The following is a 144,179-nucleotide window of genomic DNA, read 5'->3' as shown; positions in this document are numbered from 1 at the left end:
CCAACAGTTGTTCATTAATCGCTGTTCATACAGTAGTTACATGTATATGTTTATATAGTTAATTATTTTTTTACATAAAAATTCCACCTATTCCCACGTAAAATCTAACCTTTTCCTACCTGATTTTCAAAAATTGGGAATAGGTAGAATAAACCACACCTGCATATCCAACATAGAGGTAGTCCCCCCCCCCCCCCCCCCCCACACACACACACACACGTTTGAAAAGTGGGAGTACCCATCCACTTTTTGATTTGAATAGTACATGGAATACAATAGTAATCTATGTAAAAGGTATAGTGACATAGCAAATTGAAAATACTCGAAGCCGGTACCTTTTTTTGCGAGTCAATATTTATCTGTTCTAAATTGAGCATCCCTCAAACTTTCCACTTTGTGACTACGCCTTTGTAAAAACGGTGCTAGTTAATAACAATTAAACCAAAATGGGGCACCTTAACCGATCAGGAGCCATATTTGATGCAATATGAGCTTGATTTTTTTTTTCCCGCTGTAAAATTGTAATTTACTATTTCAATGACAGAGAAAGAAGTTCATATCAACTTTGTGATGGGAAAAAATGAAAGACGCCAAATTACATCGTACAAATTTGAAATCATACAGAAATCTTTCTTCTGCTAAATTTTAGTCTTATTAGTCACAGGGACCTATATACTGTATAGGTCCCTGTTAATCATAAAGGAAATTGCGTTCTTAAAATTGAAAGCAGCTTCGCGTAACTAAAATATTGTCAAGGTGCAAGATATGCAGACATGTTTTAAATGAATAACATTTTAAAATATAAATATCAATGAACGAAATCAGTTTCCAATAAGTTCCTAGAAATAATATAGAAAGCGTGACATATTATCGATCGGGCTCAATGATTTTTGTATGCTGTGACGTCATATCGAAGGTCGAGAGAATGGGGTTGACATGCACTATAGATACATTTAGGCTATTAAATAAAGATACACCAAATGATTATTGTCTATATTAAAACTGTAACCATGAATAAGTGGAGATTTAAAAAAAATACTCATAAACATCAAGAGTGATATTAATTTAACAGTCAATCCAGAGGAGTTCTGATGACGTTCCCCATAAAGATGAGTGATAAAAAACATTCCCCATAATTTTTAATTACATACTGAAACGACAGATAGGTAATTTTAAGGATGAGAAAGGAGAGACTACATCAAAACAGATATTTTCTATAAAAATTGCCCTTTATTTAAATAAAAACATAATAGGAAAGCACTTTCCCCACAACATATTCCGTCCGTCCAATTCCTCACAAGTCGGCTATGATGGGTAAGAGAGAGAAAAAGAGAGAGATTGGGGAGGGGGAGAGAGAGGAAGATAGAGAGGGATGTATTTTATATTAAAGAAATAAAACGGAGAGATATATGATTAAGTTGATATAGCTCATGTCAAATAATAATGATCGACCAAAGTGTAAACGGTTGGAAAATTGCACAGATAAAACATACGGGTATACACAAGATTTTATCTATTTATGAATTGTTTGTACACATTGACCCAGGTAAGTTGCTTGCGAATAAAAATAAGGTTGCAAGAGTATATATTTTTTAAAGCACAATTATATAAAACATTTTGCTGATTAAAAATCTAAGCTCAAACACACTATCCGTTACCTTATGGAATGTGTATTAAAATATAATCATAGGTATCCTTTGATTGTAAGTCTCTATCGGTCTTCAAATACGTTTTAATAAAACAAAGAGTATTGTGGTGAAAAATAGCAAAGTCATATCAATTCTGAGTATGGAATTTACTTTATTTTTGAAAACGAAAGTACCTTTCTAAAGCAAATTAGGAATAAATATTTATATATACACTGTATATATATCTTTGTTTAAATCACAATTTGAAAAAAAAAAATATAACATACTAATACATTCGGTATATTAGTATATACGAGAATATACATACCTGGCCAGGATTTCAGAACTGCGCAGAGCCCACCATGAAAGGTGAAGGTCGTTAGACAAATTTAGGTTGAAATTCAATAATACAATAGCTGTTCTTTAATTATTAGCATTTTAAGTAAATAACAGTTAATGGATAGTCATTAAAATTATATCTCTAAATAAGAAATAGAAGACATTCTCAAACATAGTTCCTTGTGCACCTTGCATCTTTTGAAGTTTTCATTTTATTTTAACACGAGATAGCTGTTTTTAAAGTGTATGAAGTAAAAATCACATTATTTTTTTAACAAGGAAGCAAACATATCGCAGGTGTGTTAAGGAAGCATTCAAATCATTTCTCGGGAAATTTAGACTTTTTAAAGAAAATTAAGTTTTATAGTTTATCAAAGCCGCCGATAAAATGTAAGATACTATTAACTATTGCATGAAGACAACAGAGTGTCTGAGGCGAAGAAGTGCACCACCACGACATCATTACGTGACTGCTATTAATAGCAAAATATAAGTTATCAAAAAAGTTAACAGAACAACACTACCCCGGGGATTAATAATTTCTCTGAGTAAATAATAAAGTTGAAAAACATCTCTTATGCCTAAAAAGCGTTGCTAGAATCCCACTGTCCGATCGGGAAAATAATTATTCCACACATTCGCACGAAACCCTACCCGATGATTTGCATTATATACATATAACCCGAGATATTTCTTCAAACCATGTTGACCTCACGATTCTAGTAGCACTTGACAAGTATTATTAATAGAAGCAAGCGTTTGATCTGTACAAATCTTATTTTTGGAAGTATCCAGCTTAGTGTTGTTCTTTTGCATTATTGTTGTCATAAATGACAGAGGAAAGGCCGACCGGGATACGTACATGTAAATAGTTGACTGTCTTCAATGAAGATTTAATCGATAAAAATAAAACGCGTACCTGTTAAACAAACTTGAACTCCATATAAAGCGCATTTATTATTCATTGCCTTTAAACCCCCTTTTACATCTCTTTTTACATGCTGTCTTAGCCAAATTCTCGATACACAACATGATCAATTCTCAGGTAGCTTGTTGAACAGTTATGACATCATCGCTCGGAGATTATAATCCGAATGACAGATACAGCATAGCAAACTAATTGTATTTTTGTTAATATTTGCATGTTTCTATTCATTTTCAGGAGTTTAATTACATCTCTAAATACCAATCTTAAGAAAACTTGTATTCTGCAATTGACGTCATCTCCCCTATTATGATGTCATATTGTATCATTGATTTAGTCAAGTCAGATTATTTGAGTGTTTCTTAACACACCTGCGATGCACTGAAGATTTTTAACCTTGTATTGTTCTCCCGCCTACGTCCAAGTAATTATTTTAAGTTTATATATCTGAATAATATTTCATATTTATAAAGATTGTATGCATTTTCTTAAAACATAACTTATTTACTTATTTGTAAAAACAAAGACGGATAACCCTCAATTTTGGTAAATCGTGTGTTTTCACTATAAAAATAAGCAAAAAAATAAAATTAATAATGATTATATATATATATATATATATATATATATATATATATATATATATATATATATATATATATATATATATATATATATATATATATATATATATATATATATATATATATTAACTATGCATGGAGTTGTGTTCTTTGGAAAAGAGAGAGGAGAGGCGGAGAAAAAAAAAAAATAGGAATTGGCATAACGTAGTGCAGTTTACATGACTACAGAAGGAAATTAAGCTGAGAAAGTGCTGTACTTCTAGTTGTTTGCGTATATGTATAAATATTTGATTGGATTATGTGTGTTATTTACGTCACAATGACTTACATTGTACGTCAAAATGTATCAATCACGTATTACTTTTTTATAAACCGCTTTGTGGTTTATAGAGAGAAAACTGTCACAATCCAGTTTTTGCAGTATTTCATTCTCTATCCACAGTACTCTTCCGCTATGCTCCCAAAACCTTTGTCATCGCTCGCTGTACAAGATTCTTGTAGAAGTTATAAAAGGTATACATTATAAGTTAAAATCATAATAAATAAAAGAAACTATCAATAAAAAAAGATATTTTTTCGTTTCATTTCAAACTTTCCTTAAAAAGATTTATTTTCTCGGTTATCCAGCGTGCAGTTTAAAAACAGAAAAAAAATCTTCGAGGGGATGATTGATTAGTATTGACCTTTTCACTGATAAATAAAATACTAACATAATCATTGTTCACCAAATACAATTTCTCAAAGAATATTGTATACCAAACCCTTATAAAGGTGTATTATTAGTTACATAGTTTTTTAGTGACAGGGTACGGGATGATACCTGGTTAGTAAATTTCATACCTGGCGAGGCGAAGCCGAGCCAGGTATGGAATTTACTAACCAGGTATCATCCCGTACCTTGTCACTAAAAAACTATGTAACGAATTTACCCCACCGATAAAATATTTATGCATTGTCTGTGGTTTGTAAAATTGCTTTTCTCACTATATATATGTTTCATCACTCAATGCCTATTATGACGTCACGTTGTGTGACGTAATGTTGTTTTTCGAGTGTTTCGTACTGTAATAACGTACTGACAGTTTTGAAGACTTTCAGTAAAGGGAGAAAAAGGTTCCATCTTCATTACTTACATTAGTTAACTGTAACATTGTCAACAGACACTCTGCAAATCGCGTGAACTCGAGTTGTTCGAACGTTACAAAAGAACGATAACTCCGTATCGACCATGTATTGATTTTCAAGCGACTAGGTATAAGTAATACACCCCCTTCACGTGACAGACTTCAACCAATCGTAAGCCAGGATTTCATCGAAAAATCAACAGAGGTGGGGTAAATGTGGTAGCATAGCGGGAACGACAATTCTCGATAGAGAATGACAATGTAACTTGGCTTAGGTAGCACAAAACACCTATGAAATTTGTTTGAACTTATTTCTGAACGGACACATCGAAAAAAAAATAAAATCAATAAAATTCAATTATCAATATTCTTTGTAAGAACAATAATAAGTTTTGACAGGTTTTCAATATATCTTGTAAGAAATTACAAACTTTCTCTATAATGGTCATTTAGGGGTCTACATTCTGGAATGTGTATTTAGGAATTTTTTTTTTTTTTTTTTTTTTTTTTTTTTTTTTTTTTTTTTTGTCTTTTGGATCAAACATTAATATTTCGCATAAGAATGTCCTAGATGTATTGAAAATCCTCTTCAAATTTGAATTTCAAAGGTTTGTAAGTCGTCCGTGTCGAATTACACCTCCCCATATTATTGTATTTTGACTGCAACGGATGGCAATGACTTAAGCTGTATTTTCTACTCTTGCCAGATAATTGTCTGAAATATGTATGTTTTATTTTTACATCACATTGTACTCAAATGTATCACTAACAATATATTTTTTTTTCAATTTTTAGCAACAAAAGGGTTACCTTTATAAACATCATCACACAAATTCGTAATAGATCGAAATGTAGTTTAAAGTAATGCACATTCTCAAGTCGAATGTCTGATTTCACAAACTTCATGTAGAAGTCTGAGAGAGCACATTTCAACTATGTGGCCAAAAAATGTGTGTTTGAATTTCTTTCATATTACATATATAAAGAGAGTTTTTGTTTCCTAGGATAAAATGCTGTTTCAAAAGAATTGAAGTCGAGGAAAACTTTGATCCATCTATTGTATATTACCTTAATTTAAACCTAAAATGTATTTATATGTTGAGCTTTATACATGTACGTATATTGGAACGTAGGGGTTGTGACCGGGTTCATTTTTATTTAATTTCTTACATGTTTGCTTTTTAGTATCTTCTTGAAAAATTTTGGTGGCCGTGAAAAAGATCCCATGTTTCTGTCTTGCCATCTCATGTCTTGTAGTAGGTGTTATCCTCTGAATTCCTTCTTTTGACCTGAGGTTGAAAAGTTTGGGATTAGTCTGCTTCCTTAATGTACCAACACAAATGTCTGAATAGGATATATTAACATCATTTACCGCCGGGTGCCCTGCAGTTTTAAAGTTGGTTACGTAAACGTTTGAATTTGTTAAGCGTTGAGTCAGTAAACAAATTGCAGTTCTGGCATGTAACCTTGATATTTCTGGACAAATACGCCAAAATCAATTATCCTATTTCTTTCTATACGTTGTTTCATGAGGGTGGCCCTCTGTAACTTATTTTCTTCTGCTTTCCAGCTTTTGTACCAGGTGTTTGATCAAACATGTCTCACCTTTGCAGTTTCAGTATAAAGTTAGACAGTATTGATGCTAATTGTTTTGGAAAAAACACATATCAAAGCAATTTTATCAATATGAATGTTGAAGTAATGCTGGCATTTTTGACGTTTGGACAGTTCAGCAGTAGTTCTTAATTCAACGTAATATTTTCATGTGTTGAAATAGCCACAATGTTTTCCGTCATCAACCTTATTTTATCTCTGAAGTCCTGTATGGCTTTAATTTTGACATCATTTGAAAAGTCTGTTTCCTAGAAAGATGATTCTTATATCAGTACTTCTTTTTTTCAAAATGTTGTACACTAGTATTTCATGATTTTGGAGATTTTCTGTTGAAGATGTAATCAAATCTCATAATGATGTTGTTTTATATTGTTTATTTCTCAATTATATTGTCAGAAAATGTACTATAAAATAAAACTATAAATTTGTAAATGTTTTATTATTGTGCAAGTAAATAAATATCAAAATTCGGGACATGTTTCTTGTAACTTTCCTTAGACATGCAGGATATAAACATGACGCAATTTTACTTTTTAGGACTTAAAGCGTCTGATCTTTTTCATTTAGAACAAATTGATCTTGTGATAAAGTACAGAAACCTGTAACTACAACGCTTAACGTCTGCATATTTATCATTGCTCGCTCCATGATCGGAAGGTCGTATGTTCGAATCACGTCTGCAACTGACCTAAGTCGATAAAAAAAGAAAGTGACTGTTCCTTCGCTAAGCTCTCGGCATTTTGAAGTGAAAGTTGCTGGTCCTTCGGATGAGACCATAAAAACCAAGGCCCCGTGTCACGGTCGGCGTTGGGCCTGGGCTTAAAGATGTAAATTTGAAGCCCTTCACTGATATATGGTGACTTCTCTATATGAGTGAAAAATTCTCGAATGGGACCTAAAACCATATACGTGTATTTTATGCCTTTTCATCGAATATCCGTTCTTACAATTTTTTGAAAATTTCCAGACAACAATATGCTCTCTATAACTGATCACAAGTAGCTTTTCTCAGTATATTCCTTTCAAAACAGGATTCTCTGTCTGATGAATTCGAAGCGTAATTCTGGTAATTTTGGCAAAATCTACGACGGACAGTTAGTCCAATATTTTTATTTGACTGTCCATCTCAAATGTATATATATGTAATAAATAACAAGTTTAAAAACCTTCACTAGGAAATGCAGAGGGTCTGTACGTGATCAAAACTACATAAAAGTTCTTCGTTTTTTAACATGTTATTTGTTTCTTAAATAACTGCATTTTTAATATAAAGTTGGAATATATTGCAATCAACAACATTCTCATGAAATAATTTTACTTATCCTGAATATTTCTACATTGCCTATTGTGTCGGTACATATTGTTATTTTGTACATATTGGCGAAAATACATGTATGTACCTACCCTCACTGTACATATTGTCGTTCATTTGTACATATTGTCGTCGGCGATAATATGTACCGAGACGAACCTTTTTTCCTCCTGCACAATGGACGACAAAATGTAAAGTCACACATTGGCACATTTTGCCGTCTGCAACAACATGTAATATTATACATTTATTGACTGGGTTCGAGGGCAACATACGTTTTGTCGGACCCAAGAACCAAACAGTTTGGTTCGAGGGGTCGACATAATGCATTTTGCCCGAGAACGCAGTCAATAAATGTTTTGTTATACCTTTTATTAATTTATTTTACCATTATTATTTTTTTGACATACATGTATGTCGAACACCAACGAATGCAAATGAGATTTAGCTGACCCCGCCCATTATGTGACGTTAGCGGTCCAACATCTTATCGACAGGTCCAATATCTCACTCCGCGGTCAAACAACGATTTTTTCATGCCCGCTCAGTAAAACATTGAAAATGTTGGACTTTTTTAGTATTGATTTATATAGGAACAAATTTTTAAAGGTATGACAAAAACATTTGCACATTTTGTCGCCGATATATTGTGTTGAACATTTACTAAGATCGTGAAGAGAGAGAGAGAAAGACAGAAAGATTGACACACACACAGAGACAAGCAGATGGATAGACAGAGTAATTTTGTTTTTATTATTATTTTTATTTTTAACATGTAATTTCAAATAGTTCACTTCGTTATTTTCATATTCTGTGCGTTATTGGCAACGTAATACATTATGAGATTTCTTTTCAAAAATATGTCTAGCAATGAAATGATGTACCATCAAATATTATTTAACAGTCGTTTTCTTTTTATAAAAAAAGTGTAACAATGCAAGTGGCATATTGCTTTAGAATTTGCTTGCTACAAATTTTGTTTTAGATCAACATCTTTACAATGCTGTACTTCATCCATAAGAAAATAATAAATAACTTAAACGTGATTCATGTTTGCAGTAGCTTTTAGTGTATAAAATGTTAAAGAGAATGAATCTCGCTAGTGTATGATTCATAACTTGCTTATAAATCAAGCACTTCATTTACAAATATGCATACTCGTAAAATTTTACAAACATTAATTGATTTATGGATCAGTGAAGTATAAGTACTGAATAAAAGATATTTTTAAAAGAATTATCCATTCATCTCAAAATGAGGTTCTTCTCTAAGGCGTCCTCTTTCGCCTCGTGTATCGTTATTAGTATTATTTCTGAAAAAAAATACAACAAACAGATTTTGAGGTGTAGCTTCTTTACTGCACTGTACGCAGTTTTTTAAAAAGTAATTTTAAAAATCAGATTGAAATGTTCTTTTCTTTATGCACAACCTCTATCAGATATGAATACGTATAAAAAAGCCTTAAACTATATCATAGGTCTATATTTAACCAAAAAACACTATAGTAAGTAGTAGGAGAAAATAAATTTCTTTAAGGTATGTCACTCGTGAAATTAGTTATATCAAGGATTTATTGAGAAGTATATTTTAAATAAGTACTCATATAGCATGACTCAAAATCGCAAAGAAAATGGGGGGTCAGTGTGCATCCTTTTGAGCTAGGGTAGAATTAAGTTGACCTTTTTGCACTTAAATTGTTACTCTTTGGTCAATCACTTTAATCTTTATAATATTTTATCAGATGTGATTTTGGCAATAAATATAATCTTATTTTACGTAAAATAGTTTGAATGATATTTATCATTGAACAAATCATGCAAATTAATGTGCATAAATTATTGTGTGACCTTTTTGCACTAAAAAGTATTATATTTGGGGTATAAAAGATCTAAATAGGCAATAAAATATTTTCTTGTATCAAACTTTTTATGACTTAAGTGCTGATCGGTTGGAAGTATCGTGTTGTTTAAAATTATGAAAGAAAAAGTTGGGGTCAGTGATGTAAATTTTGAGATATTGGCAAAATTTGCGATTTTCAGGCAAAAAACGGTGTAAATTTTATCTAGACTTCTTTAATATATCTTTATTTCTTGGCAAAGTCTGTTGAGTGAATGTGTAAAATTTATTCTAAAAATATAAATTGAGACCTATATTTAATATTCCTAGCATATCATACCGGAAAATTTTCTCTAAGTAAAAATATTTGATGCTATAGTTCCAAAACATTAAATTTAACAAATGTGGAGATTTGAAGAATTTTCTTCTAAATATCCTTTCACCACAAGAAATAGTCCCTCATAAATCTTGCTTCTTTATGAATTTCTGAGCAGTTTTTTCATTGAATTTTGAATAATTTGCATTGTTTAATTTAAATATGTTATAAAAATTGAATTATAATAAATAGTTTTGAAGTTAAGGGTTCTGACTGAACTTTTCTAAAAAGCTGACGAGTGACATACCTTAAGTCTAATGACTTCAAATTTTCGTACGTCGGCGTTGTTCATGCGTCGTTCGTCGTACGACGTCCCTCGTGAGTTAACATTAGTTTGAAAATTTTCGGCTTCTTGTCCGGAACTGCTAAACGGAACTTAACAATTTTTGGCTTATAACATCTATGAGAAAAGGGAACAAAAAAAACTTCATGGTCCCTGCTCTGCTTGTGGCCCAAAGGGTGGGATAAACCATAAAAATTAGTGATATCTTTAAACGTTTTCTTTTTTACTCCTTGAAACGAAGCAGTAAAATTTGTGAAAATTGTGGTCTCGGGTCAGGGGTTCTGCAGGGGTGGGGGTTCTGCTGCTGATTATGAAGTGCATTTTTTTTAAATTTTCATTTCTGCTTTGTTTATTACACAAATAAACTTCCGAAACTGTGAAATTCATTCATGGCAATTGGGTCAGGGATTCTGGTTTTAGGGAAGGGCTCTATTGATTATATAGTGAAAATGCATTTCTTCTTCTTCTCAGCTCCTGGGTAATTAGCAAATGAATAAAGTGCATGGTTATAATGATCAATATCTTCTTTTCCAAACTTGTGAAAATTTTAACCCAGTTTCAGTGGTTCGGAGGGGTTATATAGACCATATAGTTAAAATGCATTTTTTTGAAAATCTTCTCTGCTCCTGGGTTTTTAACAATTTAACTAAGTGGGCACTTATAATGAGCAAGGGTGCCTCCTCCAAAATTGTGAATTTCATTGTCCCTGATTTAGGGGGTTTTGTTGTGTAGCTTTGGACTCTATAGTTTAATAGTGAAAATCTTCTCCTGAATATTATCTTAACAAACCTAGTACATGATTATGATGGGGAGATTGCCCCTTCCTAAATTGTGAAATTCATGGAACGTGATCAGGGGTTCTGGTATTAGGTAGGGTTCTATTGATTGTATAGTGAAAATGCATTAATTGATTGAAAATCGTCCTCTCTGATTTTGAGTTTTATGTAAACAAAAAAAGTGTACGGTTATTATAAGCAAAGATGCCTCTTCCAAAATTGTGAAATCCATTTTCCCATGATCGGGAGTTCCGGTGAAGTGGGGGCGGTGTATTGATTATCTTTTGCAAATACATAATATTTTTTTTTAAATATTGTCAAAATGCAAGGAAAATAATTGTATAGTTATGATGAGCAAAGTTTCATGGCCCCTGGGTAAGATGTTCTGGTTGAAGGGTTAAGCTCCATTGATAATATAGTAAAAATGCATTAATTCTATGTAATAATCTTGTCTGCTTCTTGTTAATAAGCATAAAAACAGAATGCATAGTTATGATGTTTAAGGGTTTTTCTTCCAAAAGTTTTTAAACTTGTGGTCCCCGGATGAAGGATTCCGGTTTTCAGGGAGGGGGTGTCTATTTACAAAATAGTGAAAATTATTATTTTTTTATTCTTTAAAAATCTATTATTAAGGGCATAGTTATGATGAGTGAGAATAGCTCTTCCAAATTCGTGAAATTCAGGAGCCAGGGTTATTGGTTCTGGTATTAGGGCGGGACCGTGTTGAATCTTTCGTAAATCTGTATTATTTCTTTGAAAATCTTTTTTGCTTCTGGGCATCTCTGAGGCAGAGCAAAAGTTTCAAGAAACAGGGGTATTTTCTACCAGATTTTTTATATTCTGTAAGATTTTTCGAGTGTTCTGGTGCTTGCCAGGGCTCTAATAACTTGTATTCTGCTGAGAGAAATCATTCCCTTCACCCTTCACCTAATCTCTAACTAATCCCTGTTGATATTGTATTTGAAAGTTTAATAGAATACTAATCTATGCAAGAAGTTTGTATAATACAAGAAGTACTTTCATAGTTTAAATGATCAGGGACTTGTCAGTGGCAGATTATTAAAAATGAGACAAAATATCTCATCTTGTTAAATGTTCTTCAAAGATCAAGAGAGGTCAATGTAAGAGTTAAAAGTATGGGGATGAAGAAAGTGAAGAAGCACAATTGTTTCATTAATAGTCTGCAAGGTGAAAGTGTTGAATGGGGTATGTAGAACTTGTGAGTGCGAGACTAAGTATTTCGTTGATTATGGTCATCTTATTTCTCTTGCTTTTGGGTAATAAATCTTCATCTATAAGTTTATTTTGTACTTCAATGGATCCAATAAAGTGTACATACTCAGGTGAGTGTGTTATGGACCTTAAGTTTCTTGCATATAGAATGATAAAAACATAACAATTTTAAAACAATTAATTTTCATTTATCTGAAACTCTTTGCCTAGGGTATGCACGTGTATATAGGCCATGAAAGTACATGTAAGTGTATGATCCAGTCAAAAAAGATAAAAATTAATACATATTTTCAAACAGAATCACGTATCCTTTGCAGTCAACAATACATAAAACCCTCAATATTTAATATATTACTCACCTTAAATTATTTTTAAAACAAAAATAAAGTACCACCACTAGTACTATAAGGACAACAAGAGTACAGCAACTTGAGATGATGGCTACTACCAATGGCAATTTTCTGTAAAAGATTCAACAAGATAAAAATGGTGAAGAACATTGAAATTGCTGAGACTGTTTTATTGAAAGGAAGTGGATGAAATATGACGATTACATATAATCAAACTGAAAAGTCCATTGAAATAATACAATAATATACACGTGATTGGGCACAGCAAACACTGGCCCCTAAAACATTAGAGGTTAAATAAAGTAATTAACACTGTGACGGATAAATCTGCCACTTCCAAAGTGGCAAATCGGCGCCCGCCAAACTCTTAGTTTACATAAAATCCATATATACCATAAGGTAGACCATCACTTACAGAGTTCAAAACTACCTTTGTTACAGGTGAATCTCACCTGTCAGGTGAGATAATCACCTTTAAAAAGAAAATTCATATGGGAAAAATAAAGTTCCTGTAGGAAAATTAAAATTCCTGAGGGATATTATCAAAATCCTATGGGATTCGATCATTTCCTGTAGGATATTTCAGAATTCCTGCAGAAAATTAATTTACCAAGGGAGAATTTTATTTCCTAGGGTAATTTACCTTCCTATAGGAGAAAGAAAAATCCTGTAGGAGGAAAAAAGTCCTACAGAAACAAAATTCTCCTAAGGGAATTTTTTCTCCCTTAGGAAAATAATTTCCCTTAGGATAAAACAATTTTTAGGAATTTTTAAATTACTCCTATGGGATTTTTAATATGTGTTATTTTACTTCTCAGATTGATAATATTGAAAAAAAAATCCCTTAGGAATTTACAACATTACTCCCTGTCCATATGATTTTCTTTTCTGTGTGCCGTCTTATACCCATTTTGATAATGTTGTATGAACTGTATTCTCTTCTCATGTGTGTGTGTGTATGAAAGGGTGTGTATGTGTATGTGTCTGTTCATTCATTTTTTTAATTAGGAAAGTAAAACAAAAGTATCTTTCCACTATCTCGAAAATCTGGTTGATTTCACCATCACACGTTTTTCTGTAATTAAACCATTTATGAATATTGAATTTCCATTATTGATGCTATTCTGAAGCATATAACCTTAATTCTCATAATCAAAGATGAATCGATGTAGTAAAATTTCAAACAAGAGGCCCATGGGCCACATCGCTCACCTAAGTAACTTTGGCCATGCTGTTCTTTACCAGATTTCACCACATGTAATACCTATTGTGGCCCCGCCCTTGCCCCGGGGGTCATGATTTGAACAATTTAGAATCTACACTACCCCAGGATGCTTCCACATAAGTTTCAGCTTTTCCGGTCCAGTGGTTCTTGACAAGAAGATTTTTAAAGATTTTTCGTATATACTTTAATGTAAAGCTTGGATTCCCTAATGTGGCCCCGCCCTACCCCCCCCCCCCCAGGGGTCATGATTTGAACAATTTAGAATCTACACTACCCCAGGATGCTTCCACATAAGTTTCAGCTTTTCCGGTCCAGTGGTTCTTGACAAGAAGATTTTTAAAGATTTTTCGTATATATTTTAATGTAAAACTTGGATTCCCTAATGTGGCCCCGCCCTACCCCCCAGGGTCATAATTTTAACAATTTAGAATCTACACTACCCCAGGATGCTTCCACATAAGTGTCAGCTTTTCTGTCCCAGTGGTTCTTGAGGAGAAGATTTTTAAAGATTTTTCCTATATATTTCAATGTAAAAATTGGATTCCCTATTGTGGCCCAGCCCTACCCCTGGGGGTCATGATTTTAACAATTTAGAATCTACACTACCCCCAGGATGCTTCCACATAAGTTTCAGCTTTTCTGGCCCAGTGGTTCTTGAGGAGAAGATTTTTAAAGATTTTTCTTATATATTTCAATGTAAAACTTGGATTCCCTATTGTGGCCCCGCCCTACCCCCGGGGGTCATGATTTGAAGAATTTAGAATCTACACTACCCCAGGATGCTTCCACATAAGTTTCAGCTTTTCTAGCCCAGTGGTTCTTGAGAAGAAGATTTTTAAAGATTTTTCGTATATATTTCAATGTAAAACTTGGATTCCCTACTGTGGCCCCGCCCTACCCCCAGGGGTCATGATTTTAACAATTTAGAATCTACACTATCCCAGGATGCTTCCATATAAGTTTCAACATTTTTGGCCCAGTGGTTCTTGAGGAGAAGATTTTTTAATGACCCCACCTTTTTTTCTTTTCTTGATTATTTCCCCTTGTAAGGGAACTTGGCCCTTTATTCTAACAATTTAAACTCCCCTTCATCCAAGGATACTTTGTACCAAGTTTGGTTAAAATTGGCCCTGTGGTTCTTGAGAAGAAGTTGAAAATGTGAAAAGTTTACAGACGGACGGACGGACGGACAGACAGACGGACGGACGACGGACAGTGGGTGATCAGAAAAGCTCACTTGAGCTTTCAGCTAAGGTGAGCTTAAAAGAAAAAGAAAAATATCACTTTTTTTCAGAGCAACAGCAGATGTACTTGACTTGATATATGACCTAGAGTAAGACCATTACATGTCTAATACTTCATGAAACCATTTACTCAAGTTTGAGACAATTTCAGTCAAGGCTTCAAGGTTTTAAGTGTTATAGTCAATATAAATTTTATCTCAATGACCTTGACTTTTGTCTTAAATATGTTGGGTCAATATCACTGACACTACACAACTAAATGTATATATCATAATCAGCAACATACTACAATTTGACTTCATTTCGACTTCATTCCTATCAAGGATTGGAGAGTTATGGCCGAAAAACAAGTCCTGACAGACAAACACACAGACAAAACTGGTGGAAAAATCAACAAACATGCCAAAACCAATGTCTCGACCTCCCTTGGGGAGAAAGAAAAATAGGAGGAATAAATTTCATTACATCTCCTTCCTTGCCATCCATCACATAACATTTTTAATTAGTGTAATTACTTATAAAAGATTGAGTCTACATGGAATGTGTTGTCTTCTCTTCAAAAATTCAATCAACATATGACATGTACATGTACAAGCATAATGCACCAATTTATAAAGTTGGAATGTTCAAGGTCCACAAACTATAAACAATAGCCTCTAAATATCCTCCAAATATCTATTGGTTTACTTGAACAATTGCGTACAGTTGCAGAAATAAATCTTACAATTATCACTATAGCAAAAATGTCCTCATTGACCGTTTCAGGTAATTTTTGTCTACTTTCTGTTTCAGTTTTGCAAGCAATCAGCCTCATGCTAATACTTACATTTAAACAAAAGTCGCTTCAGTCTATAATGACAGCAGAATAGACATGCTGGTGATGTTAATGGAGTAATTCACACATGCTTAATCAAACAGAATGATTTAAAACTTGCCTGAATTAACCCTTGTAAACCAAATTTCTTGCTTTCCGTTCTGTCATCTCTGGTAGTTTTCCATTCGGCAAACCTCGGCTGATTCCGTCACCTTCATCAAACAGTTTGATGAGGTACAAATCGGCCGAGGTGTGCCGAGTGGTAGTTTTCGTCTCTAAGTTTAAAGCGCTCTACTGACTTGGATGAAAGTGTACACTAAAAGTTAAAACTCGGGCCTTTCCGGCAAGCTCGGAAAAACACTGGCCCCTAGAAATTGCGATTGCAAAAACTTTTTTGGCAAAAATTTAGATATGGAAGACTTAATGTATTTAATATTTAAAATGTATGCAAGATTTATTATGTAACAAAGCTAGATTAAAATATGCTTATTTAAACAACTGGGATCTTGTGTCAATAGTTTTGTATAATGTTATACATGTAAATAGTAATTTTTTTAAGTTCATTTTTTGTTATTTATCATTACTAATTATTATTATCATTATTGTTAAAACTTTTTTTTTTTTTTTGGGGGGGGGGGGGGGTTTACACCTGAGCGATTTTCTGAATCGCGCAATTGTCGGAAGATTAAAAAATATAGTGACTTTCAGAGAACAGTAGTTTCATATAATGACTAAAGGTTTTAGTTCATGATTATTTATGTTTGTAATTCGTTTTGAAAACGAAATATATTTCTAGGGATTTTTTGTGCAAATTTGACAGTACTATGAATCTAAATTTGGGATCCAGACAAGACCGCGTCGGAAAGGAGGAAGCGATGTGTACTATCGCACCCCCTTTAAAAAAAATTGACAATAAGTTTGGAAACAAATTCATTTTTTATCTGTTTAAAGAAATGCTGCTTCTGCTTTATTTTGTTTATTTGATAGGTAAAGAAATTATTAACCTGTATTGCATCAGATCCCAGCAAAATGGTACCATTCATAATTCTTTCTTCTGACTGAGAAGGAGATACCACTCCCAAACCCTCCCCGCACCCATCGTTTCAGAAACTTGGCGACGGCCCTGCGAGTTGATACACTTTCATCATTGTCTTTTTGATTCATCTTCTTTTTTTTTCAATTTGTTTTAGACCATCATAAGGTTTTTCTTGTCAACAATACCAATGGGTTAATGGGACACACACATTTCTACTAATTTTTTTTCATAAACACGTTCATATTGCATATGCTGTTTTATTCTCTGGAGAACGAAAATCTAGAATATTCCTTGATGCTACTTAGTATCAGGGTATTGCGAAAAGGCTGCATTTCATTTTCAGAATTTGTTAAAATATCGAACTTTTCATTTCCGACATTTTAAAGTTTTCATCTCCGACATTTATCATATCGTACTTTTCAGGCAGTGAAAATAGAACTGAAGACTTCCCTCATATAAATTGTTAAAAAAAATAAATCAAGAATATATTATACACCTATTTACTGGCTATGAGGGCAATAGCAAGTTTATCGTTCCCCAAGACAACAACTATTTCCCGAGGCGCAGCCGAGGGAAATAGTTGCTGTCGAGGGGGACGATAAACTTGCTATTGTCCGAATAGTCAGTAAATAGGTGTTTTATTATACCAAAGCAGTCTTGTATTACGTCACAATCTGGATAAAACCAGAAGAGTTTTTTTTTTTTTTTTTTTTTTTTTTTTTTTAAATTTATTAATCATTATGCAAACCCATTTACAATTTCCAACTATCCCGGGTCAGGATAATTAGTATAACATAAATAACAGAGTAACAATTATATATTATAGCAATTCTACAAATGACACTATCTTATTTTTAAACATATGAGTTTTCGTTAACTTCATTAATAAGTCCATATATTTTTTTTAATATTATTTTTTACATAAGAGAGTAACATATCATTTGTTTCAGTTTTGTTCTGACATCTACAAAACATTTTAAATTTATATATCTTATACGCTAGGAAAGACACAAAGGTATTCAAAAATTGTATTTTGGAATTCTTTTCAGAATAAAACCCTAATATGACATGTTTCCACTGTATATCAAAATACAACACAGAACTCAGATTTTTCCATAGTATTTGAACATGTGCACAATCAAAAAGTAAATGTCTAATATCTTCAATTTCACCACACATATTACAAAAAGCAGATGTTCTGTATTTGCATTTAAAAAGAAAACTGTTACAACTCAATGTATTATTTAACAGTTTGTAATTAAATTCACATATTCTTTTGTCATAAATGTCTTTTACTTTGTTTCTATATATAAATTTCCAACTCTCTTTAGCAACAGAAAATATTTTTTTAAACATTAATTGATGACTTGGAGCTTTAAATTTCTTAAAGAGTAGATTATCGTAGAAAAATTTACATTTTTTATCTTCAATACAATATGCACCATTGATAAAATTAAAATAACAATTTCCTATAGTCTGTATGTATGAACAACAAGTCATATCTAATCTTAAAGCTTTTTTATAGATTGCCGTTTTTATTATTTTATATTCACACATCCAATTCGATTTTTGTTTCAGATTAAAGGACAATTCTTGTAGAGTTTTAAATTGTCCACTTTTATTAAAAAGGTCTTTAACATGTGTTATCCCACTTTGGATCCAATTTTTAAAACATATTGTTTTGTTTGCATATTTAAACATATTATTATAATTCCATATTGGTTGCTGAGCAAAACTTACATTAGATAATTTTGTTTCATCGATATATCTTTTACAATCATTAAAACTACAGAATACTTCTTTATAAAAATTCGGGAGGTTTGAAATGATTTTAAAGTCTGAGGGTTTTGTCTCCGATAAAGTTAATTTATAATTGATATCAACATTAAGACGATTCAAATAGCCTTCTACTATTTCGCTGAGTATACAATTCTTATCTATTAGGAATCTAGTCCATGCTGCCTTTAAGGCCTTAAATTTCAATTCAATATCTATAACACCTATTCCACCATCTTCCTGTTTTCCAATCACAGTATCTCTTTTAATTCTATCGCGTTTATTCCATATGAAGTCAAATATGCTGCTTTTAATTTGTCGAATATGTTCGGGATCGGGCATTGGTAATATTGAACCCATATAAATAAGTTGTGACGTTGCTAATGAATTAACGACACATGATTTCCCAAAAATAGTCAATTTTCTTTTTTTCCAAGATTCAAAGAGTTTTTCCATATTTTGAAAAGTTTTTAACCAATTCAATTCATAACATTGAATTTTATTATGGCCAATGTGAATACCTAAACATCGAACAGCATCATTAGTTACCTGTATGCCTCCTACATTGGTGTATTTATCTTTAAGACTACCTAGTAATATACATTGTGTTTTGCTTAAATTAACTTTTGAGCCAGCATGTTTACAAAATTCATTAACAGTCATTACTGCAATATTTAAAGAAGATATATCTTTTAAAGCCAGTGTGACATCGTCTGCATGCTGAATATTTTCTATATCTCTTTTCGTGTTTGATAAATTAATACCTTGTATTTCATTGTTATTTTTAATTTTAAGGGCCAATATTTCTGCCACAAATAGATACAATAGAGCTGAAATAGGGCATCCTTGTCTAATCCCTCTATCCATGCTACAAGTTTTAGAAATCCATCCATTGTTTTTAATTCTGAATATTGGTTTATTGTATAGAATTTTCATCCATTGGGGAAAATTATCACCAAAGTTAATTTTTTTCAGAACTTGGAAAAGAAAATTCCACTCGACTGAATCGAAAGCCTTTTCAAAATCTAAAAATAGTAATAATCCATCTCTTTCATTTTCCATACAATATTCATAAATGTCTAAAATTAATCTTGCATTTATACCTATGTAGCGACCTTTGATATATGCCGATTGCTCCTTACTAATTAATTTATCTATGACACTTTGTAATTTTTTTTGCGAGAACAAAGGCTATAATCTTATAATCGGTGTTTGTTAAACTTAATGGTCTGTAGTTCTTAAGACTATTCTTGTCACCCTTCTTAAATAAAAGGGTGATAAGTGCCAATCGCTGAGAATATGGTAATTCTTCTTTATCAAATACAGTTAATAATACTTCGTAAAAGAGAGGTCCAATTATATTCCAAAAACATTTATAAAATTCCCCTGGTAATCCATCTAAACCTGGAGATTTGTTGCTTTTTAAATTATGAACCACATCTGAACATTCATCAAATGTTGGAAATGTGTTGAGAAACTTTCTCTCGCGATCATTGAGCTTTGGACATTCAATGTCTTGTAAATAAGACGAAATATTGTTATCATCAACAGATTTGCTTGTATATAAGTTTTCATAAAAGAGGCACATTTCTTGTAAAATTTCACTATTACTAGCAAATGTTTTATTATTCTTTTTTAATTCAGTTATCGTATTATTTGATTGATGTTTTTTTTTCCAATCCTAGAAAGAAACTTGTATTTCTCTCTCCATCGCTTATCCATTGCGCTTTTGATCTTATTTGAGCTCCTTTAGCAATTTCGTCATACATCGCATCTAATTCTTTCTCTAGTTTTTGCTTTTCATTCATATTAATTTCTGAACTACTCAATGATTCAATATTATCGATTATTTCCTCAAGCAGTTTTACTTTATATTTTATATTATGCTTAGATTGTTTTGCGTATTTAATAGAATAATCACGAACACTTATTTTAGAAGTTTCCCATTTCAAAATTGGATCTAGCGTTTCATCAATATTGTTAAATATATCTATTATACGGTGTTTGTAATCATCATTTTCAAGGTGAGATACATTTATTTTCCAGTAACCTGCACCTCTTTCTAGTTTACTAAGATTTAAAGTACATTTAAGATATCTGTGGTCACTTAACCGTGTGCTATTATTGTGAGTGCCTGGAATTCGTCTTACAATAATATTTTTTACACGTTCTATAAAGTCTTTATTTACAAAAATATAATCTATTCTACTCTTTGGACAATTTTCTGCATCACACCATGTATAACCATTGTTAGCAGGATTTTTATTACGCCATACGTCGACTAAGTCGAGCTTATTTACTATTTTATTTAATTTCTTATTTGATTTGTCATTTTCTTTATTAAAATTGCAATTGAAATCACCTCCTATTATGATCGTACTATCTTGCGCAGAAAAAGAAGAAATAAATTTGTTGAGAGTGTTTAAGAAGGCTAACCTATCTGACTCTTTATTGGGTGCATATACGTTAATGATTGTAGATAAATTATCGTCTATTTTTACATTAATAAGTATTTTCCTTCCATCATTAGACTTATGTACATTTAAAATATCTACATTACAATCTCTGTTGAAAAGAATGGAAACTCCTCTACTAAAAGGAGAGTCTGAAAAAGCATGTACTATTTTCCCGTTCCATTTTCTATCATAACTTTCCACACGTTTTTCAACAAAATGAGTTTCTTGTAAAAGTATTATATCTATTTTACTCTCTTCTAACCATGTAAAAATTTTGGCTCTTTTTTCCGGCGAATTAAGACCTCTTACATTCACCGACAGTAAACTTAAATTTTTCATTTTTCTGGTGGATATAACTGTATAATAATGTCATATAAGAAAAAGGGGAAATAAGCTAATATAAGTGTAATTAGTTTACAAGTAAAAAAAAAAGTTATACCAATTCATGATAATATTTTTAAAGTGTGCCATTTTTGTCTATAAATAAATAGAACACTAAGCACATGCCATAGTTCATGAAATGCTGCGTCAGTCTGACCGGAGAAAATACAGTTACTTCTAATCCTCGGAACTCTCCGTTTCAGGATTACAGCCAGATGCATCGCTGTTAGACATTTCTCTAAGTTGATGTAGCATTTGCACTATTGTGCGTTGGTTCGCATGTTCTTTTTGTTTTTGTTTTCTTTCTTTTTTTGTAGGATCACTTAGCTTTCTTTTTCTAACTTTTTTTGCAATTTTTTTCATAAGGACACCAAGAGTGTTTTTTCCCGGCCAGTGTTCAGGTTTGGTGTTGCACGTACCATCACGGTCAAGTCCAGATCCCCACTCATTGTTGTACGTTGTTTCTACAAAAACTGTCGATTGCTTGAAGGTACACAATTTATCTCTGAAAACAGGTACCTGGACACATTTGTTTTCCAAGATCTCCTCCATGACACACACCTTGGTAGACTCCCACTGCTCGTTGGATTTAATTTTTTTGCCTAGGCGTAGAGCGGAAAGAGCATCATCGGCATCCTTGATAATATTGGTAGACTCTAGGTCACCACATCTTATTGCTTTAATGTACTGAAAGGCATGCTCAGCCGACTTGTGTTTGACACCAAATATATCCATATTGCATGGGTAAAAATTGGATAGAACATCCTCTGCACCACAGAAAGGGGTCAAATGCTTTTGTGGTTGGTAATGTGGGCATGCTTCATTCCCGGGGGAATTGCCAGGTTGTTTGCATACCTTACAGCAGGTATCGAATGTACAATTAGAGCGAGTGTGGTCAGTTTTCCAGTAATTTGTACATAGAAGGTTTATGTCTTTTTTGGGTTGACCGTAGTGAAAAAGTTTACACTGAATACCACCACAGTAATTAATTCTGGGTAGATATTTTCCGTCTGGAAGAGGCTCAGTATACATGAACCTGGTCCCATTTAGGATACTTGTCATCCGGTTTGTATCTGGATGGCGGATCTTTTCGTACAGAATTTTACTTGTTAATTTGACATTCAGCTTGTTAAGTAGTTCCTGTACCGCGGAATCGGCAATAGAGAGGGGGAGACCACATATCCGTAGTTTAAGAGTTTTTTGAGTTACAGATGTAGCACCAGAGGTGTATGGGTTCGTATCATAAAACTGGTAGGATACACTATTGATATCAATACCCTGTGTGAGAAGCTTAAGTCTGCATTCTGTACTTTTGAGGTAAATTCTCCAAAGATTGCGGTCAAGTTGCACGCACAGTAGATCATCGCCGATTACTTTTGTTATTGGGTCAATAAGATCAAAGTCAGTGATCTGTTTTTTGGAGGAACCCCGTAGGTCATTGTTCTTTAAGTATAACGGCTTTGATGTTCTATCGACCGTGGAAGAGATTGAGTCGAAATCACTCTCAGCCATCGTCAGGTGAAAAACACAGGTAAACAAGTGAGAAGAAATCACTGATGAAATCAACAAACATATATACACGAAATCAAACTCTTCTTGAGGAATATTTAAGTTTCGGAAGTCTAGTGTGTGTATGTGTATGCTTGGCTTCTGGATTTTTCATCAAAAACTCATTGTAAAAAAGTTTGGAAAAGGTATACAGATCATACTGATACACAAACACATCATCATGAACTCAGATCATTAAAACTTCAGGTAGTGTTTGTTTTTTCCTGACATGTAACTTTTCAGTATTAAATGAGTTAATATTATATAACTGCATTCATACCATGAACTTTTCCCTACTGTGTTCTGAGTAGCCATGAACATTGGTAATTTCTGATCCGAAATCAATGTTTCTACATGTTCTACATGTGTTCTACCTGAAATGTATTATAATATCAGTTTTAAAACATGAATTCCATGATAAATAAATAGGAAAATATATTCTTTAATTACTGTAACTTTTTAATAGTAGAAGCTGCATCATATTCGTGAATCATCACAGCTATATATACATATTCTCTCAAAATTGTCCCAATGCAATAATGAGTGCATGTCAATAAAAATGACAAGTATCCAATCTTTAAATTCTCATACTACATTAGAATTAGGGCATGTCTGACACTGAATAAAAGCACAGCATGCCTTTTACATTAATTTCAACTTATATAGCTGCACTATACCCTCAGTTTGCCAGGGCTAGAAGACCATGTTGGTGCAGGAACCTATACACGCTTAACAATTATATCACTAGGCCTTACGTCCCTGGGAGAAGCCAAAAAGCTTACCCCCCCCCCCCTTCCCCATTTAAACGTGCAGGAATTATTTCTAATATTACGCCTCAGTTGTATATGTGTTTTTTTTAAGTTGACAGATTATTATGTACACAATATTAACGATGATTTAGTAGCCCACGTACCTATATATAACCCAGACTGAACGTTTCCCAGGTCCATAACCATGATAACACATGGCGTGACCGACTCTACTTTCGTTTTTAAAATGAAACCTTCGAACTTGACATGACACATAAGATGCGAAACACAAGAACACAATTTAAAAATTTCTGACAGCATATTGTACTACACAATGCAAAAGATCAACGTTGATTCAATAAAATTGAAATATGCTATTAGATACACATGCATGCAGAAATAGTTTTCTCCACGAGCTAGTACAACATATGCTAATACGGAATGTGTTAACTTCACATACAGAGACATAGATATAGAAAAGATTTCTTTAATATGTTTTTACGATCCATTAAACTTTCAGCATATTGGTTTTAATCATTTATGCTGCAACCATGCAACGATGCACAATGTAACTATACAGCCTATACCATAGGAAAATTCTTGAGTAGACAATGCCGTTATGTCATAATATGGACACATCTTTACCCATTAATTCATAAGCCATATATATTTAATACATTAAATTTTATTTATTTACAGATTTTTTTACTTACCTTTTACAAAGCTTACTTCGTCCCCATATACATGACTACCGGTAAGTGTAAAACAAGTACTGTATTATGATGTCATTCGACGTCATTTGATGAAACGAGCATGCGCACTCGCAATGTGTGTAAGTCTCGCCGAGAAGAAAAAACGATGGATCAGTGATCATCTTATACACACTCATTACACAGATCTCATGAATCCGATCAAATTAACACTTCATTTTTTTTGAAATGGGATGCATCCTAGGACAGTTTCTAGTTGATTTATGACAAAATCCAACTGAACACCACCATTTCGTGTGCATTTGGATTTTTCCGTGTTCATTTAAACGTGTGCCGTCTAAAGCACGTGTTCAATTGACAGGGTTTACAAACACACACACCCTCACACACACACACACCCACACACCCACCCACCCACCCACCCACACACAGATATATATATATATATATATATATATATATATATATATATATATATATATATATATATATATATATATATATATATATATAAAGCACTAAAAATGACCAACGACACGAACAATAATAATATATAGAACCACTGTGCCAATGTTAAGCAAAGTTGGTACAAAGAATTCCTGGGTAATGGGGATTGTAAATTGTTATAATGAAGAGCCAAGTTTCCTTCCAAGGGTAGATAATCAAGAAATGCAAAAATAGGGTGGGGTCTTGGGCTGAGATATTGATAATATCGATTCTGTGCGAGGACAATATGCATATCAATACATATGAAGAAATATTGAAATATCAATATATATGAAGAAATATCAAATGTCGCAAAAAGTTCTTACATGTTTTTCTTTCTTTTCTTAACATTTTGGGTTTTATATATAAAATAAATATACTAAATATAAATATGAAATACATAACAATTAACACCACTTGTGTAAAATAATTTTGGTTTACAACAGATGTACAACTTCTTTGAATAAATTATTCTTATTTGTGAAGAAATATTTTGTTTATTTCAATACAAAGAAGAGATTTTATAACCAATTAAACATATCGTGATATATATCGTATCGTGGTTTAAATATCGTGATACATATTGATATAGAAAAAATTGTATCGTCCCAGTCCTAGTGGGGTCATTGAAACATCTTCTTTCAAGAAGCAATGAGCAGAAAAGCTGAAACTTATATGGAAGCTTCCTGAAGTAGTGTAGACTGTAAATTATTCAAATCTTGCCCGCATGTGGCACGATGGGGCCACAAATTAGAAGATGAAAATTTTACATTGAAATATATAGGAAAAATTTTGAAACATCTTCTCAAGAACCACTGTGACAGAAAAGTTGAAACTTACATAAAAATGCTTCCTAACTAATATTAGATTATATATTGTTCAGATCATGGCCCCCTGGTAGGGTGAGGCCACAATAGGGAATGGATGTTTTACATTGAAATATATAATTATAATTATAATATAGGAAAAAAATCTTTAAATATCTTTTTCTCAAGACTACTGGACTAGTAAAGATAAAATTTAGTTAAAGCTTCCCGAGGTAGTGTAGATTGTATTGTAAACTGTTTAAAACATGTCCCCTTGGGGTATGGTAGGGCCACAATAGGGAATCAAAGTTTTACATTGAAATATATAGGAAAATTTTTTACACATGTTAAATATCTTCTTCTCAAGAAATACTTGACTAGAAAAGATAAAAATAAGGTGAAAGTTTTCTGAGATAGTGTAGGTTTTAAATTGTTCAGATCATGGCCCCTGGGGGTAGGGTGGGGCCACAATAGGGATTATATTGGGTAAATCTTTAAAATGCTTGATTCTTCTCAAGAACAACAAAGCCATGATGAAACATAATAATGTGGAAGCGTAGCGTAGATTTATTTTTTATTAAATGAGGGCCCCTATAGGGTGGGGCCACAAAAGATGATCAAAATATATGCATACTAGATGAAATCCCGTGGGGATTGAATTTATACCACTACCGACAGAAAAAAATCTAATAATATATATATTGTAGTTTCTACTGACAGCCTACAGGCTTATAGCAGGAAGAAATACTTTGTTCAAAATCTGGCATGAAGTAGAAGTACGTCTCCAACCCCCAACCCCCGTAAAACTTAAATAACAAAATCATTAATTGACGTTTATTGTGAAACCTGTTATATACAATGTACTATGTTATGGATATTGTACTTCGAATGCTCTTATTTCATTTCCGTCACGAATAAAAGCAGTGAATATGCACATTTTACTGAGAAATAGATTTTTTTTGGTAAAAATTCACAGGTACTTGGGTCTTGGTTTATAAATATGTATGTACCTTATTGATATGTAAAAACTCTACCTTACCTCTTTTTTTTACATATCAATAAGGTACATGTATACATATTTATAATCCAAGACCTAAAAGTACCTGTGTAAAAATTAGCTTTTATTTAACGCCCTATGAATACACTGGCGGATTTAGAGGCAGGCCCAACCCCCCTCCCGTTTTGTGTCCAAAATACACATAAAATTTAATAAATCATTTTTTTTTGGTGTGTCCGTGGGCCCCTACCCCAACCCCAAACTGGTCCCCCCCCCCCCTTTTTCAAGATTCCTGGATCCGCCACTGGAATAGGCCGAGTATTTGATACAAAAGACTGTATTCAGAAAAAACTGAAATGTATAAATTAAAGCACAAAATTATACAACATAATTGTACTTGAATAATGCCTTATTCATTGATATTCTCTTTTCATGTAAGCAAGTTTATTACGAAGTACAAATTGTACTTCGGGTTCGTTGCCACGATGCTTTCAGTGAGGAATATATACAAAGAACTAGGTACGGTTTCCTAAATAATATGCACGGCTTTTGGGGGGAAAATTAATTTGCAGTTCCAATGATTTCTTCTTTATAAAATCAAAGACCAAGAAACAGATCATTTAAATATAATGTTAAAATTAATGTATCTTTGCGCATGCATACTTTACAATCAGTTGAAGTAAGGGCGATAACCCCATTTTGGTCTTTTTCAATGTTTTGTATAAATATATGAGTAAAATTCAACAACTCTTCCCCCGTCGCCCGGAACGATATTCGGTGTATTAAAAGGTTATTATGAAATAAACATTTTATCAAAGTTTCATCCCGGGCGACAGTGGCAGAGGGGTTTTAATGTTTATGGAAACATTTTTTACCAACAATCACAGTGACCTGATTTCTAATAACCAATACACATATTTAGTTCATTGAAGTGGAGACGAGGATAATTCGGGTTGTCGTTTGATTTAAAATATCTTTCTTTGTTTGCAACCTGATTTTAAGAATGCTGTGATTTATTACAATTAAAAAAATCCGGATGAATTCGGTCCATTCTTATGGAGCGGGTGCCATTTTGGTTGTTATGGTCATCGTAAACAGAGCGGTGTAACCATGTTACATGTATCACGTGTATGTTGTATGACTTCACCATGTTCACGGGGAATCAAGTTACATACCAGGTAAGCCACTTTTGCATCATTAAAATATCAAATCATTCTGATTAAAAAAAAAAAAAACATACGCAAGAATATTTCCTGAGACATTCACCCATTTAAACATGTATGAAAGAGTCTGTAGTGACATGCATGCTTGCAGACGACGGCATGTCAACGTTTATCATGTTTATAGCTGCAAATTTATGCCTGATATATTTGTTTTTGTGTGTGATTAAATAAATCCTTCCAAAAATGCAAGTAACGGATACAATGATTTCATCTCAATAGTGTTTTAAATGCATGGAAGATAGTTTTAAAACTTAGTAAAGACGGAACTGAAAGTCCCCATCCTCTCAGTCTCGAACTGTCGAATATAATTACTTCGCTTAGCAATGCCAGTGGTACACCTGCAATTGTTAGAGTGTTAAACATTTTGTGTATTGAAAATAGAAGACAACAGTATATGATTCTAGTCTACCGTGCTGTTATAAATAATTATATGACAATAATTTTTAATATTTGCGAGGTACAGAGTAGCTCAAAATTTGTTGTTTTGTATACAACACAAAACATTTGTTAACAACACAAAACATTTGTTAAGGACCCTCTCTACACCAGTGTAAAATTTTTTTTGGACATCGAGAAAATTATATTGAATAAAGATGTAAATATTGACCTTATCTATTTAATATGGTACGTGGCATTTACCCGGGGGAAAAATGTTCAATCACAACACAGTATCAGTGAACAGAAATCACAGTTGTTTCCTTCCATGAAGAAAATACATGTAAATAACGTGTTCAATTAATTTATCTTGGCCTTTTAAAATGTTAAGAATACTTGTATTGATTGCAAATTGAGCAGTATACTGTAAATTTCTATTTATTGGAATTAAGATCTAAGGGCATTTCACTCCAACTATAGAAAAATACCATAGAATCAGAACTCTTTAGTGTGCAGTGTAGAGAGGGTTCTTAAATCGTTCTCTAAGAAATATAAATTACAAATTATTTATATAATTTTTTTTTCTCTACAGAATATAATAAATAATAGGACACTATTTTCTTTTCAAAAATCGGGGGGGGGGGGGGGTTGAAAAAAAAAATGAAAAAAAAAATATTAGGGTAAAGTGATCGTGAGTCAGACTCCTAAAAGAGACAATGATCTGCATAAATTCCAATGGAAATGTAGTGTACACCGGGACATTGAGACCCGAGGCAATTGCGGATCCAGGGGTGGGGATCGGCCCAGGTCATCAAACACTCAGAAAATACTCATGTAGTCATCACCATCAAAAGAAAAAAAATAAAATTAGAAATCTTAAAAATAACAAGAAACATAGTTTTTTTTTTTTTTTTTTTTTTTTTTTTTGGGGGGGGGGGGGGGGGTCAACACACACTCATAAATTAAATCAGTTAGACTACCAACAGAACAAAAATGGAAATAAAAACACACATATTCTGACTTGAAAAAAACAAGCCACATTAAGCCGAAACAGGGAGGGGGGTCTCATATTTATTGATCTTTTTACCCATTAATAAGGGGTTCTCATTTCCGGGAGCTAATACTCTAATTAAAAAAACTGTTTATTTAATGATATGATTCTAATATTTTCAATATATGATGAAGATGAGAATTGCCTTTGATTTGTTGTCTTAAACCTGTTTAAGGATGGATGAAAGACGATATAGGTGTGCTCTGTGTAACAAGAAGGTCCGGCCTGAAGGACGACGTCCAGCTAATTTGTTTATTTCTGTTTTACAGAAACATTTTTCTGTAAATGTGGAAGACACAGATGTGTTGTGCAATAAATGTCGACATAAGTATAGGAAAGTGAAGGAGTCTACAACAAGAGAACCGGAATTGTCCAGGCCAGCTCCCCATGAGGAAAAAGAGGACCCAACATTTGCATCACCAAAACAGAAGCATACAAAGCGCTCATTTCCTAGTCCTCCATCTGTACCCTTGCCTATTCCATCATCATCTCAAAGCCATGGTTATTGCTTTGTTTGTAAAAAACCGGGACCCAAACTTGTAACTGTTTCCCATCATGTTCGTATGTTTGTATTCATCAAACAAGAAATTATCATTCCATCTGGTGCAAGGTGCTGTATTCGACACTTGGAAAATGGAAAAATGAGCGATGGAGCCATGCAGCAAATCAGGACCAGTGAGATCACAACATTGAACAAAACATCCATCACAGGTCTCATAAAGGTAATGTTTATTATTTTTAACTTGGTGTATCATTATAGTAAACACATTTATAGCAAACACACTTATGGTGAATGGATGCTTACAGGAAAGTGAATTTTATTCCCCGTGGCTTCACAAATTATTTTGTGAACTTGACGGATATAACGAATTATATAATGTTTATAATGAAGCAAATTTTTCCATCCATGGCACTTCATTGTAAGCTTGTTTTACTGTATTACCAATTCTTTAAAGATGACGAAAAGCATGCATATATGATGACGATTTAAAAAATTTTAGGAATTGCGTGATAAAGCATTTCAGCAATCGAGACTTGACTTCGATGATGAAGGCAGCCTAGACGATAATGATTATCAAGTGCTGACAGGATTTTCTCGTCTTGAATTTCATGACATTGTCTCAACAATTACCAGTATTAACTCTTCTAGAAATCGGAGCAAGAGGACGTGTATAGCCATTCTATTGATGAAACTTAGATCAGCGCTCTCAAACAAAATGCTTGCTGTTTTATTTGGAATGACTAAATTTCAAGTAAGAGTTTCACATGATGTTATGAAAATTGCATGTATATATTTTTTATCCCACATTTGAGACAGGATATGTTGTATTTATGTTTTACTTTACAAAGTGTAACATTTTGCAGGTTCGACGAGCTATTGTGTCTGCCAGAACAGCGCTTATGAGAGACTGTGTTCCATATAATCTTGGATTTCGGCACATTACACGGGACGAAGTCATTCAATACCACACCCGTGATCTGGCAAGAAATCTTTTGACAGATGATATAACATCAAACCCTGCAATCTTAGTATTGGATGGAACATACGTCTATATACAGAGAAGTTCCAATTTTGCTTTTGCCCGGCAAAAGAGTGTAAAAGAGTGTTTATGTGTTTTATGTCAGCCAAAAAGCAATATTCCTATCAAAGTATATAGTACATGTATGCTATACAAATGTATGTGTACATTCCAAATTAACAATTATGAGTTATGGTAGATGTAATTCATTAGGATGCAATCTATCTTAAGTTCACTGCATTGTTATGACGTCATGTCTTACTTTAGTATATCATGGAAAGAGAAAAGGTGTCTTTTATAAGCATTAGCAACAATAAAAAACTTTAATTTCTGAAATCATTTTTTTTCGTTGCTTAGCAACCTGAAACATACTGTACGTGTACATATATTGGCGTATTCAAAATTAAGTGCAGTCAAGGGGTATAGAGTTGTTGGCGTAGTCATGAATTAGCGCTACACATGTTCGTGCCGAATATTATATTAATAAATGATTTCTTAGCGGTATTCATGAATTAGCGCATCGTTGTGCGTGCCAAAGCCGCTAAAATATGAAGCCCGCTTTTTTAAGTACACATACAGTATATTATACAGATTTGAAAAAAGGCATTGTCAGCATAGTTCAGTATGATGACCTTCAGTAAATATACTAATAATTACCTTTTTTAACATCCTTTGCTGTGAAACTTATCAAAAAATTGAAAATAAAAAAAGGTAAAAATTATGCACTTAATTGACCTTTGACCTCTATTTTGGAATTCCGCTGGTTAGGGTTAACCAAGGGGGTTTCTTAACAATCATGTCATATTTATAATCAACTTCAATAAAAATTCGACCAAATACATGTATAATACATACCTTTTTGGCAAATAATTGGATAAGAAGTTAACTTAGGTGTCTGTTTTTGCTCAAAAAAAGGTAACGTCAAGATAGCAGTACTGCATTTTTGAAGATATATATTTCAGGCGCTTTAAAAGATATCAAGTTAAAATAATTATTTTCATAAATTAGATATATTCAAATAGTTTATGTTGTATTTTGGTTGATTTCCTGGACCGGGCAGATTTTCGCCCAAACCGAACCTTGTTCTTTACCGATAAATTTATTAAGAAAACCTACTACATATATGTAATAGTCTTTCGATATATAAATATATTCACAACTTACAGTGTTATCAATGATTTACCATTATTTCAATGACCATTCACACAAAAGCTATTTTTTTTTTCTTTTTAACATCGGGCTCGATGCTATATGATGTTCTAGAAGCTTCCGTCAATATTACGATCGGTGAATGACGAAAATAACTTGCACATTTCCCTTTTTAATCGGGTATCACAACTTATTAGTCCCCTACCGGTGAAACCGGAGGGGACTATAGGTTTCCTCTGAGTCTGTCCGTCCGTCTGTCTGTCCGTCTGTCTGTCTGTCTAGCTGTCCGTCTGTCTGTCTGTCCCTCTGTCTTCTGTCAGTCTGTCCCACTTGGTTTTCCGCACTTTTTTCTTAAATGCTTGCAGATATTGAGCTAATTTTTGGTATGTGAGTGTATCTTGATGAGTTACAGATCAAGTCCGCTTCATTGATTTTTGACGGAATTACAGCCTTTTCAATTTTTCAGCGTTTTCTGCAATTTTCTTCTAAACGCTTGTAGATATTGAGCTGATTTTTGGTATGTGGCTTTACCTTGATTAGGTAAAGATCAAGTTTGCATTTCGTCCCACTTCATTAATTTTTGACGGAATTATGGCATTTTCAATTCTTAACGGGAACCAGATTACACTTGCCGGTAGGGGACTAGTATTGCTAATGCAATACTCTCAGAATGCTTGTTTCTTTTATATCATTTAAATCAAGTTTTGATTGAATAATTCAGTAATGACGTTCAAGGAAATAAATAAACGATTGCTTGTTGTCAGTTTCATTAAAAATTGACAGTAACTTTGATCCGCCAACCGGAAACGCCACCGTACTCACGTTTTTGCTATTTCATGGCTGTTTATAGAAAATAAAAGTAGACTTTTAATTTAATGTACGATACTTACAATGCAAGTGAAATCTAAATATAGTTTACGGACATCATCTTGTATCGTGTGTATTCTTAGAGGAGTAAGTAAGAACTCTGGTGCACCCGTTTCGGAGTTTATTTGCAAAATTTATTAATTTATAAGTATAGATTGGGGAAAAAATCTGTTGTAGAACCGCAGGGCCAAAGTGACTCAGGTGAGTGTTGTGGCCCATGGGCCTCTAATTTTGTTGTCAGCCCACTAGCTTTGCTTTGAGTCTAATCTCATAAATGCTTTCCCATTCAAAAATTAAAAAGTCTAGAGTAAAGATTCATTTAATTAAAAGTAGGGATGAGTATTGAAATGCAAAAAAAAAAAAAAAAAATAAAAAAAAAAAAAAAAAAAAAATAAAAATAATCATGACACTATTTTGACTTGTGTTTTATGATATATATTGATGCATATCACTTAATTTTTACTTTAATTTGTTCTATATGTGTTCTATAGAATATTAAAAAAAATTCCTAAAAGTTTTCAGACACTGTAAAATTGTTAGGAATAAATGCATTCTTCAATCATTATGAAATAAGGTATGTTTAAAAAATTATTTATAGAATCAATAATCCAAAATTCTATATCTCAAAATTATATATATGTATATCTTAAAAAAGTTCCTATACACAATATTTTCATTAAAAAGCCCCTGCAACCTTTACATCTAATAATTATTTTCTTCAAATTTAAATCTGCTAGGGGTGGGATGATATACAAATTAGTGGCGTTCCAATCATTGATTATAATCGAAAATCAGTTGATTGCTGGCATAATCCAAGCGCTCGATTACAAAATTTTTATTCTGATTAATCGGTTTATCATTATTTTTTTTTACAAGCATAATAAGTTTTTAAAGGGAATATTCCAGCCGCGAGTTATCTATTAACTTATTTGACAATACATCCTTATGGCACAGACGAACAGACAATTGTATCAATATCTGGGTAACAAAGCATGTTCCTTGGTATGGACTAAGTTTATATCTGTACAGTGTATGCAGAAAAATTAAAGAAAGACAGATACACACTCAATAATTTACTCAGTTGATATCCATAACAACATATACATATGCAGAAAAGTAGCCATTTACCCATTCTTACCATTTAATTCATTTACCCATTCTTACCATTTAATTATCTAAATTGATACTTTGTTAATGTTCGATTATATTCGATAATTAGTTAGTTACAGTAACCTGATCATCGATTATGAAATTCTTAACGATTCCCATCACTAACACAAAAACACAGATACATACCGATATATTTTGCTAAGATATGGTTTACGATACATGCATTAAAATATCAGTACGAAACGATACACAAACTACCTATCAAAAAATTGAGAATGTAAAATGATAGCTTGTACGAAGTGAAGAGATGATATTGATATTGACAACATGCTTTAGAACTAATAAATTATAGATAAGGGGTAAAACATTTTAACTTTTAAGCATCCTTGCAAGATGGGACAAGAAAAGTTCTGTATGTAAAGCCGCTAAAGTGTGTGATATACAGAAAGTAATATAATTCAGACATCCTTTCTTCATGCCTTTTATTCATGGGTTTGTGACTATGACATTGTGTATGGGTTCCCTTACCAAACTGTTATGTTTGCTGCAGACCTGCAGCAAGTCTGCTGCAAGTTTTCAGCAAACAAATTTGTTCGCAGGAAGAAAATTTTCTTGTTCGCAGATGATTGCCGCTGGCTGCGATCTTGCGGCAAACATTGCAGCAATTGCTGCAAGCTTGCAGCAAATTCGCAGGAACTCAACATCTTTGCAGGAACATTGTAAGAAACATACACTCCAATCTGTTGTTCGCAGCAAGATTGCAGGAAACATTTCACAAACTGAAGTTTGCAAGAACAGTAAACAAGTCAAATCAGTCAATGAAATGCAGATTGTACTGGGGTCAACAGAGAATTCGTCATTTTGAAATGTTTGAATTGAAGTTGTAGATGTTTCGGTATTTTGTAAGGAATATATGCCATCTTATATGATTACAAAAGCATAATTCTGGATGTAGGTGTACACTGGCATACACAACATCTAATTGGTAAGAACTGATTTTGTTTTATTTTAATATGAAACCATTATCTCTTTAAAGCATGTTTAAGTAACTGATGTACTTGCTAGGTCAAATCAAAATCTATTTATGAATTTCAATCTTTTTTTGATAATACATTTGTATGTTCCTTTAATGTAATAAAGGTTCCAAATAAATTATAATAAATGTTTATATGTCTTTTTCAAATAAATTGGTAGCTGTAAAATTTTTATTATAAAGTCATGTGCAAAAGTTCTTAATTTTCTGTACATGTCCGACAAAAAATTATTTTACATTTTAATTAAGAATTGTGTAGGAACATTATCTAGAAACATAAAGAGAGACTATCAAAACTTCAGATACTTGCATCATTTCAAACACATGTGGTGGATTTTCTCTATAATTAACAGATAAAGATCAAAACAAAGGCTTTCTGCGAACTTACTGCTTGTACGCAGGAATGTTCTAAAAACAGTAACTAAATTGTATGCAGCAAGTTAGCAGCAATGTTTGCCACAAGCTTACAGCAATGTTTGCCACAGGCTTGCAGCAATGTTTGCCGCAAGTGTGCAGCAAGGTTTCCATATTTGGAAAATCCAATGTTTGCTGCAGATTTGCAGCAACCCTCATTTGCATGGTAAAATGTTTGCTGCAAGCTTGCTGAATACTTGCCGCAAACTTGCTGCAAACACAAAGGCTTTGTATAGACTGTCATAGTTTCTTTAGCTTCATTTCAGAAAGCTTGCAGCAATGTTTGCAGCAAGTTTGCAGCAATGTTTGCAGGAAGGCGATATTTTTGGTAAAGGTTGCCCGCATGGCGCAAAGGTTAGAGCGTTTGCTCTAGAGTCGTGGTGTAAGGAGTTGATTCTTACCGGCCTCCACATACATCGCGGGCTCAAATCCCACTGCTGGACGTGGAGGCCGATTCCTCAGATGAGACCGTATAAACTAAGGTCCCGTGTCGCAGTTGGTGCTCTCACGAAAAAGATCCCTCACTGCTCAATGGCCCTGAGTGCCGAGCACAGGAGTTCGCATACCTATCAATTTTACCGAAATTTTCAGTAAATATAAAAAAATATGTAATACCTATTATAATAACACAAGGAGTGCAACGCATTCCAGGTCAACGGGGAACCCCTCCCTTAATATCGAGGTTTGACCTAATAATAAACATAAGCATTTCAAGAGGTCTTTCCACAGAAAGGTGGAAAGACCTAATAATAATAAACAGAAGCATTTCAAGAGGTCTTTCCACAGAAAGGTGCGCAGGTATGTTAAGGCAGTACCCAGATCATTATTATCCATTGTATAGACGTCATTGAGTCTTAGGCTAAAAGAAGCACTCCACTACGACGTCATCACTTGACGTCTATAAATAGAAAAATTGCCTTACTGAAAGTTCAATACTACCCCGGAGATAATTCATTTCTTTTAGTGAAAATAATTATGTAAAAACATCACTGGGCCATGAAAAGTGCTGCTAGAATCCTACTCTCCTGACACAGAAAAAAATATTCCAAAGTTTAGCATGAAACCTTACCAAAATTTTTACATTTTATACATACGATCAAGGAATTTTTATCAATTCATGCTAACCACACGATTCTAGCAGCACTTTCCAAGTACTATAGAATACAAGTTTTCGATACAAACAAAAATTATATTTCAAAGTATGCGGCGTAGTGTTGAACTTTTGCATCTTTGTTGTTATAGAACGACACAGAGGAACGGCTGATCGGGATTTCAAAGCACTGACTATGTTCATTATAAGAAAACATGATAAGAATATATCAGCGTACCTGATTCTTAATCTTTAATTCCTTATGAATCACACATAACTTTCATGGTATATGCCTTAAAACTCCCATTTCATATATTTGTTTACATGAATTCTCATTTCACTCGGCAAATATTTGATCAATGGTTATGACGTCATGGGTTTGGTATTTAACCCCTGTGCTAAATAATTAGCTATCTTTACCACCCAAAAACGACAAGATTTAGTTTATATTATGTTTTGAATGATTCCATTCTTTTCTTGGACCTGAAATTAAACTATAAGATAGTTATTAAGAAATCATTATTTCTATAGTTCACGTCATACAGCTTACTATGACGTCATATTGTGAAGGCAAGTAGGATATCTCTGGGTGTAGCCTTAACATACCCGCGTGGAAAGACCTAATAATAATAATAATAATAATAATAACTAGGAGACTAATTGTTCTCGAACAATTAGAGGTCTCTCCACCTTCTTTAAGTTTCATATATTTTTCATATTAATCTCTGTACAGTTTATTTTTATACAAAAGAAGCCAGAAATGGCTTGAAATATAGAGAAAAAAAAATCATTTTTTTAAAAAAAATTGACCTTGACCTTTTACCTTGAATAAATATTCAAGGTCAAAGGTCAAGGTCACATTGCAATTGACCCCATGCCTCTACAACTTATACTTATTATATATATGTAGTTATAAGGTTTAATGATAAGTGCAAAGACATTAAAGGGCCATAACTCATATAAAGGGTCATCAGATCCTTTCACACTGAATAGATTGAAGTTGTGTCTAAAGACCCCTAAGACATTAGTGAAGGTTTCGTGTCTCTATGGTTTACGGTTTCAGAGGAGTAGCGATAAGAACGTTTTTTGCACAAGGGGCAATAACTTTTTAAGGGGTTAAGCTTAGGGGACAAGAATAAAGATATAAAGCATATATTGAAATACAAAAGAGCTACACAAAGAGCTAAATTTCTCATAATTGGAATGACCTTGACCTTTGACCTTGACATAAACTTCGAGGGCTAAGGTCAAAATATTTAATGCAGTTGGTTTCATGTCTCTACAACTTATCGTTTTTAAAAAAAATTCATTTTTCATAAACTTTAAAAACTTTCAGGGGCAATAACTCATTGAAGGGGTTGACGAATACTTTCGCAATGAAATGATTGAAGAGTCTCCTAAGTTAGTCGAAGACATTGGTGAAGGTTTCATATCTCTACGGTTTAGGGTTTCGAAGGAGTAGCGATAACAAGCTTTTATTGCAAAAAGGGTAATAACTCTCAGAGAGGTCAAAGTTCATATATGCAGGGTCAACTGCAAAAATCTTTTACGGACTACATTCTTATGGACTATAAATCTTTTCGATAAATCTTTAAACTCAAAATCACACGGCGGAAAAATAATAAAAAATAAGAAACAGAAGAATATCAATAGGTCTTTCCACAGAAAGGTGGAAAGACCTAATAAACAGAAGAAAATCAATAGGTCTTCCCACAGAAAGGTGGAAAGACCTAATAAGAACTAGGAGACTAAATGTTCAGAGAACTAGAGTCAGTGTCAAGGTCACGGGTCAAAGGTCAAGGTCAAATTTCAAGGTCAAAGGTCATTTAGATTAATAGCTTATATCAAAAATTATATAGTTTTTCAATGATCTTTGATCTTGACCTCAATTTCAAGGTCAAAGTCAAAAAAACCTAATGCAGTTGGCCCAATGTCTTTACAACTTGTCGTTTAGAAAAATTTAATTATTCGTAAACATCAAAATATTTCAGGGGCAATAACTACTTAAAGGGGTTTACGAATCCTTTCGAACTAAGTAGATTGAAGTGTCTCCTTAATTATTCAAAGACATTAGTGAAGGTTTTTTATCTCTACGGTTTATGGTTTCAGAGGAGTAGCGATAACAAGGTTTTTCGCACAAAGGGGCAGTAACTTCTAAAGGGGTCAATCTTAGGGAACACGAATGAATTCTTTGAACTCATTTTGAAAGGACATATTAAAGATGCAAAGATATATAGATTATGTCGAAAGACAAAAGAGCTATAAAAAGAGCTAATTTTCTTATATTTTGAATGACCTTGACCTTTGAACTTGACCTTAACTTCAAGGTCTAAGGTCAAAGAATCTTATGCAGTTGGTCTCATGTCTTTACGACTTGTCGTTTAGAAAAGTTTTTCATTATTCGTAAACATCAAAAACATCCAGGAGCAATAACTCATAAAAGGGGTCGACGAATTCTTTCCCAGTGAAACATTGAAGCGAGTACTCAGTTAGTCGAAGACATTGGTAAAGGTTTCATACCTCTGTGGTTTATGGTTTCGAAGGAGTAGCGATAACAAGGTTTTTCGTTCAAAGGGCAAAAACTCCGAAAGGGGTCATAGGTCATACTCATTGAGTAGTTTTTCAAAATAACTTCTGATGTCGAGTATCATGAACTATAAAGTTCTTCGAAAAGTCTTTCGGTTCAAAAGGCCGAATGGAATAATAATGAGATTGAGTGATAATTCTAATCTTTTCAAGTCACTTTTGGACTCATTTACTGGATTTTCAAGATCATTTATTTTAAATAATGATCTGCCAACGGAATCTGTGAGACTAAGTATAAATGATGTGCCAAGTTTCTTGCAAGTTAAGGAAAATCAGGAAAGTGTTACAATAACTTTTGATGACGACAAGTACCCCATCATTTTAGATCTGTTAGAGAAGAAACTCCAACTTTTTAAAGATAGTAATGAAAGAAGACATGGATCAATTTATAAATCACAGGATAAAACCGTCACAGTTACCATTTATGAGACAACAAGCTCTCTACATATCCAAGGGGACTCATATTTCTCTTGGTATCAGGAGTTCCTCATGGATTTGAGTAGAACAAATGTTAATTTGGAAACAAGGTGTAAGACTTTAGATGAAACATCTCCTCAGTGCACCTCGACTCCTAAAGGTAAAGCATCACAGAGTTGCTATCAGTGTATCAGCAGTGCAAAACTTATCCAGGAGCTATCTGATACCGTCAAGCTTTTGTCACAAGAAGTCAGTGACCTAAAACAACAACTAAATGCATCAAAAAAGGTTGCATCGCTTGTTACAAGAGCTGCCCAAACAACTCCAAACAGGACAAAACAAAAGGAGACTTCAACAGACGGACTTCAGATGCCAACTGGTGTATCTAGGCATAGCCAATGTACCCTTAAAGCTCCAACAATCTCCAACAGTACAATGACAGATGCCGGTGAAGCTCATACAATGAGTTTTCCTACCTCGCCAGATTCAAACACCAAACGCGGAACAAATCAACCTGGAAAGATTCCAAAGGATAAATCTGTCCTCATCATAGGAAGCTCCATATTACAAAGGATCCGTACCAGAGGACTGCGTTCAACTGTGCAGGTCAACACAAATCGAGGGGCAAACATCTCCCATGTACGGGCCAAGCTCTTAAAAATGGATGTATCGTCATATCGTAGTGTTATCATCTTGGCTGGAGGAAATGATGCATCAAGACGACGAGACCCAGAGGCAATAGAAAATGATTTCGCAGAAGTAATCACAGATCTCAGAAATCGGAATTCTAGTGTCCGTGTATTTATTTCGGAAGTATTACCTAGACGTGATACAGAAACCAGTGAAGTTAATGGAATTATTAAAAATGTATGCTAAATATATGGTGGCACAATGATTCCAACTTCTAAATTCTTTGGCCATGGAAACCCCAAACAAGAATACTACTGGAAAGACGGCATTCATCTGTCAGACAGAGGTACAGCAGCACTACTAAAAATTTTCACGAATACGTGAGTATCCTCAAAGCCGGAAATGTGCGTACGAATGGCGAAGAAACGGCAACATTAGTTGGCAATACTTCCTTCCGCTTTCCAGCTTTCTGCTATTTCTGTGGGGAATGTGGCCACATATCGCGACACTGCAGACATGGAAGAAAGCTGGACTGTTGGAACTGTGGAGAGCTAGGGCACAAAACCAAGCTCTGTCCACATAGCCACTAGGAAACAGGCAATGAAAGTGTAGCCGTCACCAGTTCCCAAACGATTTCGCTTAACAACAATGTTTATGCCACTCTTAATAGTTTATGTTCAGAATGTAATAAGATCCACTGTTCATGCAAACAATGTGAATATTCTTCTCTTCCTGTAACAAATTCTAAAAATTCAATTACTTCACCAAATACTTCTAAATTCTCAAAACCAGACAAGAATATTCATAGTTTTTATACCAAGAAGGTTTCACAATCTGCTAATCCTGCCATATCCAAAAATGAGAATATACCATGCAATAATGGATTTGGTTTGGTGAAAAAAGGTTTCTGATTTGGAAATCTAAACATATGTCATCTAATGCCTAAAATTGAAGAAATTAAAATGCTACTTCATGACAAACAAACTCTAAATATTTTAGGACTTTGTGAAACCTTCTTGAATGAGCAAGTCAATGATTCTGAGTTGTATATTGAGGGTTTTGATATGGAAAGAAAAGACCGCATTTTAAGAGCAGGTGGTGGAATTATTGTCTACATTTCTAATAATATAAGATATAAACGTAGGCCTGATCTTGAAATCAGTAATATTGAAACAATTTGGCTGGAATTAAAGATTAAAAATTCTAAACCAATTTATTACTGTTCAGCATATCGTCCACCATCTGCTCCCTCCTGCTGGGCAGAGGACCTGGCTAGAGAGATTAACTGTGCCTCCTGCTGTGACGATGCAGAAATTATCATAACAGGTGATTTCAATGTAGACTTATTCAAAGAACCCCCACAAAGTTGGACATATGCTTTAGAAGAGTATGGGTTTTCACAATTAATCAAAGCACCAACCAGAGTAACTAAAACCTCAAGTACCCTTATAGATCACTTTTATACTAATAAACCAGAAAACATATGTGAAAATAATGTTCCTTTTATTGCTATCTCTGATCACTACCCTATATGTGCTACTAGAAAAACTAACTGCATGTTAAAAAAAGGAAATCACACAGAGATTCAATATCGAGACTTTAAAAAGTTTAATGAAAAAAACTTCCTACAAGACTTGAAAGATGTAAAATTTATTCACCTCCTCCAAATGCATGATCCAAATGAAAAACATGCACAAATTAAAACGAGTAAAGAGCGAAATCCGACCTAAATGGCTAACACAAGAAATCAATGATGCTAGACACTTGCTCGACTTTTATCACAAAGAAGGGGATATGGAAAACTATAGACTGTATCGGAACAAAGTCAGTCTTCTGATAGACAAAGCAAAATCTTCATTCTACAAAACAGCAATTGAGAAAAGTCCAAATCTAAAAGAAATGTTGAATTATCTAAATCAATTATCCTCAAAATCAAACAACTTAACTCCTTCTAATGTGTTTTCTAACGGTGCTATTGTTGATGACTAACAGGATATAGTGAATGCTTTCAATATCCATTTTACGGAGGTATCCAAAAAGCTTCTTTCTGAATTACCTAAACATCAATATGATCCTAGTATATTGAAAAAATTTGTAAAGTCTAAGCTTGGAGATGAAATCTTTTTTGGTATTCAACAAATTGATCAAAATGAAGTTCTAAACATGTTGAATTCCCTCAATATCAATAAATCAGCTGGTATTGACTTCATTGGACCGCGCCTTTCAAAAACATCATCTAAATATATATATAAACCTGTAACTCATCTTATTAATGCTAGCATGCTTAATGGTATTTTTCCAACAAATCTAAAACAAGCTAAAATAGCACCTATTTATAAGAAGGGTGACAAAGCTGACCCTAATAATTATCGTCCGATTTCTATCTTACCAACGCTATCAAAATTGATAGAAAAGCTTGTAGCTAAGCAAATACAACAGTTTACTAATGTCTTTGATCTATTAACACAATCCCAATAAGGATTTAGAGAATTCCATTCTTGTCAAACTGCACTCACAAAACTAACAGAAAGTTGGCTAAATGCAATGGATCGCGGTGAACTAATTGGTATTACATTTATTGATTACAGTAAAGCTTTTGATTTAGTAAATCATGATATTCTTTTACAGAAATTAATTCATTACAGGTTTGACCATTTGGCTATTAAGTGGTTTAAATCGTATCTTTATAGCAGGACGCAACGTGTAAAAATTGGTACATGTGTTTCCGATATCCTACCCGTCACAGCAGGAGTGCCGCAGGGTTCAATTTTGGGTCCGCTTTTATTTTTATTGTACATAAATGATCTTTCATTACATGTAAAAAAAATTCAAAAGTTGACATGTTTGCTGATGATGTAACTCTACATACTAACAATCATAATCCATAATATCTAGAAAATGTGTTGAACTCAGATATTTGTGAAATTGAAAAATGGTGCTCTCAAAATCAAATGGTATTGAATGTAGATAAAACAAAATATATGTTAATGGGCACGCAGCAGAGAAAATCCAAACTAATCCATCCAAACTTACAACTGTATGCTTCAGACAAAATAATTGAGATAGTTGAGACTGAGAAACTTCTAGGTGTACATATTGATGATAAATTACAGTACTCTGTTCATGTAGACTCAATTTGCAAAACCTTAAACTACAAGTTATTTACATTACGCAAGATAAAAAAAATTCTTCCGTTACATACCAGAAAACTGTACTACAATGCATATATTCTACCTTCAATTAATTACTGTTTGGCTGTTTGGGGAAATGCACCCCAAAACAGTATTGAAAGAATATTTAAATTACAAAAAAGGGCCGCTAGGATTATTCTCGATGCAAGTCCTGATTCTTCTTCTAAACCATTGTTTGAGAAACTTGGCTGGCTGACAGTTTATGAGCTAGTTGATCTATACAAATAAATTTTATTATTCAAAATATTCAATGGTATGACTCCTGAATATCTTTGTGAGTTATTTGAATTTCACTCTTCAACTTCTTATCATCTGCGATCTGAATCAAACTACCATCTTAGATTACCAAAATTCCGTACAAACATATTTAAGACCTCTTTTCAGTACTCAGGTGTACATCTGTGGAATAAACTACCACAACAAATCAGGCTTTCTCAGTCTCTACAAGCTTTTAAATGCAAGGTAGAAAATTACATTGTTAGCCGTCGAATAAATATCTGAGCAAATATTTCAATATATATATATATTTTTTTTTTCAATTTACTACATGTATTTAATATATTTAAATACTTGTGTTTATGATTGTTTCTTATTTATATGTAATTATTATCGGACAAAGACAAACTCTGTATTCATACTTCTGAGACTGTAATCATATGGACTGCAATATGTTAATTTGTATATTTGTATATATATAATTATATGTATCTGTACTTAATATCTAGAAGGCCCTGGGGAAGAATAGTGCATGCACTAACCAGGTTACCTTCTTTAAATAAAGTATTATTATTATTATTATTATTATTATTATTATTATTATTATTATTATTATTATTATTATTATTATTATTATATTAACGGAAAAATAATAATAATAATAAACATAAGCATTTCAATAGGTCTTTCCACAGAAAGGTGGAAAGACCTTATAATAATAATAAACAGAAGAAAATCAATAGGTCTTTCCACAGAAAGGTGGAAAGACTTAATAATAATAATAAACAGAAGAAAATCAATAGGTCTTTCCAGAGAAAGGTGAAAAGATCTAATAATAATAATAAACAAAAGCATTTCAATAGGTCTTTCCACAGAAAGGTGGAAAGACCTGATAATAACTAGTAAACTAATTGTTCACAGAACAATTAGAGGTCTTTCCCCCTTTTTAAGTGTTTCCGTGTCATTTGGGCTGAAAAAAAAAAAAAAGAAAAATGCAATAAATGGAAAAAAAAGAAAGAAAAAAAAAGAAATACTCCTCCAGCTGGGATCAAACTCAAAACCCTTGGTTTAAAAGACAGGTGCGCTAACCACTTCGCTACGCATTCCGATAAAATTGGTAAGTTAATTGTTTAAGACTATAGAAAATATATATAAAAGAAAGAGAGAATGCTTGGTATTAAAATGTCGTATCATATCAGGAGAATTGAATGCTACTAACGACATCTAAAGAAATAGCCGATAAAAGGTTTAGATCTTTTCTTCGTTCACCTGCACTTAAATTTCAAACACAACAGAACTTGTAGTTTTTGCCGTGAAAATTCATGACTCATGACTTCTATAAACTTAAAAGACTCACCGTAAACTCTCCAGAAAAAAAGTTTCTCTGAGGTCTATACTACATTTGTACCAAATTTGGGGTCGATCCGAGGTCTGATTTGAATTCTAGAGTAATATTCTACATTGTTGTTGATGTGATTTTTTTTCGAAGAAGGGGGGGGGTGAATTATTTATTTTATGCCTCTTTTAAACTAAGAATTATAACTACTTCCACATCCTTAAGCCTTGTGACCTTTGGGTCAAGGTTAAAAGTCAAGGTCATTACAAAAAAAACAAGAAATCTTTACTTTCTGTGTTCTTACCTGACACTAGAGCTGGATACATGTCATTCCTTTTCCATTTGACCCAATGTCAAGGTCAAAGGTCAAGGTCAGAGTTCAAGTCATTTGGTGAATTGCTATATATTACACACATAAAAGGAATTTCTAATGTTTTTAAATGACCTTGACCTTTGACCTTGACCTATATTTCAAGGTCAAAGGTCAAATATGCCGACGCAGTTGGTCCCATGTCTCTAGGATACACCGTTTAAAAAAAAAATTCATTAAATGTATGTAGCGTAAACTTTCAGGGGCAGTAACTCATACAAGGGACCAAAGAATGCTTAAGCAATGATAGAATGAAGAGAGTACTAAATGAGTCGAAGACACTGATGAAGGTTTGTCTACGGTTGACGGTTTCAGGGGAGTAGCGATAACAAGGTTTTGTTGCAAAAGGGGTGACAACTTTTGAATAGGTCAAGCTCGGAGGACAAGAATGAAATTTTTGAAATAGTTTTAGAAGGACATATTATAGTTGCAAAGATATTCAGTATATGTTGAAAGACAAAAGAGATATTAAAAAAGCTAATTTTCTCATATTTTGAATGACCTTGACCTTTGACCTCTATATAAATTTCAAGGTCAAAGGTCACACGTGACAATGCCATTGGTCCCATGTCTCTACGATTAATCACTTTTTTTTACATATTCGCAAACTCCAAAAACTTTCAGGGGCAAGAACTCATAAAAGGGGTTTACAAATCCTTTCGCAATGAAACAGTGAAGAGTCTTTTTAATTACGCAGGTATGTGAGGGCAGTACCCAGATCATATTTCGGCGAATTTAGACTTTTTTCGTAAGATGTAACATTGATAAATCGGAAAAGCCATAGATAAAACATTTACTATTATTATCCATTGTATAGACGTCATTGAGTCTTAGGCTAAATGAGGCACTTCACCACGACGTCATTACGTGACGTCTATAAATAGAAAAATTGCCTTAATGAAAAAGTGAAAAGTTCAACACTACCCCGGAGATAATTCATTTCTTTGAGTGAAAATATTAATGTGAAAACATCACTGGCTCATGAAAAGTGCTGCAAGAATCCTACTCTCCTGACACAGAAAAAATTATTCCAAAGTTTTGCGTGAAACCTTGCCAAAATTTTTACATTTTATACATACGATCAAGGATTGTTATCAATTCATGTTAACCACACGATTCTAGCAGCACTTTCCAAGTACTATTGAATAAAATCTTTCGATACAAACAAAAATTATTTTTCAAAGTATGCGGCGTAGTGTTGAACTTTTGCATCTTTGTTGTTATAGAACGACAGAGGAAAGGATGATCGGGATTTCAAAGCACTGCCTGTGTTCATTATAAGAAAACATGATAAGAATATATCAGCGTACCTGATTCTTAATCTTCAATTCCTTATGAATCACACATAACATTTACGGTATATGCTCTAAAACTCCCATTTCATATATTTGTTTACGTGAATTCTCGTCACCTTTAATTTCACTCGGCAAATATTTGATCAATAGTTATGACGTCATGAGTTTGGTATTTAACCCTCGGGCTAAATAATTCGCTATTTATACTACCCAAAAACGACAATATTTATTTTATATTATGTTTTGAATGATTCCATTCATTTCTTGGACCTGAAATTAAACTTTAAATATAGATTTTAAGAAATCATTATTTCTAAAGTTCACGTCATATTGTAAAGGCAAGTAGGATATCTCTGGGTGTAGCCTTAACATACCCGCGTAGTCAAAGACATTAGTGTTGGTTTCGTATCTCTATGGCTTATGGTTTCGGAGGAGTAGTGATAACAAGGTTTCCTTGCGAAAAAGGGTTGTAACTTCTTGAGGGGTCAAAGTTCAGACAAGCAGGGTCAACTATAAAAATCTTTTAATGAGTACATTCTTAAAGACTATAAATCTTTTCAATATATCTTGAAACATAGAATCACATCAGGGGGTGGAAAAATAATAATAATAACTAGTAGACTAATTGTTCTCGAACAAATAGAGGTCTTTCCACCTTCTATAAATTTCTTAAATTTTTTATATTTTACTTTCTAAAGATAAATTTTATGCAAAAAAAAAAATTAGAAATGGCTTGAAAGATAGAGAGAAAAAAATGAAAATTTCGATAATTTCGAAATGACCTTCATCTTTGACTTTCTTTAAACTTTCAAGGTCAAAGGTCAAGGATCACATTGCAATTGACCCCATGCTTCTATGACTTATACATTTAAAGTTATAAGGTTTATTAGCAAGCGCAAAGACGTTAAAGGTCTATAACTCATATAAGGGGTCATCAGATCCTTTTACGCTGAAAATATTGAAATTGTGCCTAAGACCCAGAAGACATTAGTGAACGTTTCGTGTCTCTACGGTTTACTGTTTCTGAGGAGTAGCGATAACAAGGTTTTTCGCACAAGGGGCAATAACTTTTAAAGGGTTAAGCTTAGGGGATAAGATTGAAATCTTTGAAATAGTTTTAAGAGTACATCTTAAAGATGCAAAGATATACAGTATATGTTGAAAGAGAAAAGAGCTATAGAAAGAGTTTAATTTCTCATATTTGGAATGAACTTGATCTTTGACCTTGACATAAACTTCTATGTCTTAGGTCAAGGAATCAAATGCAGTTGGTTTCATGTCTCTAAGACTTATCATTTTGAAAATATTTCATTATTCATAAATTTCAAAAAACTTTCAGGGGCAATAACTACTTAAAGGGGTTGATGAATCCCTCCGCACTCAAAAGATCAGAGTGTCTACTGACTTAGTCGAAGATATTGTTGATGGATTAGTATCTCTTTGGTTTACGGTTTCGGAGGAGTAGCGATAACAAGCTTTTATTGCAAAAGGGGTAATAACTCTTGGAGGGGTCAAAGTTCATATACGCAGGGTCAACTGCAAAGATCTTTTAAGGAGTACATTCTCATGGACTATAAATCTTTTCGATAAATCTTGAAACTCATAAACACACTTGGCGAAAAAATCATAATAATAAACAGAACAATTCAATAGGTCTTTCCACAGAAAGGTGGAAAGACTTAATGATAATAAACAGAAGAATATCAATAGGTCTTTCCACAGAAAGGTGGAAAGACCTAATAATAACTAGATATCATTGAGATGGTGGCCATCTCAAAGGGCTCCGCTTTCAGCAATGAACATGAAATTGTAAGGTAGCTGAAAAGGGTTTATTTTGAAGATGAACATTTGTGTACTACTAAGGGATGTGTTGTTTGAGTCTAAAAGGCTTCTATGTTATCCTTGTTATAATAAAAAATGGCACGAAAATCACGAGTGCTCCATCAAAAAATGGTACAAATATCACGAATGTTGCATATCCTCTATGAAAATTGTTGCATATCCTCTATCAAAATATGGAAGGAAAATCACAAATGTTCTGTACTCTACGTCAATTAGTAGAGTTTGAGGCTGACTGGACTTAAAAGAAAGAAATCATGCACCTAACAAAGATTTTAAACAGAGAGGCTATTTGACCTTGACCCTTGACCTAGAAACTTCGTTCACTGCACATCCATTAACCATTGTCACTCTGTGAGTGAAGTATGAGCTAGATTGGGCCAAGGAGAGAGAAAATACGCTCCAGACAAGAATTTAAACAGAGAGGCTATTTTTGACTTTGACCCTTGACCAAGAAACTTCGTTTAAGGTCAGCACATCCATTGATCAGTGGTACTCTCTGAGTGAAGTATGAGCCACATTGGACCAAGAGGAGAGAAGATATGCTCCGGACAAGGATTTTTCATATAATTCTGCTATGACCTTGTCCTGAGACCTAGAAACATGGTTCAAGGTCACTGCACACCCTTTAACCAAAGACACTCTGTGGGTGAAGAATGAGCCGGATTGGGCCAAGGAGAGAGAAGATATGCTCCGGACAAGAGATCTCGAACGAACAGACGGACGGACGGACAGACTGATCACTATAGGGCGCCCGCTGAGAGGGGCCCTAATAATAAACAGAAGAATATCAATAGGTCTTTCCACAGAAAAGTGGAAAGACCTAATAAACAGAAAAATATCAATAGGTCTTTCCACAGAAAGGTGGAAAGACCTAATAATAATAAGAAACAGAAGAAAACCAATAGGTCTTGCCACAGAAAGGTCGAAAGACCTAATAATAAAAAGAAACAGAAGAAAACCAATAGGACTTTCCACAGAGAGGTGGAAAGACCTAATAAACATAAGCATTTCAAGAGGTCTTTCCACAGAAAGGTGGAAAGACCTAATAATAAGAAACAGAAGAAAACCAATAAGTCTTTCCACAGAAAAGTGGAAAGACCTAATCAATAATGTTAATTTTTCATGTAAAATTAATCATCAATCCATCACTTGTGTTTTCTTTAAATTTTATAAAAACGTGAGACCAAAAAAAAACATTGAATTCTAACATATATAATTATTTTAAAAAAATATGAAAAGAAAATATATTATTATTATTGCAATAAATAAGAATGATTGATATAATTTTATAAAGAAATATTTCTGACCAGCCATTTTCAACAAAGGCTGGGAGTTTTATTTAAATAATAAAATGCTTTCTTTGGTTGTAAATGCGGGAATTATTGTTGCAGGTATTGTAGAAAAAATGCAAAACCGGCATAAGCGGGTTACGAATTTTTTTCTGCAATAGCTACAACGTTAATTCCCGTACTAACAAAGAAAGAAAGACATTTTATTGTTTATATTTATATCTGTACAAATAATCATTTAAAATAGAATTTAAAAGATGAAATACAGCTGTATTGTTTACTTGATATGTACGCCATTGTACGTTTCATTGATAGAACAGCCACTGCTCAAGAAATCTGTTCAGGTGATATGCTTATTGTTGTTTACTGACTGATTAACGGCAATGGTTTTCTTAAGAAATAAAGAAAATAATACTCAGTGGATGTAAATATATTTCTTTTAATTTTCATTATATTTGCATACTCTCTGTTTTCTCCTTCTGTGAACTTTTAATCACCAGTTGCGTTCATAGCATCATGAACACCATGAACACAACTTCTCCTAGCTGCTATGAGTGCAGTTCATTTCTCACACTCGCATAGTACAAGCTAAGTCCCTACACTACATACGCATTCAGAAGTATGTATATTAAATGTTTTGCAAAAGGAATAAATTTTAGGTTTTAATAAATTCCTCCGGAAAAAAAATTCAAAATGATTAAAATTGCTGATTAATTTTTTTTTTAAAAGCTAACTTTGGTTAATATATTTAATTTTATGATAAAACTTTCCAAAACTTAAGTTAAAATCAATATTAAAAGCATTCTCTTTTTTAAAATAGTGTTAATATTAATTTTTCTCAGAGAGTTTCAATACTTTGTACGATGAGGTCACAACTACATCAAAACGAAAATTAAGAGAATTTGAAGACGGCATGGTTTTTATCCAGATAACTCTGGTTGAGATGCAAATCCTATATATATTGTTTGTAATTTATTAGAGAAAAGGTGCATTAATCATGCCTACTGATTTTAAAGTCGTGTTTTTTCTTCACTGGAATCGAGCAGCCATGCCCTTATGTAGAACACGATTTCCTCTGATTTTCTTGATAACATCACAGAATGCAAATATAAGTAATAAACAATGATTATTCAGAGAACATGGCATTATGAATAGCAATAGCTCTGCTAGCGAGCATCATGGAATATGTCAGCAGAGCAATTGCTTTTCATAACACCATGTTCACTGAATAACGTTGTTTATTTCTTAAATATTAGAGATTTATGTGCCAATCATGATCCTACTGGGGGCATAACATAGATACAATAATAAGCATGATTTGTTAACATACAGGGGGACAAGAAAATCCACATCAAACGATACAGCAATACATTAGGTAGCCTAGATAAAGCAAAGGTCATGAGCATTGTAGATTATCTCCCTCACGCAAATTAGAAATATGCCGGCATGAAATGAAATTCATGTCTTAATGAACGATTCTGTAGCCTCATTGTGATATTACTTTAGTACGGATTTATCCATGTATAGAATACACGAAAATGCCATTAAATTCAAAGTCATGGTTACTTTAATAAGAAACACAACAATTGTAAATGTAGTAAGTTGTTCTGCAATAAGATTAAAGCTGGACACGACTCGTAAATAGGCATAGGCCATATTAAGTTTCCTATCGCCGATTTCAGCACTGTGGTATACCCTTCGCATTTGTTACATCTGACTACTTTATTGTCACGGGTCTCGGCGTGGAATGGACGACGCGTGTCCGTACTGCATGGTTATCTTACATTACCTTTGCTTACATTTCATTGCAGTTTGCGTGTTTTTGATTGTATACTGCTGTTGAAAGTTTCTTTGGTATCTTTTTCTCCAACAGTGGAAGAAGTACTCAGTTATTTTTATCGCTTCCGAATCATTTACACTAGCTATGTAGCATAGGTGACAACTAGTTACACTGAACAGTGACTAAGTGAACGGCCCTCAGATATAACGTCTCAATAAAAGAATATGGCGGACAAATTCCTTATAGGAATCGTGTTCAGCTTTAAGTTATAAAATACGATGGCTGTTCAGAAATATTGAGAAATTTTCTTTTCTCAAATTGTAACGATTGAGAAGCATTAACTCTTCTTTCTCTATCAGCACATACATGCATAACATTCTAGAAATCAAACTCTCTTCTTAAAATATTGTTGAGAAATATAAGTAAAATGTGTGTTGTTGCTTCCCCAATGTAAAATTACATGAAGTGCTGTAATGTACAGGTTTAAGTAGCATCATGCAATGCTGACTTTTTGCACCCCGGGTCAACGTTATCTCGTCCGTAATAATTGATGGTCGTCCATAGATTTTGTTTTCCCTCTGTTTGAATTAGTTGTACGTGAATAAAAAATATAACGATGAAAAAGCAAACCCTTAAACACGTTTCCTTGCATTGTTATTGTTTAAGCAGGTCGTTTAGTCTGGCCAAGAGTTCTCCACAACACTACATAAAATTTTATATATGCTCGCTGCGCCGCCCTGACGTTAAGATCAATTTTGTTGTCGTCATTAGATTTCTAGTCCGTGCATATTTTTTTTTTAATTTCCGTATTTCTGATCGAAATTCTAAGAAACTTGCGCAAAAAGAAGTCAGAATAAAATTGGAAAATCACATGCATAATGGAATTATTTTGAACCATTGACAGTAATATTCTATTGAAAGGAAGAAATAAAGTATTGAATCTGTAAAACATTTAATTTCTTGCTATCAGTTCTTAGTGGTTGCCATGGCATATGCCAAGTTTAGAAGGCGTTCATTAGAAAGAAGAATGAACACAATGTCTCAAAACTTACCGAACAACCCTCGTACAAACGTTTTAATTTCTTTAAGGGAATAGATAATGTTTTCTTCCATCATTCATATGTCTGATATTTTTACTTGATAAATATTTAATTCATACTCACTGGTGTACGATGTTTGAATAATTTTGCGGACAATTTGCAGGAGAAGACACATTCGGTGCGACATTGGCTGGTGTTACTTGCGTGCTGTTTCCAGACTCTGCTATACTTTTAATAACGTTTTTGTTGTTGGTATAATTGTAGCAATTCTAATCTGAGGAAAAAGGGGATAGAAAGAGGCATCAAACGGTATATCTGAATTAATGGTAGCTTTTTCAAAAGAAAAATCAAATCATTTATCAATGAAAACAATACACTTAAGAATAAAGAACAGTGAGAAAAAATATACATACAGAGATAGGCAGCAGTTGAGTTATAATGAGTTTTACAGGGTGGTGTAAATGTTGTGCAGTCTAAATAGCCATTGGCAACGATTTTTCCGACCTCTTCATTGAACTCTGTGCAAAAACCTAAGAAAATCAAAAAAAAAAAAAAAATAAAAAAAATAAATAAATAAATAAAAAAAAAATAAAAAAAAAATATGTAACCTCATTTTTGTAACAGGATCAACAGAAAGGTACAAAGATAATGTGTAAACGGGATTTTAAATGTACTTATTTTATCAAAACCTTATTGTATTAATATGCTAAGCAGTGTGTCGTGCATAACGTTATAATTCCTTATTTTAGTAACTGTCTCCCGCTTTAGCAAAAGTGTGGGAACATAAAATAAAACTTAAAACCTTCGTCATAACATGTGATAGAGAGGAGATTCAGCTTTCATATTTTTAAATGTGCATTGAATTTACAAGACATTTAAGATGTTTGATTACGTGATCTCATGACCTTGAAGTTTGACCTACTTTAAGGAAACATTACCTTGGTCGCAATTTCTTCTGCCAAAGAGCTAAACCTTTCATGTTTTGCACCATGATCGATAAGATTGTTCCAGAGGTACTATGATATATAATCTTGATTAATTATTTTGCCTTATAAGACATAAATTGCCGTTGAAGGGCTTTAAATATATACCTTTCCTGGACACTCAGTTGAGCATTGAATGTTCTTTTACGTGTTAACGCCTCCTATGCACACTGGACCATGGTTTATATAGTCTCAATCAAAAGGCACTAATTTTAACTTTAAACAGATGAACGTTAGAATAAGGAACATTTCCTACCTATATTTTTTTTTATTTAACTTTATCGGAACCCCCCCCCCCCCCTCCGACTAATGATCGAGCGCTGTTCTAAGAAAGTTACTGTGATGGTCCCTTGACCTTTGCGTTTGATTTTTTTTTTAAACTTAAGCCATATTTTTGTGTATGAAGAGACATGCAGGGCTTTCATATTTTTCATATTCATTACCTGTGAAAAGACTTTGGGTGTACTAATATTGAAAGCAATGTATTTGACCTTTTCTCAAACTTTTAAACTTTGTCGTTGCTTTTGCACCTCAAGAGACAGGGCTTTTATATTAGTGGATGACTTGTAGATGAAAATTTTGAAACGTATGTTAACATTCATACATAGTATACAATGGCAGCATTAACCATTGTTAAGGATTTTAGGTAAACAACGTAAAATCAGAAATTTATTTTAGCAGCTACTTGTATATACATTGCATATGTAATTTGATGTGGCAATAGTGTTAAGATTTCAAAAACCGTTTTAGTATGAAGGACAGACAAGACAGGTGTGCTGCCCCTTGCCGGAATAACTCCAGAAATACGGAACCTGTCTCTCATTGGTTTTATATTTCCTCGGTCGCATATTTACATACGCTCGTTCTTCGGTGAATCGCAATTTCATTCGATCCAGCACGGACCAGAGTGCTCAGGTGAGCGATGTGGCCCCTGGGCCTCTTGTTTACCATGCACATCGAAGTCTAATAAACGTCTGCGGTGGATTATCTTACTGAGTTTGAATCATTACAACAGGAAAGACAAGAAAGTTATACTATCTAAACAATTTCTTATATGTCTGCATTTACCCGCCTCTACCAAAGAGGTCAAATTCTGAGCAAAAAAACGCAACAATTTATTTACCAGAAAACTATGTTTTATCTTTTAAAACATTTCCCTCTATTAACATTTGCCTGGCTTTGTTACATACCGTTTATTATTTTTTCTGGTGCACACACTTCAATCGTCTGATTTCCCAAGGAGTTAATTACACAATGATATTGCATTTTTGTATAATCTCGACAGTTCTGAACTTTAGCTTTCTTAGCATATTGTTGACAGTTTTTTCTTCTCGATATTTTTTCCATTTCGGTTTTGTTTGAGGGACATGATCTGACGATTTCCATACTTTCTATCCATATTTTACAAACCTCGTTGTCACAGGTGACGTTATCCTTTTGAAAATAAAAGACGAATAAAATAGTACTTGGAAAAATGAAAATATGATAAATATCATGCCATGTGCACATACATTTTGTATGAAAATTATTGAAGAGAAAATATTTACATTTCCAATGTCTTTGTCCGAGATAAAATTTCAAATAGTAAAAATACTTTATTTCTACATAAATCTACTGGTTCATCGAAAGGCGTGGTGAAAAAAAATCACGTGCGGGGCGGGACAAATAGAGACAGAAGCGGGGCTTGTAGCACGTGACTTTGAAGAATCAAGAGCATGTAAATATAAGGAATAACTGTCAGATTTTTTGGTTTCATGACGATGATCAATCGATTGGTTTGCGTGATAATTTTATGCATAAACGCCTTCGGCGTTTATGCAAATTATCACACAAGCCAATCGATTGATCACATCATGAAATCAAAAAAATTAGACAGTTATTCCTTAAATATTGCATACCTTTGGATATTACACCTGTTGTAACCTGTATGAGCCCGAGACACAAATATTAGCCATCAAGCTCTTGGGTTCAAACATATATAGGCCTAATGATATATCTTAACCAAAGACCCTTTAATAAAAACTGGAAAAGGAAAGACTTTTTTTAAATATTTATATCGTTTTTCGTTACAAGAATAAACGTTGGAGTTATCATTCATTAATTGTAATTGAGTCAATGATGTCACTGAATAATCTTTTTGAAAAAAGAATAACGATGACAATAAACCATTTTGCCGTTTAAAAGATTACTACGAGTAATATTTAAACGATTAACATTATGGTATATTTGATAATAAAGATTTCAAGGTCACAACCTACTTTCAGATCAAGCGTGCTACCGTCAGCACAGACAGAAGTTTAAAGTAACTAAATTTTAGCTTTCAATACATATTTAAAACAATATGAGCTGCAACTTTGATGTCAGAAATTTTTGTTGCAAAATTGTAATTTACTATTTCAATGACAGAAAAAAGAACATTCGATAATTTCTGTTGTTCATATTTGGGAGGGAAGAACTATTCATAATCTTTGATTGAAGCAAAATTACATTATTGTGTTCCTGTACAATATCGATTTCTTATATAATACTGCATATTTAATTGTACAGAATCCTTAATTATTCTGAAACAATTTGAAACTTTATTTCTATATACATGTAATTGATCAAAAAGGTTTAAATTACATACAAATTTATAATAATGACACATTTAAACAACAAAATAAAATTCTCTAAAATGCAGCTCATATTGCTTTAAATATGCTTTTTTAAAGGGGGATTCTCGTATGTTCTTGCGGTCACAACAAAGAAACATTTCCTCTAAAATACTTCAGTCAACATTTTGCGCATTTCCTTTTATAAAATCTCAATATCATAGCATAGCTTAATTATATTTTTTTTATATTTATGGACGTAATCTTAGTGTACAAAATCATTCTTTATCACTTAAATACAAATTTTACTCTTTTATTATACAAATTAAAACGAAGTGATACTTTGAAATGTGAAAATTTGAAACATGATACATCCTATTAGGGGACGGCCATTTGATTCTGAGGGGGGATGGGGCAGATTTGGGGGGGGATAATCCCACGAAAATAATGTTAATAGATAATCTGTCATCTACTGGCAAGGAAATAAATAATCTGTAATTGACTGGTACTAACCCCTCCCACTTACCCCACCCCTGACCCAGCCCACCCCACCCCAAGAAATAGTGTTTGGAGTTTGGGCATTTATTTATTTATATATATTTATTTGATTTGTTTTGCTTCTCAGATTTTTTTCAGTGAAGAAGAAAATAAATGATCTTTCTTCGATCACCTTAAGTTTGAAATGAAAAATCTATCCAGTACCAACATGAAAATGAATAATCTATATGCTACCCCCCCCCCCCCCCCCCCCCCCACCGAATCAATAAATCGTCCCTTTAGTAAATAGTTGAGACAGGGAGATACAGTCGTTGCTCCTAGCAGCTGTCTCAGCTAGTCAAAATCACATGTATCAGAGATTATACACTTCTTACATGTAGTATATGATAAAGAGTGACAAAGGTTGTGATATGGAACAAGATATATACGAATAGCAGGTTTCTTTAGCAGGTGTAACATTTGGCCAGTAATTTTGGCGGACATGTTCATGACATTGTAAAAGACAGGACGCTCATCTTCCAGATGAGTTTAAAGGTTTCAGGACCTATTCCTGCAAGAGCATGAGTTATAAAAATATAATTTTTACAAATAGAAAATTCAAAAACAAATAACTTAACTATGAGCTAGAGCCTCGAAACAGGAAAAACTGCAAAATTCGAAAAAAAGGGAATTACCTCAGAAAAATGCAGTCGAGTTTGTAGAGATATTCCTCTCCTATCATTTCCTGGATTCTTAATAATTATTTTATTGCCTTTCAAATATTTTATAACCAACAGGAAATGTCAATACAAAAATTAAAAAAAAAAAAAAAAAAAACCCTCACTTTTGTGAACAGTATCATGATGAGGAGAGTAAAAATGGGTGTGTTTTTCATTTCCTTCTCGCTGTCATTTATGAAAAAGTTTCTATGTAGTAAAAGCCTCTTTTGGTTACCATGTCACCTAAAATAAAATAAAGTACATGCAACTCAAATTAAACAGCATCTGTATTAATTTCTATTTGCATAAGAAAATAAATGATGCATGCATAATATATATTATACTTTTCAAAAACAAAAATAAACTTACTTTTGCATTGTTTTTATATCCTTTATATATATATTCTGAGAAAGATGTCTGAAAAAAAAACGAATTAAAATATCAGAGGCTCACAGAGAGAGAGAGAGAGAGAGAGAGAGAGAGAGAGAGAGAGAGAGAGAGAGAGATCCGAATTGTTTTGTTTGTCCGATCGATAATTACACAAATTTGACATGTTTCTATTTTTGATGCACACATTTTCAGATTCTCCAAAACCATTCGACGAATTTTATTCAAAATTAAGACATTACTCTCTTTGGTAAAGGGAATTTAGATCTGTTCAAATTAAAGGCCATGCCTTCCTCAAGACAAAGGTGTCTTACAAAATCTTAATCTTCTCATGAACCACTTATACAGAAATTAGGAAACTTATTGTCTTTCTGACAAAGCATAGATTCAAGAAGTTCAAATCGCATTAAGGATTGAAACAATGTGGGATCAAAGTTGTACATGGGAATATATAGGAAGAATCTTTTGAAAATTGCTTCTAAATAACAACCTAGAGTTTATTAGCCATAATAGTATATAAGCACATTTGGGCAGTGTAGAATTAAGATTTGTTTAAATCATGACACCCAAGTATTAAGAGGGCCTCAATAACGCAAACAAATTTTACAAACGAATGTATTGCAAACATCTTCAGTTCTTAATCTATGCTATGATTAATCCTAATTATATAAAAGCAAGGTAGTTCAAATTCATGCAATTTGGCCATGATATGAAAACAGAACGACGTTAATGAGCTATGGAAGATGGTTAGAGGGGATATATACAAACCTTTGTGGTAAAAAGAGAAATTTTGGATTATTTGATAAGTGATTATTTGATAAGTGGGGGGGGGGGGTATGAAGGTGTGTGTGTGTGTTTGGGGCTGCCCCCCTCAGACTACGCTTATGGAGGCTAATTAGAAGGCTATTTTTATAAAATCTCTAAAATTCAGGAGCTACCGAGGACTTCGTGCCAAGGACCCCTGCTAAGGCTTACATAGGGTAAAATGCTGAATTCATTGGATTGGAGTTATTTATATGTGAAGTCGAAGCTTAGTCTCTATTGTACTAGTATTTAAAGTTTAGATAAATCCTTTTCTATACAATCTTTGCCTTGTAGTCTCATTTTGGATTTTGGAAAGTAAAAAAAAATAATAATGATCTTTGAATGTCGCACAGAGGATAACTTAAAATTGTTTTTATAACTAATTATGAACATGTAGCACCGACAATCCGATCATAAAAAGACAAAACTAATAAAGTCATTTATAGTTTTAATATCAAACCGATAAAAAAACAACCAAAAAAAAAAACTGCACTAAAGAATTTATCACGACATTTTAATTACTAAGGTACATATTTTCAGTATAATATTTGGAGGTTTTAGTACTTAAATGCAAGCTTTCCTCTTTCTTGTTAATAAAAGCCATTTAATGGTCATTAGTTTTCCCCTGAATCTCATTCCATGTTTGTTGTTTCTCAATTTGTGAAAAAAATTCACATATCTCCCTTTTACTTGTTAAATTTTGGGAAACGCTACAAAAGCTAGATGTATAACCTGTATTGACAATTGTATTTTAATGTACATTGTAACAGAACATTAAGTTTCTAAAACAAAATAATTCCTCTTTCTTCTGCAACGTTTTGAATATGTGAAATAGAAAGATTAAAAAAAGAATAACCTTTAGATGTCATACGAAGATCACCTAATTTTTTGTTGTATATAAATAACAAAGACTAGGTGATACATTAACAACATTTAAAATAGGCTCACATCTTTGACCTGCAATTCTACCCCAAACAGGCAAACTTATTACAAACTAGAAGTACTTTTATCCCTGAGCTAACAAAATGATGCCCACTGCTCCCATATAAGTAATGACAAAGTTCGTGTTTTACGATGGGAAACCCCAAATATTTTTTTTTTTTCTGATCAGAACATAAAATAGGCGGTGCACAATGTAAGAGGGGCTCTGTGAGTGAAAGTCTAACTAAATTTCAATCATTGGTTTAACAGACGTTGTGCATAAGAGACGGGTACCCCATTGAGAGTGTCCAGTATTTGCAATTGGAATCCCCAAATATTTGACCGATCAATAAAATGGAAGTGCACAATGGCACTATATCGTAAAGATGCTATGAAAGTCTCATTAAACTCTCTATTCAGTGGTATAGGAGGAGTCTTGGATAAGAGATGGGTACCCTCAAGAGTTGATGACGTACGGAAGGATGTACAAAAGGACATACGGAAAGGCGGACACCCCATCAATGTATTTCCCCCGCTTGAAAAGCTGACAGCTTTAATATCAAACAGATATATAACAATTATTAGTTTTTGTTTTAGCAAACAAATGCACTGATGATTGAATTATTAAGATACATAATTATTTTTAATAAAACTTGTGCAGATCTTGAGTTGGGGATGGTCTGTAAAGGTTTCCCAATATTTTCAAATTTATTAAATTTCTATGTAAAAGGGGAAAAAACATGATTATGGAATCCCCTCCCCAAGGAAACACATTGACCCCTCTTAAATGAGGAATGGAGTCAGGTATCTGAAGAAAATTAATTTATTTTTCAAATAAATAATTAGGCCATTATTTTCACACTGAATTGTCTACAGATTTTTCTGTTTTCCCAATCATGACAAGGAGCACACGAGGCGTTTACTCCTCCATGGCAGCTGACCCTAACTCTGATGTTTTTAGACGTCCATGTTTGTTCTGCTCCGAATTTGTATTGTTCCAAGGGACTTTTGAGCTTGATTACTGTTTATTATCTTCATACTTCATTATCAAATATGGTTGTATAATAAAAATGTTTACTCACATTGTAAATAAGCAACAAAACCTTTATTTTAGAGTAGAGCAAACCACTTTAGTGTGTTTCTTTTTACAGAGTTCTATATAAGCAAGTAGGTGCATTTTATTACCGAAAGGATATATTATACTTTTGCAACACATCTTTATGAACTTCAGATAAAAGAGACCGTCACGGTAGCTCAGTTGGTAGAGTGCTGGCTCTGTGTTCGGAAGAGGTCGTGAGCTCGAATCTCGGCCGTAACTGACCTTAGTGGATAAAAAGAAAATAGCAACTGTTCCTTCGCCAAGCGCTCGGCACTTTGAAATGAAAGTTGCAGGTCCTTCGCATGAGACCTTAAAAACCGAGGCCCCGTGTCACGACAAGGTGTTGGCACGATAAAGATTCCCCCACTACTCAATGGCCCAGAGTGTCGTGTAAAGGTCTAATTTGAAGCCCATTACCGGAATTTAGTGAAGTCTTAATCTGAGTGAAAAATTCTCGAATGGGACGTAAAACAGCATACAATCAATCAATCAATTAGATAAAAGAGACATGAATTCTCTATGAACAATAAATCACTGGATATTACACACAATGGACATCGTCTTTTACATCAGTCTGAATTTAAATAATTACATTTATTTTGTAGCCTTGGCTTTGTTTTGTAGGTTTTAGACAGGACTTAAATATTTTCTTTGAGTTTTAAAATACGATCATTTGATGGTTATCTTTGACACCAGAAAAACACACAATATTTACAACATTTATTCACTGGTTTATAAAAGGGAAAGTCTTTGTGGTATCAAATTCTTTGTAATTGGACAAACAGTGCTCGTTAAACAGATATAGGTTCTAAAGATTTTTTGAAATAAACTTAAGTTTAAGGTAGAAGCTATGTCGGAAAAGTCTTTGTCACCGGATTTTCAAACTTTTCAAAATAAGTAAACAGCACTTTCTTTTTAATCAGTTAAAAATACATGGCATGTTTCCTTGTTATTAAATGTAATGCAGGCGGCGCAATTTAGATTGATTATTATATACTGTAACTATAATTTTCAGTCATTTTTAGGGATACATGGTCATAAGGAGAATATAGAAAATCACAAAAATGCTTCTTCAAACAACTTGATTTATAGACTTTATTAACTGAAGAATAGTTAGAAATATTGCTAAAAATTAAATTTGTTTTTCTTCAGTTGACAAAAAAGATTAAATCCACATTTCAATAAATATACGCAAATGGGCTCAATATTTTTCAAAGGATTTTTTAGTCCATCTACAACCCTAAATTTGTAAATATTTACCAAACGTCTTTGTGACAGTGTTTTCAATCCTTAATATGATGAAGAACTTACCCAAATGATTACGAAAAATGATAAAAATATATACCTTTCCCCACAAACTAATGAGAGAGGTGTTTTTTTTATCAATACTAGACATGTTGACCTTTTTGCACTTACACAGGATTTTATGATTAAATGAATGTTTGGTATTACTTTCAGATTTACAATATGAATATTTATTAAAATAAATGAAAAATCCCATTTAAAAATAAACATTTTAGCAAAATGTTATTATTATACACAAACCACTAAAAATCCAATTAATAATTAAGAAATAATTATGAAAATGAATACATTTCATTTCATAATAGAAATTACAATCACTAAACACAATTTTTAATAGATTTAAGACTCAGACGATGTATCATCAGGATATTGTGCTATTTAATAGTTGGCTGAAGATTTCTTAGCAACTTTGCATTCCTTCAATATAGTTGCATGTCACTTATCACAGTTGTTGTATTTTCATTAGCTGAGACAGCCTTGCATTCGTTCACTTAACTATGACGTCATACGACATAGGTTCTACGTTAATAAGGAACTTACATATTGTACCCAGTAAACACACTATTTTCGACGTCCATCCTCCGTCGGAAGACCTATTCGACACTTTGCAACGAGTTTTGCTCTAGTTTTTTTTTTTTTTTTTTTTTTTTTTTTTTTAATTAGTTTCAGGGGGGTTAGCAAATCAAAATGTAAAAAAAAAAATGCTGGCGTAGAGAAAACAAGTCTCAGTAATCTGAAGATAACAAAGATGTGTTGCAAAAGTAAAAATTATCCTCTCACTAACAAACGCATCTTTGTAAAATTCTGAAGAAAATACCTGAGTAAAATGTATTGTTTTTTACACTAAAATAAGGGTTCTGTTGTTTATCAGTAATATAAATAAGCATTTTTTACTATAACTAATGTTTGTTGATAGAATTATAACCCAGTTAGCAATCCTGAATAATGATGGAATAGGAAATATGAGTTAACATGAAATTGTACAGAAGGTTCTGCACTGCAGAAGTTGAAAATCACTCTTGATTATTTTAACTTTAAGTTGATATCATACTGATATAGAATAAGAATAAGTAGAATGCAAATAAACATAATGTAGATCTTGTGAAAAGCAACAAATTATATGATCACATTTATACTGTAATTCCTGATTCTGATTTATAGTGATACCAAAGTGTTAAACTTTATCATCATTATTATTATTGTTATTCATTATACCCAGCTGTATTTCTAGATTCTCTTCTGCTTAGACATTATTTTAATAAACCACAACTGAGTATAAAAGCTTTTCTAATGCAGCAATTCAATCTGTCCAGACTTCTCGCCTCTTGGGATGGGAGTGCATTCGGGTCACCAAAACAAAATCCCAAAACTCACAAGCCATTTCAAATGTTGACATTTGTAGGTGATGTTTGATTTTTTTTCACTTTTGCTCATTATATTGTCACTATGACACATGCAATCTGAGGTAGCTTTTGACTGCTTGTAACAGTTAACCTGAGGTAGTATTCCCCAGTCTGATTGATAAGAGAAATCATACAAAAATGAGATAGAGAAGGAGGGAGAATTTTAACAATCACAACCTTCATTTCTTTTACAACCCATGTATTGTTTAGATTCCATAACGTCACTCCACATCTAGATTCTGTATCGTTTCCCCCCAAAATTTGACTGGAAAAAGGGAGATGTAAAAATTTGCATAAAATATGAGAAACAACAAAAAAATGAAATGAGATTCAGGAAAGAAATGACCTTTAAATATTAAAGAGGACAGCTAACACTTTAATAGTAAAACCTAATTAGTTATTAATTGGTCATCAAAGATAATTCTGTAACAAAATAATTCAATGGTTGTGATTGAGTTCCTCCATGCAGCTGTTTGCTATATTAAAGCTGTCAACATCAGTTAGGTTTGTATGTTTGAGATATGAGTAAGAGTCATATATCTGGGTTAGTGAAGAATTTGGTGTATCTCCTATTCCATTCAAAGGTCATTAGCTTTTTTGGCTATATTTCTTCCTTTAATTAATTTTTCTTTCATACCTATTTAAAAAAATTCAAAATGACGTTTCGGGGGAAAGATGTGAAGCAGGAATAAATTTGTTTTATTAAACTTTATGTACTGTTACAATTCAGAGTCCACTCCAAGACGCCAAATAACTCCAATCTACTCAACGTTTCATCCAAAGCCAGTAAGGCTTCGTTCTCAAGGCGCCCCAAGACCATAGGACCTTTTCTTCCTGAAAGAAATTCCTTAATCCGCCCTAAAATGTCATGAATATTGAAATACTTATTTTGAATGTCATCATGAATCAGTCTCCCTTCCATTATCATATGTTAATTCAAATTCACAACCATGTCTTTTTTCACGCTATTATTTTCTGTGAAATTTGAAAAAAATATTCAATGTATGCAAAATGGAAGACAGGAACTTTCATACACAGTGAGCTTAATGATATTCACCGACTGCCTTATGATGATAAGAATTAACTCGTCATGATAGCACTCTTTTTTTGTTCCAAATTGTTGTTTACTTCGAATTTTCTCGCCATTTTAAACGAAGAGAAACGAAAGTAGTTTATCTCTTACTGAAACATCTTTTCCCTCATATTTTTAATAGTGTCGGTTTCCTTAAAAATAATCTAACACGATCACTCACTCAAAACTTAAAGGCATCTATTTTTTTTTTAAGTTCCTTAATTATAAATGCAAAATACTTACGACTTCATTTCCTGTTACATTTAAAATCAAAGTACTGAAAGTGGTGAAAGATGTGGAGAAAATGACAAACCTCGTATAATGTAGTAATATTACGCTGTTTCTGGCTAGATCTGATTACAGGTATAGTTTAAGGTCAGTAACTTGAAATTTTTAAAATGTCGAATCGTCCAGGTGAGTACAATTATGTTAATTCTAGTTTTTACTTTTGTATTTTTAAAAATTATTCTAACTCAGAGACGTATCTAGGCAAAAATAATGTATATGCTTTTCTGACTGTGATGGGACTTGAGCAGCATTCGAAGGCATCGGCTGGTCAAATACATAGCCACTCCTGGGACTTGGAGGGCAAAGACCCAAGACACTGTAAAGAACTTAAGAACTGAAGATAACAGATAACGTTTTATTTCAACTTGCACATTTTTCCTCATGAGAGGATACAGAATACATAATTTAAGTTTTGAAATTTCAGGTATATTTAGTTCTATTTTTTAAATCAAAAATGGTGATGTTGTGGCATACAAACATCAAAAATGGTGATGTTGTGGCATACAAAGATAAACTACGTACTTCACTTCTATTTTTTCCAAGATATTTTGTCTTGGTACTTTCGTATGGAGCCTACATGAATTGGATATTTTTTCTATGAGAAACGACTCTTTTCGATACATCCCTGGGAACATTCTCTGTTTTCTTAATCGTCCATGTAAACCACAGGATCAAACTATGCCATTCATCAGTTAAATGAAAAGTGACTGAAAGTTTACAGAAATGGTGACTGAATTGTAGAGCTGTGTCATTCAGTGACATTTCCAGACTATTAAGTGACCATTCAATTGACTGACTTCAATTTGATTCTGTGTAAATTTTTAAGAAAATATTGAAAGAACCAAAAAAAAAAAATTATAAAAAGATTCTAATTAAATCGTAAAGGTTGAAGATAAGGACCAGTGATCAATCTCATAAATACAGAAAATAAAATGAATAGTGGACAGGGTAAAACACGGACCCCTAGAAACACCAGAGTTGGGATTAGTTGTCTAGTAGGAGTAAGTATCTCATATGGACAGGTAGCACAAAAGCAATGCATTTGCTAAGTTTTCTTTGTAATTTAATTATCTTGTTCATGCCAAAAGTGGATTTCTCCGATTAATTACAATTACGCATTCATTTAAAATAGTTCAGTAGCATCCATTTTATTCATTTCTTTTTACTTTCTTATTTTATTTTAATTCAATGCCATAAAATAATCTTCGCTATAATGTCATTTTTAACGTCTTTAAAATGAACATGGAAGTTCATTTTCACTTGTAGTTCTATTGGTTTCGTAAGTGCTAATATGTGCTTTGAGATACACACAATTTACATGTTCACCTGAATAAAATTGCTTTCCATTGTTCTGACGAGTCGGAGAGAAGTTAGATATTTCAAAAGTGTCTTGATGTTTTGTCACAATCCACTCATAGGAAATCTTTAATATGTACGGTAAGGCACACAAAGACAGTTCTTCCTGGAACGCTTCTCATCAAAACACGTTTTGCAATACGACGGTTAACAACTTGCATCCGAAAAAAATATTTATATTAACTTCATCAAACAATCTTTAAATAATGCAGAAAATTTATATTTTTTTTTCCTTTTCTATTCAATGATATGACACAGACTTTGCATCGGAGCGAAACATTCTTCACATTATACGTACTAAAGATTACTTTAGTTGGACAGGCTTCTTGAAAAGCTTTTACTTGTACCCCCTATCCTAACCTATCCTATTACTCTAGGATAAACTAGGGCGTGTTTGGATGCTATTGGACCAGTCGAAAAATAATATGACCGGAGTCTTTGACTAAGATAAAAACATAAACACATTCAGCTCTTATCTATTCTGAATAGAATCACCAACTTAATTCTCAAATAATACATCAAGAAAGCATTGCTAAGAGTTTCTACCAAAATAATTATTGATGATGTAGAAGTTTACACAAGGTTAGTATGAAAAATTGATAAAGGATTTTTATTGAGTTTTGCAAATATTTTTGTCATTTGTAATTTTAAATCAGATCATTTCACTATACTAGCTTTTCAGGTTTTATTCTGAAAGAAATTAGCATGCTGGAAATATGACTTTTTGGTTTAAAAATGTGGTCTACCTAAACAACCTTAGCTTTTTAAAATCCTAAATATCTGCATATATGTTGAAAAAGAGTCTTCATGAAAATATATATTTTAGATATTTTTAGTTTAAAAGATTCTACGAAAATATTTTTTCATTCATTCCTAGATCAAATAGGATAAATTTGATTTCTTGTTTTTTTTTTTATAGCAAAACTCAAGAGTTTGTACTTCCAATTTAATTGAGTCATTGTTATAGTTCATTCAATGTACCCACTTCAATTTCTGAGTTTTTCCTGCAGCTTATTGCTATGTTCGTTTCATTTTTTTTCAAAATTATTTCTATGTCGAAATTTGAAATTGTTGTAAATTAGATCAATATTTTAATTATTGTAAATTAAAGCAATCCATGCAAAGCTTTGTTCTTTTTATTCTATGATTTCTACATACAATTGACCTGAAACAGCTACAGGAGTTAAATACATCCCATGCTTATCATCTTGTGTATTATCGTTGAATTGATTTTCAATTGGTTCGTATTTTGATTCTCTTGGGAATCCATGCAAATCAATTTCCTCATATTGACTAATAGCCAAACTCATTGGCGATAAATATGAAGTATCTTCACTAATATTTCCGCTTTGTCGGCTTTGTAAATCTGCTCTTTGTTCACTGCTCGTTTGTTCTTGAACTGATGAATAGCTGCTTTCTTTTACAGTACGTTGGTCACTGGAACTAATACTTGAACTTTTTTGAATAAACATTTTGTAAATATCTGAAACAAGAAAGATTGCAAACATAAAAACAAACAATCCCACCAAACTTAATGTTATAAAACCTGTATTACTTGACAGGAAAGGTCTACGGTTTCGTTTATTGCTTCAACTGTAGTCACCAGGGTACTAATATTCCACTGGATTGGAATTTGAGTGGGAAAATTTTCCCCTTTCTCTAATTTGTCTTTCCTAATAGTTAAGGAAATTGTAGTGATTTTGTTGAATGACTGTTGGATGCTCGAGACAACCTTACTTCTGTTTTTAAGGTTCTGTAAGGAAACGATTTCAGCTTGCCCTGCATATTAAAAATGTATTAGGAATACTTTTCTGGGACACTATAAATACGTAATCGTCTGACAAATTTATATATAAGGTTAATGTATTTTTTCTCTGCATAAGTTATTTCATGGTATTGGAGAAAAAAGATTGTTTTTGTATACGAATTTTGGATCTTAACAACGGTTTGTCAATCTAAATTGTTGAAAATGTACAAATAAATCAGTACATCGTTTGCATAAAATTTTGCTAAAAATTGTTTTGGAAAATTTACTCACCTTCAGATTTTGCACAGCCATATGAAAAATTGCAAAGATTTATTGTACATAAACAATTGTTTTGACAATCTTTGCCGTAATATGGATATTTGCATTTTCTAGAACAGTTCCAATGGTAATATCCTATTGGGCATTCTGAAATTTCAAAAATTCATAAATATTTTGATATTATTTCTATTTTTTTTTTCTTTTAAACATTAAATTTCTTTTTATACAAAACTGAACTTACCCTCACACCTGCCTGTACCTTTATCATAACCAAAACCCTGACAGCATACCAAAGTACCGCCCCTAAAAACAACATGTTTTAATGAATTAAGGACAAATTTTGTCATTTTCTGCAACATATATAAATACTGTGATATGTACCATCTGCATAATTTACGAGCTCCTAAGATCCGAACTTGAATGAGACAGAAAACTCCAAATCGTAAAATCATCCTTGTCAACACAAATTTGAAACTTCCTTTTATTTTACGCAAAGGCTTCATTTCCTGTGATTGTAAACAACTAATTCTATAAATGGAAAGACTTTCATAATTCAATCTAGAGCTACACTTTACATTTTGCGGGTGTTGTAGTGAACAAATGTAATATAATATAATATACATGTAATGTATAATATTTTTAGACATTGAAATACTGTAATTTATCAGTTGAATAAAAGTGATATTCTGTTATAGTGTAAAGGAATACTGAATTGATATTCTGTCATAGAATGAAAAATTATCAGAAGTGCGGCAAAACTTCGATTCTATTTCCCTTCACGGAGAGTGTTGTAAAGAATTATTTCCTGGCCTGCTAAAACAGAGAGAGTAAATAAACTATCCTGACAGAGACTAAAGCTGTCAAACTTTCTCCATATATATTGTTGGAATCCATGTGTACAATGTTTTCAATCTCACAATTACTGAGCTTTGACTTCTCAACCGCTATTCTATGACTTTACAGCTTATGGCACTGTGTTACGAAAAGACAGATGCAAAGGAAAAATAAAAGAAAATGTAATTAACAGAAAATTCAATATTTTGTAGTTGAATATGGAATTTATTTCTCTTTAGAGACAGGAATATCCAAATCTCTATCTAGATCGATAGATCGATCGACTATTTCTCTAGCGTTGATATCTATATTTTATTTATTGGCTTTTTGTGAAGGACAATACAAAAACAATGGGCATTTATTGTCGCTTTTTACAAAACGTGTAAGGCGAAAGTATCTGCTGTAACCCTGATTTCGGCTTTGGCAACATGTATTCGCGTGTGAGAAATGTTCACGAGTTTCTTTAGCTCGCGAATTTTTCTCACTGTGAACCAATGATTAGCTTGTGTAATTTATGTTGTGTTTCTTCAGTCGCGGTGATTAGTACTGGTGGACTGATTTCAAACTGACGAATCGCGAATAATAGATTGGATTACAATATTAACAGGAGAGAGAGAGAGAGAGAGAGAGACTCCCTAAGAAGACAGATAGAAAGCGAGAAAAATTAATGGGTTAATATTATGTTGTTTTACCTCCCATGAGAGAGAGCACTGCCTAAACTCAACAATTATCATTTTATGCATCTTAATATAATCCAAGGTTCTATGGAGTCTTAGAAACTTTCTTGTAAAAAGTTGACATTTGTACTCCATAAAAGAACAAATTGAATTCATTTTTAAAGAAATCGAATTTCCTTTAGTCTAGCATTAAATACTACTGCTAATTAGTATGATATGAAATGTGATGTCTAGCAAGGATAGCACAAACTTTTTAAACTACGTATTATCTGACAATTGAAGTAAAAAGAACTGAAATACTGTACAAGCATTAATAGGATGCAATTATCTCCAAATGCCTGTATTTTTCTATCCTAAATTATATTTGTCGATCAATTTTCAATTAGAAAATCCATACCTGGTGTTTTTATACGGATTTCCTGAAAATATATTTGAGATTTAATAATTTTGCCTATATAATATGATTAACTATAATGATGAACTTTAAAGAAATTCCGTGGGTAAATTCACGTTACTATGTGAAATCAAAGACATTTTGTGAGCATTTTCAATTACTTAAAAGCTAATTTTCAGAACCTGAGGATCGGTCTACCTTAATTTTGGACAATTTTCTTTTGTGTGTGGAATATGATACCCAACATACCCATCTAGAACTGTAATGATCAAATGGCATCTTTGAATATATTCACCATTGTCATATGTAAACATCAAGGGCTCCGCATGGGTAATTGTTGATCTTTTAGTGAAATGGGTGAAATAAAGACAATAAAAAATATGGGTAGGTAAAATAACACGAACCTCTACAAACACAAAAGGTGGGATCAGATGTCTCTGAGGGGTCAGCAGTTATGCTCTGTCAACAATTCGTTCGCGCCATGAGCCCTCTGTATCAATCAGGTAAATGTAGTTAATCGAACTAAAGGATGATTCTTTATAGGCTATTTTCCAGAACCTCTCACCCTGGAGCTATGAATTTCACAATTTTTGAAGAACTACACTTGCTAATCAAAACTATGCAGTTACTTTATATTCGTTACATCTAGAAACAGAGAAGATTTTCAAAGAATGTATGCATGTTCACTATATACTGTACTATATGGGTCATTTTCAGAAAATATCCAGTTTTTGAATGGCATATTTTTGAAAAATGAAAGTGGATCACTTTGATTTTTTTTCAACTTTATTTAAATAACACAAGTATTAAAGTACAATAATCCATCATATTGCAGAAAAGAAAATATATTTTTTTTTTTTAAATAACATTGACATTTTATCTTTGTTCGCTGTTCACTATATTTTTAATAAAAACAGTGACATTTTATCTTTGTTCACTGTTCACTATACTTTTAATAAAAGCATTGACATTTTATCTTTGTCATTCAAAATTTATTGTCCTTCTTGTTACTTTTATCAAAGGAGTTTTAAAATTCTTTCTTTTAAAATTTTCTTCACTTAATTTTTCGTATACTGTCAAAAAGTGAAAAATTACCATTGAATGCCAGGATGCTTGACATTTATCCAATATATGAGTGTTTGAAAGCATTACAACCTGCCATATATTACGCAGAAGCAAAATCTACGGTTTTCTTTTCATTACAACCATATGGCAGAATCTTTATATACTTTTCAAAATTTCTAAGTCCCCACATTTTTTATTTAAGAATTTAAAAAAAAACAAACCCTTACATCAATTTATAAGTAGCTTAAATTTGCCTACAATTTACAATGCTACATGTAACCTGTCAAGGCCAAAAGTAATTTGCAATCCAATGTTTATTTACTCTACCGTGAACGTTTTCGTTGTTCACATGTAGTGCGAGTTCCAAATGTTTTCGGGTGAATTTTTCATTTTTTTTTTTTTTGTTTCCATGTGTTCTCTACCTTTAGATGTTTACGAAAAACAAAAAAAGAAATTATTAAAAAGTAAAATGTGGCGCATGTCCGCAAAGAATGCACAAGAGAGGTTTACAAGGTCTAAGCCGGGTGTAATTCACGAAAGGTTTGATTTCAATCATTATACAAGGGGTTATCAAAAAGTTCGTGGACTAGCGCCATAAGTTTAAAACCGCTTTAGGTAATTCAATGAATTTTATGACATTTAGTAAGCATCATCTTTTCTTTCTATAGAATAAACCATACATCATAACTTTTAATTTTTAATAAATTATTAATGTTTTTGTAAAAAATGGCATGTCCAGGCGGCGCAACCTCAAATATGACGTTTTTTCTACCTGAGTATAATTGAGAAAAACTCTCTTGATATGAGCATTTGTCATCAAAAAATCCCGTTAACTCAGGAATGTGGTACGACACAATTGTTTCGTAAAATTTGCAATTTTTACCCCATTCTGTAAGTTCTATGAAATTTTATCGTTAATTTTATATGGAGTGTCCAAACAATTAAGGGTTTGAAAATGACGTCAAAAAGGGAGAGGGTTTCTTTTTCCAACATTCTATACAGTTTCACACCTGGAAAACCTGGTAATGACTTAGGGAATGTTTAAAGGGGCTACAGAAAAATAAAATGTATCCAGAGTACTTGAGTACTTTTTATAAATACCCACAAAGATTCAGAGAGATGAAATACGCACAGTTAATGTCGATTTGTTGTCAGGGTGTCAAAAGTTAGTCTGATCATGTGTGGTAGAAATTGAACTCCAACAAGCTAAGTATTCTGGCGTAATCAAGTGAGGATCTTTCCCGATGTATAGATTCATTTACAATATTATGTGCACTGAAATCAGCTGTTCATGACAGTGTAAAGTCATATAAACGAGACGGGCTTGGGTCCTTACTTAACTCCAGGTAATCTTATCAAGATAAGTGTATGAGGTAGAGAGAGCGGACATTGAGAAACAATGACGTTGTCGGACGTCATGAAACTAAACGGCGACAGCGCCGGGTGATCATATAATGTCTTTTTTATTTTAGAATAATTTGGCAAATTATCAACGTATCAAGCTAAAATTTTCAACATTTGTTAAACTTTTATTGTTTTATGTTCCTTATAAATTTTGTAAGCACAGACTGCCTAGCATTAATTTTATCACATCAGTCCACGAACTTTCTGATAACCCCTCGTATGTGTTTATTTTTGCTTGCATCTCCTGAAGAAATGGCTCCCCGAGGGGCAGCCAACAGCTGTATACATCATGCCCTCCTCCTGCCACTCCTCGCCCATCTCCGCTTCTTTAAATGCCATCATCATTGGGATGTATATCCAAATTATCTTCCATGTCTAAAATATTAAGTATATGGTTTAAGTTACTATAAAATCACTATGTAATTTAATTTTTGTAAATTTGTGTTTTAAGTTTCTTAGTGGCTCCATAATCTAAAACTAAATTTTGAAAATTACATCTTATTGAAAGATTGTAATATCTAAAATCTGTTATATGGAATAAGTCAGACATATCAATTATTACCGTGCAATCTCAATGCACTTCTCAAACACGCACTTGTTTGTATGTAGATGTCTTTACTAATATTACTCCTAGCAATTACAAGTCTGACTGAATGGTTTTGAATTCCAACACAATAAAGGGAGATAATTCAAACATGCCCATTTACGGAATTGTAATACAATTATCACAATTTCTCTCAATGAATCATTATCTATTTTACTGATATTGGATAAGTTTAAAATGATGTGAAAGATAACTGTCAAGAACTGTTTGACTTCTAGATTACTAATAAAATGAATCAACTACAGTGTTTCATTTCCAAAATTAAACAACTCTCATTGACTGTATCCAATAAAGTTTTGTTTGTTTGTATGTTGTTTAACGTCCCTCTCGAGAATTTTTCACTCTTATGGAGACGCCACCACTTGCCGGTGGAGAGCTGCAAATTTTGTCCTATCCTCGGCACTTACGGCCATTGAGCAGCGAGGGATCTTTTTCATGCCAGAACCTACTGCGAAACGGGACCTCGGTTTATACGGTCTCATCTGAAGGACCGGTCTCCAGGTAATCCTCAAGTGTCATCAACTTAAAACTTATGTACATCATTCCCTAACAGACAATGTGCAAACAGAGAAGACATTGATTTTGATACTTTTGCCCTTATTTTCATTACAACTCTGGGCTGCAATATGGGCGTCAAGAGCAACCCCAACTAGTTTTTCTGTTTTGTAATTTATTTGTTGAGGGTTTCTATGTGTGGGTGTTGAACTGTTCTTGTTCGGACAGTGTCTGGCTAGATGCCCAAAATTATGAAAATTAACATTTTGTGTATGCCATGTTCCCTGAGAGTCTCTTACCCCCTCTTGGTGGTCTGAGTTTTGAAAGATAATCTACACAAGCCTGCATTAACTTCATAACTCTGACATCTCTTTAAGGGTTCTTATTTCTTAGATTCAGTTTCACCCTTTGATTGAACTGTATTCACAAGGTCACCTACATGAACTGGTTTGATAATAGACAATTGTGGACCCTTAACAGCTTCAATTCAATAGCCAATGAAATGGCAACCTCTAAGGTTTTAGGATGGTGAAAAAGAACATGATCATAAATTGCCGATTTGCCTATGCCACTAATGAACTTCTCTAGAATGTTGATTTCCCTGTCATCATAAGTCATATCAGGAAATGCTAGACAAACTAACCTTCTCAGAGCATACCCATAATCTGAAGGACTTTCACCCCGTTTTCATCTACGTGATCTGAATTCACACCTATGAGCTATGACCAATTCTTGTGGATTGAGCCGCTTTGTCAAGATAGACCTAAGCTTATCATAATCTGATCTTTATTCAGCTGTGAAGTCGCCCAACAGTTTCTGAGCTTCATCCCTTAAGCATATAATCAACTGTTTAGAAGTCCCATGACAAGTCCACTTATTCCAATCTGAAACCTGTTCAAAGTGTACTATAAAGTCTTTCCATTCAACTGTTCTCCCATCAAACTTATCAGGTTCTTTCTCTTTCCTAATAGGGTGACCTTGAAATGAACTACAGACAAAAGATCTATCAACAGGTGTAAACCTATCAGATCGTGAAAAATGGTGTATAGGAATAGACCTGTCTGTTTGTGGTGTACCCTGCGTAGATGTAGATCTATAGGCATGTGGTGTTTCTGGTACAAAGTTAACCCTGTCTACATGTGGTGTACCCAGTTTAGATGTAGCTCTATTTGCATGTGGTGTCTCTGGTACAATTGCAAACCTATCTGACGGTGGTGGAACAAAGTGCAATCTATTTTGACAGTCTAACTGTGCAGATAATTCTAATTCTACTTGTTCTAACTCCTGTATTCTCTTATGCAAAGTATCCCTTTCTAATTGCATTTCCCTACTCTCTAAATACTCAGCATCCTGTGTGGGTAAATCAAAAGAAACCCTCTTATCTTGCTTTTTATCAGTAGATTCTACTTTGTCACTTTCACTCGAGGCTCTTCTCTTCCAGATCTTGCTTACACTTATTGAAACGAGCTATGAGCTCTTCAAACTCTTTCTGCATCTTCCAGACACATACTCGCATGCTCTTTATCAAGGGCTACAAAATCATCATCAAAGCTATCATCTAGATCTTTATTTCTAGCACCCTGACTCAAGACCTTAGGTTTAGCACCACTCTCTTTAGGGGTTCATGTATGGAAGCTAAATAAAGGTAAAGTCATTGTTTCTGTCTAGGAATTCTGGTCACGGCATCAGAAATATAATGGAAACCAGTTTGTATATGGCCGCAAAGTGTACTCAGTCTGTCCCAAAGTATATATGAATAGCAAAATTATCTTTAAACTTTAAAAAGTAATATTAAGGAACAGACTAGGCCCACAAACTACGTAAATGTACAATAACTGGTTCTGTTTTAATTTAGGTTCTGAGATTCCCAGATTATGATCAACACCTTGAAATATGAAGAAAGTTTGAATTTTAACAATTAATTTATTATGATTATTATTCCGAATAATTTGTAGTTGACAACAAATAACAAATAAGTTTCCAAAATAATTTCAAAATGTAAACGAAAAAAGGATGTAGAAAAATAAATTGATAACTAAATAATTAATAACAAAGTAAATAATTTAAGGACAAAAATATAAGGGAGAATTATGAGTGTGATATCCTAAGAAAAATCTATCAAAATAGATGGAGTGAGCTTCCATATACCCTAAGATATTCCATACAACACCCTAAAAATAATGGTGGTTTTCTATGCAAGTAGTCTGAAAATTTCTTAAAGCCCTACTTATTACACAAGAGACAAGGCAATTTATTTATCATAAATAACGCTATAAAGACCTAGGGATATCTAATTCATACTTGAACCAATGTGACTCTAGCTAAGGACCTAGTTACGTTATACAGAATTTAGATCATGACCTAAACAAAAAAAAATGAGACTGCACGAGCAGTCCGAGATTTAACCCTACAAGAGATTGAACCTTTGGGTTCTTTAGCCTAGAATGACTTAAAAATGCATTTATCGAGGTTTATATATAAAAACTGACCAATGAAAATCATGCTAACTAACTAGCTATAAAACTGTAATGTGAATATCTAAAATGACTTCTGATATGTTCAAAGTACAAACTATCAACCAATGAAAAGTCAGGAAACAAAATAAGTTCGGAATGACAGCCAATACGGAGATAAATTCAACTTGGGCACATGTGTAAATAAATAAAGTTACAAATACGGGACTTTTAACAACAACGATGACTATCGGAAAATGTATATAGGTAATTTAAGGCACTAAATATTCTAAAAAAGACAAATTAAATGTTCAATAAAACCAAAACTGTCACAAGTCTATGACGTCATAGTATGTAGTAACGTAAAGGATTGGGAAAATTCAATTGGACAACAGATTATGATTTTCACAGTCTCAGTAATCAAGTTATAAACAAATTAATTATGCAAAAGAAGACATAAACACATCAATATATTAATGTTTGTTCAGTTTTGGTGAAAATAGATTTATAAAATAGTTCTCTTTTACTATTCTGATTTGGGATGAATCGCTCCTAAGTTAATGAAATGAAAAGATACAGTAGTTTCCTTAAGAGGAAATGTCGAAATGCTCACTGCATGGAGTGTTTCTGATACCGGGATTATTAATTTGCTGGCGATGGACTCGCATGCAGGCGGTTAAATGGGATCCAGCTTGACCAATGTATTCCTCTCCGCAGTTGTTACAAGTTATGCAATCAAGAAGGTTTTTGGATTTGCTTGACATATCGATCATTTACGTAACACTAAATACTATGATGTCATGGATATATTCCTTCCCTGAAAAAACACTCATGACGTCATAGTTAATGACACCAAGCAAAACAAAACAATTCAAATATAATACACCTGAAGACAGATTATGGAATCCAGAAAGCCCTTGTGTTGAATGAACTTTGGAAACTGTGCATCTCTCTCTCTCTCTCTCTCTCTCTCTCTCTCTCTCTCTCTCTCTCTCTCTCTCTCTCTCTCTCCTCAGCTAGAGGGCTTATGTTGCACAGTGTTTTAAAATTTAACAACCTTAAATTCTATTTTCAACTCTTAGTTATCTCCCTTTAATTGATAACTGTTTTCAGTTTCTCTAAGTTATCTCTCTTTACTCAATAACCTTTTTTAAAATTACTCAACTCTATCACTCACTACTGTCTACAACTTATACCTCCTATTATTAACCCGCGCTCTCTAAATTACACTAAATTTATTAATAAACGAAATCACACAGCTTTTCTTCTCTCTTTTAAAACTTTTTAGAATATAGATTTTAAGGAAGTCTCCAAAATTCTCTTAATACTCAGTATCTCTGGACTCAATTCTTAACCTTTACAATCCCCCATTTCCAACTTGGTTGGAAACCTTCAACTTTAGAAACCTTGTAAATCTCTGTATTTGAAATTAGACATAATGCAATTTTACAATTTATTATAATGATTATCTCTCAAATAAACCAACAACAAATCTAAACTCTGTCTCAGTCTGCCTCTAATCTAGTCACCTACAATTATCTGTCCATACCCAACTTCTCCCACAATGCTCATGTTGAAAAAGTAAAACTCCAAAGTTTAAATTACTAGCTCTTAACTTTCTTCCAGACCTCCTGGATGAAAGTAAAACCTTTAAGTCCAACAAAGAAACCCCATGGGTACCAATTAAGCCTCGTTATTAGCAGACCTATTTTTGTATTCATAAAAGTGGAATTTTTTTCAAAATGGTATACGTGAAAAAAAAGAAAACACTTGCTGTGGACTTCAACTCGACATATAGATATATCGACGACGTATTGTCAATTAACAATGGTTATTTCCATTCTTATGTCGACACGATATATCCCGGTGAGCTTGAGATAAAAGATACGACAGAGTCTGACACATCTGTTTCATATTTGGATGCGCGATGACTTCAACTTTTCAATCGTCAACTTCCCTTACTTATGCAGCAATGTGCCCTTATCACCTGCATACGGGGTTTATATTTCTCAGTTGATTAGATTCACTAGAGCATGCTCTATGTACGAACAATTTCTATTAAATTTATTGACAAACAAGTTCATGAAACAAGAATATCAGCAGTCTCGATTAAAGTCATCATTTCGTAAGTTCCATGGTCGATACAGTGACCTTGTCAGCAAAAACAATTTTTCACCAAGCCAAATGCTGACTGACTTTTTTAATACTTATTGTTAGGCAATTATTTACACACTGAATTGTCGAGAAATTTTTCCGTTATTTCCTTATCATGACAAGGAGCACACGGCGGGTGTGACTGGTCGGCAGTGGATGCTCACTACTCCATGGCATCTGATCCCACCTTTAATATCTTAGAGGCTCGTGTTTGCTCTGCTCCTATTTTGTAATGTTTAATGGACTTTTGAGCTCGAGTGCTGTTCGTTATCTCAACATATTTCATTACAGTATTTCACTGTTGAAAATGTAATAAACTTTTGTACGATCGAGTTCCGTAGAACTGGCCAAATGGCGAACACTTTACAAATTTGACATGTCCTTGTTTGTCTCTTGTATTCTTTAACAGATACCCCGATTGAACAAATTCGTAAATTACAATTAGATTGCCATCTGTTGTCATATATTTTCTATTTCACTCTTGTGTCATTTCATATTTTCCACTCGCTATGAAGAAATGTAACGTGCCTCATTGTCGAGGCAAGTTGCTGCTTCAGTAAAACGACATCTTGTAAAAAGATTTTGTCTCTTCAGATATGGTAACCGCGCAATTTAGTGGAATTAGTTTGCTACAGGACTTCTGGTGAAAAACCAACGCATCACTTACTTCTAAACAAGAATATCAGAATCACTGAAGAAAACTGCATTCTTTTAAATTTCATGTCGATGCCTCTTAATTCACAGAAGAAAAAACTAAATGGCAGCATTTTGGTACATAATGTAAGATAGAGATAGATTATTATTATTATTATTATTATTATTATTTTTAAAATTCCGTTACACAGAATTTATACAGACATACAGGGATATTTCCCTAGGTCTACTGTTTTACCCTAGCAAGGGTTTATAGATACGGTATACATTGCATCTGCACACTAGAGACCTCGTATGAATATACATACAACCATGTTTACCCTAAACGTTTCGTTGTTGATTTCCAAAATTTCCTTAACCTTTTGATAAGCTTCAAAAATCGGAATATTGTTCCTATTACTTGTACTGTTTTTTCATCAAATGCTTTAACAATATATATATATATATATATATATATATATATATATATATATATATATATATATATATATATATATATATATATATATATATATATATATATAGGTATATGAGGTTGTTTGTGGGCACCGACCTTCTAAACAGGTTTGTGGGATCTCGCATTTCTACATTGAATAGCTATGTCATATTCATGGTTTAAGCGTTATATATGGTCCTTATATAATATATAATATAATTTTTGAGATAAGATTAAAAATGTTGTATATCATTGTGGGTCATTATTTTCATATTTATAGAGCATTGTGGGATAAAGTATATACATCGCACAATGCTCTATTTATGAATATTATGACCCACAATATTATCACATGCTATATATATCATGTCCTGGATTTCACAATGAAAGACATAAGAATTAATATTTGATATAAATAATATATATGTATATTTACATATGTACAAAATAGAATGAATCATTAAGAACAGTTTTGGGGGATTCAATATAAGATTGTAACTATTACTTTTCAAGTATTTTGGGGTCATATTGCATATTAATGACTCACTGCGATATACGATTTATGAGATTCTGAACAAGATATTTTAGGGATATCCTCTCTCTCTCTCTATATATATATCCCACAATCTCTTACATACACATATATATAGTGACAAAGATGATTAATCAAATAATGTCCATCCCACAATGTATTATTTATAATTTATTTATTCATTAAGCAATGTTAGATATTGAACGGCATATTTTATCTATACACCTACTTATCCCAGATTTTCTTATATACATATATATAGTGAACCACATTTAAGCATTGAATTCTTATTTTTGAAAGTAATTATACAGGTATAATCACTGCATTGATTCCATAATGTCCAATCCGTAACGTATTTTTATTGATTCAACATATAGGATAGCAGACTAATATTAAGAGATTCTACACTACATATTTTATGCAATCGCCTGTCCCACAATTCGTTATATACATGTATATATATAGTGACCCACAAACAGCTATGATCACTATACGTTTATAACATAATGATCTTCCATTCGTGAGTTATTTATTTAAACAATAAAGAGCTTATCAACCTTATATTATGAGATTTTAAAGACAATATCTTACGTATATGCTTACATATCCAAAAGTTTATTATAGACATATTTATATCGTGACCCACAACCAGGTATAATCACTATATTTATCCCACAGTTCATTATATACATATATATACAGTGACCCACAAACATGTATATTCACTATATTTATCCCACAATTCATTATATACATATATACAGGGACCCACAAACATGTATAATCACTATATTTATCCCACAATTCATTATATACATATATACAGTGACCCACAAACAGGTATAATCACTATATTTATCCCACAATTCATTTATACATATATACAGTGACCCACAAACTGTTACAAGCACTACATTTTTATATACATTATATACAGTGACCAACAATCAGGTATAATCACGTGCAATATATTTATCCCACAATTCGTCATATCTATATATACAATGACCCACAAACAGGTATAATCACTTCATCTATCCCATAATTCAGTCCGTTACCATAATATATTTACTACTACCATAATTTATTTATTCAACATACAGCTTATCAGCCATATATTAGAAATTCTTAACAAAATATTTTATCCCTGCGCCTACATATCCCACAGTTGCTATATACGCATAGAAAGTGAAATAAAATAGGTATAATCATTACCTTAGCCCGGTAATGTCCATCTCATAATATTTTATTCATTTATTCAATATTATGACATTATTAAAAATATTATTTCATGCATAACACCTATACTTATCCAATAATTTCTTACATATACATGTAGTGACCCACAAACTGGTGCTTTCATTAGACTGATCCCATAATGTTTATCGTATCGTACTAATATTTTATATATCAATATACAGCTAATTAGCCTTATATTATGACACTCTTGCATGTTACACTTTTCTTGCAATCGCCTACTTTTCAAACAATTTCTCATATACATGTAAATCATGTATATAGTGACCCACAAACAGGTATTAGAATGTACTATACATTGATCCCATAATGTCCAACTCGAAAGTGTATTAATTATTTATAATTAAAGTGTATTAATTATTTATTCACTATGCAACTTATCAGCCGAATTTATTTGATTCTTAACAAGATATTTTATCTAAACGCCTCCTTATCCCAGAATTTCTTTTAAATGTAATTATTATTTAACCAAAAACAAGTATAATCATCGCGTTTAAATCCCTTAATGGCCAATCCATAACGTATTTTGTTCTTTATTCAACATACAAGTTATCAAATTAATATTATTAGATTTTCACAATATATTTCATGTAATCGCCTGTTTATCCAACAATTCGTAATATACATATAGTGACCCACAAACTGGTATGATTGCTAAATTAATCACATAATGTCCATCCCAAAATGTATTATTTATTTCTTCAACACAGAGCTGCTTATCAACCTTATATTATGAGATTTTTAACAAGATATATTCAATCTATATATATGCTTACGTATCCAATAGTTTTTATGCATATTTAAAACTAGTGAACCTCAGAGTGGCATATAATCACTTTATTTATCCCACAATATATTTATATATACATATGTACAGTGACCCACAAACATGCAGGTATAGTGACTATAGTTATCCCACAATTCGATATATACATATATACAGTGACCCACAAACAGGTATAGTGAATATAGTTATCCCACAATTCGATATATACATTTATACAGTGACCCAGAAACTGGTATAATCACTTCATTCATCACATAATGTCCATCCCATACCATAATATCATTATAATATGATGATATTCTTATCATTGAAGAGAAAGGTTTAAAGCGTCAAGTGCCTGTGCATTGGTCCTAATAATTTACAGGAAGGAGGTGCACCCTGTGAAAAATTTTACATAATGTACAGTAGTTAAGAAGATTTTAATGATTGTATGAATTTTGATGGATATATGCCGACACAACAAACATCAAAAGGCTAATTTAAAACTGCAATATTCCGACTAATATTATCTGCTGAACACAACAAAATGTATTTGAAAGCAAATATATGACAAGAAATTTTACTCCCATTTTACACAACTTTGATATTATTCAATTAGAATTACTAATAGTTAAACATCTCATTTAATAAATATTCTTATTATAATCGACCTTCATAATCCACCCATTTCAATTCAATTGACTGAGTATTAACGAAGAATATTTTACAACCAGGGTTTTAATTTGCCCGTACAGGTCCGACAGCACCAACCCATTTTACCAACACTCGAATTTTGACAATGGAAGGACATTTTCAATAAAGAAGTGATAAATTTTATACCGAACACATCTATCGTATTCTGTATCATAAACCGACAATGCAAACGGCGTGATATCTGACATGTACATTGTGAACAGAATCAATAAAGTTAATTTTGATAACTTGTCATCATGGTCATTATTTAGGGGATTATTATTGAAGGATGATTCTAAGATTTGATCCTGAGAGAGGATTTTGGGGCGGGCCATGTCTCTTTTATTGTTTCCTCACAAACCAACCTAATTTGAATACAACTTTATTTTGTACGATATAGGTATCGATACACACAGATTAAAAAAAGAAATTCGTGATACATGTATGTTGATATTGAAAAATATATATCATTTTTCATATCTGTTCTGTAAGTTAAAAAAATATCAAAAATTATAAAAGGTTTGGTATAACTTTAGGAGTAAGGGATTGAACGGAGACCCGCTGAGAAAACTGCGTTTAAAGAGGTTCGCTCCTCAGATTTTGAGCATATTTTTGGTTTGATGTCTATTAAAAAAATCTGCATATTATTTTAGTTCCTTCAATAAATTTTGAGTCTACAATGCCAATTAAACTATATTCAATTAAAATTCCAAGATTAAATTCCATACCAAAAGCATTAGGAGAGGAAATATATCTTCTGACGGAATTTTTTTTTTTTTCAGAAAAAAAAATGAGATTTTTCTTTTTCAAAGAATTTACACCACTGTTAAGTTTGAATTCCTATTTTTCCATGCAAGTTGCACACAGAGTTATTCTGTGCAGTGAAATGTTTTATCTTGGTCCCAAATTATTCATCAAATTAACTGCCATGAATTTTATTATCATCTTGTGAAAAATATAGCAAATTTATTGTGAAAGTCCAGATAAAATAATAGCCTCACTTTATGCTAAAAATTGACACCATTTAATAATATCTATGAAAAAAGAAAAAAAAATACATAAACCCCCACATTTAATTTTTTTTAATATAATTATAACCATTCTGCTGAAATTCAGCAAAATCTTTATATTCTGAAATGATTGACTGCTTGTTTAATGTTTAACGCCGATTATTCTGTTTAAATGATCAGTTTTTGAAAGTTTTGGTTTCTCTGGCTGCCCCCGATGAGCCTACTCTTTTTCGAAATCCAGAGAAACGATCTTGTTGTAATCCTTGACACGGGGCACCATTTAATGTCCCATCCAACGGACTTAAAATACGTTTTCCATTTTTAATGAAGCTCTATGTGTTGTATAAAAAAATATACTACTGGGTATTTTTAATGCTTTTTGTAACATGATCCATCTCCTTAATCGCAGTAATTAATGCGTTTAAACAAACAAAAAAGACTGCGTTTATTGCTTTTAAATGCAAAGCACAACTCGTAAAAATGCATGGATACGCCATATTAGTTTTCCTATCTCCGATATAAGCAACGGGGTATACTTTTCGCATTTGTTATACCTGACTGTTTTCTTGTCAGGGGTACCTGCGTGGAATGTATGACAAGTGTTCCTGTTGGTTATCTTACATTACCTTTGTTTACATTTTATTGCGTCGCCCGCATGGCGCAGTGGTTAGAGCGTCTGGTCTAGAGTCGCGGAGTAAGGAGTTGATCCTTATGTCGCGGGTTCGAATCCCACTGTGGGACGTGGAGACGGGTCCTTCGGATGAGACCGTAAAAACCGAGGTCCCGTGTCGCAGAAGGTGGTGGCACGAAAAAGATCCCTCACTGCTCAAAGGCCCTGAGTGCCGAGTATAGGACAAAATTCGCAGCTCTCACTGGCAAATTGTGGCGTCTCCATATGAGTGAAAAATTCTCGAGAGGGACGTTAAACAACATACAAACAAACAAATATTTTATTGCAGTTCACGTGTATTTGTGTTTGTTTTTCACTGACCTGTGCAACTGATGTAAGTTTCTTTGGTAACTTTGTTTTCTGCCGTGGAAGGAGTTACTTTTGTCGCTACCCTAGAGTTTTACAATAGCTATGTAGAATACAATACGTAACCGGTGAAAACTGATTACATTAAACTGTGACCAAGTTAACGGCTTATTTTGGGTCCGTACAGGTAACGGAAAATGCAAAGTAATATGGTGGACAAACCTAGATTTCTTCCCTTTACGAATCGCGTTCAGCTTTAACTTATAAACCGTATCAAATAAAAAGGAATTTTCTGGATTGCCGTACTGACCGGTTATATGTACCGACTTTGGTCCAAACGTACATTGTATCAGGATATATCAGTTTATCATTACAACACTACATAAGCATCAAAACATTTCTTGAAAATTTACCAAACATTGACTTTTTATGAAATATTTGTAATGTGTAAGGATATTGGGGGATGCAGATGAGAACACATAATTTTGGGTTAAAGATTTTCAATCCTTATGCTTTTTCGGATACTTGCAGTTTCGGCCCAAGATACAGATCATCGTGTAAGATCTCATAGATGGCAAAATCAGACTTCCGCGTATGTTCTAAGTCATTAACATGTTTCTATTTCAACACAATTACTTTAAACATTTTAGTATAATAACAGTTTTTTCCTTCACATGTATATACATATAAACGTATCTTTAAAAATGTACATATTAGGGATGTCAATTTTACTTGGGTAGCCTAGCCGAATAACCGGGGTCTTTAGTCTGTAATTCCTTGTCAAAATGCTTGTACACTCAATAGCAAATCAAGCCACTGTCACACCTATACTTTATGCTTCTGTATATCAATTAAAATTAAAATCTTTACCGCATATCTTGTCCTTAAGTTCACTTTATCAAATACTAACTATGGCTTGTAATTTCTTCTCCAGATGCTAATACATGTATAAGTAATTGAACGATCAATCGTGTCTATAATTCCAACTCATTTATTGATCCGCTTGACAGCGGAACAGTTCGACTGTTTTTTTTTCATCAAAATTTAAGAAAAGCCTGTGATAATTCTTAATTATGCAAGTTTTGTGGAAACAGCAAATTCCACTATGGAATTTATTTAATTAGAATTTAAGTACGTAAACATTCTAGTTGAAAGTAATTTGGTTCGCAAATCAAAGGGTTTAAGCTTTGATAACAACCGAAGAAAAAATCGATTTATAGATGAATTTAGATTACAATAGCAAATTTTTAACGTCAGTAACCGAGTAAAAAAATATTTAGTCGATAGTCTTTATGTCCGAACGATAGTCGAGTACTCGAATACTCGATGACATCCCTAGTACATATAATAAGCCTAATAAATTCTATCTTTATGTAGTCTACTAACTTATGTTCCAAGTTTTATTAAAACTAGCTGCAGATCTGTAGCTCGCTGCTCTGAAAAAAAATTGTGATGGGTGACCAAAGAGCTACAGTGCCACCCATAGAAAAAACAGTATATTTATTACGCACAAAAAGTTGCGCTCAGTTTTGGATAAATTTCTCCAAATTCTTACCTCAACTACAGAAAAGCTCGATATTAAAATATTCCTTTGATTTCTGTCAACAACTCTCATATTTGATATCTGCACGAAGCGCGTTGGACCGCATTATCTTGCCGCCCAAAATGGCAGTGTACATAGGCAAAATTTTCGACGGTTTATATTTAAGACCCAGGAGGGCTATTTACACCGGCTATAAGGAATGTTTTGTTGTGGAAATAGTAAAAGAATATGTTAGGTACACACGGGTAGTAATATTTTGAGATGGCACTTTGAAAAACACAGAGAAATTTATCGAGAAAAAGCGCACTTTTTGTGCGCAATAAATATACACTTTTTTTCAATGGGTGGCACTGTAGCTCTCCGGTCTGTCAATATTTTTTTTCCGCGGAGCTACAGTTCTGCAGCTATATTAAAACTGGACGAAAACTGTAGAAAATGTAGCACTTCGAAAATGTATTTACAGAAAAATAGACAAACAAAAGAACGGCCATCCCAGACCTAAATCACATAAGCTAAACATATACATGTATTTCTTCATGGAATATTAATACAGAAGTCAAAGAAGACCTTTCATTAAGAACATATTTTATATCGAGTAAAGTTTCCAGTTTAATTTTATGGCCAAATATGAAAAGTATATAGAACACCGGAAAATAAAAGTTCAAGATTTTCAATAATATCAGAAATGAAATGCAGACCGTGAGACACAGTTAATTCTTTTTAACTACATAATTTTTTTTTTACCTTTTTCGTGGTCTATAAACCTTCTCTTAAGAATCCGGGATCGTTTCCCATAAGTTCCCATTTGTATTACATGTACGTGGCGCGTTCGGTTGTTTTTTTTTTCACTATGTGAAACCAACATTATTTTCACAATGTGAAAATAAAAACGTTCTTTTGAGAGTTCCAAAAATATCACTCTCATTCAATAAATATTACAGTGTTTCACTGTTGAAAATGTAACAAACTGTATATTATACTTTCCTGTTAAACACTAAAATCTGATTGGTTTAGACGCATTTAACAATCCGTAATGTTACCCTCAGCGTTTGCAACACACTTGACAGCGGGTAACATTACGAATGTCACATGCGTGCAAATCATGCGCGTACGGTTTGCCGTAGATATCCCAAAACGTCAGTTGTGCGTTTGAAAGAAGCCGAATAAACTTGACGTCAATAAAAGCTTGCGTCCGATGTAGCTTACTTGAAAACAACATACGCGAACGAAACAAACTTTAAATGATAAAGGACTTTTCGAGTATCAAACAAAAAAAAAAAATAATAAAAAATAAAGAAGTCGGTAAATCTTTTTCGAAGCTTTCTTTCTGAGAAAAATAGAAGCTTGGAGTTTGAAAGTTTTCTAAACGATCGACAATTTTTTTGTTGACATCCTAAATCAATAAGACATTCAGTGTAATAAAATAAATGGTGCCTGTTGTGGAGGGTAACATTCAATTTCAACTGTTACCCTCCAAAACAGGCACCATTTATATATTATTATTTAAATATTCTATGCTGCTGTAACTTTTACTTAAATATGAAGTACACTACTATCAATGTTTATAAATCAAGTTATTATTCTTATAATCCTTAACAGAACTGGGTAAATAATGATAAAATTAATCTAAGATTACCAAAATCAAGATTCAATGAATTTACTCCACATGTCTGTACACAAGTTTTGAAAAGGGGGGCATTCCCTACATGAAATTCTGTCTCTTATATTTAGTGATTTGACGGTGCTTAAAAAAGTCTATAATATGTTATTCGTGACGCGTTTCTGTAATTGAAGGTATGTAACTCATAAAAAAAATGGAATGGACGAGTACGATGTATCCTTTTTTCAGATCATTTTTCCATTACAAACCTGCCAAAGACGCAGTCATTAAGTGGAAGTGGTGGGGGTGTCAACTGAGTAAAATATTTGAGAAGCAAATAAAGTAACAGTTTTTTTTTTTTTTTTTTTTTTTTTTTTTTTTTTTTTTTTTTTTTTTTTTTACAATTTGAAACATACTACGAGCATTTCCTAGTAAACATGTTACTATATCTTCTTTTTGTACAATTTTACCCGAAGTGTAGGTGTGGGCACAAAGATTCCATTGCCCCCTCAAAAAAAAAAAAAGATAGGACACTAACCTCATCTGCCCTTCCCCTGTGATTACGCTTATGCTTGGAGCTAAATTCAGATTATAAGGGTGCCTGGTCAACAGGCTAGGTAGATAAATAGCTTAAATTCGGCCTTCTTCAACCTCCTTTCCCCTTCTCTCCCGTAGAAATTGATGATTAAGTTCCAAGGTATTGAGAAAATGCATATCATACTTGATCAATTCTATACTGAAAACATTGTGAATTCTTGGTCAGAAAAATCTAAACCCCCCCCCCCATCCCCACCTCCGAACCATCACCGTCACATTTATATAATTGAAGAGTATCAAATATTCCAATAATGCATAATGCAGTTTTGTTTTGTTTTTATGAAACACGTTTCTTAGGATTTTTCCTCATACTAATTGTATGGTAACAATTGTCAGCCCTTGTTTTGCAAAATTAAACACACGTTTACAGTTTATCGATTGTGTATATATTAATTGTTAAGGTTTACCTGTGTATGAAATGGGAAACAATTTTTATCACATGTTTACCACTTTATCCCGTGGATATCACTCATTAGATATTTTTATCATATACCACTGCTGCGACGTCACAATGGGTTTTGCATGAAAATGATGAAGTAAATAGTGTGGATTCATAACATAAAAACAATCTAAAATATTGATAGTTATTAAAAAACATGTGATAAAAATAATTGCTAAGGCTCGGGGATAAAACACACAACTCGTTGGATAAAAATCGTATCCAACCACAAAGCATGGGAGATTCTATATTTCTCCAATTACGTGTGTTCAAAAACCGTCAAACATTCCGGATTTCTCCAATTTAGGGTGATTTTCTCCTCTTCAGAGATTAAAATTAAAATTACCCTATAAAAGTGTGACCACAGCCTTTTTAAAATAAAAAAAAATGTATTTAGAACTGCTGCATTTTTGGATAAGCGTTACATTTTCTCCACAATGAAATCTATACCTTTTTAGAAATTTGTTGTGTAATTCCGTATATGACGGTTTTATATATGTAACAAAGATTCTGTGAAAGTCACATTAAATTTCATTCATTGGTATAAGAGGGGTTGCGGATAAGAGATGGGTACACCAAAGCGTAACGGATGGACGGACGTACAAACTGACGGCCTGACACCCCCATCACTATATACCCCCCTGCTTTTCAAGCGGGGGTATAATAATTATATGGCCAGAAGTAGGTATTTTGAGTGACACAACTATTGTTTATTTAAAATGCAGTCTTCGACTCAATTTGTAAAACAACTCATGACATCTGTTATTCACTTTCGTCAATTATCAATTATTAATACAATTAATTTTGTCATTTAGAGAGTTCAGGGACTCTGTACCTGATACTGCCCAACCATATATAAATAAGAAGATTGAGTTTCGTTTCATTTTATCTGCTTTTTCTGTAGAAGAAGCACAAACATCAAATGGGGTGTGATACATGTTAGCATAATACATAACATGCACTTTGTGTTTATAGTGTAAACAGGATATTTTATAAATATTAATGCATATGCAAACATGTTTTATTTCTGCTAAACATGCCAAGAAATCCCGTCCAGTTTTCCACAGCGATGGGGTCAATAAAAGTGTAATTGATGCAAATCACCCATATTTCCCTAACGCTGGCAAGACAATTAACGGCAGCAGATTTGAGGGGGTGGATCCTAAGTTTTCAGTTTTCTTAGTTAAAGAAAAATAAACTTCTACCCCAAGAAGTAGCCTCCTATGCCCTGAAAAAAAAAAATAGTTCCTGTCAAAAACCTTTATTTATTTACAAAGTACGTAAAATGTCTCAGGCACAGGTACCAAAATTGTAAAAATAGACTGGAAGAAAATAAAAAAAATCAAAAGAAAAAAATAATAATTCTATATGTATGGAACTATAATTGACGGTATGATACCATAATACGGCGCAACCAAGTTCATCGTGCCCGATGTTAATTTATACTATAGGAAAAAAAATATTTTGATATGGAAATACTTAAAAATTTGAAAGGCATCTAATTTTTAATGAACAATTAGTTTACTATAATTAATTTAACTTTTCTTTTCCTTTTATTTTACTTTTTTTTACCGCATTTGATTTGGATGGAACCCCCCCCCCCCCCAAAAAAAAAAAAAAAAAAAAAAAAAAAAAAAAAAAAACGGGGGAAAAGGTGCAAAGGCTTTTAAATAATTAGTATTCTCGCTTTAATTTAAACCCAGTAAAACTTAAGATCCCTCCCTCAAAACTGATGAATTAATTGCCTCGCGCACATCTCCCTGGGGGAAAATAACAGATTAACGCTAAGTCGGCTTTTATTGAGTTCGCTCTACAGCTAGAATGCGTACCTTTTCTTGGCATGGATGGGCTCAGTTATTTAAACAAATTTTATTAACAAGTGAATGAACAATTAAGTGTATCTTCATTTCAAACGTCAGAATATAGTGTCATCTTGACATATTATATGTAGTGTTTGTGCATCAGACTCCCAAACCTAAAAAATATCTTCAGAAACCTTTATGTTATCCGTATGCTCTATAGGGCTACTTGCTGATATGAAATGTCGCTTCAAAGTTCAAATCAAAAGATTACGCTCCCAGAGAGGGAATCGATCCATTGGAGCTTCTTAATGAAGAGTGAACCCTCCCGAAATTACCTACATCTGATACAGAATTAGTGGTGTTCAGCAATAATTCTGTTGGATAACGTTTAAACTTGAAATACAAGGCAACTTTCAAACACTTACACACTATATATCAAATATGTATATTATTGACGTGTAATTCATACAGACTTGTTAAGTAGGCATATTTCAATAAGCTACTGAGTTGAGCTACTGTTAAGTTCATAAATCAAAATTTCTCTGTGTACATCAATACGCGTGAGTATACACGAAAATCGTATTCAAATCGAGAATCAAATATTTAAATTTCATGAGATTGCATGTTCACTAAATGACAAATCATTTTTTTTTCAAGCACAAGTCATTTTTTACTCCGTGGAAGCAGCTGCAATAAAATGCCATATTGCATGTAAAACGTGTATTCGGGCTGATCTTAAGAGATATGGATTCTTCGAAAAAAAATAAAAGAATCTCTCTTTCTCCGACCCCAGTAAAACATTCTTTAAAACGATATTTTTGGTGATAAAATATGCAGAAAGTTCGCTGCACTTACATTGTATTATCACCGACAACATTATGTGCCGATATGTATGCAGGGACCATTCCATCGTCCATTCTTCATAAAGGGAAAAAAGTCTCAAATTGGCGTCGGTGTTAATTTGTATCAATGAACGACATGTACAGTAAGGGTAGCCAGGTACATATTATCGCCGGCGAAAAAAATGTAAGGGTGGCGATATTCACTGTCAGATACATCCTAAGAATTCCTTGCCAATTTAGCATTGAGCTGAACACAATAAAAGTGCTACTGATATTCTCCTAAGAATGATTCGAGAAAATTGATTGTAGCTAGAAGCTTTGGGAAAAAATAAAAAATAAAATAAAAAACAAATATTTCCTTCGAATGTCATTTATAGCATTCATTTCCTGTATCAAATATGGTCAGTTATTTTGCTACCATGCGTTCTTCTTTTCTTACATGTGGAATGTATTTCAATTTAATGAAGAATTAATTTTGATTCAAGCCCCAAAATATTTCTGAATTTAAGGAGAATCCATAGTTGTGCAAGTCCTGCTAAAACACCGCATGTTACATGTACCCTACCCTCATATTTCACTTACCCCTTCAAAAAAGGGAAATATGGCCTATTTACACCTTTTCTACTATGCATTCAAAGGCACATTTCTCTTTTTTTTTTTCCACAGACACTCTCCTTTCCATCTATGCCCTTAAATCAGACCATTCCATCCCGTATACATTTCCAGATATTTGTATGGGAAAAAATGTATTTTTTAATTGGTATTACTTGCATGCTCAATGAAATGGAGTAAATTAAGTACTTATGCTTTCTATAACATCAAATTAAAGGTTACAGTTTCGAACATTTAATTTCTTTTCTTATTTTACTTTGTTTATTGTTTACTCGTTTATTTCCTGCCATATGTTTATTTTATAGTTTTACTCATTATTGTTATTGAGCACGTAGGATATTGAAATCATTACTTCCCCCACCCCCCTCCAAAAAAAAAATGTTGAAAGCCCTCATATTGTTCTATGAGAATAAAGTTTTAAAGCTTTAATTTGAAATTTGTAAAAGTTTGCATCCTTTCCTCAAAACTGCTGACATCATTTGCCTCGCACTACTCTCATGGGAAATATAAAGATTAGCGTTAATTGCACTTCGATTCAGTTCAGTCTAAAGCATCCACAGAATTTCTTCCCTCAAATCAGCAACTACGATCCACACTCACTAGTTAGCGGCCGACATCGGCATTATGCAGTACTACATATATATATGATTGTGGGTCACGTGAAAATGCAATAGTCGGGCAGTACGTTATTAGATGCAAGTGAAAAGAAAAAGTATGCGTATTTCAGAATTTTAAAAGATTTTGAAAGAATTATTCTACATGTATGAAAAAACTGATCACCTATTGTAGCCCCACCATTTCCCCGAGGGACATGCTCTAAAAAAAACTGAATTACACTTTATAAGAAAGCTTTAATATGAATTTTAAATTTTCTGACAAAGTGGTTATTGAATAAATTTTTAAAAGATGTCACTAAATTTTCACTAATTCATAATTATACTTCCCTTGAAAGAGGGCATGGTCCTTCATTTAGACAAACTTGAATCCCCTTTATCCACGGATGCTTTGTGGCAAGTTTGGTTGAAATTGTCTCAGAAGTAGATTTACTTATAATGAAAGAAAAAGTGAGCAAGCTCACATACCCCACACTCCCCCAAAACTCGACAATGCAACACGCAATGAATGGCACAGTGCATTTTAAATACACAGTATAATTCATAAATTTGTTTATATACTGTACTTATGAAATTATTTAAGGCAAAGCACCAATTTGATTGGGGGGGGGGGGGGGGAGAACTATCCAAGATTTTGTGTGTGTATTAAATCATTAATATTTTGATCTCAAAATCAATAGGGGTCTTTTAAGGTCATAAAATATTTCACATAAAGTTTCATTACAAAAGCTGATTCCAGTGGATTTCCTTATTACCTAGTTGGAAAGTTTCTTCAATAATAGGCATTAAAACTCTTAAGGCAAAATAATGGAATCGGAATTTCCTGGTAATATGCACATCCACACACTGTATACTAAATATCTGCAAAGTTTGACCAAATTCTGTGCAGCGGTTTAAGAGGAGTTGCACTGACAAACTGTTCATCTCTATATTCAAGATATGGCCAAAAATCTAAGTTGAAAAGTGCCGAAATTCCCAGAAAAATAATGGAATAGGAATTTCCTGGAAATATGCACATTTACACACTGTGTACTAAATATCTGCAAAGTTTGACCAAATTCTGTGCATCGGTTTAAGAGGAGTTGCACTGACAAACTGTTCATCTCTATATTCAAGATATGGCCAAAAAATCTAAGTTGGAAAGTGCCGAAATTCCCAGAAAAATAATGGAATATGAAATTCCTGGAAATATGCACATTTACACACTGTGTACTAAATATCTGCAAAGTTTGACCAAATTCTGTGCAGCGGTTTAAGAGGAGTTGCGCTGACAAACTGTTCATCTCTATATTCAAGATATGGCAAAAACTAAAAGTTGAAAAGTGCCAAAATTCCAAGAAAAAATAAAGGAATCGGAATTTCCTGGTAATATGCACATCTACACATTCTGTCCTAAATATCTGCAAAGTTTGACGAAATTCTGTGCAGCGGTTTATGAGGAGTTGCGCTGACTAAAAAACAGGACTGACGGACTGACTGACTGACTGACACACTGACTGACTGACTGACACACTGACTGACTGACGGACGGGTCAAAAACATTATACCTCACGCAACTTGTTGCGTGGGGTATAATAAGAAGAAGCTGAAAATGTGAAAAAGTTTACAGAAGAATGACAGACAAAATGTGATCCGGAAAGGTCACGAGCTTTCAGCTCAGGTGAGCAAAATATGTTAACCCCAGCACCAATAATATCGGCACATGAATAAGAATAACGCGAAAATAATTTCCAGATAATCATTACTACTGAAAAAAAATCTATATCGAAGTACATGTATATACAACGAGAAAAAAAGGTTAGACTGATTTATCAGATATCTCAAGAAATACGGTATCTTGACATATCATAATGATATACACCAATCCTGGACACAATTTTCTGACCAAAACCTTTCCCCTACATTATTGGGAGTTACTAGATAAATACAACTTGTTTACTTATTTATCTGCCATACACTTTGCCTATCCTTCTCTCTCTCTCTCTCTGTTTCTGTGTGTCTCAATATCTCTCTCTCTTTTTTCACGACCTTAGTAAATATTCTTCAACACAAAATATCGGCGACAAAATGTGCAAATATTCACAGTACATATTGTCGCCGACGACAGAATGTGCTCGACACATTCCGGCCCAAACGTTTCGAAGGTCGACTTTAAATTCAAAGCAATACGAAATTGACCAAGCTGTTAGAATAAATTGACTGTATTGAATATTGATTTTGTTCTCTTTTTTAATTGAATTGTATTCTTACCAGTAAAAAAGTATTGTGATTTGTACAGTTAATTAATGTTATATTGATGTTGAATAATATGCTGTTGTGGTGTAATCATGACAAGCTAATTCAGAGAAACTGTGTCCCACGCTTAAGGGGAAAAAAAAAAGCATGCGCTGATCGGGAAGGGGGGGGTCCGAGGGGGGCACTTTAAGAAGGGCGGACGGGGCCATGGGGAGTTAAGGTATAAAATTTAATTGCAAAGACTCAAATGCTTCTTTAGATATCGCCCGGAAATGAAAGTTTTACACACACACAGAATGTATGAATTTACGACTTTGACCTTTGACCTAAAAGTCAATTGGGGTCTTTCTTAGACCATAGGGAGTTGTGGTATATAATTTCACTGCAAGATCTCAAAGGCTTCTCGAGATATCGCGCAGAAACGAAAGTGTCAAAACAGACAGAATTTATGAATTTACGACCTTGACCTTTGATCTTTCGACCTCAAAATCGCCATGGGAAGTTGTTGTGTAAAATTTCATTGCAAAAGTCCAAAAGCTTCTCGAGATATCACGCGGAAACGAAAATGTTACAGACAGACGGACAGCCCTACGGTCGGACGGACGGACCGAAAATAATATCCCCCACTTTCAGTAAAAGCGGGGGATAAAAGGTCAGTCTTATGATCTACACATCTATTATTAATTGTAATATTGGCTTGATCATTGACCTCAGAATAAAGGGATCGCAGTGGATGTGAACTTTATCAGATATGAATCAGCAACCCCACCCCAACTCACCACCATTTCAAACTCTATAAGTTACTTGTATCATAGATATTCCCTCTCTAAATTGGCGAATATATTAAATATTTCTTCTATACTTCATACAATTTACAAAGCTATAACAATTTTTTTTTTTTATAATCAAGATTCCGAGCTTATAATTAGAACCGCAAATTAAATATATACACTGTACCTATATGGTATTTAGAATTGTTGTTTAGATTTTTAAAAGAAGTGTAATCTTTGCGTGTAAGTCGATCACATAAAATAAATGTGCTTAGGCGAGTTATACATGTACATGTACGTGTGAATATAACGAGTTTTCCCGACGGTGAGTCGATTCTGACTGGGGTGCATAGTCCTAAGAGCAAGTTGTCTTAGCGACCTATCAAGCACTCGGGTGCATGTGCAAGCTGCATTGCATCCGGTTTCAATTCGCAGACGCTTATATATTTTCTGCGTGAAGCTTAGAACTCTCCACGCAATAAAGAAAAAGTTACACTTGCTAAACTCATGAATCCTTAAAGGTTTTGGGATTATATCTCATCAAGTTACATGTACATGTACTTTCTATGCCCCAGAAGGTCGAAGATCTGGGCATCATGTCCACCTGTCTGTCTGCAAAAATTTTAATTTTTTAACCATATTAAGTAAACTTGAAGTTTGGAATTCATATTCAAATATTAATGCCCTGTTAAATGTATTCATGAGTGGCCATGAGTCGGTCTGTTTGTCTGTAATCTACTACCCGATCGGATTAACTCAATATACACTATAGTCTGTTCAACATGAGCGCTTCAAACAAATTTTAAACAATAAAAATATGTGTTTTTAAAGATTAACCAGATTCGACGCATACAACAAAAAACACGCACTTGACACGGCTTTTCAAAGTCAACGAATTTATGATAATTATTTTGGCCATTGCTGTCAAGCGTAAGATGTCGTTATTTCCAGAGGTTATCCGAGTGTGGTGTATATAGTTTGATTTAATATCACATAATAAGAGAAACACAAAGGAAATTCACGAAAATGATAATGGGGACTTTTTTGTAATGTTTCCTTTCTGGAAAGCTCGGAAAAACACCTCGAATGTATTAACAGCACCGGATGTTAAAATTTTATGCAAAATGGAGTCGCTTGGTATTCAGTTCATTATCCCCTCCTTCGCATATTTTGAATAATATCTTTACATTCCTTAAAGGGAAGGACAAGACTCTACAGATTAAAGGCCACCCAACATTCATTTCAATGTTTTTGAAAAGGGGGTTGTCATGGACGATTTCGAAACACATTCGAGCTTGTCTTTCCGCTTGTCGGAAAGGCCCGAGAAGTTGCGATTGATCTCCGAAGAGGCCTTATCTATATACATAATTGTACTAATGGAACACGAGGGTTCCTATCAAGTCATAGCGTTTGGATATAATACCGCAGGTATGATTTTTTAATAAAAAGTTCATTCTGCGTTATTTTTTGGATTTTTTTATATGGAATACATTGTAAATGTGTACTGGAAGAATAATTTATGGGGAAAAAAAACAACATAAAAATATCTAATGACCCGGGGTGTATATTCGGGGGGGGGGGGGGTTTCCTATGTCCACAAGTACCTGTGCTTCGAAGCGGGGCTGTTTACAAGATTGTGTTCCTTTCCTTTAGTATTTTAAAACGCTACTTGCTATCAGTGATAACATCCTTTAAAGGGAATATTGACGACTACCCTCACTCATCTCGAAAATCTTAAGCAGAATTAAATTCTAATGAATCAATTTCGACTTATTTATTAAAATTTTCCCGAACTTTTTCGTAGACCTCTTGGTTTTCCCTCAATTCTATAACACTCCGAACTCTCGAGTTACACGCTTGGTGTCGTTTTTGCATCACTTCCGTAATTTCTACTTTGACATTTCCAAACCTTGTAGCATTTTTCACGTTTGACGATGAGTACTAGGGTTATTATGGAATGCCTGGGCAATTAAATAGCACGATTAAAGACAAAAATATCTACCGAAACAAGATATCATGACACATTTTGGTGACATGTAGTAGGTAAATGATATTTCGGGCCTGATACCCAAGAGGGGTCCAGTGTAAACAAATGGAAGTGACTTACCTTCTCTATTTTATAATACCGCGGGTATGATTTTTTTTTTTTAGTAAAACGTTAATTCTGCATTATTTTCTGGATTTTTCAAATGGAATACATTGTAAATGTGTACTAAAAGAATAGCTTATGAAAGAAAGACATAAAAATATTTTTTTGACCCGGGGGGGGGGGTACATTCAGGGGGGGGGGGGGGGTCCTGTCCACAAGTACCTGTGCTAGGAATTAGAGAAATCTGACTCAAAAATGACTGTAATTTTACAATAATTACCCCCATGTATTACAATACCTTAATGTTTAAATAATGAAATAAATTCCTTAAAAAATGAAAATGAATATCAATGATACTTGCCTTTTAAATTCTACATCGGGAATTAAAAAAAAATCCGCATTTTTAAAGATAAATGCTTAAATTTTTAAGAGCAAACGGAATGGCATACAAGGTCATGTCATATGGCATACATATGTACAAGGTCATGTCATAAAAGAAAATCTTTATTTTTTCATAATGATGATGCATATTTTGTATCATTTTATCGATCCTTAATAATTTAGTAATCCATCCTATGCACAGTTACATCTGTACATAGGTATACAAGTACATAAAATTGTAACAGATTCTCGTGACCTTCCAGGTCAATATAAGGAATTATTTATTCTAAATTGGACCAAAAATAGATAGGGAAATTCCAAATTGATGCAAATAGTTTTGGAAAGTTATTTCACTTGCACCTGACTTCCACTCATATGAACATAACATTAAGGCACACAGATTATTGGGTGAGGGGTTGGGGTGGGGGGTTGCAGGTGGCCTACCCCTCTCCCCACCTTTTGAGAAAGTAAAGTTTTAATTTAAATTTTAAGGATGAAAAATTTTAATGAAAGTCCCCCTCTCCCCTCGTTTATGGACCTTTTTTACATCCCACCAAATAAAATTTTGAGTTGGGAGAACGCAGCTCTGTAAAGGCTGCATAAAGAGGGCTGGGCATAATTTATTCGGGAAAAGTTTACTGTGACATCACACAAATATAGCAATTCCTCACAATAACAGAAAATGAAATAATTTGCTAATCTAAACTGCATAAGAGTAATGAACTACATCAAAACTTACCACTGCATTCATTTTTGTCGCTAGTTAAATCCCACACAGCAAGATCTAAACAAGTCACCGATCGCAATGCACTTGTCGACATGACGTCATCATGGTAAAATTTGACGCATTTTATGTGCAGTGAGAGGCGGATCAAGTAATTTTTTCACAGTGAAAAATGCATTTTATTATTAAACAGAATATTATTTGCAAATCTTAGGTAGACCATTAATACAAATCTGAAACGTTTGTTTAGTGTCATTATTTTAAAACTATCGAAAGAATGTATTGAATTAATTTTACCGTGTTTTTGTCTACAGGGTGTGCATGTTTCACGCCGAGGTGCCTCATTAAATAGCCTTTTCGCAAGGGCATAAACTTAATAGATCTTGACCATTTTTTGAATATACATAACGGACACATTCCTTAACTTGAAAAGTGCTGCTGCTTTCGTGAAATCGAGAGCATTACTTAATAAATACATAAAATACTTGATAAAGGTCACAGACATAAGCCAGATAACTTGAAATTTAAACTAATAAAATGCGAATTCTATTTAAAGCAGCAGCACTTTCCATAAACTACAAGTTATGTAGGAACAATTTATTACTTAAATTTTTAATTCTAACTAGGGTATGCCCTTGCGATATTAAAAATTTGTTTGTGACCTACATACCACAGGCACTTGGGGTATGGACCCCCCCCCTTTTTTTTCCATTTTTTTTATTTTTAAATCTGGGGTCGAGTCACCTTTTTCCTATTTTTGTATTCTAATATGCACTGTATGTTATCAATAATGTAACTCTTTTGTCTCTATAAGCTGCTTTTAAATATATCGTTTTCGACTGATACATAAAATGTATCAGTCGAAAACGATATATTTAAAAACAGCTTATAGAGACAAAAGTGTTACATTATTGATAACATACAGTGCATATTAGAATACAAAAATAGGAAAAAGGTGACTCGATCCCAGATTTAAAAAGAAAAAAAATGGAAAAGAGGGGGGGGGGGGGTCCATACCCCAAGTGCCTGTGCTACATACAGTACACATTATATGCATTTATCACGTGACTGTCAAATAACGTGACCAAACCAAATTCATTACAGAGCGGTGTATACAATGTTATTTCAAATAATATTTAAAGCCATGTGATAATATAGTACCTTTACAAAAATAAATTCAGTTTAAAAAGGTATGTATTTATGCACGTTTATATTCCGTCGATTTCTTCGAAGTACGCCTTAACACTGCTGCGAATTCTTTTTCTTTTCTTTTTTTTTTTTTGGGGGGGGGGGGGTAGTCAAAGATTTGTTTTCAGGTAAGTTGTTTTTTTTTTTTTTTCCTTTTAATACCCCCTTTTTCAAAATCAATCCTATATATGTGCTTGACATTTATTTTTTCTACATTGCACCTAAACTAGAATTAAAAATTCTAGAATAATACAATGTTGTTTTTTTAACCCCGTTTCTCTCATTATGTTTGGCTAGTACTTCAGTAGATGTGAACAAGTACATTATGTAAGATGGCATGGATTGCTTAATGAATGTGTGTCATTGAATCATTGAATCATATGATAAAACAATTATTGCTTTTTTTTCGGTCAATACGATGATTTAGACACCTTCGATTCGAAGTACAATATTCACATCGCCCTTCGGGCTCGGTGAATATTGTACTCCTCAGGTGTCTAAATCATCATATTGACCTCAAAAGCCAGCAATAATTGTATAATAATTATTAGTTTTCAGAACGTTAACAATCTACTGGCGAAGTTCATACTTATTTTCATGCCTTTGTTTTTATACTTTACTACGGATAACTCTTTTCTACAAGGTCCCTAAAAATTAATGTAATTTTTCATTTAAGTTATCTTACTTTTTGAAACCTATCTATTGAACTGCTGGTCAATATACTGCGATCTATTGGACCGCAACGTATTTCGGAAAAACCGATCTGGGTTTCGAATTTTTATGTAACATTGAACAGACGTCAGTGGTAAACAATAATTTGAAACAATGCTCGGCTGTTGGCCTCGGGCAATAGAACACACTGAGGCACAGCTGCTCTGTGCACCTCGGGAAAAATATTCTGGTCTATTGACTGCTCAGGCATTAAATAATTGTATAGCATAGGCGTCAAAAGCAAATTATAGCGAGGGGCTAATTGAAAGTGGGAGGGGGGGGGGTTAAATCTTAAAAAAAAAGAAGTAAGCTTCAATTTTCAATTCTAATGCCTATATTATGTATACCTTAGCAAAAAAGTGGAGGGTTAACCCCCCTACCCCCCTCCCGGTTCCGACGCCTATTTATAGTGTGGACCGAGGCACTTCCTGGTATCGAAGATGTCGAGCGTCATCCCTTTTTTTATGTACATTGAAATATGATTTTTTAAAAAAAAAACTGGATTTCAGCGATTTCCGATTTTTAATATAATTAGTGAATTTAAACACTCGATACACAAAATACACTATCCCGAAACGAAGCCTCTTTTACTAGAAGCAATGTATCTCTATAATATAAGTTACTAAGCAAAATGATCGAGTGCGAGTAGTTTCTTGGTGGAAAACTTTACATTGATTAAGAACCGCTGTGTTTATGTCTTACAAAACAAATATCTGCATGGTCAGATGCTTAAGACTTGTTTGTAAGTGGCAGATCTTTCTTACCCCAACATCATGACCCAACCTTTTGTTTTAAAATAAATTTTAGAGACATTTTATGTCATTAATGATCTATTTTTTAATTAGTTTATATAACTCAATATTTAGGTATATGTGATATAATTGTGGGTCATTTATTTGTATACATATATATATATAATGTTGCGGGATCAATGTACAGTACGAGTATATTGTTGTGGGATAGTATATAAGTATAAAGATATACGTATATATCCTAAAAAGTGAAAGAACATTGTTGGATATATACTGGGTTTAGGCAGTTTACGCTTTATAAACTGCGAAGTGGTCACCTTTTCAAACCATCAGGGACCATTCAATGACTGAATGGCAGAGGTTCATCCCGTGGGAGGATGAAAGCAAATACTCGAGACTATTTAGCGAGTAAAATGGTTAGAGATTGTCCTATTTTGAATTACTTGTTTTATTCAATACGTTTTTGACGTAAATTTTTTTTTGTTCCCAAATCTTTTATCTCTTTCTCTCACATAAATGTGTTAATATTATAAACACATATATTACATAAATATATCTATATCAAGGTTCTACATGTACATGTAATGCATGTATCGGATAATTATGGGTCATTTATATGTACATATATATAGATACAGAATATTGCGGGATCAAATTACAGGCAACTATACATCATTCTGGGTCAATATATTGATATAAAGAACATCGTGGGATATGTACAGTTGTACTTGTCTATCTATAAAATGTTAAAATCACATTGATTTGATTACACTTCCCTAAAATCTTAACGCGTGATAATTTTTTTCTGAATAATCCTTGAGTTGTGAATGATTTTCTGCGACTTCATACTGACATATTTCTTTATTACTTAAACTTCACGGTTTACATCAGGGTAACGCGCCTTCTTTATAGTAACATTTTAAAGTCATTTTATCTTATAAAATGATATACTTGAAGCTTTCTTTCATATCTGAATAATTATATAGACTTTAGGAAGAACACAACTATAGAACGATTAAAACTTATAAAATTATTTAACCTTATTTTTTCTAGATTTATACAATGTAGTACATTAAAAACAAAAGCTCATGCATGGCATGACATACATGTAAATAAATAATGCGTTACAATCTGATAATGATTCACTACAATTAGGCTATACAATCTAGCTGTTTCCCATAATCCCTCCAATACTCATGGGGAAGTATATAAAAAATTGTGGGTCACGCGCGAAATTCTGCCAATCCACAGAGTGGTAAGATTTCATATATATATAATTGCATTGTGGGTCATTTTTTGAGTGTGTAATTATGGGTCAAAAAAATTTTTTTTGTAAAAAATGAAAATAGTAACTATATTATTGTCATAAACAAATTTTTAGGCACATGGTTTGTGGGTCAATATATAATGACCCATAAACCATCCATGATACCCACAACGTGAGTGAAAAAGACACAAAATATCCCACAATCCGCATGGCACAAAACTATATATATATATATATATATATATATATATATATATATATATATATATATATATATATATATATATATATATATATATATATATATATATATATATATATATGTATGTATGTATGTATGTATGTATGTTTATATATAAAACTTTATCAAAATCACATAACGGTTGATGAACAATTAGATAAAAGATGGTGTGTCCTGTGTGAAACATATAAACCAACTGATACTGACATATTGTTCAATTTTACTCTAAAATTTTCCATAATTTCATTTTTAAGTACGAAAAATTATTCAAAATTGGGAAAACAGATAAAATATCTATGTACTCTGTATGTTTTAAAATGAGAATATTTTACTTTTATTTATTACATATGTAGAATAGTTTGAATTTATAAAGAATGTTATTGTATATCGTAGAGTATTTACTGAAAGAGTGTGATAAAACTGTGTATAACAATATAAACTTTGAAGAAATATACATTTTAACATCACAAGGGGATAAAGAATGTTTGCGACTTTTTTTTTCATTCCAGTATGTAGATTTAGCATTTATAAATTTATTATCACCATATTGGGAAAGAAATCAATAAAATTTCTGAGTTTGAAAATAAGCAGATTATGAAATGATAGATGAATTGATACATAACTCAAAGGCCAATGAAATTTATCTCACATTCGGTTGACAGAATGGTAACTGAAAGGTCCCTGAAAAGTCACTGACATACTCCTTTCAGTAACTTTTCAAATGACCTTTCAGAGGTCATTCAGTTACCATTCCGTCGTCTGAATGCTGTAATTACATCCTTTGGAGTAAAATAAGGATCATTTAATAGGCATAAACAAAAAAAAAAAAAAAAAAAAACAAGTTTTCTATAGTATCCTATACATTAATACTGGGAATTTACTAAAACGGATTCAAAAACGACAATCACTTGTGCTTAGACTAAGGACATACGCGTGGTATTCTCCAATATTATATGGCCTTAGAAATAAAAACTTTATCACTACTTTTCTCGACGATTAAGGGAAAAAAATGTTAGTTTTGATGACTCTTCAAAAGTTTATACAAATTCATCCAGCACGGAAATATAGCTGAAATGCTGCTGACTTGGAAAAAAGTAAACAATGAATCAGATTCATCCATAAGTATTTTCAGTAAAAAATTCTAAATCGAATGCGGAAATTTATACCAATTTAGAAGTATCATATCAGTATATTTGACATAAACATCACGTTTGCACATTTGGTTCCTGACATTTCTCTTCCTATCATCAGGATGTGACCTAATTTTGAAATTAAATTTATTTTAAACTTGCAGTGTTTGTGAGAAACATACAAGGAACATCAAATAACATATTTCTGTTATAGTTGAACTTTATGAATACATTATTTTCTTTTTTTTATTTTATATTATGGTTCTGCTTTTTTTATTATCCTAACCCTGATGTTTATAGAAGATATTTCTGTTTAAAAAAAATATGACAAATACCCTGATGTAGATATTAAAAAGATGCCTGATGTAGATATTAAAAAGATGCTTGAGTTTCTGATTGACAAAATCTATGTAGTTTTTTGAGATCAGATCTTCGAGCAATCTGTCGGAAATCCCATGAGTACCAATTGCTTCCCGTTATTATAATTAGCAGACCTTTTTTGTATTCCTATGAAGCATATTTATTCAAAAACTTAGACATGAGAGAAACACTTGCAGTGGCCTTCAACTCTTCATTTCGATATATCGACGACGTATTATCAAATAACAATGGTTATTTCTATTCAATTTCCGAGTGAACTTGAAATAAAAGGTACCAAAGAGACTCACACATCTGTATTATATTTTGATATTTTACTAAAAAAAGACGTTTATGGTAACCTAACACCAACACTTTATGATAAGCGTGATGATTTCAACTTTTCTATCGTCAAAGTCCTTACCTATGTAGCAATATGCATGTTCCCTTTTCACCTGCATGTGGGGATTATATCTCCCAGTTGATTCGATACGCAAGGGCATGATCAAAGTACGAACAATTTCTTAAACGAGACGAGCTATTTACAAACAAGTTGATGAAACAAGGATTTAAGCAGTCTCGTTTAAAGTAACACTGAATTGACTGCAGATTTTTCAATTTGTCATGACAATGAGCACAAGGCGGGTGCGACGATCGACAGGGGATGCTCACTCCTTCATCGCATCTGATCCCACCACTGATGTTTTTAGAGGTCCGTTTTTGCTCTGCTCCAGATTTGTATTGTTTCAATGGACTTTCGAGTTTGATTATTGTTCGTTATCTCCAAATTTCACTTACGTCTTTGCTCTTTTATATATTATTTACATTTATTCACATTTACATTTACTAATCAAAATGACAGATCCTTTGAAGTAAAAATGACCTGATGTAGTTCTAGCTAAAAAGCTTCTACTGATAAGAATTGAAAAAAATAAACATTTTTTTTTCATGAGATAGTGATTGCAAAGGTTACATTACGTTTGGAAACTTCTAATTAATAATTTTCTAAAATATTTACCATTTTATTCTTGATCCTTGAAATGTGAAATTCTCGTATTCTCTTATGATGATGGAAAATCTGAAACAGACTATGTGGCTTCTTTTATTTCTATTTCCATATCAAATATACGGCGCCGTTTAAGTGCCAGATAAAAAAAATGATATTAGATATTGCTCTGACAAATTAGAAATTCGTTCGCACAAATAAGAAAATTCGTTCGAACAAATAAAAAAAAAATCATTAAGATGTACGTATTAGATACATGTATTTGTTCGGACGATTAAGATACATGTATCCGTTCTGACAAGATTTTTATATTTGCAATAATATTCCGTAACCAATGCTTCTTTTTTAATTTGAATTTTCAAGAATTTTAAAGAAAGTATGATCATATAATTTGTCCCACTTTTGCTTAGCTTCAACCATATCACACGATGTGAAGTGAACAATCACACAACTGAATATGATTCTGTTGATTCATATTCTGCTATCATATTCTTCAATGAAACATTTTTTTTTCCTTTAAAGACATCAGAATATTATTCAAAGACAGTCCTGTAGTAAGTACACAGACTGTCCTTTTGTCAAACTAACTATGTTTGGCATCCGAGGTTATATTTTTGATATTCTTGGTCCGTGCTATACCAATGTAAAAAAAATGATGTTATGCTACACTAACATTTGTCCAAAAAGATAATAAAAAAAGAATAATAATTCTTATTCTCGAGGGATTCTCCGATTTGAATCTCGGTAGGATTATGATGTCACCATATATTCTTGGGAAGAGGGGCATTCTGTATCTACAACTCATACATCTAGAACAGTTAACAAGATTAAATAAACAAGTTTTTTTTCTTTCAAGAATACACAAGATTTCAATAGTCGAATTAATGTATGTTCAGTCTTAATAGGCCGTAAATTAAATCGAAAACGGTGCAATTTCTAAAGAAGTACTTCTCTGTGATTCAGAATTCATATGCATCTACATGTATCTGATGTAGACGGACATTAATATGCATCATATCAAATTATAACCAAAAGAATCGTTCGGTTTTTATTCCCATAATACGTAGATATAACACGTAGTTAACCAAAAATATCAGCCTGGTTAATGAAAAATATACGTGAATTATGTATTTATATAGTACATATTCTGAACAGATTTAATAAAATGGATAAAGAATTTAAAAAAAAAAAGGTAAAGAAAGTGTTCAGCTCCCATTAGTCCATTTTAAACTTTGATTGTCCAATGTATTACCCTCTCCCTATCATATACTAAGCTTTTAATATTTATTCATAAAAGAACAAAGAGTAACAAAGCAGAACGCAGTTCGCAGATACGGGGTTATAAGAAAGTATAATTATGTGCTATTCCTCATAATTATAAACAATCAAAACTATTGACACTATTCATTGGGTGTGTTGTTTATTCACTCTTCTTTAAAACTTATCAGTATTCTTGTAGATTCATTATATTTCATCGTAGAAAAAGGGCCCGCTGACAATACCTACGGGATATTATTGTTCGAATATACAAACACTTTTAATCATATAATTTGGAAAACCTTATGTCCCTCTGAAACGTCAAACAACAATCCCAGTCTGAAATTTGTTTTTCATGTCATGATCAGTAATGCCATAATGATATCTATCACAGTTATCTATCATATGTTAATTAATAACACAATAAAACACACGAGACGTTACGCATGATGTTGGTGATGTTTGACGTTACGCTTTCATAGCGCTAAGGAAAAATTGACGTCATACTTCTAATTGAGTAACTATCTTAACTAGTACCCTATCGCTATCCCTTTGTACTTGAAATATGAGTTTAAAAAATCATACACTTCTTGTAATTAAACGAATGAATGGCTCTTTCATATAATTTGTATTTGATAATAGTTTGTAAATTACTCGAGGCACTGTCAAACACATTTCCGTGCATTACGTTGAAACAAAACAAATGACGCGTGAAGAACGTCCACTGGACAAATATGTTGAACCTCACAAATTTTGCGTAAAATATTAAGTAATAGCGTAAATTTATTAATCTAACAATCACTCTGACAGTTTGGATTGGCAAATTATGAACTAATGATTATTTTTGTAATCGATGAAAAAAAAATTAGAATTTAGTCTCTCGAAAAACGGCGTGATCTTGTTTTTGCACGTCATTTTAGACTCTGCACATTTTTGTTGAACTTAATTCATTTATTCGCTACAAAACATGCAGTTTGATATGAACCTTAATGAAATATTTCAAATCTACACAAAAAGCACATTATTTTGATATAACTTGTTTCTAATTAAACTTTCTTGTAATTGAGTAAATTTAATGTTTATATTCATATGCACGTGTTTAATTATTTGCGTTACAGATTATTTTTCTGTAAAAATTATCTCTTTCTTTTTCTTGCCACCATTAAATGCAGAATCGCTAATGAAGTCACAAACGACATGGATTGTTCTTGTTTATTTTTAAACACTCTACCTAAGAAAATTGCGCGATTCCTGCTTAAAATTGTAACGCGTTACACGCTAAAAATACCTTTCATTTACGCTGTAAAATTCTATTTTTGATTTAAATGTTATTTTTTGACTGGATTTGGGTAGTTCTATTCAAAACCTATCGATTCATATTAAAACCACCTATTTTGCGAGTATTGTTTCGAAATCACAGATGGAATTATTAGGTCTGGTACTAGAATTATAACAAGAGGTCCATGGGCCACAATGCTCACCAGCGTAAATATGGCCCTGCTGTTCTTCGTCAGAAGATTTCTTCTCCTATATATTCATATGTAAAGCTTTGATCGCCTGTTCTAGGCATACCCTACCCCCAGGTGCCATGTTTTGGATGAAATTGAATCTAAACTTTCTGAGGAAGCTTCTATATTCATATAACTTATCATGCATGGCTTTGCTTTTCTTGTAAACAGAATTATAAAGATGTCTGCCACTCTACCTGGCTTAGGGGGAGGGGGGGGGGTACATGATTTGAACAAACTTGAATCTACACTACCTGAGGATGCTTCCATTTTAATATGACTAATCTTGGCTTTGTTGTTCTTGAGAAGAAGATTTTTAAAGATTTTTTTTTCTAAATATTCTTATGTTAAACTTCGATCCCCCATTGTGGAACCCATCCTATCCCCCGGGGATCATGATTTGTACAAACTTGAATCTACAATACCTGAGGATGATTCATTATCAATATGACTAATTGTGGCTTTGTTGTTTTTGAGATAAAGATTTTTCAAGATTTTCCTATATAGTCCTATGCAGAACTTTGATCACCCATCGTGGCCCCACCCTACCCCCAGGGGTCATGATTCGAACAAACTTGAATCTACACTACCTGAGGATGATTCAATATCAATATAACTAATTGTGGCTTTGTTGTTCTTGAGAAGAAGATTTTTATAGTTTTTTTTTTAATATATTCCTATGTAAAACTTTGATCCCCCATTATGGACGCACCCTACCCCCAGGGGTCATTATTTAGAAAAAAATGAATTTACACTACCTGAGGGTGATTCCACATCAATATGACTAATTGTGGCTTTGTTGTTCTTGAGAAGAAGATTTTTTTTTTTTAAATTACTATACATTGTATATTCCTATGTAAAACTTTGATCCCCCATTGTGGCCCCACCCTATCCCCGGGGGACATGATTTGAGCAAATTTAAATCTACACTATGTAATGAATGTTTCACATAAGTTTCACCTTTTTCAGCCCAGTGGGTCTTGAGAAGAAGATTCTTAAAAGACACCACCAAATTTTCACTAATTCTTAATCATCTCCCCTTGAAAGAGGGCGGAGCCCTTCATTTGCACAAACTTGAATTTCCTTTACCCAAGGATGCTTTGTGGCAAGTTTGGTTGAAATTGCCGCAGTAGTTCTGGAGAAGAAGTCGAAAATGTGAAAAGTTTACAAACGGACGGACAGACAGACGGATGACGGACAAAATGTGATCAGAAAAGCTCACTTGAGCTTTCAGTTCAGGTGAGCTAAAAAAAGGGCACCAACATCGCGCGTAACATCACGAGTATCTCTCCACTACAACATGGATAGCTTCTATCATTTCTAATGCATGCACTAAAAGTTACACTCAAAGAAGAATTCAACAATAAAGATGCATAACATATTATATTAAAAAATAAATATTATATTAAAAAATAATGTTTCTATATTTTTAGCAGACAATTCATTGAGATTTATAGGTGAATAACTAAAATTTTACAAAACAATATTTTCATGACATTCAATTTTCCTAGTCCTTTGATTCTTAAAATTTTCAGTAAAAAAGACTTTTTTCGAGTGAAAATGGCATGGTTTATATTAATCCTCGTTATATAAAATTAAAAATTTTCCTGTGACTGAAATTTAAAATGAAATATTCTGCATAAGCTGAATAGCTTACAGTATAAATAAGAAGATTTTTTTCTGCAAATATCGTTAAAATAAAGTGAAAAGTTTTATTCAGATGTCATAACCACCTTTACATATTTAACCAAGTACATAAGCTGGTAGTCACTTTTATATAAACAAGCATTCTGAGAGTATTGCATTAGCAATACTAGTCCCCTACCGGCAAGTGTTACCTGGTTCCCGTTAAAAATTGAAAATGCCATAATTCCGTCAAAAATCGATGAAGCGGAAGGAAATGCAAACTTGACCTGTAACTCATCAAGATACACTCACATACCAAAAATCAGCTCAATATCTGCAAGCGTTTAGAAAAAAGTGCGGAAAACCAAGTGGGACAGCTAGACAGACAGACAGACGGACGGACGGACAGAGTCAGAGGAAACCTATAGTCCCCTTCGGTTTCACCGGTAGGGGACTAAAAAGCTTGCAAACAAAATATGGTGTTGGTTTTAAGCGGTCATGACGTGTAGGAGTTTCCAAACGTACCCACCTTCTCGCGTTTTCCCATTGCCCTAGCTAGCAGAAAAAGCTTATAGGGAAAGATCTTTTACTCAAAAAAAGTTCTAACTTCAGTAGAACGTGCTATATACTTATGTAGATGTACACTATATTCGCAAATTTAGATGTAAAGACTATACACTAGTGTTGTTATATAATCATATTGCTTAGGTGTACACAAATCACTAGACGAGATATGTATTCACGTATGTCTAGTTATGATGTACACAGTTTACAAACTAAATGTACACCTAGTGTACACAAAAATGTACCCGCTATCTCTACCGATTTTCATTTTATAAATAGCATATGTGTATGATTTTATTCATATCTTTTTATAACTACTATATTTTTTTTATCAGGGAAAGAAAACAAATGCAAGGTAAAGCGGAAGCAACTAATCATCGACATTACACTTTAAGCTTGCAAGGGTTACTTGTTCTTGGTCGTACACAATTAATGCTCAACATTTCCAATGTATCCATGGACCCCCAAATTTAAATACCTTTACCTGGCTTATTTCTAATTCCATAGTCTGACAGATTGTTTTGACGCCTTTGTAGAATTTAAAGTGGGTCAATCGATATATGCAGTAAAACGTATTGTTAGAGCTTTGCAAGGTCAAGGTCATCATATTTCTGAATTGAATGAAAGTGTATCGTTTCCATTAAATATTGGTAATAACAAACGATTCAATGGAAAAGTGACAACATTACAGCTTCATAATGCTTTGTATAAGTGATTGATGAAAAAAATCTCTTATTACACGAATTTAAACACAATAATGCAGCAAATCGAGTATGAACATTTGAACGGTACATGACGTGCATTAGATGATTAGGTTAAACATCTGAAATGCAATATAAGCCTTGTAAGTTGCTGAAATATTTTAGGTGTTAGGGAATTGGATGTTTTGGGGGGGTTTTCCGCCGGTCTTGAAATCATTGAACTTTTGCTTTCACATCTACTTTTCAACTCCAGTTGGGAGATGATTTAAGATGGATAAAATTGTACTCATGGTCATATTTCTTTTTTGTTTGAATAATTTCATGCAATTGGAAAGGTGGACAACAGTTTACTTTGTGTCTGTTAATGAAGGCAATGACAATGTAATTGGCTTTAATTCATCTTAATAAGACTAGTGTTCAGTGAGTCAAAGATAATCAAACTTATCAATAGTATATTAATTGAAAAAAACAAACAAACAGTCGGTCGGACGGACAGTCATGACAGTCAGATCCAAATTAATATCCTTCATTTTCAGTAAAAGCGGGGACAATGTAAAGGTTTGGTAACCAAATTATCTCTATGTAGTGACTGTGATACTAGTAAAAGCAAGTCTCAACAAAGGGAGAGACCTGTTGCGGGAAGTCTGACTCTACAACTAGTAGTAAAGTAGGTCTTCATGCAGGAAAGTGTGCCTCTAGAGTGAAACTTCCCCGGGGATCCTTCCGCTCTGGAGTCACAATTCCCCCAGGGGGAAGTTTCACTCTAGAAACAGACTTTCGGGGGGACGTCTGACTTTGGTGGAAGTTTCACTCTACAACACCAGTTCTTCATTTTGTATTTTTGTGTTTGAAATTTTCTATCTGTTGAGGATGAATTTAAAAAAAAAAGCTCATAGATTAAAGTGGGAACAACTGAATATCGCCTTTACCTTCAAGAATGCAAGAGTTACTTTTCCTTCATAAAACACTACCAATCGTACCAGTTCCTTGCAAGGTTCGTATCTTGAACGCCTTTGACTTGATCCGTGTTCAACCATTGTTCTTAAAACATGCTTGTTTTGTAATTTTTTGTTATGTTAAATTTAAAATTGTGTAAGAGGGAGAAAATTTATACTTAAAATTTTATTATTTTTTAATATAAAAAAAAAAATAAGTATTGGATTTTTCGGGATTTCATTTCCTCCGGGCCTAGTTGTGTTACCACTGGACCAGCGTGGTTTGTTTACATTGTACTATTTTACATAACACTGGAATTAGCATTGGATTTAAATTTCTAGTATTTACTGAAAAGATTTATTTCTTTATTTATTGTCATTATTTTCAGTTCTTATTAAAAGTAATGTTATATTATGAAAAGCTCTGAAATAATTGTAATTTTTTTTTTTTTTTTTTTTTTTTTTTTTTTTTTTTGGTGATGTCACATGTTTTATATCCTGTTGCATGCTGGTCATTGCTTGTGCTTTCCTAGCCAATGATGGCAGCAAGTTATCAAGAATGAATGTAAGTAGAATTTGTGGAAATTTGTTATTCATAATTGCAACTAGCATTATAAATTAAGCAAATAAGTATGCAAATGTTATAAACATGCATGTAAAAGTATTTTGAACTTAATTTAAAGATATTTCTAATTGGTAAACAGTCTCTCCATTGAAGTCTAAAAGTGTTCATTATTTATATGTTGAGAATACAGTACTCATGAGGTTAAAATAATCATACAAGTTTTTCAATATGTAGATATCTATATTTGTGTGTTTTTATTTTTGAATAGATTCATTAATGTGCCAGATGGTGTAATATGCTGTAAAGTGTAAACGTCACATATGCCCCTTGCTTAGGGTATGTGTTGGTTTATTGTTGTAGTAAAATTATGGGGTTTTACTAATAATGTCGCCTACCTTAGTATAAGGTGACGACGGAACACCCAGGTTTACATGTTGGGTAAACACGGGTACATACAACACATATAACAGAAACAGGTAACAACGTGGTGAAAGGTATGACTGGCAGGACTCGATTGACGAGGGAAGCTTGCCGGCACGGGTGTGTGGCTATGAGGTCAGGTCATAGGAGATATATTTACATATGCATTTTCACTACATTCCTCCCCGTTTTATTTAATAAAGATAGGGGCAAATGCTGTAATTTACTCAGAGGATTGCAAACCCAAAATATATGATTATTATTCAATATGACATGGAAAACGTATGAATTAACGTATGAATTAATTCATGTATCCACTTGAACTTGGCCGGAATTACTTCTAGCGCCTTAGTTCTGCAGGATAAACATGTATGTATGTGGCAAGATTGTATATGGTTTGATTTGCGAATCATGATAATCAACCTGTGTCTTCCACATTTGATCTATAATGATCATGTTTTAGTCATACGCATTCCATATTATCTATTATGAATCTAGTGGGTTTAAACAGTAATAAATTTATATCAATCAAAAAGAATACTATTGACCTATGACCTAACATTGACCTACTTCCATGAAAGTCCTGAAACCAAATGATGTTATGACATATGGTTTAGTCTTGTGAGATTCAGTTACACCAAGGTTAATATATATATAATTACTTAATCATGTATACAACTGATTTGCCTAATTAAATTGTGCAGGAGTGCAGTCTATGTTAGAACCTTACAACAGATTTATAAATAATAAATATGTAATTTACTGCACTGTTGTGATGCATACTGATAATAACATTATATTTTGATTATTATACTTTGATGTGTGTCGTCACCTTAACTACGATGCATAATACTGTATAACTGTACTAACTTAAAGCCTTAACTTAAGTAAATGCATTTTCTAATTACCTAACCTTAGAACTAAACTAACTGAAGAGTGTGATTCCTATTCCTAACTAGAAATGGACGCTATGAAATATTACTATTGAAAACATATTTACAAAACAAATTCCTCATCAATACTGTCACTTTGGAAAATGTAATCTTGATTAAACTTCTAACTAAAACATATAAATATATACGAGGGTTGTCCAAAAAGTTCGTGGACAATGGCGTTTTTGTCAAAATGAATGGTTCAAGATATGCTTATTGTATACCAAAATATTAGTTATGAAAATCCAAGTCGGAATAGTTTGGTTTTTATTGTTTGAACTTAATTTTTTTGTAAAAATCTCGATCACTAAAGGTCGCCGATAGTGCGCACGGACCAGGGTTAAAATGCCATGAATTTTTAAATAAAGTGATCTGATTGAAATGATTATTTTTTTTTTAAAAACGAGTTCAAGCTGAATAAAAATTTAATGTAACACAAATTAAGCGGTTATCGCCATTTTCTGATACCTTTAGTATCGCTTACTAAATAGACAATGAAAATATTAAGTGAAAACCGCAAGAAGTATGTTTCCAAAATTGACAGAAAAAGCGACGTCGGCCATCCGAACTGGACAGCGTCCAATCATACAATTATGGTTAATATGGTTGAAACGTCGTCAAAAACAAATTCTTTATTCAAACAACTTAAATTTATTGGAAAATATTTAGTCTAGTGATTTGTAATTGGTGTATACGATTTTTCAACGGTGTGTAAAATTTCGGAGACACTACAAGAAGTGGAAAACTACTGCTATTTGATGTAAACAGGATATATTCCTATTCATGACGTTTTATAAATATAGCGCCGTCGGGCTGGGCTGTGCATCCTGTGTTACGAAGTGTTAATTTTGATGACGCTCGTATTATTGTGTATTGTTGTGAATTTTAAAATTTGAATTAATTATAATCTATACATAAATATTATTGCACACATCTGACAATGTGGTATAAAAAAGAAAAATAGCGTGCGTCTATGAACATGCGATAAAAATTCAAAGTTCATATTTCTGACGCTATCATGAAATAAGCGTTAGGTCAGACTGGCCTGTGCGACTTGCATATACAAAGTATTTACACCTATAATGTTCAGTAAATAGTGTGCATTTTTTAATTTTTTTGTACATTTACTCAATCATGGTCTATATTAAGATATTATCGTACATGTTTGCCATTGCGGACTTTATAAAGAAAATTAAGCATTTGTCCACGAACTTTCTGGACAACCCTCGTACATATTACGTAACATGTGAAGCAATCCGCACCAATACCATCACTGAGAAAGGTCAGCCAAGTATCTTAACGGAAAGCACAAGACTATTTACATAGAGCAATCCGCACTAATACCGTCACTGAGAATGGTCAGCCGGGTATCTAACGGAAAGCGTGGATTATTTACATTAGGCGATCCGCCATGATATACCATCACTGAAAAATATCAGCCAGGTATATCCAACGGAAAGCATATGTTGCATGTTCACACCGGTCCTGGTTGAAGTATTCATGGACATCCTTAGGAACTGGATCAAAGACATGCAACAGAGTAGATCATTGCAAAATTATGACTTATATACTGCCTGAATATGCTTCACCCAGTTTTGACCTTAAAGTACTAATTTAAACTTAAATATAACTTAATAAAGAATTGTACTTTGTGACTACAATAGAGTACTTTTAATCAACATTTAATTTGCTTTGCTTGAGCAATAATTATAGATGTTCACTATTTAACTTAATTCCATGTGTGTTGCACAACTAAGAAATTCTTAAATAATAATTATTATTCTTCTACTGCTTAAATATCAAACACTATTAAATGTAAAATACCACCAAAAGCTCACTTTTATTAAGTGAACTATTAGTGTATTTCACTAGTGTGCATATTGTATGCCATCAGTGTGTATAGAGCATTGCTGAGTACCTTACCAATAGTTATATACTAGTTTAACTGTGGCTTTGTGCAAAGTATAAGTATATGGGTCTTAAATTATAACTAATAACATTTACACTGGCAATGATAAATAACAATACCCTTAGTTGTAATAGATATTACTTAAAATGTGAGTGAACTGATAATCATCACTGTGGCCAATTATTACTGACAATAGGTACAAATTAGTTACTATAAATCTATTGTTAAAATGTTACATATGCACTTGATACTAACTATTAGATTGCTGCAACTGGTGATTATATAAAACTTAACAATTACAGCACTATAAAGATCTACAACCTTATATATCATTATATATCTACACTATTTCCCCTCCCTTTTATTTTCAAAATAAGAGAGGCAGTAATAGATAGCTGTTTAAATTATTCATGTAGTAATACTATAACTTATCTAATGTAGATTGTGCATAATTTTACTAGTGTATTAAAGACTTAAAGCAATCAAGTATTATTGTGCAGACAAGTCCATTATTTTCTCTACTAAACATTAATGACTATAGATAGTGCTGCAAGTTATAGTTAGCTTACTAAATATATCTAAGATTGATTATAGTATTAATATTAGAAAGTACTATATGTATTTAAAGTTAGTTAACTAATAAGGTTAGATTGTGGTAAAAAGTACTGTTATTAACACTACAGTCTACTGACTAAGTACTAATTAAATACTAAAAATGATTAGATTACTGATCTTAATTGATATAAAATGTAGATAAACTGTTGACGTTCCCTTCTCTTTTCCTTTTGAAAATATATTCTATCTTTGATTAGCTTTTTATCTAATTTTTAAAACCAACAATGTCATACTAAATAGAAACAACATTTAGTAATAGGTCTATTAAGTAATAGAACTCGTAAGTAAACACTGGGTAAAAGCATTTCAGGGATTTTGTAGCAAATGATCTACATAATTATGGTGAGCCATGGCACTACCCAACATTTCTTTTGAAGTGGCAGCCCAGATGGAATGCCCAGCCCACAGTCCACATACTGGAGTACACAAACAAGGCATGCTCTGCATGTGGGAGGAAGGTCCTTGTTGGCAGCACTTCAAGTGAACTTGGTTGAGCCATCTGTTCTGTCACTTTCAGTGGTGTCATCATACACAGCTATAGGTGGTACAGACAGTATGGGATCAGCATTCAGTACTTCACCAATCTCGTCTTTGTTCTCAAAGTTTTCATCATGGATTGGTGGATCCAATAGCGAAGAGGTTGTTGTTTCCTTCTGGTCTGTAAACTCTTGGTAGGAGGACTCCTGTAAATTGTTGATTGTCTGAGCATTCACAACTATTTCATTGCTATGCTCAGGCAAAGCATCACTCCTACACAGCTGTGTATAGATAGTCAAGTCCGGGATTTGTTGGCACTCAGAATTGGTACAAATATCAGCATCTGGAGTTGTTTGGCAACAAGCAGTTGAATACTCACTACTCAGTGGCCATAGCTCAACAGGTCTGCCTTCAGAAACATCTTTGTCCTCTATGTCTGGTGTTGTTGAAATCCCAGGAACATGGAGACTGGCATGTGATACCATGGTATTCCACTGCATACCAGCAGGTGACTTATCACCACTCGGTATTTGTGGAAAACCTGTTGGACACTTTCTGGAAACAGTGGACATCTGCTGCTGATGGTGTGGTATTACAGGCAGACCAGATGTACAGCTGCTGGCATCTCCAGGACTCATCAGTGATGAACCATCTCTTTGTCCCTGGTCCTGATTGTTGCCTGGAATTTCATTAGGGGACATAGTAGAACTTTGTACAGCTCCCCCATCTTGTGACTGGATAATTGGTGGTGGCATTGGTGGCCCTCCATACATGCCTGGTTGAGGGTATGCCTGTTGAGGTATCATGTATCCAGTTGGGAACATCCCAAGATGTGGGCCATATGCATATGGAATGCTTGGACATGGCTGTGGTGGTCCAAAGAATGACTGTGGGTATGGTCCACCATATCCAGGAAATAGTACAGGGTAGTTCCCAGGGACTGGTGTACAAGGATAGGGATACCCAAATTGCTCTTGGTTGAATGATGGCAGGTATGGTCCACCATAGTATCCAGGAGGTGCTGCACCAGGTGTAAAAGCTGGATTCATCTTGTTTTCAGTAGTTCAAAGTTACGGAAATAATCACGCCGTTTGACACTACTGAAACATTCAGTCACAGAATGTGTGTTTAGTTATTGACGTTGCAGTATTTTCATGCTGCGGTAAAAGAAACCGCCGGTGAAAATATTACAACACATTAAAGTGACTGATGTACAACAAGATATGTGTAGTCACCGTGATTTTAATGAAACGTTACTTTAACACAATAAATAATTGTATTTTAAGCCGGTTTAATTCATCAGTATGGTCCGGGTAATTTTAGATTATGACTTCAACCTTTTCTTTCTATCCTCTTTTTTTTCTATCTTCTCTTTATCTTTGATTACTGTTTAACGATGTTATTATCTTTATCTGTATTTCTGTTTCTTGATGTATTGGTCTAAAATAGTAATGCTGTTAATCTACACCCTACATGTAACTATTTACTTAATTCGATAATTAACTACTTGCTTAAATTACCGCACTGACTCTTACAACGTTAATGTTAACGCCCGATGACAGACGACGGTAGAAACAAGCATTGCTCTTACGAAATATGGTAGATAACCTAATTAATCAATTGTATAATCAAATGAGGATGTTCTATGAGTTGACTATATTTGCAAAATAAATTTACTTATATTACCGAGCTTAAAAGATGTAAAAACGTACAACGCAAACCAGTCTACAGCTACGTACTAAAGCGTGAAGCACGTGTGCTTCGATCTATATAGCTAAAGTGTAATACAGGTAAACGGGTTTGCGTGAACCAGCTCTGTGAAACTACACAAGTACAAATAATATACAATATGAAAAAAAAAAACAATATCTCTCTCTACTTTCCCCCAAAATATTTTTTTTCAGGGAAACTGAGAGAAAAAACAAAGCATGAAAATTCACAATTCAAATAAAATAACGAGTCGAGAAGAAAACGCTCCTCGAAAATTGTCAACACGGGTGACAAAAACTTTTCAATAGAAAAAAAAAATAAATTTAAGGAGAAAATTTGTCTCGTGCAAAAAATATTTAAAATAGACAAACAATTTACAAGGTCTATCGTTACGGCACGAATGACCAAAATTGATTGAGTCGAGATAAAGTGGTAATTCGCACAAGACAATTATAAATGTTCAAAATGTTCTTACCAACGTCTACAAAAACGCTTGTACGATAAATATAATTCTAAATACTATTGAAAAATGAAAATACAAACATAATTGGACCGTGATATCACCACGTGTTCAATATAAAATACTACTCACGAGTGAAAAAATAACATGGCAAATTAGTCAAATTGTTGGAACTTTGTAACTAACGTTAAATATAATGCCTGTTTACAACAGTTTCCTGAATTCCAAAGTGACTAAATGCGAATATTAGAAAATATTTCAACCCGTGTTTCTATTCACGAGTGGAAACTCACACGCGAATTTTTACAAATAAAATATACAATTTTCCCCGCACCGAATTACCGGCGACGCCAATGTAGTAAAATTATGGGGTTTTACTAATAATGTCGCCTACCTTAGTATAAGGTGACGACGGAACACCCAGGTTTACATGTTGGGTAAACACGGGTACATACAACACATATAACAGAAACAGGTAACAACGTGGTGAAAGGTATGACTGGCAGGACTCGATTGACGAGGGAAGCTTGCCGGCACGGGTGTGTGGCTATGAGGTCAGGGTGAAAGGTCATAGGAAATATATTTAAATATATGAAAATATTTCAACCCGTGTTTCTATTCACGAGTGGAAACTCACACGTGAATTTTTACAAATAAAATATACAATTTCCCCTGCACCGAATTAATGTAGTAAAATTATGGGGTTTTACTAATAATGTCGCCTACCTTTGTTTAAGGTGACGACGAAGCACACGGGTCTACATATTGGGTAAACACAGGAACATACAACATACAAAACAAGTAACAAACGTAGTGAATAGGTAGACTGGCAGGACTCGACTGACGAGGGAAGCGTGCCGGCACGAGTGTGTGGCTATGAGGTCAGGGTGAAAGGTCATAGGAGATATATTTACATATGCATTTTCACTACATTGTATATGAAAGCTGTGTGTATAGATTTTTATGACTTTATTATGAAATGAATAACATGAAGAGTAATGAAATTTTTATAATATAATTTCAGGAACATTGTCAACTTATTTCTATATGGAATAAAGAACCTTGATCACAATCACCATGTTACTTTTGGCGTCGCGGTAGGATCCATGCGCCTAGGATATTCCTGCAGGATTCCAGGACCCAGTAAGATAGAGTACAAGTTGACAATGTGCATTGTGTTCGTTGCAGTATTCTATGACCAGTTCTATATTTAGTCTATTCACCACAATGGAACAGGAAATCAAGGATTTACAGGAACAAATCAAGAAGTTAGAAGCCAAAGGCTCCAAATCTCCTGTCGTTTACCTGAAATCCGAAAGAAAATTTCCTAAGTTTGGAGGTCGACCGGTTAAGGATGGAGACCCGGATGTTTACGATTGGATATCGGACATGAGAGATAATATACAGTCCGCACAGTCCAAAGACGATTTCGTAGATTTCATTATGGACCATCTAAATTGATCTGCAAAATCAGAAGTGAAACTTTGTCCTCACACAGAGAGAAAAACAGGAAAGCAAATTCTAGACATTTTGGAGGCTGTGTTTGAAATTAAAGAAACCACTACCCAACTTCTCCAGAAATTTTATCAACGAGACCAAAGACAGGATGAAACATTAGAAAAATATTCTCTCGTATTAACTGAGATGGCACAGAAAATCAACAAGAAAGATAAGAAAGAGCAGGTGAATGACATTAAACTTACCGAGAGATTTATTGATGTCATTAGATATCAAAATAACCGACAAGAACTGAGAAAGGTTGTGTTAGATTCTGGCAATATACCATTTTTTTGAATAGTCCATCTGAGAAAGGATCAAGCACTACTTCGCGTCCCACATCTGTAAACCCAAACTGGAAACCTTCTCAGTGAGGAGTCGAACTGTGAAGGAGGAGGATAAAGACTCATCTGAAACTTTACATCAGAAAATCAATCGTGCATCTGCAAAGTGTCTGGAAACTTGTATAGAACTAAATAGTGTTAAAGTTAGATGTTTATTAGACACTGGCGCGCAAGTTTCTACAGTATCGGATCATTTTTATAAGAAATACTTGTCTTCATCTAAACTCAGTGATACTTCCAAAATTTTAAAATTATCCACAGCCAATAAATTAAATATTTCATATCTTGGATATATTGAAGTTACTTTGAAAATACAGGACACTGTGTATACAAATGTAGGAATAATTGTGGAGTGTGTGACTAGCAGTAGTGACCCAGTTCAAGTTGTTCTAGGATGCAACGTTCTCCAAAGTGTTAGAAGACATTTACATGGAAACCCTCAACAACAGATGAAACAGTTTGGAATGATGTAATATCTATTTTAGACTTAGATGAGGAGACCAAACAGATTGGATTTGTGAAATTAGCAGCACATGAACCAGTGAAAATTCAAGCAAATTCGATGAAAGTGGTACTTGGTTCAACGAGAAAAAGCAAGTCATCTGTACCTCATACCGCAGTAGTCCAAGCAATATCAAGTGAAAATGGCTCTCTGCCTAAGAATATATTACTGGTGGACACATTCATTGAAATGAAGGATGGGACAATACCAGTGAAATTGATGCACATTGGACATGAGGATGTGTGGTTGACACCCAAGACTACATTAGGTGTTGTACACAGTGCAAAGTTACTTCAGTCATCAGAAGATGAATATAAAGTCAGTTATACTAAATACTGAACTTGTGATAAGACGCATTGCTAAACAGAGTGGACATGATCAGAATGTTAAGACTGAAAATCAAACTACAGACTCTTCATCATTTCCAGTAAAATTTCCACTAAAATTGGATGTGACTGATGTAGAATTTTCAGAGGAGCAACACAGAAGATGGCAAAGTTTACTACAGAAACATAGAGATGTATTCGCATATAATGATGATGACCTTGGTTATCACTCATACTATAAACCTAACAGATGATGTACCAGTAAAAATTCCGCATCGTCGAATTCCACCAAAACAGATTGAAGAGGTTAGACAACATATTCAGAAATTACTTAATCAAGGCATTATTAGGAAAAGTCACAGTCCATATGCAGCTCCTATAGCTATAGTGAATGTGAGAAAGAAGGATGGAAGTTTACGCTTATGTGTGGACTATCATGCTCTGAACTCTAAAACTATAAAAGACTCTTATCCTCTACCTCGGATTGAGGAGACCCTAGACTTACTAAATGGAGCCAAATATTTTAGCACAATTGATCTTGCTCAAGAATACCATCAAGTTGCTGTCGACGAAAAGGACATACATAAAACAGCATTCCGTGTTGGATCTGTACGAATTTCTACGCATGCCGTTCGGACTATGTAATAGTCCTGCAACTTTTCAACGGCTAATGGAGGTTTGTTTACATGAAGAAAATTTTGACATTCTAGTGTTATATCTGGATGACATTTTAGTCTTTCTAAGAACATTGATGATCACATGGACAGACTAGATGTCAACTTCTCAAAACTCAAGTTGCATGGACTGAAGATAAAGCCGTCCAAATGTCATTTTTTCAGGAAGCAAGTCTGTTATTTAGGACATATTGTGTCAGAACAAGGTGTGTCTACCGACCCTGCAAAGACAGAAGTGATATCCTCGTGGCCCAAACCAACAACAGAGCGTCAATTACGTTCATTTCTTGGGATAGCAGGATATCACCGTCGTTTTGTTAAGGGATTTGCGGAAATCGCTGCACCATTACATGCTCTTTTTGTTCAAATCAAAGAAAACTAAAACAAACATGAAAACAGAACAATTTGTGACATTAAGGAATGATGATTGTAACCGAGCTATCAAAGAATTAAAAACCAAACTGACGTCCTCTCCAGTGCTCGGATACCCAGATTTCTCGAGGAAATTTGTGTTAGAAGTTGATGCAAGTCTACATGGTTTAGGTGCCGTTTTGTCACAAGAATGCGGCAATAAGCATGTTGTCATTGCATATGCATCACGAACTTCGAGACCCACTGAGAAAAATTTGGACAACTGTAGCTCGATGAAACTTGAACTATTAGCATAAAAGTGGTCTGTAACGGAAAAGTTCCGGGATTATTTGTTAGGATCCAAATTTATCGTATATACAGATAATAATCCTTTAAGCTATTTTCAGACAGCGAAACTTGGAGCAACAGAAATGAGGTGGGCCAGTCAACTAGCACAATTTGATTTTTCCATCAGATACAGATCTGGAAAAGTGAATAAGAATGCTGATGCACTTAGTAGAAGACCTTGTTTGGTGGATGAAGATTCTGAAACCATTATTCAGTCAGTGACAAAAAGTACTGTGATTTGTGAACTGTTTGACAATAATATGCAATCTGTAAAAGCCCGTTCAGTAAATATTGAACCATTCGAAGCATCAACAGTGTTACCAGGATTTATTCCTGCAGATATGGCACCCTTACAAGAGTATGGCCCTGTTTTAAGCCGTGTTTTATATTGGTTGAAGAGGCCAGACCAGTTAACCAAAAGTGTTATTCGTAAGGAGAAGAATGATCTGAGAAAACTTCTAAACCAAAAGAACAAATTATGCATGGAAAATTCAGTTTTATTTAAGAGATGTATTAATGAAACTGGTGAAATCAAACAATTAAATTCTGCTGCCGAAATTCTGAAAGACAAAGTGTTGGAAAGTGGGCATGACCACACAGGATATCAAGGTGTGGAAAGAACATTGGCATTACTACGGAAAAGGTGTTTTTGGAAATAAATGGCTCAGGATGTGCAGAAGTGGTGTAAGAACTGTGAATGTTGCATGATTGCAAAAGCACCGATGCCAAGTGTTAAGTCGCCAATGGGAAATCTCACTGCATCTCGTCCCATGGAGATACTGGCAATTGACTACACTATACTCGAAAAGTCAACAGATGGCCAGGAAAACGTGTTGGTGATGACAGATATATTCTCAAAATTCACCCAGGCAGTACCAACAAGGAACCAGAAAGCCGTGACAGTAGCTAAAACGATTGTGAAGGAATGGTTCGTGCGATATGGGATACCTTGTCGTATACACAGTGACCAGGGACGGAATTTCGAAAGTCAAATAATACAAGAGCTGTGTAAGATTTACAGTGTAGAGAAATCAAGAACTACCCCCTATCACGCCGAAAGTAATGGACAGTGCGAACGATTTAACCGGACCATGCATGATCGACTACGCACTCTCACTCCTGAACAGAAGAAGAGATGGACGGAATATCTGCCAGAATTAGTATATGTTTACAACTCTACTGTGCATTCGTCAACTGGATATTCTTCTTACTTTCTATTGTTTGGCCGTGAACCGACATTGCAAATTGATTTATTCTTGGAACTCAATCAGCGACAGATTCTCGCGTGTCCTCAATAGATGAATGGATTAATAAGCATAAGAAAAGACTTGGTGAAGCTTTACATTCAGCAGCCACAAATTTGGACAAAAATCCTCAAAGAAGGAGAGAGATTCAGAACAGGAATACTAAAGAGGCACCGATCAAAATTGGCACAAGAGTATTATTGCGGAATCGCATATTAGGACGAAATAAAATTCAGGATAAGTGGTCATCCGTGCCCTACAAGGTGATTGCAAGACCAGGGGAAAACGTATATACTATTCAGCTTGCAGACGGAACTGGACCAACGAGAAACGTGACAAGGACAGAGATTTTAGATACAGGTGATGAAGTAAAAGACAAGTCAGATAGTGATGTAGATGATGTGATTGTTGACCAGCCTATGGACATCACAACACAACTAGAAACCTCTCCAATAGGAGAACTGTTTCGATGTGATACTTCTAGTGGACCGAGTGAAGAGGATGGTGGAGATGAAATGAAACAAACTGTACCCCGACGTTCAGCGCGTTCAACTGCAGGGAAAAATTCCAATCCATTTCATTTACTTAAAAGTGCCCTTGTATCGCGTAAGGAAGTGTGTGTTTCTCAAGCGGATGGGGAAAACTTTAGTGAACACAGTGATGCCATAGCCAATCTGGGTGCGTCTTTAAGAATGTCTTTGAGTGCAACGTTAAGTCAATCATGGGCAAATGTACATGTACAGAAATAGTTGTTTTTAATATTGTAATGAAAACTTGAATTTATTGATGTATATTGTACAGAGAGACTTTTTAATTTTTTTTTTTTTTTTTTTTTTTTTTTTTTTTTTTTTTTTTGAGTACTCGATATGTGAATCACTTTCAATATTTTTTTTTTTTACATTGCTGAGGACAGCAATGTCAAAGGGGGGGGGGATATGTAAGAGGGAGAAAATTTATATTTAAAATTTTAGTATTTGTTAATATTAAAAAAAATAAGTATTGGGTTTTTCGGGATTTGAACCTGGGGCCTTTTCCTCCGGGCCTAGTTGTGTAACCACTGGACCAGCGTGGTTTGTTTACATTGTACTGTTTTACATAACACTGGAATTAGCATGGGATTTAAATTTCTAGTATTTACTGAAAAGATTTATTTTTTTTATTTATTGTCATTATTTTCAGTTCTTATTAAAAGTATTGTTATATTATGAAAAGCTCTGAAATAATTGTAATTTTTTTTTTTTTTTTGTGATGTCACATGATTTATATCTTGTTGCATGCTGCTCATTGCTTGTGCTTTCCTAGCCAAAGTTGGCAGCAAGTTATCAAGAATGAATGTAAGTAGAATTTGTGAAAATTTGTAATTCATAATTGCAACTAGCTTTATGTATTAAACAAATAAGTATGCAAATGTTATAAGCATGCATATAAAAGTATTTTGAACTTAATTTAAAGATATTTCTAATTGGTAAACAGTCTCTCCATTGAAGTCTAAAAGTGTTCATTATTTATATGTTGAGAATACAGTACTCATGAGGTTAAAATAACCATACAAGTTTTTCAATATGTAGATATCTATATTTGTGTGTTTTTATTTTTGAATAGATTCATTAATGAGCCAGATAGGGTAATATGCTGTAAAGTGTAAACGTCACATATGCCCCTTGCTTAGGGTATGTGTTGGTTTATTGTATATGAAAGCTGTATGTATAGATTTTTATGACTTTATTATGAAATGAATAACATAAAGAGTAATGCAATTTTTATAATATAATTTCAGGAACATTGTCAACTTATTTCTATATGGAATAAAGAACCCTGAACAGAATCACCGTGTTATATTTGTTAGAATTGTAAATTTAACAATACAAACCAATATTTTACATATACCTGTAGTAGTTCAATTTTTTAGATTGTTTGTCAATTATGAAACTTATTGGACAACTTATTTTTCAACTTATCGGTTAGTATAAGGTAATCCAAAAGGCAAAAGAAAATTGATACATGTCGCAATCAAAAGCAATTTTTGATTTCATATTAAATAAATGCCACGATAAAACGTCCCAACTCCATGAAGTTCATGGAATTCTTAATACATTTCTTAACTTTTAGGTTTACGATTCACATTAATTCCCTACATCAGAATTTGAAAGGAATATTTCCGTGTTAATATGAAAAACACCTTATCCAGAGGCACATTACGAAAAGGTTTTATATTAATCTGCACTTAGCTTCCTTTTTTTTTTTTTTTTTTTTTTTTTTTTTTTTGATGGTCAATTTAATGTCAAATCATCTTGATAATTTTTATTCAAAGAATTATAGTATCTTTTCATCATTGCAACTTATTCATGGCTTTATCTATTTTTTCATCAGATTTTTCCAAAAATACGTTTATTTTTAGCCTGAAAGTCTTCATACATGTATAAGTCTTCGTCTCCATACTCATAATATAACTTGGAATAGTGTCAGTATTTGAACCACGAATCATTATTGAGTAAAGAATGCTTTCATTATCAGAGAAAGTCATGTTCTTAAGTCTTAACAGTGAAAGTAGCTGAACATGAAATTGATGAACCTCAATTTTTTCCCTAAAATCTATCTTAAACTGTCCAGTAAGTGAACAAAAGATGTTTGAAAATAGCTTCTTTTAGATGAGTAAATTTCGAAGACAATTGCTAAGACCATTCCTAAGAAACATCAACATTGTACACAAGTTAACCTGATACTATCCAATCTTAACCCACTGGGTCTCCATCAATACTTTTTCTCACAGAATGCACTGTTTTTGACTTGTATCCTTTATACAATCATGTGATCAAATCCGAAATTTCTCAAAATATTATTCCATTGAAACCTGATTTATTTTATGGCATGTCCAACACTCGGTTTCTGCTTTCAAATGCTACCAACAGAAGGTCGTTGTATTTATATCAAATAACACAAATAAGATATAAAAAAAAAGATTGGTGAAGTTTATTCAATGCAATATATGAAAAGAGTTAAGAGGTAAATCTGGCGCAAAATGCATCGGTTTGATGCATATTCCTCCATCAATCACATCCGAGGTTTGCACTGAGCCAAGCAAAGTCAGCCAGGGATTACCGATTGATTATAATTCTTAATTTCTTTAGTGTATCAAAAATACAATACACATGACCTGTCTTTTCTCCAGTTTTTCAGAGGGCAGTTTTTTTTTTTCTTTTACATTGCTGTACAAAGTTGGAAAATTGATATCACGCGAATGTAAGCTCATCTTGAAAGGTATATGTTGAGTTGAGGCAAGAATATTTCAAAATTGAATGATACAGCTTAAATTTTATTTAATTCTAATTAACGGGATCCCTGAAAAATTATACAGCCAACAACTTGCTTAGTAATGCATTGCATATAACGAAGGTTAAGTAAATGAAGCATAAAAATTATAATTTTATAGATACCTGTTAATTAAACTATTGCATGCTCTGGCATGCAATTTTAATGTTTACTGGATATCACTCAAGTGGACGGAGAAGCACATTCTACGTAACACTTTCTTTTCCTAGGAAAATTAAAATTTCTCCATCAACTATATTAATCTTCTTCAAACTTTAGCTTTTCTAATCATAGAACGTATTATGTAGTAATCATTCTGTTTGTCTGAGTAACAAATTGATGTTGTCATTTATTACAGAAGGACTTGCTATCTTAATCAAGGCAGTATATTTTTTAACAGTTATGAGACTTAATGTGACCTGAAAATACGAGTGCCGTTCAAATTTTACGCGGACTTGTACAGAAAAAATAATTGACGACATAACCAAGTCATACATAATATAAAAGAATCGATCTTTACTTATATGTACATTAAAATTTCATATCAAAATATCGTAAATTAAATATCATTTTATGTAATTGACATGATACATCATAAAGTCACGGTCCAGGAAAATCTTCGACGTCACGGGCATTATAAAAATGTGAGCTTTAATTTTTCTCAACGTTCTCCCTTAGTGGTTGATACTGTACATTTGGGTTACCTTATTCACTCAGCATACTATTTCTTGTCCAGCTTAAACTCTAAAACCAGTATTGTATCTTCTAGGTAATTTGCTGATATTTTAAATATTCTTAAAAATGTTTTTTTTTTTTTTTTTTTTTTTTTTTTTTTTTTTTTTTTTTTTTTTTGATTTTTAAAAAAAAATAGTATTTACAGCTTATCTCCACCTTAATGAAGTCAATGTATTCTTTTGATCATTCAAGTTATATATTTCCTTACAATTGTTCAAAAAACAAAAATACTTAAAACTGTTACACTGAGTATATCTAAAGGAGATGGGTGAAGAAGGCGTGCAGAATGCCTATAGCTTCAAATATGTAAAAAAAATATATATTCAATTTGTGAATTTAGTATTTAGATAAAGTTATCATTATTGAAATTTATGAAATTATGATAAACAAAACTTTTTTGAGGAAAATTTTCTCTGCAAAAATTATTCTGTTATCAAAAAAATATGTGGTATTCGTGGGGTTCGAACCCTAGCAATAAAAATCCTGAGTATCATTTTCCTATGAGATTAACGCGCTAACAACTAGCTAGGCTACACAGCTCCTGATGAATAGTGGCATTTAAATCATGTTTGTAATATGACCCTTGACTAAATTGACTTTAAGTACTCGGAAAGATGCGAATGTTGTGTCATAAAAGTGTATTTTTAAGGTATAGTAGGTCTTTGCTCCATCTTTTTGTTAACCAAAAAATATATATCATTTTACAGAAACTTTGAGGATAAACTTTCAAAAAAATGAAGCGAAGACCCACTCATATCGAAGAAGTGTGTTATGGTATGAGAAAATGATCCTTTTTGCCCTCTTTAGTGTGTGTATGCTATTTCATAAGCAAACAATTTCTATCTTTGGAAATTTTTTGCAAATTGTGGAGATTTTGCATAAAGTATACTTTAATATAAAATGAAATATCAAAGAAAATTTTGTTATAATTGAGATTTAATTTTTCACCTTCATGTTTGTCGCACTATAGGCACTTCGCTCGCCTTGTTCGCCCATCTTCTTTTAAAGCTTATAAAAACTTGTGTCATTAATTAAGTCGCCTTGTACAGTATGTGAACAGAAGTACATGTAATTCAATGCATGCTTATAAATTTCTGACACTGGGTGTATCGTCCTTAATCACTTTGATATATCGACGATGTACTTTCAATTAACAATAGTTACTTCAATTCCATCGATATATCCCAGTGAGCTTGAAATTAAAAAAAATGCCTCAGAAACTGACACATCTGTTTCATATTGGGATATTTTATTAGAAAAAGACGTTAATGGTAACCTAACAACAAAACTTTATGATAAACGTGATGACTTCAACTTATTAATCTTCAAATTCCCTTACTTATGAAGCAATATACCCTTATCACCTGCAATATGGGGTTTATGTCTCTCAGTTGATTAGATACGCAAGAATATTCTCTACGTATGAACAATTTCTAAAACAAGGCAAGCTATTGAAAAAAAGTTGATATCAACCGTCTCATTTAAAGTCATCATTTCGCAAGTTTTATGGTCGATACAATGACCATGTCAGCAAATACAAGCTATGTTACAACGCGGAATAATGTTTTTCAAACTAATTGTTAGGTATTCATTTACAAACTGCATTGTCTGCGGATTTTTCCGTTTTTCCCAATCATGACAAGGAGTACAAGGCGGAGGTGCCCGGTCGGCAGGGGATGCTCACTTCTCCATGGCACCTGATCCCACCACTGATGTTTTTGGAGGTCTGTTTGCTCTGCTCCCGATTTGTATTGTTTGAATGGGCTTTGAGCTTGAATACTGTTTGATATCGCCTTATTTCCTAAAAATAGACAAAATGATAATTATTGAACTTTCAGAAAAGTATATTGCTGAAACTTAAGATCTTATTTAAAATATGAATCAGTTTTTTTTTTTTACTCAACTAATATTGACAAGTTACACATGTCATAAATTCAAGGGTAAAGGGGAAAATATCTTTTGGAGAACGTAATGAAAGATTTTCCTCTTTTCACTCTTATAATATGCTTCCAACATGTCCAAGAAAGAAGAGGGAAAGGAATATGAGTTCCTCTACCAAAAACACTCCTTTGCAAGCATCAAAGAAACAGGAACCCTGTGTAAGATTTTAAAACTTTTAGATTATTGTATTACATGATTATTGATCACAAGGAACATTTTGAATATATTTAACAAAACAATTATGAAGTTATTTGTGATACTAATACATAAAAACAAAGAAAATAATTCAAAATTTCTGCTTTTGTTGAAAGTCTCTTGGAAATAAAAGAAAAACATGGAATTAAGAGGAAAATTTTACTTCATAAAGCTGGTGTCGTCCGCATTGTGCAGTGGTTAGAGCATCTGCTCTAGAATCACAGAGTAAGGAACTGATCCTTACGTCGCGGGTTCGAATCCACTGCAGGATTTGGAGACTGGTTCTTCAGATGAGACTGTATAAACCGAGGTACCATATTGCAGAAGGTGTTGCCATAAAAAAAAAGATCCCTCACTGCTCAAGGGCCCTGCATGAGTGCTGAGTATAGGTATAAATTTGCAGCTCTCCATCAGCAAGTGGTGGCATCTCCATATGAGTGAAAAATTCTCAAGAGGGACATTAAACAACAAACAAACTGGTGGAATTCCTAGTGAGAGTCTAATTTATTTTGGGACAATTGTGCTAAATATATATGTAATAAACATTGTGGAGGACTGGTAAAATTCTTTGTTATTTGAAATGAAGGTTGTCATTTGAAATTTTAATTCCTTATAAGGGTTATATTTTCTTTATAAGATAAGGTTTACTCTCAAACAAAATCTGAACTAGAAATGGTCTACAGCAGCCTACTCTCTGTTAGGAATCTTGAAATATAAAGGACATAATTTTTCACAGTAGTGGATGAACAGGAGAAGGTATATGGTTTGAACAATAGTGCCATGTCTCTTGAGATACAAGTTATGTATACTGCTGCATTTCAGTGATATGGTGATGTTGTCACCTGTTTGCTTCAAAGTAATTTTGGGACAGTGAAGGTGTCAAAAGTCAATATGATTAGTTGAAACTAAGTCTACGGAAGAGTTGGTCAGGAAATACATAGCCTAGTTGAATAGTAAAATTTAATGATAAACCATTTTAGACATACATTGTATTACATACCTGTGTGTTGTATTTAATTACAATATTTATCTGTTCTTATGATTAATGGTCTGTAGGTTTGTATAAAAATCAATTTTCTTAAAGGAAATTGATTGAAGACCATTCAAATATAGTTTTAAGATTTAGGTACATCTATTTGATACTAATTGTTCATGACTGATATATCAATTATTTTTCACTAAACATATTAACACAGTATGACAATCTTAAATTCTTTCAAGGATTTAATTTAAAAGTATCACATTTTTAAAAAAAAAAAAAATAATAATTTTGTATTTATCATATCAGGTATATGACCATCTTCAGGTTCTTGGAGGTACTTCATATGCAAGTGCTCTGTCTTTCATGTAAGATATAGGGAACATAGATGTTGTCAAAGGGGTCCAAATTAAAACAACAGTACTTTCAGAATTTTTGGCAATAATTATAATATGAAAGTAGAAGTGATACCATATACTTGTACTTCTGACCTGAATTTATATGTTGTAAATATTTTTTCATTGTCCTCATGCACCATGTTTTATTTTAGATGGTTTTGAGTGAATAAATGAACTTGAACTTGGGACTTCTTGTTTAATATAGCATTTAGAGGTGAAAATTGATTTCATATCACAAACACAATCAGAGAAAAGTGGAGGGAACTCAACAATTAGGGATTTGTCATATCTTGTAGTAAGGATTGTCACCATGTCTTTGGCTTTTATACAGTCTTGGGTTTCAGAAAAAAAAACTTGATCAAATTGTTTTTTTAAACATTAACAGAGCTAACAGATGGACCAGGTATTGATTTATTCTTTATACTGTTTGTAAACAAAACAATTAATGTACACATATCACAATAAATTAATTAATTAATTAGTAGGAAAAGCACAACTGCATGAAAAAATGCGGGAAAACATACATCTTGGTCCATCGATGAAAGTATCATACTATCTCATGAAGGACATAAAGCTGATCCACATTTATTTGAAATGAATCAGTCCATACAACCCTTTTTATCACATGAGATGGCTGACTGTAAACATAAATCAGAAATGGTATTATCTATTACATGCACTGTGTGACATAGCTTACATGTACAAGACCTCATTTCTTAAACACATTGGAATTAAATAGAAATATTATTAGTAAAATATTTTAGGGATTAAATAATGAAAAAATTATAAGCTGTAACCAAGCTCAACGACAAAATAACGCAGTGAACATTGTAAAATACCCTTATTTCCCGTGCAATAACGAACGAATAGAGGACTAGGAAATTCGAACAAAACAATGTGTGTTAATTTGTAATCCATGGTGGTCTACAATTACAAATGTTAATTTTTTGAAAGTATATAACCTTAGCTGTCTCATGGGTGTGATGGTTAAGCTAAGCCACCCTCCAATTAGAAGCTACAGACCGATTTATAAGTTGGGGTATTCGTAAACAATAAAAAAAATTCTCATAAAAATCTATAAAAAGAAGAATACCCATACTTAATGTATATTCGATGAAGCGCAATAATCCTATAATCCTTTCTCACACTAAAATTGTACTTGTTTTGTCGTGTAAATGGTCAAAATTGACGAATACCTTCCACCACTGGAAAACGTACCTTTTTCATGACATGGAGGTCGCCATTTTTAAATGGCGTCGGCTTTTACCTGACCCCAAAACGAAGTGAAAACGGAGTGGCGGGGGCGGAAACCAGACTACCAAGAGTTATTTCCCACATAATTAACTGCTAAGCTTCAGTTAAAGAAAAATAACAACAAATTAACCAAATGTTTACTTTTCAATGGTATCTTCAAAAATTTTCAGATATGATATTTTAAACAACAACAAGAATGACTTTATCCTTTGAAAATAGAGAGAAAACATGAATATAGTGATGCCATGAGTTGCAGAACATGCATGTTAGTTAAAATTGAAGTTATTTGTAAATGTCAAGAATATGAGCCTTTCACAACTTCCATAAACAAATGACAATCTGATGGATGAGATTTTAATTTTTCTTATGTACCTATGTCAGGAATCATAAATCAAAGTTGTCTGTTTTAAATGCATGGAAAAAGTTGTGATTGGACAACTGTATGAAATTATAACTGAATAAGAGTTCAACAAGAACATATTTTGAAATCAAAAAGAAAAAAGCCCATGGGAACAAGTGTTCATTTGCTACACAGTTAAAGTTTCGGAAATACGATTTTATGTGAGCGACAGTTACTGATATAGGAATTGTACATTTTTTTTCTTGGATATATAATTGTCCAAAAATTTTCAGTCATCATGATAAAAAAATTAGTTGTGCTAAAGCCGTTGTGTCTCAAATGAACATTTTTCTCTGGAGAAATTTGTTTCAGATTTCAAGACTGTAAAAGAGTCAGTATGGCAGATACATAACTGCAAGGGCTCAAATAATCTCCATGTTTAATGTGACTTGACCCAAGGGCACTGACTTTGAAATCAGACAATATTACAGTTGAACTTGGTTATTTCGAATATTGATATCTTAAATACTATGGATATGTTGAAGTACTTTGGCAGTCCAAATCATCTTCTTTTATGTTTTTACCCTGGTTATTCGAATAATTGAATATCTTTACCTTAATCTTGGTTCAGTCTAGCTCTTAATAATGAGGTTTGACTGTATACGAAAGGCATAAAGAAAACTGTTCTTGATAGTGTAAAAGGGGAAGGGGGAGAGAGCAATTATCTGAAAATCTGTTATCTGAGAAGCTAAAATCATTTTTCCTTACATAACCCAAAAGCTTAGGCAAGCAAGCTATTCTGATCAAAGATTATTCATGTAAAACTCTGTTCAGATGACAACACTTGTCATCCCCCCTTACCACTGAGAGACAATAAAGGTCCATAAGCCACAATGATTAACATTTGCTCAGCTGCTGCTGATTTTTATGAACTATTCCCTCTTTCTTCACATGAAAATTTGAACCCCCTAGTGGGGAGGGGTGGGGGTCTTGACCTATGAAGACCTCAATCAACACATGGGAATACTTGAGGTCTGGTACATTTAAAAGGTTATTGAAACTTTACTCCAGGCCATCATTTAGTCTCAGTTTCTTATTGTGAGCCACTTCTTCTCTACAACTGGGACTTGCATGATTAATATTTTTACATTTCTTATTATACTTATACTTTGTAAAATGCAATCAACTGTAAAAAATACTGTACAAGTTTCAGTGGTTTTAATTCATTTGTAATTTTGATATTGAAACATTGTTCATTCAAGCATAAATGTTAGGGATGGCAATTTGTAATCGGTTAACCGGTTACTCGGTTGGAACGATGGTAATCGGTTAGAAAATCTGTAATCGGTTAGTCGGGAAAAAAAAATTAAAATAGATGTTAATGTCCTTAAAACACGATTTACAATGTTAAAATCCCTGAATATTGATAAGTTATAACGTTTCCAAATTTAATTCGGCTGATTAGGAGGTAAATAATTTAATTAAGACGCTCATGACTGAATTTGTTGGGGGTAATTGGTCACTTTGCGAACTGTTAATTGCTGTTTAAATACCATGTCGTTACCCAGCCTGTCTTATTAATTATGATATTGATTAAATCTTTTTTGAGTTTTGTTAAATGATTGCAATGTGTATCTTACCCCGTCTATCCTTCGCAGTTATCTATCAAATTATATTTTCAAACAAACATTGTAAATTATTTCAGACCCAGTTTCTGCTTATGGTGACAATGCACAATGACCTTGCGTTGTAACAATATCAATTTCTGTGATCTAAGAGATGTTTCATGGTTTCTTATTTTTTCTTGCCGTTCGAAATTGAAATAAAATATAATTAGGGATGTCAATTTTGTCAATAATTCATATTCGAATATTCAATGAAAGTATTCGAATATATTCAAATATTCGATAAAGTAAATAAAATTTGGTTTATTTCAAATGTACATCATTATACTTTCATGGCAGGTTTTGCGTCGGTATTTGGAAGTAAAATTGAATATAGTCTTTTGTAGGTGTACAATAAGGAATTCTACATTTGATATTTGTCAATGTTTAGATTAAATAATTGATTTAAGTGTATACAACCGAAATATAAATTTAACAAATGATATCTATACGAGTTCAAACTGACGAACCAGTCGTTTAACCAGGGGCAAAATTGACGTTTACTCTTCAGATTTAAAAGCACGTAATAATTATAGTTATCTGCTTAATAAAAGATATAATATAATCTTTGATACAATGTTTTGACAATATAAACAAACACTTCAATAGACAATTTTTGTAGGTCATTAATTTCCCGATAATGATTTTAAAATTTTAAAATTGATATTTAACCCGAGATAAACAAGTAATTGTGCATTATTCTGAAATTGAGCCCTTTACAATATTACAGGCTGATTCTATCAAAGATGTAATTCAATGATCAATAACATTTATTTTCATAAGTACATCCTGCACGTCTCTTAAACATTCAAGAAAGGTTTCATTTAGTTGTCTTCGATTCTAGATCCGATCATATTAAATTACTGAAAGTACTTTTTGTATCATACATTAATGATTCTTGTTTATTTCTTTTATACCTTACTCAAAATGAAATAATTTGGAAGATCTATAAGCTAAGAAAGTAGCAAAAGGAATCAGGGGATCGCTAGTATTTAAAAAACGGGGATAATTCCAGCACTGTTCTAATTAAAAATTTTTACCTTTTTTGTGAAATCTGAAAAACACCGAATATTCGAATCTCAAATTCATATTCGAATATTAACTCATCGAATGAATATTCGAATGTTCGAATGTTCGTTGACATCCCTAAATATAATACTGTACATATCGTACCAATCAAGCATTAACGCCTTTTTCAGTTTTCTTGTGTATATAACTATAGTTTACTTGAACAAATAAAATATAAGGAAAATGTGTATTTTGATACGATTAACCGATTAATCGGTCGGAACGTCTTTCGGTTAACCGATTGGTAATTCTGTATTCGATTGCCATCCCTAATAAATATACATAAATCCTACTGTAGTTCCATATTACTGTGATAAAATCTGCTCTGATATACATGTTTGTTGTTATCTAACTTATGTACATAATCAATTGCAAGAAAAGTTCAAATTTCATTGGTTTTAATTAAATCAATTGTAATTCTTTTCTTAATATAGTTTATTCAACTAAACAAAAATATAAAATTCCTACTGTAGTTTCATTGTTGTATCATAAATTTACTGTGATAAAATCTGTTGTGATATATTTATTATATGTTATTGTTAAATTGTATATATTTATTTTAAGCATATGAATTATGATATCAACAAATTAACTAGAATGGTACTGTTTAATTAATTGATTAAATGTAATTGATTAATTGATTAGTTTTTCCTGTCCTTGTATACATTTTATACACTGTGATAAAAATTTTGCTGTGTTCTGCATTCTAAATCTACATGTATTTTCAATCTCTTTGCTTCTTTGTGATGAGTACTTGGCCGTTTAAATTTTTTTTAAACTTATTTACCAACCATGATTAACTGCAATTAATTTATTCAAATTGTATGAAAATAGCCTTATTCTTACACTTTAACTGTAAATGCTATAGTTCAATGCAGTGACATAAATTTGTGATGTTGAATTGTAAGATGTCTTCACACAGAGACATAATTGCTATTTACAGGTAATGCATTTTTGCTCCAAATTCTTATACAGTTTTCTGTTACTGACTGTTTGTTTGCATTATGGTTTTTTTTTTTTCATGTAATACTTAAGGTTCTTTCTATCAAACATTGAATGTGTACAAATGTGGTGTGAAATGCACTACAACATAGATAGTCATAAACAATAAACATATTATAACTAGCTGTTACAGTTCGTAGTCTAGCATAGCAGTAATTTACTGCATATGATTTATATATTATAATTGTTACAAATCTAGACTACATTAGCAAAATATAGTGAATTATATACATATGTATACCTTCATGGGGCCATGAATGGCATATTACAGTGGTTATATTCGGTACACACTTCATTGTTGGAGTCACTGGCACGACAGAGATGTCTGTATACTTCCGTCTTTGTGACATTACCAAATGCTCACATACAGGACAACCAATTTAATTTTTTTTAATTACCTCATTTCTTTATTTGATCTACCGGTATAACAATTAGTTTCTGTGTGCCATTCCAAAACAGATTTTGGAAATGCAAAAGTTTAATAATACCTGGCAAAATTGGAAATGTTTATTTGACAATGTTAATAAGTTATAATCTCTTACAATATGTAAGACTTTTTAATTTTTTTTTTTTTTTTCATCCTTATATTGATTTGTTGATGTATTTTTTCCCCTATCATTTTGTTAGATATAAGAACAAGTATGCTTCCATATACCAAAATGAATATGTGTGAGTGAGAAAGTGAGAGCGAATGGTGTGTAAAAAAGAAAAAGAATTAAGTAATGCAGTATGTTTGTATTAAGATGAAAAAAATTAAAAAAAAAAGTTTTTGTGTGCCAAATATTTAAGAAGAATTTAAATTTTTGGCTGATCTCTGAAGTCCTGAGCTTTTTAGATGTATTCTTAGTTATTATCATGATTATTGTAAAAAAAAAATCAGGAAATACACGATATGAACTTTACTGCAAATTAAAAGGATTGTTGATACACATTTAAGTAACTAGCTCATGCTGTGTAAATAAATATTATATGTATGTATGTTGTTTTATTTGATTGTGAAATAAATTATTTGCTGTTATTCCATACCATGTTTTGTTTTGTTTTTTTTGTTTTTTGTTTTTTTTTTCAAATAAATGAAATTTTATTATTGAAATCCTTAGACAATATACTATACATTACTCGGCAATGTGGTGCCCAGTGATTGACATGTTACAAAAACTATGGGTCGAATTAGAAAGGAATCAATATCCCTTTCAAACAAGGAAAAATTTAACCGTGAGATTGATAGCTATCACCGTCCAAGGTTTTCTGTATCACATCAATAAATGATTACTGTCCTATGTGATATTAATCCCATTAAAAGACATTTACAGAGAGGAAATGAGGGATAAAATATTATTACAATTGCATGAGTATCTGACGAAATTCTGACACGTTTATTCCATTTACATGTATCTTTGTGTTCCAAAATTTTCTATATGAAAAAAAAAATTCCTGTCATATATAATATAATGAAATATTGAGAATGCCTCTTTTAACCGCTTTGAAGTTGTAACAGCAGTAAACACATTTGTTTACCATTTTGTTTACCATGATCCTGCCAATCTGGAAATGAAAATCCTCATCAAAAGTTACAAATCTTAATATTAAAATTAAAATGAATAGTGTACACATAATGGCTATAGGCTATAGGAGAAGTTCTCAGAAATTTTTGAGCGCCAAAGGTTATATTATGGTAATATATCAAAAAAGTACAAAAACAGAATTCAGAGAGTTTTGTACTTCATAGTTATACGTATTATATATATATATCTTTGTTTTCTTTTACTGTTGAACTGTACAAAGTGAAAATAGACATATTTTATACATGGTCTATGTAACGCAAAATTTACATTCTTCTATCTATATAATTCAGAATAAGCCAGTGTTGTGAATATATGTTTAAAGTTTGTTTGTTTTTTTTTTTTTTTGTTTGTTTTTTTTTTTTTTTTTGTTTTTTTTTTTTAATGCTTTCTTTTCCTGTGTAGTTCTGTGTTTTGATATCAGATTTTAGTTGACCGTTTACGTTTTTTTTTCAAGGACGTATGTGTCAGCTTTGTACCCTGGTGTACTGTATAGCCTTTAGAAGCATAGAGTATATTTTCTTTCTTTCTATTGCACTTAACAGCTTCCGATGTGTGCATTTTATCATACTTTTAGAACTAATAGCACTTCTTTTTGGATGTTTGCTTTGCAGTAAATAAAACTTACGTCTTCTAGAAAGGAAGCTGTAAACACATCTCTTGCATCTTGTTGTCATCCGTTCTATATAGAGTGTACGTATCCACTTGTACTGCATTGATTCGGCCTGCTTTCCCATTGTTCGTTATAAAACCCGTTAAAGTACATGTAATACTTGAATATGAAAAAATACTTATATCTTTTTATAAAAACATAATGAATTATTTTCTCCGAATTGTTTTTTTTTTTTTTTTTTTTTTTTTGGTAATCTCATTTGGAAAGAATGACTACTCCCTCGATAAACTGGTTTCCCGTCCCGTGATCTTGGCGATAACGGATGAGTTTACCGTGTTAAAACCCAGTAGACTTTGAATTTGCCGCCGTGTCAATACACCGGTTGAACTCGAGGGTTCGGATAAATGCAGGGATATTGGGGGAAAAAATGATCTATCGATCGGACCTAAGTTGAAGGCCAAGGTATTTATATATTTTGAGATGTGTTGCACATAGTGTGATAATTGCTTGGTGGGACAGACTATACCCTGTTTACCTACACTCAATCTCCTATTTTTATTTTATAGCTCAGATACGCCATAAATAGCTTTAACGTGCCATATGATGCTTTTTAAAGAAATATTATAATAGGATAGTGTTAATCAAAAATTTAACAGGGAGGAGGGGTCTACTTTTCTTGATTTTCCTCCATATCAAGAATATATTTATTTATATATATATTTATATATACGAGGGGTTGTTAAAAAGTTCGAGGATAAACGCTATAAATTGAAACTGCTTAAGATATACAGCAAAGAGTTTGTTACCATTTATTTAACGTAATCTTTTCTGTCTAAAGAAAGAAATAAGACGTATTGTAGATAGATAGATAAATGGGTGGGTGGGTGGGTGGGTCGATAGGTAGGCTCTTCGAGAATTTTTTAACGGTCCTAACAAGCGTATTTTCTGCTCTTTTCGTCCTTTTTTTTTCTTCCGTGTCACCGCGTATACGCCAGCGTTTTAAAAGTCTAGAGATTGTAGACTTACTTATTTTCAATACTCAATAAGTTCTACGTACAAATAAAATGTTTTTCTTTTTGAAGACTACAAATATCATTACCTCCTGTTACTTTATAAAAAGGAAATATCTTTAATCTTAAAAGATATTTCCTTTTGATAAAGTAACAGGAGGTAATGATATTTGCAGACGTCAAAATGAAAATACATTTTATTTGTACGTTGAAACCAAAGCTTAACAATCTGATTTAATATATTATCAATTTAATTATATATGCATATGTACATGTATATATGTATTTTTATTGAAATTTTCCCAAACTTTTTAACTGAACACAAAGAACAATTGACTACGACGTCATAGTACTTTGGCTTCACAATTACGATGTCATATACTCTGTGTATCATTGTTTAACGTTACTATGTTACTACTGTCGTTTATTTTGTAAAGCCTCTGAAGATAGAATGAAAGGCCTAAAGCTTTTCTGCGGATTTTCGTGCTTTCTTCTTTATTTAAAGTATATATATATATATATATATATATATATATATATATATATATATATATATATATATATATATATATATATATATATATATATATATATATATATATATATATATATATATATATAAAAGAATATTTGTAATCCAATTTTTAAATTAGGTCACTCATGTGATGTGACACAATTGTTCCGTTAAATATATATACAAATTTACCTCATTTTTTGTGAATTTTCTGAGATCTTAATTTTATGTCAAATTCTATAATGGAGATTGTTAAAAATGACGCCGGCTGTTCCCGAAATTCAAAATAACAGAGTTTCACTTTGGCAAAACTCGCATAGACTTTAAAAATGTTTGAACAGCGTTGAGATAGATAAAATGTGACGGTAAAAAGATTTAGAAAAGGGAAAGACACAGTCACTGGCGAGTAAGCATAAAATTTCAGCTTGCGATAATCGAAGTTCAAAATAGTCTTTCATTTTTCATTGTAATGAATAAACTAGATCATTAAATTAAAAGAAAATGGAGAAAGTTTCGCCTTATAATGCGTAAGTTTTAGCGTCTATTCGCGAAAGTTTCGCGTTATAGCGCGAAAAAAAAAATAACCTACGAAAATGATAGTCTAATAGATCTAATAGATCTTTACTAGTGATATATTTTGCCGGTGTTGTAGAGTAGGATTTCCCAAATAGCCAGCTTTACCCCCCGGAAGTTGTACCCTAGGATAGGAATCCCCCGAAGGGAAATTTCACACCAGAGCCAAATTTTTCCCTCTTTCTTTCTCAGAGTAGATTTCCGCCCTCGTTATGGAGTCAATATAAACTACAACCGCAATATTTTTGTGAAAAATGATAAACGACACACTAACGTTCAATAAAAATTGAATGTTTTTGATTATATGCAGTTCAATTGTAATAATAATTTTCTTATGATATTTTTCCAACCACGGAGTCTCAACCCGAATATCAAGCTTTCAAAAGAAATGTAAAACTCCTCAGATTCGAAGCTTTAACACCTCTAATGGCGCAGCGGTACTTGTATTTGTCATATTTTTAATGTGCAGTATATCAAGGGTATCTAAAGTTTAAAGATTCAATTTATTTTTTTTTTTTAAGTAATTTATGTATACGTTTTACTACATGTGTGTTGTTTGAATCCAATGAACGGTAGAATGGTTTGAGTTGTATCTCGCTACAACGAATAAATTATTTCATAACGAGTTTGCTATCTCTTTATAAACATATATTTCTTTCGTTAAAAGGATTTAATTATCTATTATATCGGGTAAGTAGTTATCCCGTTACATATATCATACATGAAAAGAATAATATTTTAATGCTTTAAAAATGGCTGGAAGTTGCTGAGAAAAATGAGATGTAAAATTTTCATTTTCCATTCTTCGTATGTTAAATACATCTGGAAGGCCGTCAAGGTAGCTCAGTCGGTAGAGCGCTTGCTCAGAGATCGGAAGGCAGTGAGTTCAAATCTCGGCCGCGACTGACCTAAGTCGAAAAAAATTAGGTAGCAACTGTTCTTTCGCCAGGCGCTCGGCACTTTGAAGTGATCGCTGTGGGTCCTTCGGATGAGACCTTAAAAACCGAGGCCCTTGTCACGGCTGGTGTTGGCACGATAAAGAACCCTTACTGCTCAATGGCCCTGAGTGACGAGTAAAGGTCTAAATTTGAACCTTTCACCGGTATATGGTGACGTCTCTATATAAATGAAAAATTCTCGAATAGGACGTTAAACTACATACAATCAATCAATCAATCAATGCATCCTTCCTTCACCATTTTGAAGAAGGGACACATGTAACAATGTGCAGCCCCCCTCCCCATCATAACATAAGTAAAGCCATAATATTTTATTGGGGGGAAATAGACTCTTGGGGAAATCGTACTATATAACTACTACTCAGAGTAGGACCCCCCCCCCCAAAAAAAAAAAAAAAAAAAAAATTGAATTTGGTGTTGGATTACCGTAGGGAAAATCCTACTGTATAGTCATTTTTCCGTGTGGGAAATCCTACTCTAGAGTCTATCTTCCGAGAAAAAAAATCCTACTCTAGAGCTAATTTTCCGTGGGGAAAGATTTTAGAGGGGAAAGCATACTCTACAAGAACGCCCCCCCCCCTTCTGATAAAACTGGATACTGCGGGTTTTATACAGCTCAAATCGTGTGAACTTTCTTGCGATTTTCTTTTTCTTTTTGGCATATCTTATGTATTTTAACATGCGCGGATCTAGAGGGGGGAGGGGGGGGGGGGGGAAAGACCTATCTGGAATTTTCAGAGTTATTAAATGTATATCCTTAAGCAACTAAACGTGACCTTGGACCCACCCCCTACAGAAAACGCGAACCCCTATTAAATTGGAAAGTCATACGAATGACGCATAAGAAGTAACGGCTACACCCCCCTCCCCAACTCTCATCCCCCCTTTTCCCCCACCATCAAAACTACTACCACGAAAAAGGTTTTTCACACTTAGGAAAAGTGTTGACTTTTTTAATATCTATTTATTCTTTTTATTTCTTTTTTCTTATTAAGGTTGGAATTTTTTTATGCCCCCGTAATCGAAGGATCGGGGGCATATAGTTTTTGTCCTGTCCGTCAGTCTGTCTGTCTGTCTATCTGTCTGTCTGTCCGCAAAAACTTTAACCTTGCCCATAACGTTTGATTGGTTGGAGCTATGGCTTTCGTATTCCACAAGTGTATACCTTGTGACAAGACCTTTCTTTGGGTACCATAAAATTTGACCTTTTGACCTTGAACTTGGAGTTTGACCCACTTTTGCAAAATTTTTTCTGACTTTAACCTTGGTCATAACTTTTGAATAGTTGGTGCTAGGGCTTTCAAACTTCACATACCTTGTGACAAGACCTTTCTTTGGATACCAACAACTTTGACCTTTTGACCTTGACCTTGGAGTTTTACCTATTTTTGAAAAAAAAAACCGTTAACCTTGGCCATAACTTTTAAACAGTTGGCACTAGGGATTTCATACTTCGCATGTTTAATATTGTGACAAGACCTTCCTTTGGATACCACAAAAATTTGACAGTTTGACCTAGACCTAAGAGTTTGACCTACTTTTTAAAAACTTTAACCTTGGCCATCACATTTGAACAATTGGTGCTAGGGCTTTCATACTTCACACATGTAATTGTTGTGATAAGACCTTCCTTTGGATACCAACAACTTTGACCCTTTGTCGTTGACCTTGGAGTTTGACCTACTTTTGCAAAACTTTAGCCTTGGCCATAACCTTTAAACAGTTGGTTCTAGGGCTTTCGTATTTAACATGTTTAATCCTTTTGACATGACCTTCCTTTGGATGTTACAAAAATTTGACAGTTTGATCCTGACCTTGGAGTTTGACCTACTTTTGGAAAACTTTAACCTTGGCCGTTACTTTTGAATAATTGGTGCTAGGGTTTTCCATATTTCACATATGTAATCCTTGTAAAAAGACCTTACTTTGGA

This window comes from Saccostrea echinata, unplaced genomic scaffold (assembly GCF_033153115.1).
Source record: "Saccostrea echinata isolate AGI-Se365-2 ecotype Australia unplaced genomic scaffold, CSIRO_AGI_Sech_v1 ptg000050l, whole genome shotgun sequence".
Classification (NCBI taxonomy): domain Eukaryota; kingdom Metazoa; phylum Mollusca; class Bivalvia; order Ostreida; family Ostreidae; genus Saccostrea; species Saccostrea echinata.
This window is presented reverse-complemented; position numbering follows the sequence as displayed.